This window comes from Manis pentadactyla, chromosome 14, assembly GCF_030020395.1.
Source record: "Manis pentadactyla isolate mManPen7 chromosome 14, mManPen7.hap1, whole genome shotgun sequence".
NCBI lineage: Eukaryota > Metazoa > Chordata > Mammalia > Pholidota > Manidae > Manis > Manis pentadactyla.
The window spans coordinates 64825223-64969401 of NC_080032.1; the positions used below are offsets into that span (position 1 = coordinate 64825223).

A 144179-nucleotide genomic window follows, 5' to 3' on the forward strand; every position below is an offset into this window, starting at 1 on the left:
CCGGAAATATACTTTCTTGCACAGAACAATTTAGTTGCCTGGCTCTCCACAGCATCCTTTCAGATGAGCTCACGATAGCTTTCCTTTCATAATGTCAAAGAATAATTAAGCTGTTTTCTTCAGCAAAAGAATTCTTCCTGAATATCATCTCCCTCCTTATGTCATAGAGACAGTACTACGGTACATTTTTCCTTAAATTTTTTAAAATTAACATATCATTTTTAGACAATCTTAAGTTGGTTTCAAATACATAGTAGAGTGGTTCACATTCACCCATATTATCAAGTCCTCAGCCCCTCCAGTGCGGTCACTGTCCATCAATGTAGTAAGATGTTACAGAATCATTAACTGTATTCTCTGTGCTATATTACTGTCCCTGTGACCAACCTATACTGTGATTGTGACTTATTGTGCCCTTTAATCCCCTCCCCCTTGCCCCCCTCTCCAACCCCTCCCCTTGGTAACCACTAGTCCCTTCTTGGTGTCTATGAGTCTATGCAGTATGTTTTTAATGGCAATTTTTTCTTCCTGTTACATTCCTGTGTGGTTTTACTTGAAATGCAGCCAAGTGATAAATACATATATAAATCTCCTGTCTCTTCCGTTGTGCCTGATTAAGACTTAATAAGAAGATTCACAGTCTCCACCTGCTAGTATGTTGTGGTTTGTCCTGTGTATCTTTGGAGGCAGAGAGAGAGAGATTTGCAACGTTTGCTAGTATACATTTTTTTGGTGATTAGCTATTTTTGTTTTGAAAACCAGAATTTGCTCTTTTAATTGCTGAAATCTTGGGCCTTTGAAACTAAAATATCAATTACCTAAATAATGTTCTCAAAAGGAGTTTTTCTTACATGAAATAATTTCTCTTAAATGTCCAGCATGGTGCTATTTAGCCATTCAGTAAACATTATTGAGCATCTGTTAAGCTATAGACACTGGAAATAGAGAGCCACTCCCCTCAACGTCCAGTTTAGGACATGAGGTGGGACATAGCTGAGTTAATGATTTCAGGCCCTCTGGTAGCTGTAAGGTAGAATGGGCATAAAGGAAGGACATGGGTATAGGCTTTACCCCCATTGTGGGCCCTTATGGGGCCTCAGCAGATGCCTGTGGCCTACATGCCCAGATGGGGAAGGATTCAATGATAAGGAAAAGAGAATCTCTTTGTAGACTTTTTAGATGTGAAGGGGCAGAATAAATTTTGTTGTCTTCAGTGTTTTCAAGCAGGTCTGCTGGCCGGACCTTAAACAGCACCAAAGCTCCATATGTAGCAGAGCACAGCTATAGATGGGCAATCTTGGATCAGCTGTCCAAATTCTGCTTCTTTTCTGTTTTGTTTTGAACTGCCTTCCGGGTTAGAGAGGGAGCACTAACCTTGGATTTAGGAGGTTTAAGAATCACCCACCACCCGCCAGAACTCAAACTGTGCTGGAGTTGTTAATTATATAAGCTCTGCCCAGAGGCAGACAAATCATGAAGCTAGAGAAAACTAAGCTTCGTGGCCTCTTGTTGCACCTGCACCTTCCCAGGCACTGGGAGTGGCCCTAACACTGTGCTCACAAAGTCATATATATATTTTTAATCGCATCAACTATCATGAGGAGTTGCATTTAATAGAAAAATGATCTTGCACCTAAGAGAAAAACAATTAGTTAACTCATTAGAAATATGAACACGACATACATTTTTTTAAAGTATCATTGATATACAATCTTATGAAGGTTTCACATGAACAACATTGCGGTTTCAACATTCACCCACATTACCAAGTTCTCAACTCCCCATTGCAGTCACTGTGGCTCTGAAAGGGTTTGAGATCTAGTTGTCAGTAAATCAGAAATGGTGGCTGGGAACCAACAAAGTCCAGCAGAGGAAGGCAAGCTGAGATCTGAGAGAGCAGTTGGAATGAGTACACGGAGCAAGAATGATGGGCTGGATCTGAATCAGCTCATGACCTAACTAGGAACTTTCCTGTCCTTGTGATGAAATGCTCTTTGGTAAAGGAACCTTTACTGGCCTTGTACGGTCCACACAAGGAATACAGACAGGCAAGGTGGATCTCCAATGCCTAGTGAAACAACTCGATTAGTAATTGTTTAGTGTTGTATAGAGCTCTTTGAATTCATAAAGAATATTTTTGTATCTTAGTCACTCTCTTTCTAATAGCTCCTGAGGAACTGTCCATCAAACAAGGATGTTAATTACTGACTATTCAGAAGAGAGATTATTTAACCTCTTAAACCTCCACTTTTTCACGGATACTGGGAATAATGATGCAATGTTACAACGTTGTTGTAACACATTGTTTTGTTTTGTATTCATAGGGCCAATTAAGCAGTTGTCCTAAGTAAAAAAACAGAGTTCTGCTCTTTACTTCTGCACTTTGTATTCAATATATAAGCTGCTAGCTGAAATTCTTTATAACAACGTTTTCTTCCTGTTAGAATCATATGTGGTTTTAATAAAAAATGTGCCATATGATAAATATATAACATCCTGCCCACTTAGCCATATCTGATTAAGGCTAGAGCAAGCGACTTCATGGTCTTCCCCTGTCAGGATGATGTGGTTTGTCTTCTGTATCTTTGGACACACAAAGAGACCTGCCCCATTTATATGTGTTTTTATCTCTCAGAATGGCTCTGGGGGTGGGGCTGCATTTGTTTTTGGAAATTGTAATTTACTGCATTCATTGCAGAGCCATTGTGTTGTTTTGAACCATAGCTCATATCATTTAACAATATTGAATTGAATACATGAACATAATAGCATTTAATGTTCTTGTAGCAGCATTTATCAAATGATATAACTTGCACTGCAACGTTAAGTCCTTACAACATCAAGTGGAATAATGTTCTCAAAACAATTCTTTTGATTGTGATGATTTGTGTAACACCTAGTGGACTACCATTAATTAATTCATCCATTCATTCATTTAATAGACATAACTTGGGATTTTTCAAATAGCCAGACATTGGGGAGACAGAGGTGAATTAGAAACAGAACTTCTTGCAGAACATAAGAACTAATGAAGTAAAATTGGCAAGTAAGCAAATGAGTTACTTGCCAAGGTGGAATTTCATGATTAGGAGAATGGGAGCACAAAAGAGGGTCAGTTGTGGAAGGCTCACCATTATCACGACACCGTCAAGTCACCACTGTGGTTCCAACACAGATTTTTGGCAGGCTCCAGTCAAGGCTAGGGCTCACAGAATTTAGTTTCACATTCTAGAGTCCTATGGAGACAGGATGGAGAAGGCTGTCCTCATACTACTCCACTGCTGCTGTGGACTATCCTAGCAAGCGCCCCGCAATATCACTTACTAAAGCCAACTCATTAAATCCACACCAAAACTCTAGGCACAACTGTTACCCTCATTTTACAGATGAGGCAACCAAAGCAAAGAGAATTGAAGAAACCTGTTCCCGCCACACACCCAGTATGTGGAGGAGCTGTGGGTCAAGACCAGTCTGGCACCCGAGTCTCTTCGTACTCTCTCAAATTCGTTGCCACCCTTTCATTCCTTTGATGAGATTGTACACTGATGTTCCCTTATGTGTCAGAGAGGGTGGGCTGGCCCAGGTTGACTCTGCACCCCAAACTCTGGAGGGCTGGGTACTGCTTGGACACAGCCTGCTAGACCTGGGATGAGCCCCTCCTCTCAGCCCATCATTCCCTGCTTCTTATCCATGAGATCTTTGTCCTGAGGAACATGCGACCGTGTGAGCTGGTTACACTGAATGTGCGTCCATGCCAGCCTGTGGGAAGGGATGGCTGGGCTCCAGCAAGCAGAGCCCATGTCCTAGGTGTCCAGATGCATAGTTTCTGGTGATAATGTAGAGTCTAAAACTGGGTAAGGAATGGTGGATTGGGGCCCTAGAGGGAGGGTTGCATTAATTCTGAGTGAGCGGATCCTGGTCCTAGCTTTGGCACCTGAGTTCATGTCCTGCGTCTGATATTTGTAATCATCTATTATCATTAATGTGCTGAGGTTACAGATACAGAAGGAGACAGGATGCATGTGCAGCCTTGGGGCTGCGGAGTGGAAGGAACAGATGACAAGTAAGTGATTCTCGGAAAATTACCCGGTAGACATTAGAATACTTAGGGGGAGAAATGAGCGTGTTCCATTGTTTTCTCTTTCTAATTCTCTGAATTTCAAGAAGAAGGAATGGGCATGGCAGGAAAGGAGAGCCTGTTTCTGCCAACCTGGACGAGGTGGGTTCTTCTGGGGGGGGGCGGGTGACAGAGCTGTGGACTGATTACAGCTGCCCCGTTGGTCCCCCTGAGAACCTCGGGTGTGGGATTGGTGGGGTGTGAAGCTGTCTCTGTGCTCTGGTGGAGACTCGGATGCAGGTGCATGGAACGCGTTCTTCCCATATCTGTGTGCTTACTGTGGCACGTCAGGGTGAGGGGCCTAAGGGAATGTATGCCCTGTAGGGGTGCATTATGGGAACGGTGAGCCTGAGGGGCGGGCAGTGTGGGTGGTAGCATGTCTAGCAGGGCTGCGTTTTGAGGCAGGGCTCTATCTGGCACCCGGTTACTGCTCTTCTCACTATACCTGTCCCAGGGCTGCCTTCCAGGGAACATGGGAGCATTTGCAATCCATGGGAACGAGTCTTTGGCAGCAGTGACTTCCCTGGGCGAAGCCCCTTCTGCTTGGCTTTCCTCTCACCCCTTTGGGCTTCCATTCTTGCCTCCAGGTTTCCTCAGCCTGAGATCTAAGGAGGTGGCGTCACTGATGGTTTCAGGCAGCATCTGAATAAGTCCCTTCTCTTCTCTGTTTCACATGCCTCTCCTTCCCCCCTTCCCCTGCAGCCACTTCCCAGCAAAGGAGTTTTTCTTTTCCTTTTCCATGTGGGGCAGTTTCCTTAAAGTGTATTTTGTGAGTTCTATGGCTGTGGTTTATAATACAATTATGTTCTGAGTCCTACTAAACCAAACTCTTGGTATGTAAGGGGGAAAAATTTGAAGTTTAGAAAACCCAGGTCTGTCAAAGCTGTGTATTTTATTCTTGGGACCCCCAACTCCTACTTTGGAGGGCCAGAGTCAAACACTGACTCCTTTCTCTTTATTTCCTGGAAGAGCAATCTCTCTCTCTGCTCAAGCATCGTTTGGTGACTGAAAGGAAGGGGTAGTTCACATAAAATGAAATGCAATAAAAGAGAAAGGATTGCACATATTTAAAAATCCCCATATATAGATATTGTATCCCTGTCCATTCATCTGTACCATCTATTACCATCACTATCATCAGTCATCCTACCTACCTCATCTATTTTAGTGTCTATTTCTAGCTTTATGAATTCCTTCCATAGCTCAAAAATGCAATGCAATATTTTAGTAACAGGCCATTCTGGGATGTTTAAATATGAAATAGATAATATGATCTTTTTGAAAAAATAAGCCATTAAATTTCACTTCGCTCCTTTAGCTTCCAGAAATTTGTCATTCTCAGCGCTGCCATCTTGTGGTGGTCCTATGACCTGCACCTGGAGACTGGGAACCTCTCACCTTAAAGACAAGCTGCACCCAGTAGAAACTGATGTTTTCACACGTGGGGCAAGTCCACTGATATAGTAAGTGGGCTAATTTGACTTTGAAATTTCTTTGTAAAAAATTAATCACTTAGGCACTTGGAACTCAGAAACTTAGAACCCACCAAGGACTATGTAAAGACCCCAGGTCTTGATGGAGGGCTGGCAGTGAGCCTCAGGAAAGGGTTGGGGGTGGTCACCAGCACCAGAATCTCCTTTGCCGGAAACATTCCCTAGTCTGCCACTCTTGGAAGAGATAGTGACTTAGACCTGGAGTGGAAGGAAGCAGACAGGTTTATGCTTTCTCCCTGGGATTATTCTTTCTTCTCCTTTAGGAAGGTTGATTGATTCAGAGAAGAATAATAGATTTCTATGTACTGTATGGCAATATAGTAAAAAACATAATATTTTTGCCATTTGACTAGTAATAAATTCCTTTCTCACAAATATAATAATAATAATTCCTTTTCTGGGTGTCCTATGACAAATAAATAACCTGAACTGTGGACAAAATATATGTGAAAAGATTTTTATGGTAACATTAATTCTATGAAAATGAAGACATGGAATTTTCTTTTCACTTTCCTCCTTATCTTCATTCTTTTCTTCCTTTTCCTCTCTGATAATTACTGATAATTATTAGCATTAAGGTAGCTAATTGCTAATATGTACATTTTCAAAGGATATGTCTACTAACTGCAATACTTCACAAAAATTTAAATTCTAAATCAGAGCACCATTTTTATTAATTTACACTGGGAAATGCAACTGCCAGATGGGCTGGGTATCACCTGAATAAGACCAAAGCATCTTCTAACCCACAAGGGAAAAGGAGGGCTTAGTATGACATTTTTGAAAACTTAAATGAGCTGGGGAAGTTGGATATTTAAATGGAAGATTTAATGTCCTTAAACTTTGCAAGCTGACAAACCTGTCTTCCAGCAAATATGAAAGTACCTTCCATCCCAACAAGACTATATCATGTGCTGTCTGCCTTTTGGGGTAGGAAGGGGATGCAGTTGGTCTGCATAGACATGGATGGAGCCGGGCCAGAGCCTGGACAGACGAGCGGCCAGTGCAGAGGCTCCTGCCAGTGGCTGGTCCCAGCTGCCGCACCCAGAGGCTCTTCCTCTGGTTCAGTGGCTCAGTGATTCACCTCAGGTCTTTCTAGTACATTCTGTGTTTATTTTTTCTGTCTCCAGGTGGGTTTCTGGGTTCCCAACTCTGGGTGCTCAGAGTTCTAACAGGTTATCTTCAAGCTCAAGGCCTGTCTCTGCACCCCCTCCCTTGCCCCCGGGATCTCAGTGAGGAGCCAAGCAAGGGAACGGGCCTAACCCAGGGCCATGCACTCCACGAGCAGTTAAGACAAGAAGCAGAATGTTCTGAGGGCTGGTGGACCCTCTGCATCCCATCCAATATGGGAACTGCCTCTGAACAGGAATATTTACTAAGTCCTGAGGATTTTCACTTGCCATTAAACCTGATGTGGTTCCTCTTCTGACTGGGTGGAGAGAAGTGGGCTGCTGAGGAAAAGGGGAGAAACATGGAAGTGAGTGGTTGGGACTTGCCTGTGCAGTGGAAACGGGGCATTAGGTTACCCCCACCACTCTGTGGGCCAGAGGGACAGGAAAGGCCGGAGCCGTCGTCTGATACCCGCGGGGTCCTTCTCCTCTGACCAGGCTTGAAGGGAAGCCTTGCAGGTTGGCTCCACGGCTTCAGAGGATGTTCATCCTGGATGAATAGCGGTGAAGACCCATTAGTGAAGATGAGAGGCAATTGTGGGAACACTGGGGCGCTGAGGAGTGGTCCAGCTGGAGTGGGACTGGGGGTCTGGTGGTGCTGGATGTACCTCTGATCCATCCAGGGGGATGTAGGCTGGGCCCTGTGTTCACCTCCAGGCACTGGAGCACGAGAGAGCCCTCTGTGCAGGGTGCTGAGCTGATGAGACTTGGGTCTGTGAATGTTAAGTGGACTCCTTGAACACAGCGGATACAATGTTAGGGTCCCATCCATGCCCTATGGGTGACAATGAGGGTGAGCTGGAGCAAGAGGGTTGTGTTACCATCCTGTTGGCTGGGGCACAAAGATTCTGTGTGATTGTAAAGGAGCACCAGGTAACCCTGCAGGGAAGACAGCAGTGGGTTTGAAACCCTGCCTGACAGAGAACCTCCTTGTTTTAGTTCTGATGCTGGCCGGGTGGACAAAGGGACAGCTTCTCCTAAGGGAATAGCAGTGTGGGGGCTAGCTGGACCAAGCTCGTTTCACTGGAAGCCTGCAGTTTGCAGGGAGGTGTGTTTACATTTTTTCTGCCATCAGATTTCCACTGGTTCTCTCCCTGTTTTCGGTGAGGGGACAGATTAATGCAGATTCTTCAGCTGTCTTTAACCTCTGCAGTAGTTTCTGCCTCAACCTGAGAGTTCCATGCACGTTCTTCCTCAGCCTAGGCTCCTACTGGCTGGATCTTCTTTCTGCTACCATGACATCACCGAGGCACCGTCTATGGGAGGTCGTGTTTCACAGTGAAACGTGAACACAGTAGGGCCAGTTCAGCACCGTCACTCCTTGTGGCGTCCCACACATCTGAAGCAGGTGGAAGCTTCCACTTCTCTCTCACTCTGGCTCACTGCTCCCACTAAGTTCAGTCATCCGGCCCCCCTGAGGGCTGGCTCTAGTTCTTCCTGCCCAGTCAACTCAAATACCTTTCTTGGTATCCAATCTTCAATTCTTTCTCCAATTCTTAGTGCATTTCTACCTAAAGCACAAAGAGAGATTTAAGGTGTTACAGGTATTGATGAGTTGAAGGACAGGTATGGTTGAAATAGGGCAAAGAACTAGAGTAATAGAATTTCGATATGTAAAAATTCAAAAAGGGAGAAGAGAAGAGTCTAGGGAGGGGCCTCGATTGTAAGATAAGGGACTTGAGTTTCCAGGTAAGCTCCACCTCACTCACCAGTTATCAGCTTTAATGTCGCTCCAGAGAAGAAGCTTCCCGTGACTGAGTCTGCCTCCCTGTCACCTCTGCCATGTTGTGACCTGTGATCACAAACTGAATTTTTTTTTTCTTATGGCTTTTTCACATCTGTTGTTAAACAATATTATTTATTCATTTATTTTAAGTGAACATTTAAAAAGACTGAGGCAGATACGATAAAATGCACAAATCTTAGTGTACAGCTCCATGAATCTTGACATGTGCACATGCTCATGTAACCATCACCCAGATCAAGATATCAAACATTCTCACAAATCTTTTCCCCTTCACCTATTTCACCCAGCCTCCTCCCTGTCCCCAATGGCAATCACCAGTCTGTTCTTTGTGTTTATCAGTCTATTTCTGTTTGTTTGTTTGATTTCTTTTTTTAAGATTCCATACGAGTGAAATCATATGGTATTTGTCTTTCTCTGACTTACTTCACTCAGCCTAACACCATCTAGGTCCATCCATCTTGCTGCAAATTGTGTTACTGAATAAATTAAATGTCCCTATTTGTATAACACCTTTCACCACCAGCTAGACTCTAAACTCCGGTGGCTCGGGGAAAGTGCCTGCCTGTTCATTGTTCTATTCCAGCCCCTGGCCCGGTGCTCACATGCACGGGTGTAGAGTAGATGCTTAGCAGATGCTGGCTGATGAGCATTCTCACGGTGCCTGGAAACTCACAGACAGGACTTCAGAGAGCATTCATACCTGTGAGCACTTGGTATTTTCCATCTCCCCTGTTTCTTTCCCTGGTGTGACTAAGGGCAAAACCATTAAAAATGAAAAGGGAATTAGTTCATGTGTTAAGGATAGCAAGGATAAGATGGATTTGGGGTTGAATTCATGCTCCACTGAACCATGAATTAAGAGAGATTCTGAAAGGGTAGGAGGGTGGATGCAGGAACTGAAATGGAGTGAAGTGGACCAGCCAATTGGCTGGAGCAAATGAGAAAGGCGGAGGGGGTGGGGGTGGGCCAGGGACTAGTCTGGGAGGAAGAAGGTCAGAGCAGAGAGGCCACGTGCTCTCCGACCCCTGAGCACTGGCACTGGGACTGCTGGCCCAGCAGCTGCACAGAGAGAAAGGGTCTGCAAATACCATGTAGATTACAGCTCCTCCTTACCCTAGTGAAGGAGGGTTCAGCCCCAGGAGATGTGTGGGCTGGACAGAGTGGTCTTAGGGGTAAGAAAGATCCCTAAGGGAAAAGCTAGACCTGTCAAAGCCCCTTGATATTATGACCCCCTTTGTGCGCCAGGTCCCCACTCTCCAGATCAGGATGAGAGGGGGAGAGAGACCAGCAATCCCGCCTCCCCCACTGAGGAGTCCCACCTTACCCCTCTGCATTCACCTGTGAATTCCTATGCTGCTGGTCCTCATTTTCTGCTGGCCTGATCATTATTCTCGTATTTCTGCTGGCTTCCTTGTGGTTCTGGTCTCTACTTTGGCCATGAGCTCAGTCACAGAAAAGAACAAAGTATGATCATACCAAAAAACCCTTCCATGGGTCAAAGGGTAACTGAACACAGCACCCAGACGCTGAAAGGTCTTACATTTGGCGGCGATTGGCCAGGACCCTTAGGGGAGAGAAAGCAAATCATGCTTTTTGATGCGACTTTTACCCCAACCCCCATCACAGGCGCCCCCATCTCAGGGACCTAAGGAAACATGATGTCAAAGGGCCGTGTTGCTCATATAAGGAGATTTTTCAAGATGCAGAATCTAATTGGTGTTTGAGCTTCAGAAAGTGGGAGATGAGGTCTCCGATAGCATCTGAGATGGTAAAAGGGGTCTCTATTGGCTGTCAGTAGGGAGGATGTCAGGGGATGTGTCTATAAATGCTCCTACCTTTGCTGTCCGGATCCTCATAGGGTTGTTTTGCAGCTGGGAGTGTGCCTTTGATGACAAGGGAGTCAGGATGGCTTTGAATGGACGTGCCTTTCTTCAGGGGCTCTGTTTTCTTGTCCTCAGCACCATGGTGGATGCTCAAGGTAAGAGACGCCTGCCTATCCTGGGAGGGCCAGTGAGTGAGTGGACCCCCTGGTGAAGGGAAAGGTCCTGGAGTCATGCAGCCAAAGCCCCAGTGGAGACCATAGGTTTTTGACCCAAAAGGAACCACACTGATTGTGAATATTGGTTCTTCTGTGGGGAGTCATCTGGTCATGGCAGCAGGTTTTACAGAGAAATGATATTTGATCCCAGGCTGTGGTGAACCAGTTTCTGGATGCTCCAGTGTGGCCCTTTTTTTCAGAAGCAGCTGTTTAGTTCCAGAGGCTCCCAGCATGCAGGAAGGACCATGCCTGACCTCGGCTGTGTCTGGGCCCCTTGAGCACTCCCTTTGCCTGCCTCGTAGGGGCCTGCCCATCAGGGCTTCTGAGTTTTATGTGTCTGTTCTCCCCAGGCTGTGTGCTCATGTGTGTGTGCATGCATGCAGTGAGTGTGAGGGGTGAGTGTGAGGGCAACCGAGAGGCGATTACATCTGTTGGTCTGTGAAGCGCACAGTGCCTGTACTGTTGGTGTCATGTCATCTGTGTGGTGCCAAAGCAGAGATAATCATGCCCCTGTTTCTCTCCAACCCTTCTCCTTTAATCCCATGGCCTCTCTGCCTGACTGCAGAGCTCACCCAGCATTGGGCTGAGAAAGGCTCTGCCTTCTGACCGTATTTCTTCTTACCAGGTGTGTGCGGGAGACAGAGGACCCTGTGGCCATGGGAGGGGCTCTTGTTGATGGGGACTAACTCATGTACAGCATGGCTTATCTAAAGGTTCCCAAGTCCCTGCCCCAGCCTCATGAATTGTTCCCTGACTTGCTGGGGTCCTGGACTGGTCCTTTCCTATGCCCTACCGATCCATCTGTGTGAATTCTGTAGGGTGCATTCTCTCCCTCATCCATTCTAAAAGCTGGTTTCCATGGAGCCTTTGACTCAGAGGACTGCAGGCATCAGGGATGGGGTTGCAGAAAATCTAGCCTTCAGCCTGGAGGGGCAGCTCTCCCAGAGTTGGGTGCTGGTCAGACTGAGACTGCTTACAGCTCTGACCCCTCCCTGTGCTCATTGTCTTACTCTGATTAGAGCTCAGTCTTCTGGTCCCTTAACTCTCCTGGGGAAACCCTATCCCTCCAAGTTTCTGCTTCTTGAGTGTTTGGCCAGATACTAATGAAGGTTCTTCTCTCGGTGCCTCTGAAGTTCGAGGTGTGTTTTGGTCCTGTGATGGGGAGAGACAATGGGTGTTCTGATACAAGGCCCCCTTTTTACTAGGAAAATTGTAGGAAATTTCCTCAGTAGCCACTTAAAAGGCAAGAATATTTCACCAAAGCAAACATTCTTTTAATTTTCCCTGAAACAATACAGTTCAGTGTTTTCTGAGTAAAAATGGATTTTTCTACTCCATATGATATTGACCTTGCTCCTTATAAAACAATAGTCATGGCCTTTCTGAGCATTTGATGATTCACATTTCACATCACACATTTCAGGAGTCTCCACTGTGAAATCCATGATGGGCATTGGCAAATGATTATCCCTTCAAGCGTAATTTATGCCATTGTACACAAAAACATAGACCTTCAAAGAATGGATAATTTGGTGTATGTTATTTTATAACCTATTTAAAAAAATTAGCTATATATTTTGGACACCTTTTTATATCATTATTCTTTTATGCACTTAAACTGTTTTACTGTAGTATTACAAAAATATAGAATATTACTGAAGTTATATGGGACACAGAGCATCAGGACTTCATTCCCTTTTACTGATGAATGATTTTCCCTCATATGGATTTACCACATTTTGTTTATCAGTTGATGCCTATCAATTGATGAACATTTAGGTGTTTTTCACTTTTTGGCTATTAGGAGTAATGCTGCTATAAACACTCATGTACACGTTACCATGTGGACATACGTTTTAATTTCTCTTGGGTGTCTACCTAGGAGCAGAATTACCAGGTCATACGATACTTCTTTGATTAACATTTTGAGGAACTTCTAAATTGTGTTCTACAGTTTCACAGCAGCTGCACCGTATTACATTCCCAGAAGCAATAGACAGGGTTCCAACTTCTTAACATCCTCAAAACACTTGTAATTACCTATCTTATTTGTTTTTGTTTCTGTTCTCGGGTTCCCAGAAGTATTTAATGTACCCTCTAGCAGCTGGGCCAAAGCAAGAAAACAGCATTTTTCTGCTTTTTGGTTTTCGGTGTTTTTTGGTTTTTTTTTGCATTGCAATTTAGCTTTGCATTTTGATCTTAAATCTAGTAACCTGGCTGAGCTTTAGTTAGTGTGTATATTTGTTTTAAATTATTTTGTGTAGTCTACCATATCCCTTGGAAATATTTCTTTCAGGTCTTATACACGTAGTTTCTTTTTCTTGTCACTCTGGCTAGGACTTTCAATACAGTGCTGAAAGAAAGTGGTGATAGGAAACTTCTTTGAATTTTGTTTCTTAAAGGGAATTCATTTTGCCATTTAAGTTTCTAGTTGCTAAACTTCACATATCTTTGAAACACTTGTAACTTTCTGATTTGTTTCAGCCATCCTGGTGGGTGTGAAGTGGTATCTTAATGTGGCATTTCTCTAATAACTAATGATGTTAAGCATCTTTTTATGTGCCTATTGGCCATTTATGTGTTTTCTTTGGAGAAATTCAGATTCATGATTTGCAGATATTTTCTCCTATACTATGGCTTGTCTTTCACTTTCTTTTTCTTATATTTAACTTTTGATTTTTTTCTTTTTTTAAAAATTAAAGTATCATTGACACATAATCTTATGAAGATTTCACATGAACAGCATTGTGGTTTCAACATTCACCCATATTATCAAGTCTCCCCCACCCCACTGCAGTCACTGTCTATCAGCATAGTAAGATGCTATAGAGACATCACTTGTCTTTGTGCTATACTGCCTTCCCTGTGACCTACCTATATTGTGTGTGCTAATTATAATGCCCCTTAATCCCCTTCTCCTTCCCTGCCCACCCTCCCTCCTTAACCCCTCCCCTTTGGTAACCGCTAGTCCCCTCTTGGAGTCTGTGAATCTGCTGCTGTTTCATTCCTTCAGTTTTGCTTTGTTGTTATACTCCACAAATGAGTGAAATCATTTGGTACTTGTCTTTCTCCGCCTGGCTTATTTCACTGAGCATAATGTCCTCCAGCTTCATCCATGTTGTTGCAAATGGTAGGATTTGTTTTCTTCTTATGGCTGAATAATATTCCATTGTGTATTGTACCACATCTTTATCTATTCATCTACTGATGGACACTTAGGTTGCTTCCATATCTTGTCTATTATAAACAGTGCTGTGATAAACATAGGGGTGTATATGTCTTTTTGAATCTGGGATCTTGTTTTCTTTGGGAACATTCCTAGGAGTGGAATTCCTGGGTCAAATTCCTGGGTATTTCTATTTTCATTTTTTTTGAGGAACCTCCATATTGCTTTCCACAACAGTTGAACTAATTTACATTCCCACCAGCAGTGTAGGAGGGTTCCCCTTTCTCTGCATCTTTGCCAGCATTTGTTGTTGTTTGTCTTTTGGATGTTGACCATCCTAACTAGTGTGAGGTGATATCTCATTGTGGTTTTAATTTGTATTTCCTGATAATTAGCGATGTGGAGCATCTTTTCATGTGCCTATTGGCCATCTGAATTTCTTCTTTGGAGAAGTGTCATATCCTCCACCCATTTTTTAATCAGGTGATTTGTTTTTTGGGTGTTAAGGTGTGTGAGTTATTTATATATTTTGGATGTTAACCCCTTATCAGATAAGTTGTTTAAGAATATATTCTCCCATATTGTAGGATGCCTTTTTGTTCTGTTGGTGGTGTCCTTTGCTGTACAGAAGCTTTTTAGTTTGATATCCTGTTTGTTCATTTTTGCTTTTGTTTCCCTTGCCTGAGGAGATGCTTTCAGGAAAAAGTTGCTCATGTTTATTTTCAAGAGATTTTTGCATATGTTTTTTTCTAAGAGTTTTATGGTTTCATGACTTACATTTAGGTCTTTCATCCATTTTGAGTTTACTTGTGGATGGGGTTAAACAATAATCCAGTTCCATTCTCTTGCATGTAGCTGTCCAGTTTTGCTAACACCAGTTGTTGAAGAGGCTGTCATTTCCCCATTGTATATCCATGGCTCCTTTATTATATATTAATTGGCCATATATATATGTGTGGGTTTATATCTGGGCTCTCTATTCTGTTCCATTGATCTGTGGGTCTGCTCTTGTGCCAATACCAAATTGTTTTGATTACTGTAGTTTTGTAGTAGAGCTTGAAGTCAGGGAGTGTAATCCTCCCCGCTTTATTCTTCTTTCTCAGGATTGCTTTGGCTATTTGGGATTTTATGTGGTTCCATATGAGTTTTAGATAAATAATTTGTTCTAGTTCATTGAAGAATATTTTGGTATTTTGAAAGGGATTGCATTGACTCTGTAGATTGCTTTAGGCAGGACGGCCATATTGGCAATATTTTTAAATTCTTCCTATCCATGAGCGCAGGATGTACTTCCATGTATTGGTGTCTTCTTTAATTTCTCTGAGTGTTTTGTAGTTTTCAGGGTATAGGTCTTTCACCTCCTTGGTTAGGATTATTCCTAGGTACTTTATTCTTTTTCATGCAGTTGTAAATGGAGTTGTTTTCTTAATTTCTCTTTCTGCTAGTTCATCATTAGTATATAGGAATGCAAGAGATTTCTGTGTATTAATTTTGTATACTGCAACTTTGCTGACCTCAGTTATTAGTTCTAGTAGTTCTTGGGTGGATTCTTTAGGTTTTTTTATGTACAATATAATGTCATCTGCAAACAGGGACAGTTTAACTTTTTCCTTACTAATCTGGATGCCTTTTATTTCCTTGTGTTGTCTGATTGCCATGGCTAGGACCTCCAGTACTATGTTGAACAAAGGTGATGAGAATGGGCATCATTGTCTTGTTCCTGATCTTAGAGGAAAAGCGTTCAGCTTTTCAGTGTTAAGTATGATGTTAGCTGTGGGTTTGTCGTATATGGCCTTTATTATGTTGCGGTATTTGCCTTCTATACCCATTTTGTTGAGAGTTTTTATCATGAATGGATGTTGAATTTTGTTGAATGCTTTTTCAGCATCTATGGAATTATAATGTGTTTTTTGCCCTTCTTTTTATTATTGTGGCATAAGATGTTGATGGATTTTTGAATATTGTACCATTCTTGTATCCCTGGAATAAATCCTACTTGATCATGATGGATGATCTTTTTGATGTGTTTCTGAATTCGGTTTGCTAATATTTTGTTGAGGATTTTTGCATCTATGTTCATCAGGGTATTGATCTGTAATTTTATTTTTTTCTGTTGTCTTTGTCTGGTTTTGGTATTAGGGTGATGCTGGCCTCATTGAATGAGTTTGGAAGTATTCCCTCCTCTTCTACTTTCTGAAAAACTGTAAGGAGGTTGGGTATTAGGTCTCTGAATGTTTGATAAAATTCAGCAGTGAAGCCATCTGGTCCAGGATTTTGTTCTTAGATAGTTTTTGATTACCAATTCAATTTCGTTGCTGGTAATTGGTCTGTTCAGATTTTCTGTTTCTTCCTGTGTGAGCCTTGGAAGGTTGTATTTTTCTAGAAAGTTGTCCATTTCTTCTAGTTTGTTCAGGAAAGGCAGGAGCTCCAGGCCTTGCTACTCTGTCTGCACCCTACCTTGACCTCTCTGTGTGGCTCCTTGAAGCAGACTGTGTGCTCTCCCAAGGACCTGTGAATAGTAATGTTCTATTTCAGTTTCCTTGTTGTGTTTTGTTGAGTGGTGACTTACTGTGCAGCACCCCAGGGATGTGCTTAACAAGTATTAATAACAAAGTTACAGCAAAATGCTCACCTCTTCTGCCAATACCCTCACAGACACACTCAGAAACAATGTTTGACCAGCTGTCTAGGCATCCCTTAGCTGAGTGTCACATAAAAATTAACCACCACTATCTGTTGATATGGCCAGTTCTTGGTGGAATTTTGAATATTAAACCAACCTGGCATTCCTAGGAAAAACCCCTTTTGGTCTTGTTATATTATTCTTGTAATATATCCTTCATTTTGATTTGCTAAAATTATATTTAGAATTTTTGAAACATTTTGATCTGTAGTATTATTTTTGTGTATTATCTTTTATCAAATTTTGGTATCAGTTAATGCTGGCATCATATTGTCTCCTCTTCAATTTTCTGGAGGAATTTATAGAACTGGTATTATTTTTTCTTTCATTCTTTGGTAGAATTCACAAGTGAAGCCATCAGGGTCTGTCTGTTTCTTTGTGGGAAGGGTCTTCATTAACCTCTAATTTAATTTAATTAACACACCCAAGAAGAAACAAATAACCTAAAAATATTAAAGAAGAAATACATCTATTAAAGAAGAAAAATTTAAGAAATTAAATTAAATCTAATTACTCCCAAAGGCCCCACGTCCAAAAACCATTACACTAGGATTAGGACTTTAATATATGAACTTTGGGGGGACACAAGCACCGAGTTAATAGCATATTGTTGGTCAAACTGTCTATCCAATTGCTAGAACCATATTGTTTATTAACAGTAAACTTCACAACAAGGTCTGATATTTGGTAGAACAAGCTCCCCTACCCACTGTTCCTATTTTTGAATAAAGAGTTTTGACTCTTTTTGGTTCTTTGCTCTCTCACATATATTTTAGAATGAGCACATCAAGTTACATGAAAAGCCATGATGGGATTTTGACTGGAATTGCATTGCATCCACACATCAGCTACTAGTTAAAAGAGCATAAAGTACAAATCATTGTTGATAATGATCTTATTTATTGGCATGATTTCTCTCCCCATTTACTTAGGTTTTCTTTGTAAAGTTATATAATTTTCCCTTCAGAGGCCTTGTACATTTTTGAAGGTTTTAGCCTATGTTTAGTAATATAAGGATCTTGCAAATATTTTGCCTAATTTATCCCTAAGTATATAATTTTTTAAAAGTGCTATTGTAAATTGTACTTAAAAAATTAAATTTGCAAGTTTGTTGCAAGTGTATAGAAACATCATTGGTTTTTGTATATTGACTCAGTTTTCTGTGACTTTGTAAACTAGTTATGATTTGTAGCAGCTTTTTGGGATGTGCTTTGGGGTTTTCTGTGTAAAATGATTATGTTGTCTATGATTAAAAACAGTTTTACTCCTTTACTTCTTTACATTTGTTTCTTTTTCTTTCTCTGTTGTCCAGTGCAATGTTGAATACAAGTGTTAGAAACAGACATCTTTGCCATGTCCCTAATCTTAGGTGAAAGTTGTTAGTCTCTCATCATTAAACATAATGTTAGTTGTAGGTGTTTTATAGGTGCCTCTTTTTAGGTTGAGGAAGTTCGTTTCTAGTCTATTTTTTTGAGAGTTTTTAAATACAAGTGGGTCTTTAATTTTGTCAAATAGTTTTTCTGCATATATAGAGAGGTTTTATATATATGCAACATAAAATATATGTATTTTAGTCCATTGATATTATGACTTACAGAAATCGATTTTTGAATATGGAACTAATTTTGCATTCTTGGGATAAACTCCATTTGTTCCTGATGTTTTAATCCTTTGTATATATTGCTGGATTTGGTTTGTTACTCTTTTGACTTTAGAATTTTTGTGTCTGTTTATGAGTGGCATTAGTCTGTAGTTTTCTTTTCTTGTAATGTCCTTGTGCAGCTTTGGTATTAGAGTAATGCTGGGCTCAGAAGACATAATGGGAAATAGTCCCTCTTTTTCTGTGTTATGGTAAAGTTTGTGGAGAAATGTATTACCTCTTTCTTAAAGCTTTGGTAGAATACAATAGTGAAGTCTTCTAGGTCTGAAGTCTTCTTAGAAAGTTTTTATACAGAGATTCAATTTGTTCATTAGGTTTTCTGTTTTTTTCTTGAGTGATCTTTGGTATTTTGTGTCTTTCAAGGTTTCCATTTCAACTAAGTTAAAAGCATCATTTCACTCATTTGTGGAGTATAAGAACAAAGAAAAACTGAAGGAACAAAACAGCAGCAGAATCACAGAACCCAAGAATGGACTAACAGTTACCAAAAGGGAAAGGGACTGGGGAGGATGGGTGGGAAGGGAGAGATAAGGGCAGGGAAAAAGAAAGGGGGCATTAAGATTAGCATGTATAACATGGGAGGGGGGGCACGGGGAGGGCTGTGCGACACAGAGAAGACAAGTAGTGATTCTACAGCATCTTACTACGCTAATGGACAGTGACTGTAATGGGGTTTGTGGGGGGTACTTGGTGAAGGGGGGAGCCAAGTAAACATAATGTTCTGCATGTAATTTTAGATTAATGATAACAAAAAAATAATAAAGTTAAAAAAAAGTATGAAGCTGTTTATAATATTCATTTATTATCACTTTAATGATTGTAAGGATCAGTCATAATATCCATATTTCATTCCTCATATTGATAGTTTGTTGATTTGGAAAATCCCAAATCTTCTCTCCTTTTTCCTCTTTTCTGTGTGGTCAAATTTTATGTATTATCTTCTTATTTTTAAAGAACAAACTTTTGGTTTTACTCATTTTCTCTCATTTTTGGGTCCATTTCCTATTTTACTGATACTTACTCTTTATTTTCTTTACTTCAGCTTTCCTTGGGTTTAATTGGTTTGCTTTTTCTAGTTTAGTAAGGTGGAGGCTTTGAAAATTGTGAATATTCTTATTTTATAATTTAAACACTTAATGCTATGAGTTTCTCTCTAGGTACAGCTTTAGCTGCATATCATGTATACTGATATGTTGTGGCTTTCTTTCACATAGTACCAGATGTTTTCTAATATTTCTTGTGATTTTTATTTAATTCATGAATTATTTAAGAGTGCATTAAAAAAAATCAAAGTATCATTGATGTACAATCTTATGATGGTTTCAAATATACAACACAGTGGTTTAACATTTACCCATATTATTAAGTCCTCAACCCCTCCATTGTGGTCACTGAAGAGTGCATTGTTAATTTCTATATATACTCCAATATTTTAGATATTTTTCCAGCTTTATTGAGATGTAATTGATGTATAACACTGGGTAAATTTAAATTTATGGTGTACAATGTGATGATTTAATATACTTACAATGTAGTTGTGAAATTGTTGCCACATTAGATAACACCTCCATCATTTCACATAATTACCACTTCCTTTGAGTGGTGAGAACACTTAGATCTACCTTTTTAGCAACTTCCAGGTATACAGTATAGTATCATTAACTCTAATCATCATTATGTCATACACTAGATCCCCAGAATTTATATTCATCTTCTAATTGGAGGTTTTTACCCTTTGACTGACATCTAACCATTTCTCCCACCTACCACCACTAGCAACCATCATTTTATTATCATTCTGTTTCTATGAGTTCAGCTTTTAGAGATTCTACCTGTAGGTAAGATAATACAGTATTTGCCTTTCTCTATCTTACTTATTTCACTTAGCATAATGTCCTCAAAATCCGTCTATGTTGTTGCAAGTGGCAGGATTTCCTTTCTCATATCTGAATAATATTCCATATATATCTATATGGCAGATACCTCTTTAAGGTCATGTTTTCATTTCCTGTGGATATCTAACCACATCTGAGATTTCTAGATCACGTGGGAGTTCTATTTTTAATTTTTTGAGGAACCTCCTACTGTCTTTCATACTGGCTATGCCAACCTCCAACAGTGTACAAGGGTTACAATTCTCCACATCCTTACCAACACTTGTCTTTTTGAGGATAGCCATTCTAACTGGGATGAGGTGACAACTCACTGTGGTTTTGACTTGCATTTCCTTGATAACTAGTAATGTTGAGCACCTTTTCATATATGTTAGTTATTTTTATGTGTTTTTTTGGGAAAAAATTCTGTTCAGGACTTTACCCCATTTTTAATTGCACTTTTTTTTTCTGAGTTGTATGAGTTCCTTATCTATTTTAAATATAAACCCCTCATCAGATAGATGCTTTTCAAATATTTTCTCCCATTCCATAGGCTGCTCTTTCATTTTGTTGATTGCTTATTTATTTTGTTGATTGTGCAGAAGCTTTTTAGTTTGATAGAGTTGCACTTGTTTATTTTTGCTGTTGATACTTACACTTTTGGTTTCATTTCCAAAAAGTGTTTGCCAAGGCCAATGTCAATGAATTTTTACCTGTTTCTTCTAGGAGTTTTACAGTTTTGGGTTTTATATTTAAGTCTTTAATCTAATTTGAGTTCATTTTTTTGAGTGGTATAAAATAGGGTTTCAATTTCATTCTTCTGCATGTGGTTATCTGGCTTTCCAAAACCCTTTATTGAAGACATTATGCTTTCCCCATTGAGTCTTCTTGGCTGCCTTGTTAAATATTGGTTAGCAAAAGTTTTTATCTCTCCATCATTTCTGAAGGACAACATGCTGGGTAAAATTTTCTTGGTTGAAAGTTTTCTCCTTTATCACTTTGGCTGTAGCATCCCATGATCTCCTGGCCTGCAGGTATGTGCTGAGAAATCTACTGATCATCTTATGAGGGTTCCCTTGTATGTGACAGAATATTTTTTCTCTTGATACTTTTAAAGTTCCCTCTTTATATTTTATTTTAGACAGTTTTATTATAATTTGTCTTGGAGAAGATACTTTTGGATTGAAATATGGGAATTTCCTCCTAACTTCAAAGTTGGATGTCCCAGTCTCTCCCCATTAATTTTTTCCCCATTAGTTTTTAAAATAATGGCTGAGAACTTTTATTTTTCTTCCCTTTTCTCCCTTACGTCTCCGCCTGTGACATCAGTGATGAATACATAATTTCTTTTGATAGTGTCCCATCAGTCCTATAGGCTTTCTTCATTCTTTTTAATTAAGTTCATCTGTTTGGTTAATTTCAACTGAACTGATTCTTCTCCTTTGTCAAGACTGCTGTTGGAACTCATTGAGTTTTCACTTTAGTTATTGTATTATTTAGCTCCACCTGACCAAACCAAAATTTATTTGGTTCTTTTTACATTTTCTGTGCTGAACTTCTCATTTTTTTGGTATTGTTTCCCTGATATTGTTATATAATTTATCTGTGTTCTTTTGTATCCCTCTGAGCATCTTTAGAACAACTGTTTTGTATTCTTCGTCAGGACAATCCTGTGTCCCCATTCCTTTGTGACCAGTTCCTGGAGGTTTATGGTATCCCTGTGGCGGAGACATGTTTCCCTGACTCCTCTAGATCTCTGCAGCATTCTATAGGCATCTGTGCATTTTTAGGAGCAGTCATCTCTTCTAGATGTTACAGACTGACTTCAGTAGGAGAAGACGTTCACCTGTGAGTGGGGAGCACACTGTAGCATGTGGTACCTAGGTCTAGGGAGGCAGGATGCCAAGGGCATATGGTGGCACTGAGTCTTGGAGGGTTGTGACAGCTCTTCATGTCAGGTTGCTCAGGTCTGTAGCTTCAACAACTGTGTGGACCTTGGCAAGCACTGTAGAGGGCCTGCTGTGGCTCCAAGGGCTGTTGGGAGTCTTCAGTAGTGCCTCCATGTCTAGAGGCCAGGGACCAGGGCAGACAGAAGTGGTGGCTGGAGCCAGTGGTGTCCACACACTTGGTCGCGGGGGTCAGCTGTAGGTGTCTATGTAGGGATAGGGGCCATTTTCAGAAACACACATGGTTATGGGGGCCAGACAGGCAGCAAGGTCTCAGCAAACTGAGAGCTCACTGGTGGCTGAAGGGCCTGGCTGTTGTGCCCTCTTGTGGCTGTACATTGTTCCCCAGGACATGACACTGCCCTGTAGGCTGGTGATGACTGCCAGGCTGGCAGTGTGCTAGTGCACAGCCTGGAGAGGCCAGCACCGAGTCCTTGCATGGTGGTGCTGTTAATCCAAGATGGCATCTTGCACTTGTGCAGCCACAGAGGCCTAAGCCGGCTTCCAGTACAGTTCCCATGCTCTGAATTGGGGTTGGGGAGGGAACAAGGTGGCTGGCATCACTGAGGGCATACACCGTGGGCAAATGCTGATGCAATACCAGGGGGTTTACAGGATCTGTGCTGGCTATTAGTTTCTTCAGTTTCTTCTGCTGGGTTTGTATGCAGAGCAGGTCACTGTGGACTGTGATGATCCCACTCTGTGCCTGCTCTTTGTGGCTCCTAGTTTTCTTCTTTGTTCTTAGTTATCTGTATAGATTTCAGCTTTGCTAGTGTGGGGGTGGAGGTGAAACTGAAGTAAAACATTTGTGCCATGCCCCAAAAGGCTGGGGAAGCTGGCCACTAAGTCTGTCTTCCTTTCCTGGGGAGGAAATTCTTTCTGGCTAGGAAGTTTCCTGTTTGTGCAAATGATGTTGTTTGGGAGATGGGATAGGTGGACATGGGCAGAATGGAGCTGTCTCGGTTTTGCTAAAGTTTCTAAAGTGGATTCCAGAGTTTTCCTAGAGCTAGTTTTGCTAGTGGATAGCTGTCTAATTGTGGATCTTTGTTGGAGAGTTGGAGGTGGTAATTTTGCCATTTTGGTGATGTCACTTGTGAGGCCTTTATTCTGTAGAGTGTTTTTGAATATAGAAATTTGGATGGCGATTTATTTTTCTTTTAGATTATCTAAGGCTTTATCCTATTCTGTACTGGCGTCTCTTGTTTTGGGGGACTTAAATGTTAGTATAGATGTTGGTCAACTAAAGATATGTATCAGTTTTAAAGATTTTTGTCAATTTTCTACTGTTCCCCACCATTTTAACAAGATTAATTGAGGTTATATTATAGTAACCAATAACTCAAATTTCAGAAAATTAAATAAGCAAAAGTTAATTAATTCTTACACTACGTGTTCTGGTCAGTTTGGTAGGGCATTTGCTTTTGATAATATTCAACTTTTTAAGTTGTTGAATGCCCCACCCTCTTAATATGCCAGCACTTCAACATGATGCTGTCAGGGTGGCTGTGGCAGGAGCATATACCAGCTTTAAAGTGTTTCTACATGAAGTGATGCACAGCATTTGTTCTCACACTTCACTGGAAAAGACAGAGCACATAGCCTTGCTCAACTTCAAACAGGCCAGGAAGTATTACTATTTTCACGTGCCCCAGGAGAAGAGAACTTGAAATATTTCTGAACACTAGTAATGTGTACCAGATCTGTGACACGTCCACAAATGAAGTCCTTTTTGTGTCTTACTTGAGTTTTGTTGGCCTTGTTCACTCTGTGGATTAATGTCTGTCATCAGTTCTGGACAATTCTTAGCCAATGTTTTTCAGGTATTGCTTCTGCTCAATTCTCTTTCTGTCTCTGTCTCCTTCTCTTCCTTCTTATGTTACAGTTTAACTTAATTTAAACCTTCTTGTTGCATCTTCTGTCTCTGATCATCTCTTCTGTATTTTTCATCCTTTTGTTCCTCTATGCATTTCTGATAATTTCTTTCTGTTATTCACTTCAGTAATTCTCTTTACCTGAATTTAATCTGATAAAAAATTTTGATTTTGACAACTATATTTTTCATTCATAGTTCTTTCATCCATAGAAAATTTTTTCTTGAAGACTCTTTTGATGTATTTTATTTCTTTATGTACAGTATGTGTGGTTTTATATAGCCTAGTATCTGGTGTCTAATATCAGAAGTTTCTGTGTCTGTTTGAGTAGTTTCTCTTGGTTTTTGTTACAGAAAGACACTTTCTTTCTGTATCTGTTTGTTTTTGACAATGTATTGGTCATTTTATTTATAAAAAATATTCATGGAAGTAATTTTAGGCCTAGGATGAAGGTCATTTTCCCCTAGAGAGGATTTTATTTTCATTTTTCCCATGATTTCATGGCGCTATCAGTAGTGGGCTACTTTAATACAAGAGCAAAAATGGGTGTTATCTGGACAATTCAGATACTCAAGCTCTGAATCTAATTCTATACAAGGACACATCTATTTCAACTGGTATCCTGGCTGATTGTGGACAGTGTCTCCTGTTAGTTGTCCCATCTGGGTGCGGGCTTGGGATTTGATTTGTGCCTCCTCACCATCAAGGCCACGTGGAAGCTCCTTTTCTTGAACAGGCTGATGCTCTCAGGGTGAAATCCCATGCCCTGTCCCTGTACCTCAGTGAATTCCCATTTTCCCTTCAGATTTGGCCTGATTTTTTGCCCCTAACTTATCAGGTCTTTAATGCTTTAAAGATAAATTTTACTATATTTTATTCCACTTATTTGTTATTTTCAGTAGAAAAGACAGCCTCAATAACCCAGCCTGCTGTTACTGAGAAAATCTCCCAGAACTTCTCACAGTAATGAAATCATCTGATTTTGTCTGTGTCACCAGATAGATATAACTTACCTGGAGGCAAGGACATTCTCTTATGTTTTGCATGCAGAGCGCTTAGTACAGGACCTGCCTCTTAAACAGACAGTGTTAATAAAAGAAGCTTCTTGTGTACTTTTTGGATTTCATTTCAATCCTTTATTCCCACCTTAATGTAAGACTTAAAAAACCTCTGAGCAAGCGTCACAGGATGTCTCCCTTCTTCTAGTATGTACTCTACCTCCTTCCCATTCATCTTTATTTCCTTCCTAGAATGGACCTCCCAGGTGCTCTGGACTGAATCGTGCTCTTCCAAAATTCACATGTTGAAGCCCTAGCCCCCAGTGTGGCTGTCTTTGGAAATAGGGAATTTAGGAGGTAATTAAGGTTAAATGAGATCAGAAAGTGGGTCCCTAATCCAATAGGACTCGCAGCTTTATAAGAAGAGGAAGACTCTCCCTCTCTCCCCATGCTCATGTACTAACGAAAAGCATACAGGGAGATAGCAGTGGCTTACAAGGCAAAAGAAGACGTCTCAGATCGTGCCAGCACCCTGATTGTGGACTTCCCAGCCCCCAGAACTGTGAGGAAAAAAATAATTAATTGGTGTTGTCTAAGCCACCTCGTCTATGGTATTTGTTACGGCAGCCTGCCTGAGCGGGCAGTATCGCACGAGGGTTCTGTTCCGGTCCAGCATCCTCCTACATGCTTCCCTCTTTGATGCACCACTTCTGTTTTCCAGAGTGGGGACCCTACGGAGCCAGGTATAGACCTGAGCAGTGTCAGTGGGTCGTCCAGGACAAGCCTTTATTAGATTATAAGAAAAATATTGCATTTTGCTGACCCCACTTCAAAGCTAATGTAGATGATCCTAGGGCCTCAGGAAACTGTTTCTCTGTCCATGAAGGAGAGTAGGAACCTAGGCTATGGATGATAAACTGATAGCGTGAGAGGCAGTGTGGGTTCCAGTCACAGGTGGGAAGAAGGTAGCAGAATCAGTCACTCAAGGAGTCTTATTTAGTCTTATTAAACCACACATGGGAATCTCCAGCTTGTCCACCCTACTGTTCTCTGATCTGGAGGGAACCCCTAAATTAGTTACAAATTGCTGTGCAATAAATGACTGCTAAACTTGGCAGCTTAAAACAACAAATGGTAAGTATGTTGTGGTCTCTGTGGGCCAGGAGGCTGGGCCTGGCGTATCTGGGTCCTCCGACTCCTGATCTCTCACAAGGCTGCCGCCATCCAGAAGTTCATCTGCAGGTGGACACCAGCCAAGCTCACTCACCTGGCTGCGGCAGCAACGTCCAGGCTCAGTGGGCTGTCTGCCTCACAGCCTCAGTGCCTTTGCCTTGCTGGCTGGTGGGCAGAGGCCTCCCCCAGCTCCTTGCCATGTGAGTCTCCATCCGCAGCTCCCCATCTAGCAGCTGCTTCTTAAGAGCAAGCCGGGGAGAGTGCATGACAGGTGCCAGAGAGAAACCTAACCTCTTAAGTGACCTCTCTTCACTTTTGCCAAATTTCATTTATTAGATGCGTGGTACTCAGCTCAGCCCTCGTGCAAGTGTGAGGGGGACTTCCTAATGGTGTGAGTACCAGGAGGCAGGAATAATTGGGACACATTAGAGGCTGCTCACCTCATCCTCTATTCCAGAGCTAGAGGAGAGTGCTCCCTCTGGAACAGGAAGGAGAGGGAAGATGCCCCCCCCATGGGCCGTGATCTGTGACTGAGGCGGGGAATCTGGGCCCCCACAGCCTCAGGCATTTCTACTGGGAAGGTGGGGCCAGAGTCCCCTGAAAGCCTGTCCTCAGTGGTGTGCCTGGAGCTGTGTCCCACTGGCTTGTGAGAAGCAACTGTGTGCAACACTCCCAACCCCAAGTTCAGGGATGGCACACCGGTAGTTTAAAATTGGCCACAATGGGAATGTTTATACCACAGAAGAAAAAAAACGCTGTACATCAGGGATTTTTTTTTCCCTACTCCAGAGAGTTCATTTTTTAAAAAAAATCAGTCAATGCTTTTAATCAGGAACTTCTAATTTTTAATGCACACAGCCAGAATCCTTAAGTTATTCTTCATGTATTTCTTTTGTCTCCTTCATTGTATCAGTGACTGTTGTGAATTTTCCTTCTACATCTCTCTTATCCATTCCTTCTGCTCACCATCCTCCCTTCTACTTCATTAGTTCAGCCATTTGTCATTTCTAGCTTGGAGAATTGCAGGAGCTTTCTAACCGGTTAGTCTTCCTATTTGTCAGCTCTTCCTGTCTCCTTTGCAAACTACTGTTGGAAGGATCTTTCTAAGTCGCCAATTTGATCATTCTATTTTGTACTTAAACTGCTTAACAGGGAGCCATTGCCTCTCCTATGAATTCCACGCTCAGTGGCACGGCACAGGAGGTCCTCTGTCATTTAGAGCCAGTTTTCCTTTCTCTTCGTGTCTAGAGTTGGGTCTCCCTACCACCCAGAGAGCTCATTTTTAATACTGACTAGACCACCGCTTCATGGTTGCCTAAAATGTCTGCTGTGTTCTGTGTCCGTGTCTCTCTTGCAGCTGTGGAGGTGCGGCTGGAGGATGGCAGCCACCGCTGCGAGGGGAGATTGGCAGTGAAGCATCAAGGCACATGGGGCACAGTGAACATTGGCTACAGTAGCTTGAATAATGCTGTTGTGCTGTGCAGACAGCTGGGCTGTGGAGATCTTGTTGATGTTGTCAGAAGCACTCGTTTCGGACAAGGGTCCGGGCCCATTTGGCTTGTAGACTTTTCCTGCAATGGGAAAGAATTAACTGTCAATGACTGTAACTATCGTCGTTTGAGAAATCATTCTGATATTGGTCTTTCCCATGACTGGGACATCGCAATCATCTGCTCAGGTAAGGCCTGTCTGGTCTGGCAGAGGCTCCCCAGCAGGAACAGCCTCCATCTCATTCCCAGAATAACGGATGCACAGGATCACAGGCTTTAGAACACATTGGGAGAAGGATCCAGCCACACATGACTCCTAGAGCAGCAGGGGCTCAAGGGAGCAGGAAGGCTGGCGTGGCCCTGGACAGGACAGGCCTGTGGCTCCTGGGCCCTCTGGCCTCTGTGGTCTGTCCCAAAGGCAGCATGGGGTCCCTGTTCATGCCCAGCAGCTGTATATTAACTGGAATTAATATCAAGTACATCAGTTTCCTCAAGAATGTTTCCTTCAAAACATTAGAAGTTCCAACATCACCCACTCCCATTTTTACTCAGATGCTGAATTATCAAAATATGACAGGTCCCCCTGTAGTGTTTCCAGTAAGCAATGTTACCTGATACGTTAGAAAACAGGTTTTCCTAAAACAAAAACTCTTAACAGAAGGTAGTAAATTCAAATGCCCTTTGAAAACAATTCTTTTTCAATAATATTAAATAAAGTGGATGGAAGGGAACTTTCCACATGTAATATGTGGCTGCTGGGCTGGACCTGTATGAAGTCGGCTTCATCATGGTGGCTGTTTTGCTTCTTTGACGAGATAGGTGCAGCCATAGGAGGGGACGTGGGAAAGGTGCAGGAAAACCAAGTTTACTGTAATGAGAAGTCCTAGAGAGACAGAGTCACTCAAAGTCACTAGGGGGCCATATGCGGGAATTGCCAAAGGGAGAGGCTTATCCACGCAGGTGGGGAGCTGAGAGAAGCCCTGAGGGCAAGGGCTTGGTCAGGTTCAGGGTGGAGCGCATGCACGAAGGGATAGGGGACCTCACTGGTGCATCCCAATGTTACTTGGTCACAGTCAGGGGAAGGTACGAAGAGGGCAGGTGGCAGGAGTCAGCCTGACTACACTGGTGCACCTGGTCGCCCCGGGATGCTTACAGTCTGTTCTTGGGGATGTTGAGGCAGCAGAAAAATGTAAAGTTTTGAAATTTACAATGTAGTAGCCAGAGCAAAGCAAATGCCCAGATCAGTGAGGCCAGGAGAGCCTCAGTACTTAGTGTGCATGGCTTCTGAGGCCAGGCAGGAAGACAGCGAGGAGACTAGAGTGGGATGGGTGGTCTCAGTATTTGCCAGAGCTGTGTCCACTTGTTATCACAGTGGGTGGTTAGTCCAAGACTCTAATGCCATCAGAACAGCTTGACTTTGAGGAAGTGATTAACAGATAATCACAGTGAATTCCCTAAGGTAGGTGGTTGGGCTGTAGAAAAGGGCCATCCCATCTGAAGGGACCGTGGGACGACAGAGACTAGAGTACCTCTGCAATAGGTCTTTATAGCCCAATGGCCCAACCCCAGAGCCAGTCAGCTTTTTTGAGTTCTGCATGGGGAAGGTCACAGGAAAACTGTTCTTTTCAAATGTCACTGATAGCAGATCTCTGGTGACAGTAATTCAGGCCCATAAAACACAATTATGTTCTTTAAAAGCTGCTTTGTTGAGGTATGATTGATGCACAAAAAGCTATCCATATTTAATGTATACAACTTGAGTTTGAAAATAAGTACGTATCTACAATACCATCCCCACAATCTGTGCCATAAATCTATCTATCACCTTAAAAGTTCCCTTCCATCCACTTTATTTAATATTATTGAAAAAGAATTGTTTTCAAAGGGCATTTGAATTTACTACCTTCTGTTAAGAGTTTTTGTTTTAGGAAAACCTGTTTTCTAACGTATCAGGTAACATTGCTTACTGGAAACACTACAGGGGGACCTGTCATATTTTGATAATTCAGCATCTGAGTAAAAATGGGAGTGGGTGATGTTGGAACTTCTAATGTTTTGAAGGAAACATTCTTGAGGAAACTGATGTTCTTGATATTAATTCCAGTTAATATACAATTAAAGACAAAAAGTTTGAGATTGCTCAAAGGCATCTAAACATTGATGATGATTTTTAGTTCCCAGCTACCATTGTTTTAACTTAAGCTCTCATATTTTTACGAACTGTCCCAGTTTTCCTGTAGTAATCTCTTTGATCATCAGTTTCCTGTGCCTCCACCTGTCTTTTCCTTATCATGTTTTAGTGATGTGGAGGGAAGTCAAAGTGGCGTTGATGTAGCATAGATAAGAATAGAAAAACCATATGATTTCACTTATATATGGAATCAAAGAAAAAAACAAGCAAAAAAATGAACAAAGCAGAAATAGACTGATGGAAACAGAGAAGAGACTGGTGGTTGCCATGGGGAAAGGGAGTATGTGAAATAGAAGAACAGGATAAAGAGGTTAAAAAAATTCCAATTATAAAATAAATAAATCAAGAGGATAAAAGTGCAGCATAGAGAATATAGTCACTAATAATGTCTTTGTATGTTGTTGTACATATCTTTGTATGTTGTAATATCTTTGTATGTTGACAGATGGTAACTACACTTGTGATGAGCATGTAGTTATGTGTGTAATTGTCAAAACACTATGTTGTATACCTGAAACTGAGATAATATTGTATATTAACTATACTTCAATAAAAAATAGAAAAGCATGCCTTTTCAGTTTTTAAATGTAAAGTGAATTCTTGGAATTCTTTCTTCTCAATTTTAGAAAAGGGGTATGGGAGAGAAATCTCAGCCTTTTCAGTTGATTGTAGGGTGTGAACTGTTGTGTTTAGGTAAATGCAGAGGAAGAAACAGTGCTCTGTGAGGAATGTAGAGGAGCTTGTTTGAAATAAAGAGAGGATCTCGGGGTTCAGGAGAATGATTCGGGAGGGCCTTCACAACTGAGCAAGGCTGTGGTACTGAGTGCAGCACAGAAAGGGGGGGAGGACCCTCCTGATGGCAGGAGGTGGGGGAGGGACTGAAGATGGTCAGCTCACAACTGCAGCCTGTGTTGTGGACCTTCTTTTTGCCTGCTCGCGTCCTCCCTCTCTTCCTTTGTCCTGATACAAGAGTAGTTTCTGGGGCTCCGTGGAAGCCCTGGCATCTGAAACTTACAATTTTCTTTGTGGAAAGTCTTTATAATGTGGAATCTATTTCTTTAACAAATATAGGACTACTCAGATTTTCTATTTCTTTTGTATCAGCTTTGGTAAGTTATGCTTTTCAAGCAATTAGTTTTCAAGGACTCAACCTATTGTATATACCTTTTTCAAATTAGAATAAAATTTGTTCATATCTCACTATATTTTAAATGTTGATAGTACCTTAATATTATCCCCATTTTCTTTCCTTGTATTGTTAATTTGTATATTCTTTCCTTTTTGTTAATTGGTTTTGCTAGAGGATAATCAGTTTTATTAACCTCTTAAAAAGAATCACCAAGTGACTGTTGATTTTCTTTTTGTGTATTTACTTTCTATTTCATTGATTTCTGTTTTATGCTCTTTGTTGGTCATGATTTTCTGTTACTGGCTATCGTTGAGATGGTATCTTAGATCATTTACATTCAGTTTTTCTTTTCTGTTCAACTGTATGCATCAAGGACTCACGATGGCTCTGAATTTTCTTCTTAGCACTGCTTTAGCTGTATCCCACTAATTTTGATGTTACATAATTTCTTTTGTATGTTATCATCATGAAATGTTTCTTCTTTCTCTCTGAATATATTCCTTGTCCTACAGTCTTACTTTGTTATTCACAGATACCAAAGCTCTCTTTGATTAGTGCTTGCAGGGCATATCTTTTCTGACCCTTTTAATAGGTTTTACTTGGAAAATCTATTAAAGGGTTCGAACTTTGTTTTGGCCACTGGTGCCTCAGTGTTGGCCACAAAAATTAAGAGCTATTTATCCACAGATTTATCATTTACAGCAGTCTTTATAGCTTTGGGTAGAGCCAAGATTTCATCTGTTATTATTTTCCTTTAACTTGTGGAGTTTTCTGTAACATTTTTGAGTAATGCAGGGTTGGTGGCCTAAATTGTATCATAGTTTATCTGAAAATGTGTTTATTTTTATCTGTTTTGAAAGGAGATTTTATTTTATTTTCATTTGTATTTTTTCATGGGCGATTTAATTCTTGGTTGACCTTCCCCCCAGTACTTTAAACATTGTCATCTGGCTCATGCTGACTCTAGGAAGAAGTCAGTAATATTTATTTTGTTCCCTTCTAAAAAATGTGTCAATTTTCTATGGCTGCTTTTAAGATTTTTTTTTCTTTGTCACTGGATTTCAGCAATTTCATTATCAACTGCCCTGAGGTGTTTTTCCTTACAGTAACCTGGTTTGGGGTTTGTTTAGCTTCTTAGAAGAGTGGTTTACAGTTCTTATTAAATTTGGAAAAATTCCATATTAAAAAATAGCAAATTCAAATATATTTTTTCTATTCATCCTTACTTCTAAATCTCTGAATACATATATTTTATATGGTTTGATATTATCCTACTTGTCACTGAGTTTCATATTTTTCTGCCTTTTTTCTTTTTCAGAGAAAAACCTTTTTTGCTCTGTGTTTAATTTCACATTTAAAAAAATTCTGCAGTGTCTAATTGCTAGTTAATTCAGATAATTTTTCATTCCAGATATTATATTTTAGTCTTAGAAGTTCCCTTTGTTAATTTTTTTCTAGTTATTTTTTTGTTTTCTGCTTTATTTTTATGTTTCATACAAATGGTTTAAAGACCTTGTCAGGTAATGCAATCATCTTTTTAATTTCTGCATCTGTTGTTGATGATTATACTTTTAAAATGTAAAAAGTTATAAAACACTGATGAAGGAATTTAAAGAAAATACAGATAAATGGAAAGGATTCCTGTTTTCATGGATTGGAAGGTGGTTATACTTATTTTTGTGTGTGTGTTGAAAAGAAAGTCTACATTTAATTTTTAGTTATGAAATACTTTATGCAAACTGAAAATAATATAGAATAACACAGGTTTTACATATTTGTAATACCTAGGAATTTATATTTTTATGTACAGTGTCAAAATGAGACTGTTTAATTATAATTATGTTATCATTTATAAATTAATTATTAAATTGTGATGTTTAAGACTTAAAATTTTTAATTAAAATATAGGTGACATAATATTATATTAGTTTCAGATGTACAACATAGTGATTTGACATTTATATACATTACAAAACACTATGATAAGTGGAGTGATCATCTGCTACCATACAAAGTTATTACAACATATTGACTATATTCCCTATGCTATACGTTTCATTCTCATGGACTTATTTATTTTATAACTGGAAGTGTGTACCTCTTAATCCCATTCACATCTTTCACCCATACCCACCCACACTCCCCTCTGGCAACCACCAGTTTGCTGTTTTCTGTATTTAAGAGTCTATTTATGAGTTTTGGTTGTTAGTTTGTTGATTTTTTTGTCTTCTAAATTCCACATAAATGTGAAATCTTATGGTACTTGGCTTTCTCTGCCTGATTTATTTCACTTAGCATAATATCCTCAGGGTTCATCCATGTTGTTATAAATGGCAAGTGTTCATTCTTTTTTATGGCTGAGTAATATTCCACTATATATATATACCACGGCTTCTTTATTCATTCATCTATTGACAGACACTTAGATTGCTTCCATATCTTGGCTATGTGACTAATGCTGCAGTAAATACAGGGATAAAAATATCTTCAAATTAGTGTTTTCATTTTCTTTGGGCTAATACCCAGAAGTGGAATTACCAGATTGTATGGTATTTGTATTTGTATTTTTTTGAGGAACTTCCATATGGTTTTCATAGTGGCTGCACAAGTTAACTTTCTCACTAACAGTTCATAAGGGCTCCTTTTTCTGCAAATCCTCTCCAATACTTGTTATATCTTGTCTTTTTGATACTAGTGGGAAGTGGTTATACCTATACCCTAGGGTTTCAAGAGAGATGGCTTGGACCACCCTATTCCTCTCCCAGGACTCTGAGCTTTCTACACATCCAGACTCATCTTCTTTCCTGTTTAGGTCACCTAAGAAATTCATGGAAAATTTTGTCATAAGAGATTATCAGAGAAGTTAAATTTGAAACCCTAAAAGTGGATTAGTTATAATGTCTGTATTTCCTCCCTTTAGCCAGAGTCTACAGGTTGTCAGGCACTCACGGATCAGCCTCAGGATTGTTCCCACTCTCAGTCACTCGAGGACTGGCTCCCGGGAGAGACAGTTGATCAGAATTTGAGCCTCATATGTCTCAGGATGGCTTTCTAACCTTGTCTGGCTCATAGGTCTCTACCATGTCATAGCCCACATCCCTCCGGTTGGTTCTGATCTTCATATCTCTGCACTCCAGTTTGAATCCCCACAGGTTGTGCAGATTCCTTAGGTCCAGGTTCCTAGATGAAGAAATAATTCACTTCTCTAACCAACCCCCAAACATATATTCCTGGTATTCAGCCATTCCAAACAATCTCTTCAGAAACTCACTCATGGAAGTCCCATTCTGACACTAACTGTTAAATCCTCTATCCATTTCCGGGAAAAGAAAATCTTTCATACCATTGTCTATGACATGTCATTTCTGATTGCCAAGCCAGGATCACCAACACTCACTGTTAATTTTTTTCTCTTAGGATTTGTGCGTCTGGTTGGAGGGGATGGGCCCTGCTCAGGGCGAGTAGAACTGCATTCTGGAGAAGCCTGGGCTCCACTGTCCGATGGGAACTTTACGCTACCCAGTGCACAGGTCATCTGTGCCCAGCTGGAGTGTGGCAAGGCTGTGTCTGTCCTGGGGGATGTGCCCTTCAGAGAGTCAGATGGACGAGTCTGGGCGGAACAGTTCAGGTGTGAGGGGCAGGAGCCTGAGCTCTGGGCGTGCCCCCGAGTGCCCTGTCCGGGAGGCACCTGCCGCCATCGTGGGGCTGTTCATGTTGTCTGTTCAGGTGAGAGGCAGAGCAGGACTTTAACCCCCCTGCATCCTCTGCTGGGGCAGAAAACATGAGATGTGGCTGAAATCCAGTCTTCTCCTTCCAGCATACACAGAAGTGCGGCTCATGGCAAATGGCACCTCTCAGTGTGAGGGACAAGTGGAGATGAATATTTTCGGACACTGGAAAACGCTCTGTGCCTCCCACTGGGGTGTGGCCAATGCCAATGTTGTTTGTCGCCAGCTGGGCTGTGGAGTCGCCATCTCTGCCCCCAAGGGAGCACACCCTGCGGACGGAGGCGATCGGATCTGGAAAGCTCGATTTCACTGCTCTGGGGCCGAGTCCTTCCTGTGGAGTTGCCCCGTGACTGCGCTGGGCGCTCCTAACTGTCCACACGGAGACACGGCCTCTGTGATCTGCTCAGGTGAGAGGGAAGGGCGAACTGGTTCTCAGGGGGCGCCTTGAGTGAACCGTCCCTGAGAGCAGAGAGTGTGGAAGGATGGCTTCAGAAGTGAGACAGTCAGTGGCAAAATAGGTTCTTTTCATTGTTGATTTGTCTTTCAGGTCAGGGCAAGGAACATTAAGAGAGGTAACATCTTTAAAAATAAACACTATTGTTTAAATATATCTGAGAACAATTCATAGAGAAAGTGTGTAAGTCATAAGTATAAATATAGCCCAATGAATCATAATAACATAAACATGATGGTGTCACCCCAACCAGATCCACATGGAGGTCAGCAACAGCATCCCAGCCGCACATGCATTCCCCACCAGTCACTGTGCTCACCCTCCTGTCTGAAGAAAAGCAGTCTCCCTGTGCTATAGAATATTTTTCCTGCTTTGAGCCTTATATAAAACCACACAGTGTGTTTCCTTATGTTTGTATGTTTGTGATTCACCCAAGTAGTTGCTTGTAAAAAAGCCTCATTTATTTGTATTATAAAATATTCCATTGCACGGCCATTGGTTCATTCACCTAATGGTGGAGTTGTGAGTTGTTTCCAGTTCTTGATCATTACGAATTGCAATGTTACAAATAATCCTAACAATGACTTTTGGAGCAAGTATCTATATAGTTATTTGGGGTGTTTCATCTTGTCTTTTTATTTTTAATGGTGTTATTTTATTTATTTTCATTTTATTCTTTTAATGGTTTTGTTGATGAGCCAAGTTCTTCATTGTAATAAAGAATAGTTTATTAACTTTCTCTTTTGAACATAGTGCTTCCTATGTCCTTTTAAGGAGAACTTTGTTTACCCTAAGATCCTGCAGCATCTTATAGAAGCTTAACTATTTTTATTTCCCACATAATTGTGCAGTCCTTCTGGAACCGGTTTTTGTAGGAGATAGGTGTCAGATTTCATTTTTTTATATATCCACAGAAAATTTAGGCAAGAAAGTCACAGCAATTTTTTTCAAGAGCAAAAAATGATAAACCACTCACATTTTCATTAACAAATAAAGGTATAGTCATACAATAGAATACTTTTTAACAATAGACTAAACATCTGATAAATTCAACTACATAGATAAACCTTAAAACATGCTGAGTGAAGGAAGCCATACACAAAGGAGCATACATTGTATGCAATACTAAATTCTAGAAAACATAAAACTAATCTGTTATGTTAGAACACAGATCAATATGTGCCTGGGGCTAGGTTTGTGAGCTTTTATTCATTACAGAAACCATATGAGAACTTTTTGGAGTCATCCATATGCTCTGTATTTTAGTCTTGGTGATGCTTATACTGGCATGTAACAATTGTCAAACCTTATTTAAATGTACTTTTTAAACTGTGTATTTTACTGCATGAGAATTATACCTCATTATAGTTGATCTTACTATTTGTCTTTTGCTTGTTTCCAGCTTAATTCTATTTTGGACAAAAAGCATTCTTTACAAAATGATTACAACCCTTTGAAAACTTTGGATTTCACTTTTTTGTGTAACACATGACCAGCCTTGGGAAATGACCTGTATGCTCTTGGGATGATGTGTCTTCTATGGTTTTGAGGTGCATATTTGCTAAATCACCATTTGAATATTCTAAATATTTACTGACCGGTTTTGCTGGTTTCCCCACGAGTTTCTGAGATGGAGAGAAGATGTTTTCTGGGCATTATTGCTGCAAAATGAATAACTTCAAAAATCTAGTTCCTGAAAGCAACCCTGTTAATTTTCCCTCCGGCTTCCAGTCTTATTTTCCTCACCTCCTTTAAGCATCACTGACAGCGTTGCCTAAACCTATCAGGTTTCTGCTAACAATCTTCTTGAGCCCTTCCAGCTTCTGCCCGTTACTTGTTGCAAAAGCAACAGTGTGTGTTTCAGGTGGCATCACAGTTTTGGGCAATTACGGATATAGGTGCTATGAACATGCATGCAACAAATTCTTTTGAAGACACACATTTCCTTTGTCTTTAGTAAATACTTAATAATATGGTAGGTAAAAGTGCTCTGGTTCCTATTGCCATAGAACAAAATTTCTCCCAAAATTTTAACAGCTCAATCCCATTTTGATTTTTGCTGGAATTTTGGAAGGGCTCAGCCTGGCTGTTCTCTCTTGGGGTCTCTCATGAGGTTGCAGTTAGATGCCAGCTGGAGCTGAAGTCATCCGAAGACTCACCTGAGGTGGGAATCCAGGCGGGTTCACCAACATGGCTGCTGGGCTGTTGACCAGACAATCTGCATATGATAATCTCGCAGCATGATAGTCTTAACAGGGTGGACTTCCCTTAAAATAAGTGTTCTAAGTGATTTCAGGGGAGGCTGCATGCCTTTTCTGACCTCGTTTTGCAAGTCAAATAGTGTTACCTTCACTGCGTTCTATCACTTACAAGCAACTCATGAAGGTCAGAAAGATTCAAGGGAAGGAGGCACAGACCTCACCTCTCAAAGGATGCAATATCAAATATTTTGTGGATACACTTAAAAACCATCAAGGTGCATGAAATAGGTGATTGTGGATTTTAAAATGTCTACCTTTGGTCTGTCCATTGTAGCTTTATATATCTAAGACTTAGTATAATATATGAACATTAGACCTTGTCTGCATGTCTTTATGCCTTTTATATTTTTCATCTTTCTTGGATTTGCCTCAATCTGTGCATTGTCTTTTGATTTTCAACTTATTTCTGTCTTGTTGATCTAATGTGCCGATAATTCATCCATTGAGTTTTTATTTCGAGTAATGACTTTTCAGTTCTAAAATTTTTATTTGATTCTTTGTTATCATTTTTCTGCTAAAATACTCCCTTGTTTTTTGATTCTTGAACATTTCAATCATGGTAATTTAAACCCCTGTCAAGTAACCCAAATAGCTGCATGTCCTGTAAATTTCTTTCTAATGCATCTTTTTCCCCCTGGATTTTGTCACATCTCTTCTCTATTATGCCTGGGTATTTTCGATTGGCATCCATTAGAGATGAAAAAGGGCAGAACTCATTCAGAAGGATTTTATTTTGGTTCCTCCAGGCCTCTGACTAATGAGTAGATCACTTCATTTAAAGGAAGTGAAGTGATTTCAGGGGGATGTCCATCCCTGTGATCAACAGTCTATCTAGAGTTCACGCTTCCTTCTATAGCACAAGGTTTTTTAAAAAAGCTCCACTCCATGACTGACCCTGAATTGTATTTTCAGACCCCTGAGCCTGTGAGTCTAGAAAAACCGCTGCTGAGCTTTTGGGGCCACAGCTACAACCTCTGAATTGACAAAGGCCTGAAGGGGAGAGTGGCTCGCCTGCACCCCTTCCTATCTGAGAGTTTGGCTCCAAATATTCTCACTGCCTTGGTATCTACAACACTTTCAAGCAGCATTGCTATAGTCCCACTTTCTCACCCATTCCTACTGCAGTGCGTGGCTTACAACAGAAATTCTGGCCCTGTCAGGAGCAGAATCTCCATAGAAAGGTGAACTGTAAAATTATGATGACATCTCTACTGTTCCAGCTTCCTCTGGGACCCCATCACGAGGTATTGTCTACTTTAACTCAACCTCCTGCCCTCACGCCCTCTGATGGTGCTGCTTCTGCAGGAAACCAGACCCAGGCGTGGCCCCAGTGCAAAGACTCCGCGTCTGACCCAGCGGACTCTGCAGCCTCAGAGGAGAGCACTGCTAACTGCTCAGGTGAGGGCCCCGCCCCACCCGGCCAGAGGGCCCTCTCGGTGCCTGTGAGTTGCCCATCGCCTGGCTCTGTTCCTCAGACAGCAGACAGCTGCGCCTGGCGGACGGGGGCGGGCGCTGTGCCGGGAGAGTGGAGATCCTGCGCCAGGGCCTCTGGGGCACCGTCTGCGATGACCGCTGGGACCTGAGAGACGCCCGCGTGGTGTGCAGACAGCTGGGCTGCGGAGAGGCCATAAATGCCACCGGATCTGCTCACTTCGGGAGGGGCTCGGGGCCCATCTGGCTGGACGAACTAGACTGCGCAGGGAACGAGTCCCACGTGTGGAGGTGCCCTTCGCTGGGCTGGGGGCGGCACGACTGCAGGCACAAGGAGGATGCCGGGGTCGTCTGCTCAGGTCTGCCCGCCGGGCCCACCGCGGGGAGGAGCTGGGGCTGGGCCCAGGGCTGCTGCTGAAGCGCCACAGCAGAGGGTGCCTCCCTGCACAGTGCGTGTCTGTCCAGGGCCGTGGCCACTAGGGGCCTTAGCTCCCCTGGCAGTACCGGTGCTGGCCCTCCTTCAGTGCCTCTCCTGACCCAGTCGTCAGTACCGATGCCATCGGGGGGCAGGGCCCGCTCTTCACTGCCTGTGAGAGGAAAACGGGAGATCCCGTTGCTGTTGAAACGAATGACCGGCTAATCAGTGGCTTTAAACATCACAAACAGATTTGCCCAGGTCCATGGGGAGTCCAACAAGGTGCTCACTGGGCTAAACTCGAGGGGTGGCAGGGCTGCATTCTCTCTGAGTTCCAGGGGGGATGCATTCCCTGCCTTTTCTAGCCTCGCAAGGGCGTGTGCTTGTCTGGCTTGGAGTTGCCTTAATTCCGGTCAAGCTGACAGCGCGGCCTCCCCCTGGCCGCTCCTCCCCCATCCCCTCTCCGTCTGGCGGAAGCTGGGAAAAGTCCACTTGAAGGATAGTGGGTCTAGAATGGAGTTAGATTGCCTCGGCGGGATAATCCCTGACATTCCAGGCTGATCGCACCATCTCCCCTTTCTCACATCTGCAGAGACCCCCCTACCATGTAAGCAACACATGCACGGGCTCCAGGGAGGAGGGTGCAGACACCTTCGGAGTGCACCGTTCTACCAGCTGCCCACTATGCACACTCCGTTTTCCATGCGCCGTCAGAAGTTGTCAGGTAGCAGGGCACAGCTTTCCCTCTGTGCAGAGCGCCCAGGCCAGCGTTCCTTCCGGTTCATATTCCATTACACCTTGGGTGAAATAGACACAAATGGACAGTCGGGTAATGGGGAGACACGTGTCGGTCTTCCCCGCAGCGAGTGCCTCCTCAGCAGAGTCAGTGGAGCAAGTTCACAGTCTCTGGGATGGAGAAAAGCCCAGGGTGCTGAGCAGAATGCTCACTGTGCCCTGTGCTCCCACCCTTTCAATTTTAGAGTTCCTGGCCCTCAGGATGGTGAGCGAGGACCACGGGTGTGCCGGGTGGCTGGAAGTCTTCTACAACGGGACCTGGGGCAGTGTCTGCCACAGCCTCATGGATGCCACGACCGTGTCCATTGTCTGCAGACAGCTTGGCTGTGGGGACAGCGGGATGCTCAGCTCTTCTGAAGTTGACAGGGCTGGTTCTAGACCCCGGTGGGTGGATCAAATCCAGTGTCGGAAAAGTGATTTCTCTCTCTGGCAATGTCCTTCGGATCCTTGGAAATACACCTCATGCTCTGCAAAGGAAGAGGCTTATATCACGTGTGAAGGTGACTTTCCGTCTGTGTCTGTGTGTCCATCCCCAAGATGTAGGATGTTGTGAGTTATATTTTATATTTTCAAATCTCACTGATGAGTTTCAGATAAGACTCCATAATGAATTTTGAATGGTTATTTAGTCCACATGTCCCAATCTTGTTTCAAAAGAAACATGAGGAGACCTGTGCTGATAGCAGTTTACTGAAAAATACCAGGGAGACTGCACTGGTCATGTGGGAGCATGAGTAATATACTGTGATAAACGGTGCGAGGAAATCCTAATTGGTGAGGCGCAGTCAGAGGTATGCCCAACACCTTCAAGTCAGTAAAGGGCTGAGGTGGGATCAGTCCTGATTCTTGCCTCTAAAGCTCATGGTATTTCACTCTGAAATGTGTCTACACCAGTCAGACCTCTTCTCAAGTCAGTCTGATGATCGGTAGTAATGGGAGGGCCCTGTAGGCACAAATTTATTTTCAAGGAGCGGGGACAGAGGAGACACATAGGCACCGCCACCACGGAGCACACAGCACAGGGCTGAAAACACTCATTAGGCAGCAATTCCCAGCGCTGTGAAGATGAGGAAGTGCTCTTCAAGTGTGTGCTGGGGGAAGAGAAGAAATCCTATTCCGAGGGAGTCCTGAAGGAGGGGCAAGAGATCCTTAAAGGAAGAGAGTGGGAAGAGCACGTGGGTCGGTGTAGACCCTGAGGAAGGAGGAAGCAGGGTGCACTTGGGGCAAGGAGAAATTCCATGAGGGCCAGAGCAGGGAGAGGATGAGGAGAGCGCTCTGGACACCCCGGGGCGGGGAGCAGGGCCGGAGACCCTCGCAGGCAGCACCCGGGAAACAGTCCTGTTAAGGGGGAACCTGTTTGTCTCTGGACCGGGGCATCATGGGAACTGCCGGAGGTCAGGTACCTCGTGTTCCCACACCTTTCTGCTCCACCCGGCCTCTGCCCAGAGGCCCTGGGACCCCAGTCCCGGCTGGTGCCCCATCCTCTCACCTGTCCCCTTGCCTCTCTGTGCTTCTCTGCTCCTCTCACGCCTCTCGCCCAAATCTTCTGTGCAGCCCGCTGGGATTGGGAGCCCACCACCGCCAAACTCCTCATCACCTCAAGCCCCTTCACTGTCATGCTGGCTCCAACGCCTGACTTCCGCTTGAAAACACTGGTTCCCCACCAACCACAGGCGGCGTGCTTCCGTCAGCACACTTGTCTCTGCCGGGATGGGAGAGGGGATCCTTGCTAAGTCGTCATTGCCAGCACTCCTCCTCTGTTTCTTCTCAGCATCAGGACCTTGAAACTCCCCACGAGGCAATCCCAGCCCCTACTTCTGCTTGGTGCTGTCATCACCCGCCTTCTTGTCTCCCCGCCTAGTCCATCGGGGACTGAGCACCAGCCTGCCGGCTCTCATCCCTGCCTCACTGCTGGAGCCACCAGGAGCCCCGTCACCACCCTTACGACACCTGAGACCCCATCTTGCCCCTTGGTTCACTGCGTTCCTGTTTCTAAGCACCTTCCTGCCTTTCACCCTCTTGCTGCGTTCACGCTACACACCCTCAGCAACTGTGCAGGTGCATCTTGACTGCTACGCACCAACCCTCTCCGAGGCCTCTGTCCTAATGGCTCATGACCACTAAGGCCAGTTTCCACTAACTTTATATATTTATTTATCTAATTTTGGTGTCATTAATCTACAATTACATGAGGAACATTATGATTTCTAGCCTCCCCCCATCACCAAGCCCCCCCCAACAAACCCCATTACAGTCACTGTCCATCAGTGTAGTAAGATGCTGTACAGTCACTACTTGTCTTCTCTGTGTTGCACAGCCGTCCCTGTGCACTCCCCCCACATTATACATGCTAATCATAATGCCCCCTTTCTTCCCCCCCTTATCGCTCCTTTCCCACCCATCCTCTCCAGTCCCTTTCCCTTTGGTAACTGTTAGTCCATTCTTGGGTTCTGTGAGTCTGCTGCTGTTTTGTTCCTTCAGTTTTTTCTTTGTTCCTATACTCCACAGAGGAGTGAAATCATTTGGTACTTGTCTTTCTCTGCCTGGCTTATTTCACTGAGCATAATACCCTCTAGCTCCATCCATGTTGTTGCAAATGGTAGGATTTGTTTTCTTCTTATGGCTGAATAATATTCTATTGTGTATATGTACCGCATCTTCTTTATCCATTCATCTACTGATACTTAGGTTGCTTCCATTTCTTGGCTATTGTAAATAGTGCTGCGATAAACATAGGGGTGCATCTGTCTTTTTCAAACTGGGCTCCTGCATTCTTAGGGTAAATTCCTAGGAGTGGACTTCCTGGGTCAAATGGTATTTCTATTTTGAGCATTCTGAGGAATCTCCATAGTGCTTTCCACAATGGTTGAACTAATTTACATTCCCACCAGCACTGTAGGAGGGTTCCCCTTTCTCCACAACCTCACCAACATTTGTTGTTGTTTGTCTTTTGGATGGTGGTGATCCTTACTGGTGTGAGGTGATATCTAATTGTGGTTTTAATTTGTATTTCTCTGATGACTAGTGATGTGGAGCATCTTTTCATGTGCCTGTTGGCCATCTGAATTTCTTCTTTGGACAACTGTCTGTTCAGCTCCTCTGCCCATTTTTTAATTGGATTATTTGCTTTTTGTTTGTTGAGGTGCGTGAGCTCTTTATATATTTTGGATGTCAAGCCTTTAACGGATCTGCCATTTACGAGTATATTCTCCCATACTGTAGGATACCTTTTTGTTCTACTGATGGTGTCCTTTGCTGTACAGAAGCTTTTCAGCTTGATATAGTCCCACTGGTTCATTTTTGCTTTTGTTTTCCTTGCCCAGGGAGATTGTTCATAAAGAGGTCGCTCATGTTTATGTCCAAGAGATTTTTGCCTGTGTTTTTTTCTAGGAGTTTTATGGTTTCATGACTTACATTCAGGTCTTTGATCCATTTCAAATTTACTTTTGTGTATAGGGTTAGACAATGATCCAGTTTCATTCTCTTACATGTAGCTGTCCAGTTTTGCCAACACCAGCTGTTGAAGAGGCTGTCATTTCCCCATTGTATGTCCATGGCTCCTTTATCGTATATTAATTGACCATATATGTTTGGGTTAGTATCTGGACTCTCTTCCTGTTTGACTGGTCTGTGGGTCTGTTCTTGTGCCAGTACCAAATTGTCTTGTTTACTGTGGCTTTGTAGTAGAGCTTGGAGTTGGGAAACGAGATCCCCCCCCACTTTATTCTTCCTTCTCAGAATTGCTTTGGCTATCTGGGCGTCTTTGGTGGTTCCATATGAATTTTAGAATTATTTGTTCCAGTTCGTTGAAGAATGCTGTTGGTAATTTGATAGGGATTGCATTGAATCTGTAGATTGCATTGTGCAGGATGGCCATTTTGACAATATTAATTCTTCCTAGCCAAGAGCATGGGATGAGTTTCCATTTGTTAGTGTTCTCTTTAATTACTCTTAAGAGAGTCTTGTAGTTTTCAGGGTATAGGTCTTTCACTTCCTTGGTTAGGTTTATTCCTATTTTTTTCTTTTTGACATAATTGTGAATGGAATTGTTTCCCTGATTTCTCTTTCTGCTAGTTCCAGTTTCCACTAACTTTTCATCCCCACGTTGGGGCCCAATCTTTTCCTCATTCAGTTTTTCTTACTTTCTATTCTCCTACTATCTACACATTGTTTCCTTGGTCAAGTCAGAGAATATGAGCCAACACTGTAATCATTCCCCTGCAACTGCCCTCAACTCCCTCACTGCTTCTTCATCTGCCTCACCTGCCAAATTCAGTCCTCGGCAAGGTCAGCTGCCTAAGGAATCCCTCCCGTGCTGGACTAAAGGAAAGTCAGAAGGGAGCACACGGTCCTGTCACAAGGTGCCTCCTGAATCCAGGGGCACCATCCGCACTGTGCACCCCACAGGGCCCCATCATTCCCATGGGAATCTCCAGCATGTGTGCTTGCCCTCTCTTTTAAGTTAGTTTTTACACATTTTCTGCTCTCGCAACAATGTCTACACCTGATCCCCACCGACCATTCCCTTACTGAGAAATGGCAAGAGTCAGCCTGAACAGCTTGCCTTCACGCTGCCAAATCCTCTGGCTCAGGGTTGCATGCAGACACCACCCTTTCTGGCCTCCAGGTCAGAGGCCACAGTTCTCATTAGACCAGCTCTTCCACGTGGGCTGCAGCACCTAATGGCGCCTCCTTGTCGACATCTCACACCCCAGTGATGCCTGTTTCCTGGCACTGCACACTCACCCCACCAAGGTTCATGTGGGCTGGGACCTCTCACGCCCTAGAAACCAGGAACAAACGCAGTTTTCTTTGATCCTCCTGCCCCCTGGCTGCTCCCTTCCATCTCCCCTCCCATCCACGACCACATTTCCAGAAGCATGGTCCATGGTCCTTGCTATCCCCACAGCTGTGTGTCTCCTGCTGCTCTGAACACACGCAGGACAGTGCTCGTGGCCAGCGTCCTCGGAACGGGTGAGGACCCAGTAGGCTTCAGTCTCCTCCTTATCGCTGACCTTTCAGCAGCGCCCAGCAGGTGACCCCTCTTTCTTCTCCATGGTTTTTCCTCCCGACGGCCACGGTCCCTCCTGACATTCCTATTCCTCCTCATTGCCGGTTGCTCTGACCCCTCTGGGGTAGCGGCCCTGAGCTCAGCCTTTGGGTCTCACACTCCCAGCGCTCCCATCACACTAACTGCCATTTCTCCCCAGAACCACCCCCAAACCCCCGACCAAGGCCCTCCACGAACCACAGCTGTGCAGGGACAACTCCCGAATATGTACGTTCACCACTCATTTTTGCCTCTAACTCAAAACCCATCTATCCCGTTCCTACGTGGCAGCTCCACGTGAGCGTCAGTGGCCAACTTAAGTCCAAGGAGGATGTCTGTCCCCCTCCACATTCCTGCCCCTTGCTTCGCTCCCCACCACATTCCTCACTGTGGGAAATGTCACTGCCACTCCTCAGCCACCTAAGCTCAACACACAGGACTCATGCTTCATGTCTCCCCTCCCTGGCTCACTTCCAGCGCAACAGCAAGTCCTGTTGGCCTGACGTCCACTGTGTCCTCTTCCTTCCCACCTGTCATCGTCACTGCCACCTCGTCCAGGAAAGATCACCACCTCCCTGGATTATTCCAACTGTACCAGTGGGCACCTAGGACCCGTCTTTCTCTCCTATATGTATCTTTCTCTGTCACTCAGTGTGAAGTTTTAAAACTCAGTTTGTGTCTTGTTTTCTGTGTATAAACTAGGTGCTTTCCTACCCAAGCTGAGATACAATGCACATTTCTCACCTTGTTGCCAAGGCCATCACGATCTGTCCCCCGCTCCCCTCTCTGCCCTCCTCTCACACCACCTTCCACACAGTTGGTTTGTACATTGACTGTTCATGAAACCGGCTGACAGGAGGCATGTAAGGGGGACACACGTGTCTACCTTCAGGCCTCAGTTCCTCACCAGACAGATAGTAATGGTTCTTCCCGTGAGCCATCTGTGCGTGTTCTCAGCACCTTGTTACTAGCTGTTCCCTCCTCTAAATATTTGGCAGGTATTTTAAGGAAAGGAGGGGTAGTCACACCTGTTAATAGATATGAGTCCACCAGGGAAATGAGAACTGCCAAGTGCCCATGAGAGGTCATTGTATGCCACTGACTGTCTAACAAGAACCCTTCTGATGGGGGCGTGTTTGGGTGGATAGTAGGCCCCAGAATGGAAGTCTCAGAGAAGGTGTTGGTGAAAGTACACCGGCCTTCTGAGAAGCTGTGAAGGCTAAAGAGTGAGAAATAAGGTGCTGGAGATGTCCTGCATGCTGGAAGTTGTTATTAAATTAAGGGGCGGATTACTGTTTTAGTGATTAGCAAGAATCTAAAGGAAGTAGATTTCTCTTGTTTTTTTTTCATCAATTCGTTCATTCCGTAAGTACGTACTGCACGCCCGCCCACAACGTTCATGGAGGATTCTCAATGCCCGAATGAATGAGTAAGTGTGCCAGGCACAGGGCTCTCGGCAGTCATAGAGGGAAAGGAGCTCTCCTTCAGGGTGTGTGTGTGTGTGTGTGTGTTTTGGGAATGTGCGGAGTGACAGACAAGTAAAGAGATGAAACCCTGTCAGCTGGTGAGAAGAGCTAGGATCCAGGGAACCGTCCATAACTCGGCCCCCTAGGTGGTCATGAAGCCCGTGTTTTCACTTGTCCGTGGGACTGAACCAGGGGCCTTAGGAAGCCTTGTTTGGGACAAGACACCCCAGGTGTCCCTGACGCAGCGCTGCCCCTCGGTCAGCTTCCGCAGAAAGGAGAGCCCAGAGCTGACCCGCGGCCGCCCCCTGCACAGGTACACCAGCCCGCCCTCCTCCCCGCCGGCGCCCAGGGGCTCCGTCGCCCACCCCAGGGGAGGTAAGAGAGGGCGTTGGTGTCTTTCCAGACAAAGACAAGCTGCGACTCAGCGGGGGAGACTCGGCGTGCGCGGGACGCGTGGAGGTGTGGCACGCCGGCTCCTGGGGCACCGTGTGCGACGACTCCTGGGGCCTGGCCGAGGCCGAGGTGGTGTGTCAGCAGCTGGGCTGTGGCTCTGCCCTGCACGCCCTGCCGCAGGCAGCCTTTGGCCCAGGAAACGGGAGCATCTGGCTGGACGAGGTGCAGTGCGGGGGCCGTGAGCCCTCCCTGTGGGCCTGCTCAGCGCAGCCCTGGGGCCAGAGCGACTGCAAACACGAGGAGGACGCCGGGGTGCGTTGCTCCGGTGAGTGGGGCCCAGGCTGCTGGGGCCGCGGGCCAGCGCCGGGTTGCCTGAGGCCCGGCCCAGACGCCCCTGCTGTGTGGGGCGCTGCCTCCCGGGCAGGCGAGTGTCTGGTCTCTTGGCGTCTGGGGGAGCAGTATGTGCAGGTGGTGGGCGGGCACGTGTGCCCCTGCCCCCAGCTCCTAGCGTGGCCCCCCTCTCCTTCTCTCCTCTGCAGGGGAGAGGACAACGCTTCCCCCGACCCGGCCAAGTAAGTGGTTCTGCTCTGAGCCCCGGGAGCAAGTAGGCTCACATGTTTTCCGGGACCTGCTATAAATTCAATGATAGAATCTACATATTTCTGGCAAAATTAACCATATCCGTATAGGAAGGGTCTAGTGATCCCATGTTTGCAGTCCTATAGAGTGGGGCAGGTGGATGCCCCAAGCTGACACCTTTCAGTTAATAACAATCCTGGCAAACCAGACTCAGAGGGCATTTACCACACTTGGGGCAGGACCTGGGTCAGTGCGCCCGTGGGGTCCCGCAGCCTCGCTGTATCTGAACGCTGACTTCATGGCCTTGGGGGCTCAGCGGGCGGCCAGGATAAGAGGGGCTCTCCTGTGCCTCTGAGCCCCCTGAAGGCTCCTGGTCCCCTTCTCTCCGCAGACACCAGGTCAGGCTCAGCTGCTGTCGCTGGCATCCTCTCCCTTCCTGGGACCCTCTGCATCATCCTGGGGGCGCTTCTCCTCCTGGTCCTCACCATCCTGGGGATCCAGCTGCACCGGGGCAGGGCAGAGCGCCAAGGTGGGCCTTAGGGATGCCAAATGGTCTGCAAAGGAGTGGGGAGGGTACGGAGCCAGGTGTGCTATCAAGAAAAGTCTCCATCCTCATCACCTGGCACAACTCCACCTGGTCTACAGTAGCCTTCAAGGTTTGGAAGAACTGACCCCTTGGTCCCAGGCTGAATGTGTGGTCTGTCAAAACTGGTGCTTCCACTGGGAACAGTGTCAGTAGAAATTGACAGGAGGATCAAGATCCGGGTCAGAAACCTAGTTCTGTTCCCAAAGGGCACAAGTCTCAGAAGGGGGCCCAGCAGCCCTGAGGGGCTCTGAAGGGTGAGCTCAGCAAGCACCAAAGCTGAGGTGCACTGGTAAAGGGAGCCCTGCCAGGGCCCTGTCTAAGCTTACGCCGCTTTCCCTGCCTTATCTGCTTTTGAAGATGCCATGGGTGAGGCCTTGTACCAGGAGATTGATTACCTCGTACAACCAGAGAAGGTGGACCTGGTAGACAGCCCAGGTATGCCATCCGCCGGCCCCGGTGTGCGTGCAGTACCTGTGGGTGGTCATCAGCAAGGACAGACCCAGCCTGCAGCCTCCCCCACACAGTCAGCACCCCCTGGGCAGCTGCCCCAAGCCTCTCTGCAATTCTGAGCCTCAAGGTGTCTCCTGAACTGTGGCCCAGGGCCTCCTACCGTGGGAAAGCTTGTTCTTCCGTCTGGGCTGTGTTTCTCCCCACCAGGTCACCTGTCCAATGACTCAGTGACTAGGCTGCCGTATTACACAGGGGACAGGGAGGAAGATGGAGACCCTGAACCTTTCCCAGGTAGGTGTGTGGGTGGGGGGTGCCGAGGGGAAATAGGACCCTCCCCTGGGAACTCCCCCTGTGATCTGATGGGAGGGAGGTCTTCTCTCCAGTTCACAGCAAGTTTTCCTCTCTCTGCCCATCTGTGACCTCGGAAAGGGGAGGTTCAGGCTCAGTTCCCTGAATCCACAGCTGCTCCTGTTCAGTTACACATGTTCGTCTAGTGTACTTTTATGGATTCAATGACAATGCTTTCGTTTTTTAGAGGTAACATCTGAAATTGATGATCTGGCAAATTCTGTAGCCAGGGAAGTCATTGGGAAGCATGGCTGGACCCTGGGATAGTGTGATATTTGGATCATTTCATGGGTTATGTGTAGACTGAGACAGAAATCTTGATGCTGCTAAGCCCTGGAATGTGTGGAGGGCCAGGTGCCTGTGCTCATCAATTGCCAGAAGCTCTTTTTACGAGGGACCTAAGAGAGGAGACTGTCCCCCTGGATCTTCTCCAGATGGTTAAGATGGGCAGCATTTAGGAAGAGGCCTGTGCAGGGGTGCCAGGAGATTGGCGTTGAAGTCAACTGGGCTCTAGAGTGGATAGAATGCCAGGCCTCCTGTGACTGGGACTCCTGGCATCTGCTGTCTCTGGTGCAGGATGCCCAGCTTGTGTCTGCCTGCCAGCTCCGTGTCTCCCACAGCTGCAGAGCCCTGGTGCACAGCCTGGCTTCTCTGGGTCCTGATTCCTCCTCCCTCCGTCACTGATCTGTGCATATTGTGTTACAACACTGCCCCTGTGCTTGAAAATAGCACCTGAAACTCACAGCAGAACAGCTCTGCTTGATGCTTTGGTATGAGAGGCCGGGCTGGAAAAATACGTAGGAGTAATTTGAAGATTTACGTGATTTCTGAGAATGTTGCAATCAAATGCTTGCCTTTGATTTTCCAGCTAGTAGCATCTCTGCCCTGGAAGGGACCCGAAACATCCCCTAGCCAATCACATTTTCTGTCCCCCTTGTCTGGTTTCAGAGCCTCCAGGACTGCATGACAGTGCCACAGGGGATGGTTACGATGATGTTGACGTGTTACCCATTCCTGAAATTCCTCCTTCCCCTGGAATGAGTAAGAATTATTTTTTCTCAGGAGAGGGAGGTAGTGCCAGGTATTCCCCGACAGGTGAGTGGGCACCTCTGTGTCCAGTCGCCTTACTTCCTTGTCACGGAGAAGAGGTATTTGGACCCATCAATGCTCACTTGTTCTTTACTGTCAGCCCCATATCCCTGATGAGATCAGCTCTTCCCTGTCCCTGGCATACTGTAGCTATTTCATCTCTCCTGAGAGGAGAAACATTGTGTCCTCTGCGTCCACATCCACCATCAGTTGGATGCAGACGTGTATGAGTTGCAGAGGCTATGTTCCCATTTCTCATGCCCAGATTGAGATACATGTTCTGACAGTAATGCGGGGCTCTTTCAGTTGTGGGAGGTATTCTGGAAAGTTTTTAAGAATCAATTTAATGTAAATTTGTGAACTCTAAGGACTTGTTTTGGGGGAACCATGTAAGCAAATGTTTAACATTGACATTACCCGCTGTTATTGCAGCATGTGCAAGGAACTCCATTAGAGTCACAAGTCAGCACAAGGAGGAAGCTCAGAGACAGTTTTCTCTCACTGTTTCAAATGACAGACAGAGATCGTCATTGCCTAGGACTGGGCTTTCTGCTTCTGTGTGAGCATGTGGTCCCCGGGGAGCAGGAGACTGGGATGTGGGTGAGCCGCTCCTTTGTGGCATCTGGCCGAGGACCCAGATTGTTCCCTTGAGTGCTTTTAGGTCCGGCTTGATCGGTTATTGAGGAGCTGAGGGTTGGTGATGTGAGGTGCTCTGTGGAGGTCATCTCCTGCCTCCATTCCTTAGGACGCCACAGCAGACCGGTGCGCAAGGGAGTGTTCACGTCTCTTTCCCCTCCTTGCCATTACTGGTCCATCGCCTTTCCCATTGTTAAGATGAAGACAATACTTTGCACAGCACAGCTGAGTCACTGTGGAGTAGCTTTGTCTAGACTTTCAGACAAGCTCTGGGTCCCCACACGTATTTTGTCCCCACTTAGTACTCAGCTCACCAAAGGACTATGGCCCTTCGTCCCCGCGGACACCACAATTCTCCTGACTGTTTCAGGCACGTCTCTGCAGTGTCCCAGGGAAGCTGTCAGCTCCAGCCTGGGAGAGCAGGGATCCTCGCTGGTGCTGGGAGAAGAGGACCCTGGGTATGATGACGCTGATCTTAGCACCGTGTAGTGCCACATGGAGCAAATGACTCTTCAAGGAGTCCTTCGTGACACTGTTTCTCAAATAAATGAAAATCCTGTCTTCCTCCTTGTTGCAACGTTTTATATGTACCTGTGATGAAAAGGATTCTTCACAATAAACACTCTGAGCTTCACAGATGAATTCTGGCCTCATTAGCATCTATATTCACCCCCACTGGCCTTGGAAAGTGCTGTCTTCAAAGCACCCCTTTCCCCAGGTGAAACCTCAGGTGAAAAATCAGCGTTCTCTCTTCCTGGTTAGTAAGCTCATCCTTCCTTTAGATGGAGAGAAGTCCATGCTTTTCTTGACTAGCATACAACTCTGTAGTCTGGCTCTGAACTCATGCTTACTCTAGGGAGAGAAACTCAAAACGTGTAACTAAATATTCCAAATCCTGCCCATCTTCTACTAAAACCTGCACGTGAGGTTCAAGGTGATCAGGGGGTTGTCAGGCCGAAGGGAAGTGGATGCAGCTCCTCTCCTTTTAACCAAATTTTATGGAATATCAATAGCAAAAATCTACCTCAGCTAACCTTGAACATCACAGGGATTTAGAGGTGCTGGCTCCCTGTGTAGTTGAAAATGCACATTTATCTTTTGACTTCTCTGAAACTTAGCTACTTTTAGCCAGCTGTTGGCTGGAAATCTTCTCAATAAATAGCCAACTAACACATATTTTGTATTTCACGTATATTTTATACCATATTCTTGCAATAAAGTAAGCTAGGAAAGAACATGTTTTTTCAAATTGTCACAAATCTCCAAAAACTTTCCAATATATTTATTGAAAAACATCCCTGTATAAGTAGACCCAGTGCAGTTCAAACCTGTGTTGTTCAAGGGTCAACTGTACTGCCTAACAGTTTATTTTACTCTAACTGCATTTCCTTCTTTTCTAGTTACTCCCCAACATCCTAAATCTCCCCCTCCTCCTTCAAGTTGAACTTTCAGTAGTTCATTAATCCTGTTGTTTCCCTTCCTTTGCCATTAGTGTCTCTTGTCCACTGATATTATTGGCTGTATTTCTGTAGACACCCAATCACTCTGATCTCCCCACTGAAGAACCTTCTTAAATGTTTGCATTTGCTTCAACCTCTTCCTGTCCCAAATGAGCCTCACACATTTACTGGAGTTGTACCAAAAGAGTAGAAAGAGCTGTGGGAAAAGGGGCAGGCGGTCAAGCAAAACAAACAGAACAGCCCTTCTCACACCCACAGGGCCTGTGGTGATGGCTGAAAAGACACACTAGGCAGGTGTGGTTTCTGCAGTGTAAAGGAAGGCTCAGTGCTCACAGGGGCTCCGGAGAGGCCCCCCCACCCTCTGCCGCTTCGGAGGGGATACCTCAGCCTTAGGGGGCCTGGGGGAGATGCGGGTCTGCAGATGCTGAGAAGACTTGGCTTGCAGCTGGCGGGTGGCTGGCAACCACATGTTCCAGGAGGGCGAGGCAGGGACATGGCCCTGGCTGCCTGGCGGATCCTCCTTCTTCAGGGTTACAGGAGGACCAGTTTCCTTGTGCACAGCCTCACCAAGAGCTTCTTCAAAATTGGATAAGGCTGAGCAAACCACCAGCAGGTCAGAGGTTGCCCTGAGACATCCCTGAACCAGCAGGCGAATTCTTCATCCTGGCCAATGCTCACACATGGGAAACCCTTGGGCCACCAGGACCACTTCACGGGCTCATGCCCCATGCACCACGTCCTCACCTTCTGCCCTAGTCAGACCTCTATCCACAGAGCAGCACCTACTCTTTCTTGCTCCATAAGAGGCCATGCCTTATGAGTGCTCACACCCAAATCCTAAGAACCTCTGTATATTCAGCCTTTAGAGGTTAATGTGGGGCAGTTGGAATTCTGCAAACTAATGGGGTAAGAACAGAGACCTTGCCCGTTCCCCCTTGTCACACACCTGGCTCCATTTCCTGCCACCCCACACTTTCCCTGTCACCCGGTACCCCTGCAGCCCACCTCTGTTCTCCGCTCTCCCTCTGGGCAGCCCAGTCCCCAGGATGAGGAGGACCAGGAAGAGAAGGGCCCCAGGATGAGGCAAAGGGCCTGGGAAGGAGAAGACGCCAGAGGGGCAGGACTTGGACTTGATCTGGTCCTTCGGCCAAGAGCATCTGGAGATGGGCAGGGGCATGCGGACTCTGCCTTTTGCCAACAATTCAAGAGAGCCTGGAGCAAAGAAGCCCCCACCTCAGACTGTGAGCCTCATGGGCGCCCCCAGGCCTTGTCCTGAGATAACTCCACTCCACTCCAGTGTGGTCCAAGGCCGTGCTGGGCACTGATGATAGGAAGCTTCCCTGCTCCAATAGCCAGGGGGCCACGCGACCTCAGCCCCTTTTCCTGGGCTTCCCCGACGAGAGCGTCCAACAGCTCCTGCTGAGGAGCAATTCTCCTGGGCAGGGGAAAAAGCACCATCACTTTTACCTTTTCAAGGGAAATTATATAACAGATTCTAAACTTTTCTTACCTATTTTTCAGTATGACAGATGAACAAGCAAAGGAGATTATCACAGGAGAGGACACATTTTTACAAGGAATATGTAAGTAAGATTCAGAGACAGGTAAGCAGACATACTGGCTCACTAGTAAGACATACATGTCTGCATGAGACTCAAATCAATACACTGAGAAAAGCTACATTGAGAGGACACAGAGATAACAAACATAGGACCAACACACCCAAAAAAAGGAACATAAAAAAATTGAAACAGAAGGAAAAGGCATACATTCAAAACAACACAAGAGAACAGAAATCTACGTGGCAGTGGCCATACACCACCAGAGTTGGCATATCCTTTCCGTATCATCCTATCAAACCTCCCACCCTGTGAGGTGACCATCTCTGAAAATGATGGCAGAACTCTGAGCAGTCACTCACTTTCAGGATCGGAGCTCTATCTCCCAACTCATCGTGTTTAATTATAGAAAATTATCATCCACATAAGGTCTAATAGTTGAATATCTCTTGGGCCTCCACAAGAACAAGAGAAAGAGGCGAGGAGGGTAGTGAGCTTCTGCCTTTCATTTATCTATCAGCACATCCCCCGCAGCTGTGGATTTCAGGCAGCTCCCAGCACATCATCCTGGGTGTACCTGAGAAAGAGGGAAAGAAAGACAGAGAATACCAAGGGGCAGGAAGGAAGGGGGGCAAGGGAGGAGAAAGACAGTAGGGGTAAAGCAGCTGTTACCTTTATTTCAGACTTCAAATATCTTAGGATGAGATCTGTGGGCTTTCTAAGCTTACTGACTTTGGAGCTTCTATATTTGGTTTTTATTTAATTGTTGAGTTATTGAAACAATTCCAAGTGTGTTCTATCTAGATAAGAAGAAGAAAATTGAAAATAACTGGTCCTAGACAGTAACTTGACAAAATCTATTAAAACTTACATGTGTATCCTTTGATTTAATAATATGAACATTGAGAGTAATCCTATGGTAACTCACCAGGATGTAGAGATACATGTACAGAAATATTTGTCACAACTTGTAAATGGGAAAAAAATTGAAAACAATCAGACTACCAATGAACAGTCAAATGGTTAAATGAACTGTAGTACTATTCTCACATGAGTGAAGTAGTATGCCATTGTTTTGTAAATGAGTTAGATATACCTGGAGAGATATCCAAGATACATTGTTCAGTGATAGAAGGCAATGCAATAATAATGTGTATCATATAATCCCAATTTTGTAAAAGCAAATAACAAGACACCATCAACACAAACACTTCTATGGGTACATGAGTTTGGATATGTTTCAATGAAAATGGAAGATTTTGGAAAATGGTACTTACCAGTCTGTTAATCGTTTATACCAGGAGGATGTCAATGGACAAGGAGGCATGGGATGTGATTCACTTCCCTTTTTACGTGTCTGTATATATCTTCCTTGTTTACAACAAGTTCTTCAGAGAGAATTCAAGAAACACTAACTTTGAAAAGCTGGTGAGTGCCCCCTGAGAACTGGCATGGATCTGATGCAGAGCCCATGGAGAAACAAGAACCCAGAAAATATTTTTCTTGGAAGTCAGGTTAAAAAATAGTTTCAGGAAAAGGAGGATGGTCAGAGTGTTCTATTAAAAATGAGATAAGCCCTCAGATATTCTAATTGCCTGTAGTCTAATAGAGTAGAGCAGACATAATTGTATTATATGGAAATTGCTCAAATTAAATATTCTGAATAAAGCACTTTTTGCTTTGTTGATAATTCAGCAATTTCCAACCTAATTGCCCTTACAGGATGGGTCAATCACAGCTCCCCTCAAATGAAGTACGAGGTGAGTGAACTCACCTGTTTTCTCACATCCCCCACAGGCTACTCAAGTCATGCTGTGCCCAGGCTCACTGATGTTCCAGGTCATTCTTTAGATGAGGGACTCCAGACGTGGTCCACGCTCACACCCTCACTCTCAGCAAGAGGAACTCATTGAGAACCTCCTGAACATCCTGTATGTTCTTTCCTGGGATGTCTTGTCATCTGCATTAAACAATTCTAGGCACCAGACTTGGGTGTGAATTTCAAAGTTGAGGGTGGGAGGGGGTCTAGTGGAAGAATGGACCAGCTCTCCTTATTCTGCCCTTATGTTCCTGGACCAATTTAAAGCTCAAATTCTGCATAATTGTCTCTCCCTTTTCCATTTCTAATTCCCTAGGTTACTTCTTCCATTTATTACTCAAGCCCATGTACATTCTTCCTCACTCTTTTCTCACGTCTACTTGGTTATCAAATCCTCTTAAAGTCAGTCTTTCCTCTCCAGCCTTTCCTCTTGTTTCTTCAGGTTGTTGTCGTTTCCTGCCCGTCCAGTTAGGAAGCCTTCTAAGTGATTTATACTAACCATATCTCTCTTCACCATTAGTAGATGGAGACAAATCGGCCCTCACCCTCAGCCCTGCACCCAAGTGGGACAGGAAGGCAAGGAAATCAGACCTAGGCGGAGGAGACCCAGAAGGAAGATGGAAAGAAGAATCAGCAATTTGGGCTCCCCGGGTTCTACAGGTGTGGATGGAGGGGTCTGACACGCTTGAACTGTTACAGAAAGAATTTCAGACCAGTAACCTTCTTCTTTGAAAAAATATTGCTTCAAGATTGACAGCTCTTTAAAATGTAAACATGATCCTCCTGTGATTCTTCAGGGGAGATAGAGAGAGAGAGAGAGAGAGAGCCAGCTAGCAGTGGCCAAGTAAAGATGACACCCCTAAAACACCCCACCACACAGTGAACTTGGGGAGGGGTTGCTGAACTAATACAAGACCTGAGAGTAGTGGCCTAGTTATAAGCTGAGCCCAAACTATTAATTAATGGTTCTGGGTGCTGTTGGGGGTCCATCCTATGCTCATTCTTGTAATCTTCATAATTTCTAGCAAAGCATGGGGATTACAAGAAGCCCAGGGCTTCTGCCAGTGCCATGTGCACGGCCATTTGTCATAGGGAAGTGACGAAAGCAGCGCAGAGTAAGTGTATCCACCAAGGTTATTATATTTTACTCAGAATTCATGAGTCAACAATGACAAAATAGAGAAGTGGCTACTACAATTTTACTGTTAAAAATCAATAAAAATTAATGAAGAATAGGGGAGGATAAACCTCACCATCCAGATTCGGGAGAGTTCCAGGATGAGCTGTGTTATGGATCGGATGCTCAGAAAGCAGCCGGGTCTTGATGAACAGACTTGCAGGGTGTTCAGACTTAGGGAAATAAACAGCAAAGTCTATGTTGCTTATGAATGAGCCTTTTGTGAGGGCGGTCTGGGAAGGTATATCATCCCACCATCTGCAACAGAAGCCAGAAAACTTCTCTGCACGGTACTGCTTATGGCAGAGCAGCCAGAATATCATGTGGGGAAAGAATTTATAGGAAATTCTTTTCTATAAAAAGTGCAGTTCCCATATTAAGCTTGAAGGCCTGTCCCGTTTTGTTTGGTAAGACCCACGGGATGTCCGTAGATTGTCCCAGAACTTAACAGGTAGTTAACACCCATAAATACTTTATCTGGGCAGAGTGGAGAAAGTCACAAAGGCACGAATATGTCAGGGATGATCTACCATACCAACTTCCGATGTAATGACCCAGTGTGACAGGTAATGCACGATTTCTACAGGGTCAGAAAACATAAGTTGCAGCATTCATTATGACAGCATAACTAAATATGATCATCGTAGAGCTACTAAAACCCTGCATAGAATTGCTCACTTCAGCAACACCTAGAGTAAGAAGTGAGGCTGAGAGGATTTGGATGTGGTACACAAGACCCGTCTAATACAACTTAATTTCAAGGTCAGAACTAGAAGACAAAACTTGGCACAGACAGACATTATCAATCTATTTTTGGCTTGGGTAAGATGGCTTAAAAGAATTTCTTTCTTGACCCAGAGTAGTAAATCCTCAGTTGTGGAACCGTCACACTAGTGCCTTTCTATATCGTGCAAACTTCTAAGATTGTAGCACCACAGATGAATTGTTCAACTAGGGTCAGATGAATCATAGGACTTACCCAGCACCACGAATTACCAAAAAAACAGGCACAAACAGGGAATCTATCTTTAGAATGCCCCCACACTGGCAGATGCACCTCCTAAAAGTCCTATTTTCAGGTTGAGATGCAGCTAAGCACTAACTATGTGAGTGTTAACAAGTTAGATCAAAGAAGCCAGTTAGGTTTGGGGCTTCTTGCTATTTATATTTTGTTAGTCATATAGGTAGAGAACTTATGTGATTAAGTTTCATCATCCGGTCAGACATGTTTCATAAATACATCCAGGCTTATTCATAATCATTGATCTTGACTGAGTGTTTTATGTCCTGACAAAATATTTTTAGATAAGAATTTCCTTGGGTATCTTCCAGCTGGAAAATCACTTAAGAATGTATTTTAGGAGGTCTGATTGAGATTAACACTGGCTTTGATGCCCTGGTGCAGGGGTTCAGCCAATTTACAGACCTGTTGTTAAATTTTTCCCTGCCAGAGAGATCGATTTACGTCACTGATACTAAAAGAAATGACATACATGTTATGGAGCTGAAAACACTCACATAATAATGTGATTTTCATTTCTCGCTTTATATTTTTATCAAACTGATATATGAATTTAATTACAGAGCCAAAAAATGGACCAGGCTTCTGACATCAGTCCTCACTTCTGCCTTCCCTAAATACTGACCCAGACGTGTCAAACATTTTTAAGCTTTTTGTTGATTTTTTTATATCTCCCTCAATACATTTATATGATACATTTGTTTTCGTTTCTAGTCAGTCATCCTCTGCCTTTTCTATTTCAATGAGAACTTAGCACACTTTTATCCAACTCTCCCCTTCTCTAAATCCCAATACAGTCTCTACCTGCACAAGTAAACCCTTCCTATATTCCTAGCCTCCTAATATAGAAATATTGTAGTTTTAGTAGACTAATATTCATCATTTACATTATTATGATTATATACACTACCCCTATTGAGTCACATAGCATGTGAGAAATGCTTTTTCTTTTTCCTGCAATATTTTAATTTTCTTTCATTACATTATTTGGTTAGTTTATATGTTTAGTGCTAATTTTACCCCCAAATCTCTGTTAATTCTTTAAATTACTTCACAAGACACTCAGACACTTATTTATATGCTCTATCAATTTGATCATCTTTAAGAAATCTGTCCCAGATCATTCTGTTATATGTACACTTGTCATTCTGGGGTTCATTTATGTAGGTTCATCAAATGCCCTTAATCATACATCCATCCTTTATACTCTTAGTTTCTGAGTTGTTTAAGAAATAGAGGGAGGGTGACGTTTAAATTTGGACCAGGTTCTGTGGTCTCACCCAGCTGGCATGTCTATCTGTACATGAGGCCCCCACTTATATAAAAGATTGAAGATATTGAGTTCACTAAGGACAGCCTTTTCTTAGAAAGTGTGAAACTGTGTTTGAAACTTCTTTGTAGAAAAACTCTGTTATCAGTGAAGACATTTGTGTGGCTGAATAGTTACTATAAATTATAATCTTCATCACTGCTCAGTGATTCTTAGGGGGTCTTGGTGTTCTCTGTCCAGTGTGGGTAATGGTTATTTAGAAAAGGATTTTGATTTAATTGACTAATATCTTTATTGTGTCCAAATTTGAGAATCTCAGAATTTTGCATAGCCTTTTTGTCATTTTTTAGAGTGATAGATCCAGTTTTTGTGCAGCTGAAGGAGGCAATTTTTGCAATCTTATCTAAATGTTCCAGATATAAGAAAATGGAAACCTCTAGACTTTGTTGGTTATGCTCTTGTTTCCTGCTGTAACCTGGAGAGAGTCATGTAATCTTCACAAACTTCATATTTTAAATCATTGAGTGGGAACTCTGGAAATGGCAGAGTACCTTGGATTAAATAATCCTCACAAAGATAATAACTATAAACTCTAGGAAAAAATATATACCACAGCTATTTGAAGATACTGGAGAGTAACTAACTTAGCTATGGTGGCTTTGTCTAACATATATTGTAATTGGAGTCCCAGAAAGCTGGAGGAAGTAAGCCCATGAACGAAGTAAAATGCCCTGAGTGAGATGCCTGGCTGGGAAGTGCAAGTGGCTGGAACTCAAGCAGAAAGTCGTAGTCTTCCCATATTGGGGAATGAGAGAAGGAGTGTGGGAATGCTGAGTGGCTAGAAAATGGTGGTAATAGTGGAAGGAGAATCTCACAGCAGATGGACCTACAGGTGGAGATGTCCTGAAATTTGCATGTAAATTCTTAGATCTTTGCATGACATTTGAAATATGCATGATCAAGAGAGACATCACAGATGCAGTGGAAGGTGGGGGCTGGAAGCCGTAGGGAACAAAGCAGAGGACCTGGCTGCTGCCAATACCAAGGAAGAAAGAATTTAGAGTTTAAAGAGCTCAAACTGCCTGTAAGAACAAATCAACCCTTTTTAGAAAACACACCAGAAGTTAAAGCCTCCACATCATATGATCTATAATGTTCAATACACGAAATAATTACTAGACATGCAAAGAAACTGAAATGTGACACACAGTTAAGAGAAAAAGGAATCAGCAGAGCTGACTTTGAGATGACTCAGATGTTGGAATTAGGAGACAAGGACTTAAAGCACCTATTTTAAATATGCTTATGAATTAAAAAGAAACAATGCATAATGAGTAAACCAATGGCAGAATATGAGCACAGACATAAAAATGTAGAAAAGAACAAATAGAATTTTGAAGAACTGAAAAGGAATGATCTGGAATGAAGAACAGTCTGCATGGGTTTAACAGCTGATGGGAGGTGGCCAAAGTAAGCACTGGTGAACTGTAAGGTGTGCAGTGAAAGTGAGCAATCTAAAGAGCAGAGAGAAATGATTGGGAAAAAAAGAGCTATGGTGACTTCTGTCTAACATATTTATAATAGGAGTTTCAGAAAGAAGGTGGGGGAGTGCGCAGGAAAAGATTGTCAAGAAAAAAGGGCAGATAATTTTTAGATTTGACAAAACTTAAAATTAAAAGATCAAAGAAGTCAGTGAACAACAAGCAGGAAAATTACAATGGAAACCACATCTAGGCGCTTCATCATCGAGCTGATAAAAGCAGATACATAAAAAAATCTGGAAAGCAGACAGAGAAATGACACACATACATGTGTACAATGACATGAATTATGATTGACTTTGCATCATAAATAATGAAGGACAGAAGACAATGGATGAACAATTCAACAGTGATTTTTTTTAAGTTATTAATGTAGATTCTATATCCAGTGAAAATATCCTTCAAAAGTGAAGGTAAAGACATTTTATGATGAATTAAAACTGAGAAATTTTGTTATTGACAGACTTTCACTACAAAATATGCTAAGGGGAATTCTTCAGGCCAAAATGACAGTAGATGGGAGTGGTTCTACAGAATGTAACAATTAGAACTGTAAATGGCGAACATGAGAAACTATGAAAGGTCACATTTTCTTCTTAATTCTATAAAATACATATGACTATTTGAGGCTATAATCATTGAAATAATAGTCAACAAAAGTCATGCAACATATAATACATATGACAGAAATGGCCCCAAGGATGAGAGTTAATAAAAGTATATTGATGCAAAGTTCTCATACGTTACTTGAAGAGGTATAATATTAGCTCTAGGGAGACTGTGATAATAGTGCATATTAAATTGCCTTGAGGAACCACTCAAAAGTGAAGTAAAGATGTAGCTATAAACCAGTAGAGGAACTTAAATAATATTACATATATTCAGTTAACTTAAAAGAAGGCAGAGAAAGATAAACAAAAGAGAGATAGTACAAATAGAAAATAGAGAGCAAAAGAATGAAATTCAATCATATTATAATTATATTAGATTTAAATAGACCAAACCCTCCAATTAAAAAGCATAGGTTGATTGCCACACACCTATTGGAGCAGCTAAAATAAATAATGGGGTTCATACCAAATGCTGATGAAGATACAGAGAAACTGGATTTCCTGCATATTGCTGGTGGGAATATAGCCACTCTGGAAAACAGTTTGGTAGTTATTTCAAAACTAAACACGCACTTATCATATGATGCAGTCATTTCACTCTTGGGCATTTATCCCAGAGAAATAAAAACATGTTCACACAGAAACTGTACAAAGTATTCTTAGCAGTTTTATTTGTAATATCAAAATACTGGAAACAGTCTAAATATCTTCCTTCCATGGGTGAAGGATGGAACAAACTGGTACATCCATATGATGGAATACTTTCAGCAATAAAAAGATGTGAACAACTGATAATTCATTTATATAACATTATCAAGACAACAAAACAATAGAGAGATGGAGAAGAGCTTAGCAGTTGCCAGGTGAGAGGGAGAGGGTGAGTAGGATGGGAGGTGGGTGTGAATACAAAGAGGTATCATGAAGGAGTGATTCACTCATTCTGTATCTTGATTTTGGTGGTGGTTGCGTGAATCTATACATGAGATAAGATTGCATAATACTGCACACATGGGTTCACATTCATGCGCTGTGTGAGTACACACACATACACACACATGCACACACCCCCCACAAATGCACTTTCATATTCCTTCTCCACTGACACCTAGAGAGGATAGTGACACTGCAGAAATGAAACTAACAGTCACTTTGTTTTCTAGTATTTTGTATAATTTTTCAAGTTCAATCTTCACTGCTTCCATGTAAGTTTAAATGCAGTACATCCTCTGTATTAACACAGAAGATGACTGGGTGATAAAGTGACATTAAAGTTCCCTACTGTTTACATCTAGCAGTGTCACTGGTTTTTCACTTCTTTGCTCATTTCTCCCACCACACCCTGATTCCATAGTGAGTAGATTTCCCATCTTATTTACATAACCTTTCTCATTCTCAGTGGATATGACTTCTTTATCTTAACTTTTGGGTACTCATAGATAACCATCCCTTTTATAATCAATAAGGAACCAAAATCAACCCTCTATTTAACAAGCTCAGTTTTCTTTAGTCCCTCTGCTCTTTTTCACCCGGTCCTATCACATAATCATCATAGCCTCCTGCGAAAGCTGCCAGGCATTCATTTCTGCATATGCCTCTCTTCTTGACTGAGAGAGGGTAGAGGTGCAAGAATTCTGTCCTGCAGATCTCCACTTACTTCCTTTACTCTAATTTGGGTATTGATTTGCATTTGAAAATAATATTCCTGGGTTTATATCAAAATAGGGAAAATGGGAATGGCTATCTCTATGTCTCCTGATTGTCTCAGATCAATCTACCAGACCCTGGCATGGAGCTGACTCTGGGATCAGTGGGTTGGAACAGACCTCATCGGAGGTCACAGGAAAATAGTCCTCAAACACAGGCCGATGCAAAGTCATTCTCTCAAACTCTCTTCAGCGCAAGACAATCTTCTGGATCTCAATCTGATGGCTTCTCTTTGCTTGGTGCTACTATTCAGAGTCTGATCAGGATTTAGGAAACGGGTCTTACTTCTCTTTCCGTCCATTGCCTCTCAGTGGGAACTGAGTCTTCTCTAACCTGGGTAATTTATTCTATATAGTGTGGTTAGGACAATTGCCAAGGTATTAAAACTCATATTTGGCCCAGAGGATTATTACTACTTGGAGACATCCAGGCAAACTTTTCTAGCCAGATCCACAAAAAGGTGAAAATATGTTTGCAAAGATTAGATCACCAATTAATCAATTTCTCTTCATGTTAATTTGATGGTTGAATGAAGTAAGAGATTACAAAAGCTTTGTATTGATTAGCTGGAGTGAATGTGGCTTCTGTGTGTCCCTTGTATCTGAAATATGTGGCACTAGGGACAGATTCAACTCTAGTTTTACCATTTCCAAAAAAAGGAATGTAATAGCAAGACTTGGATAACATTCATTTAAGGCGTGCATGCACCTATTAAAGGAGGTGGTAAAAACAAAAATATAACTTCTGGAGGGAGAAATTTGCTCATTTTTAAATCAGTTATTTTAAGCAGTATAAAATAAATTAACAGATACTCTCCAGTAAGACTTCCTCATTAAGTATCTGATGATTACACAACACAGTTTGTTATTGAACTGATAAACTGATGTATGAAAATGATAACTTATTTAAAATTGGAAGAGATGAGGATGAAAAAGGTAAGGACTGGAGAGGAAAGAGGGCCATTCCAGAGAGAAGAAACATGTATAAAACACAGATGTGCAAATATTGAGCAGTTAAACATTGTTTATTCCACAATGACTACAAAGAAATGACTACTGAGGCTGAAGAAGCCATGCTCCAATGTGGGGAGCCTCATAGACTAGAACTAAGGACTTTGAACTTTCTAATGCAGCTTAGCGATCCCCAAATTTTTATTTAAAATAGTGTGTGGGAGTTTTTGAAAAATAAGTGTACATATAAATGTGCATTTTAGAAAATTTTTCATTACTTCATTGATATTTTTGGTAGTAATTTTTTTTAGTTTTATGCTCACTTTAAATATTTTTAATTATATTATTAATTTAACCACATAGTCAACTATATTTTAAGTTTAAAAGATAATAAAAGTAAAGAGAATCTTAAATGATTTGAAATGCAAGTATGGAAACATTGACTATGCTGCATGCAAACTACTGAATTTGGAGAACTTTCTATAGCTAAGTTGGAACCAGTAATGATTTTTAGGCAGGAGAATTACATTGTCTGGCTGCCTGCCTCTCTCCCCACAGCTCTTTCTCATTGTTTTGATACAATGCCAGTAAATGTGTGAGACTTGTTTGGGATGGGAAGAGGTCAAAGTAAATGCAGACAAGAACTTCCTCAGCTGGGAGATCAGCGTTGTTTGGAGTTAAATCAGTCTCTGCCCAGAGACGGCAATGGACAGCTGACACTAACAGAAAACAGCAGGATTTATGAATAGTAGAATGTACAACTTGATGGAGGAGGGTAGATTTAGGATGTTGGGAATAATTAGAGAGGAGAAAAGGCAGGTAGAGTAAAAGATACTTTTAGGCAATACAGTTGACCCTTAAACAGCACAAGTTTGCACTGCACAGGTTCACTAATATGTGCATATTTTTCAATAATTAGAAATTTTTTTGAAACCTGTAACACTTTGAAAAAACATGTTCTTTTTATAGCTTACTTTATTGTAAGAATATAATATATAATACATATGAAATACAAAATATGTGGCAGCTGACTGTTATTGGGAAGACTTCCAGCCAACAGTTAGGCAAATAGTAGCCAAGTTTAGGAACATCAGAAGTTGAAATACATGGATTTTCAACTGCACAGGCAGCCATTGCCTCTAAATCCCTGTGATGTTCAAAGTCAGCTGTAGTGGATTTTTGTAATAATATTCTACAAAAATTCGGCAAAAGGACAGGAGTTGCATCCAGCTGCATCCACTACCCTTCGGCCTGACAACCCCCTGATCACCTTGAACCTCACGTGCAGGTTTTAGTAGAAGATGGGCAGGATTTGGAATATTTAGTTACACGTTTTGAGTTTCTCTCCCTAGAGTAAGCATGAGTTCAGAGCCAGACTACAGAGTTGTATGCTAGTCAAGAAAAGCATGGACTTCTCTCCATCTAAAGGAAGGATGAGCTTACTAACCAGGAAGAGAGAACGCTGATTTTTCACCTGAGGTTTCACCTGGGGAAAGGGGTGCTTTGAAGACAGCACTTTCCAAGGCCAGTGGGGGTGAATATAGATGCTAATGAGGCCAGAATTCATCTGTGAAGCTCAGAGTGTTTATTGTGAAGAATCCTTTTCATCACAGGTACATATAAAACGTTGCAACAAGGAGGAAGACAGGATTTTCATTTATTTGAGAAACAGTGTCACGAAGGACTCCTTGAAGAGTCATTTGCTCCATGTGGCACTACACGGTGCTAAGATCAGCGTCATCATACCCAGGGTCCTCTTCTCCCAGCACCAGCGAGGATCCCTGCTCTCCCAGGCTGGAGCTGACAGCTTCCCTGGGACACTGCAGAGACGTGCCTGAAACAGTCAGGAGAATTGTGGTGTCCGCGGGGACGAAGGGCCATAGTCCTTTGGTGAGCTGAGTACTAAGTGGGGACAAAATACGTGTGGGGACCCAGAGCTTGTCTGAAAGTCTAGACAAAGCTACTCCACAGTGACTCAGCTGTGCTGTGCAAAGTATTGTCTTCATCTTAACAATGGGAAAGGCGATGGACCAGTAATGGCAAGGAGGGGAAAGAGACGTGAACACTCCCTTGCGCACCGGTCTGCTGTGGCGTCCTAAGGAATGGAGGCAGGAGATGACCTCCACAGAGCACCTCACATCACCAACCCTCAGCTCCTCAATAACCGATCAAGCCGGACCTAAAAGCACTCAAGGGAACAATCTGGGTCCTCGGCCAGATGCCACAAAGGAGCGGCTCACCCACATCCCAGTCTCCTGCTCCCCGGGGACCACATGCTCACACAGAAGCAGAAAGCCCAGTCCTAGGCAATGACGATCTCTGTCTGTCATTTGAAACAGTGAGAGAAAACTGTCTCTGAGCTTCCTCCTTGTGCTGACTTGTGACTCTAATGGAGTTCCTTGCACATGCTGCAATAACAGCGGGTAATGTCAATGTTAAACATTTGCTTACATGGTTCCCCCAAAACAAGTCCTTAGAGTTCACAAATTTACATTAAATTGATTCTTAAAAACTTTCCAGAATACCTCCCACAACTGAAAGAGCCCCGCATTACTGTCAGAACATGTATCTCAATCTGGGCATGAGAAATGGGAACATAGCCTCTGCAACTCATACACGTCTGCATCCAACTGATGGTGGATGTGGACGCAGAGGACACAATGTTTCTCCTCTCAGGAGAGATGAAATAGCTACAGTATGCCAGGGACAGGGAAGAGCTGATCTCATCAGGGATATGGGGCTGACAGTAAAGAACAAGTGAGCATTGATGGGTCCAAATACCTCTTCTCCGTGACAAGGAAGTAAGGCGACTGGACACAGAGGTGCCCACTCACCTGTCGGGGAATACCTGGCACTACCTCCCTCTCCTGAGAAAAAATAATTCTTACTCATTCCAGGGGAAGGAGGAATTTCAGGAATGGGTAACACGTCAACATCATCGTAACCATCCCCTGTGGCACTGTCATGCAGTCCTGGAGGCTCTGAAACCAGACAAGGGGGACAGAAAATGTGATTGGCTAGGGGATGTTTCGGGTCCCTTCCAGGGCAGAGATGCTACTAGCTGGAAAATCAAAGGCAAGCATTTGATTGCAACATTCTCAGAAATCACGTAAATCTTCAAATTACTCCTACGTATTTTTCCAGCCCGGCCTCTCATACCAAAGCATCAAGCAGAGCTGTTCTGCTGTGAGTTTCAGGTGCTATTTTCAAGCACAGGGGCAGTGTTGTAACACAATATGCACAGATCAGTGACGGAGGGAGGAGGAATCAGGACCCAGAGAAGCCAGGCTGTGCACCAGGGCTCTGCAGCTGTGGGAGACACGGAGCTGGCAGGCAGACACAAGCTGGGCATCCTGCACCAGAGACAGCAGATGCCAGGAGTCCCAGTCACAGGAGGCCTGGCATTCTATCCACTCTAGAGCCCAGTTGACTTCAACGCCAATCTCCTGGCACCCCTGCACAGGCCTCTTCCTAAATGCTGCCCATCTTAACCATCTGGAGAAGATCCAGGGGGACAGTCTCCTCTCTTAGGTCCCTCGTAAAAAGAGCTTCTGGCAATTGATGAGCACAGGCACCTGGCCCTCCACACATTCCAGGGCTTAGCAGCATCAAGATTTCTGTCTCAGTCTACACATAACCCATGAAATGATCCAAATATCACACTATCCCAGGGTCCAGCCATGCTTCCCAATGACTTCCCTGGCTACAGAATTTGCCAGATCATCAATTTCAGATGTTACCTCTAAAAAACGAAAGCATTGTCATTGAATCCATAAAAGTACACTAGACGAACATGTGTAACTGAACAGGAGCAGCTGTGGATTCAGGGAACTGAGCCTGAACCTCCCCTTTCCGAGGTCACAGATGGGCAGAGAGAGGAAAACTTGCTGTGAACTGGAGAGAAGACCTCCCTCCCATCAGATCACAGGGGGAGTTCCCAGGGGAGGGTCCTATTTCCCCTCGGCACCCCCCACCCACACACCTACCTGGGAAAGGTTCAGGGTCTCCATCTTCCTCCCTGTCCCCTGTGTAATACGGCAGCCTAGTCACTGAGTCATTGGACAGGTGACCTGGTGGGGAGAAACACAGCCCAGACGGAAGAACAAGCTTTCCCACGGTAGGAGGCCCTGGGCCACAGTTCAGGAGACACCTTGAGGCTCAGAATTGCAGAGAGGCTTGGGGCAGCTGCCCAGGGGGTGCTGACTGTGTGGGGGAGGCTGCAGGCTGGGTCTGTCCTTGCTGATGACCACCCACAGGTACTGCACGCACACCGGGGCCGGCGGATGGCATACCTGGGCTGTCTACCAGGTCCACCTTCTCTGGTTGTACGAGGTAATCAATCTCCTGGTACAAGGCCTCACCCATGGCATCTTCAAAAGCAGATAAGGCAGGGAAAGCGGCGTAAGCTTAGACAGGGCCCTGGCAGGGCTCCCTTTACCAGTGCACCTCAGCTTTGGTGCTTGCTGAGCTCACCCTTCAGAGCCCCTCAGGGCTGCTGGGCCCCCTTCTGAGACTTGTGCCCTTTGGGAACAGAACTAGGTTTCTGACCCGGATCTTGATCCTCCTGTCAATTTCTACTGACACTGTTCCCAGTGGAAGCACCAGTTTTGACAGACCACACATTCAGCCTGGGACCAAGGGGTCAGTTCTTCCAAACCTTGAAGGCTACTGTAGACCAGGTGGAGTTGTGCCAGGTGATGAGGATGGAGACTTTTCTTGATAGCACACCTGGCTCCGTACCCTCCCCACTCCTTTGCAGACCATTTGGCATCCCTAAGGCCCACCTTGGCGCTCTGCCCTGCCCCGGTGCAGCTGGATCCCCAGGATGGTGAGGACCAGGAGGAGAAGCGCCCCCAGGATGATGCAGAGGGTCCCAGGAAGGGAGAGGATGCCAGCGACAGCAGCTGAGCCTGACCTGGTGTCTGCGGAGAGAAGGGGACCAGGAGCCTTCAGGGGGCTCAGAGGCACAGGAGAGCCCCTCTTATCCTGGCCGCCCGCTGAGCCCCCAAGGCCATGAAGTCAGCGTTCAGATACAGCGAGGCTGCGGGACCCCACGGGCGCACTGACCCAGGTCCTGCCCCAAGTGTGGTAAATGCCCTCTGAGTCTGGTTTGCCAGGATTGTTATTAACTGAAAGGTGTCAGCTTGGGGCATCCACCTGCCCCACTCTATAGGACTGCAAACATGGGATCACTAGACCCTTCCTATACGGATATGGTTAATTTTGCCAGAAATATGTAGATTCTATCATTGAATTTATAGCAGGTCCCGGAAAACATGTGAGCCTACTTGCTCCCGGGGCTCAGAGCAGAACCACTTACTTGGCCGGGTCGGGGGAAGCGTTGTCCTCTCCCCTGCAGAGGAGAGAAGGAGAGGGGGGCCACGCTAGGAGCTGGGGGCAGGGGCACACGTGCCCGCCCACCACCTGCACATACTGCTCCCCCAGACGCCAAGAGACCAGACACTCGCCTGCCCGGGAGGCAGCGCCCCACACAGCAGGGGCGTCTGGGCCGGGCCTCAGGCAACCCGGCGCTGGCCCGCGGCCCCAGCAGCCTGGGCCCCACTCACCGGAGCAACGCACCCCGGCGTCCTCCTCGTGTTTGCAGTCGCTCTGGCCCCAGGGCTGCGCTGAGCAGGCCCACAGGGAGGGCTCACGGCCCCCGCACTGCACCTCGTCCAGCCAGATGCTCCCGTTTCCTGGGCCAAAGGCTGCCTGCGGCAGGGCGTGCAGGGCAGAGCCACAGCCCAGCTGCTGACACACCACCTCGGCCTCGGCCAGGCCCCAGGAGTCGTCGCACACGGTGCCCCAGGAGCCGGCGTGCCACACCTCCACGCGTCCCGCGCACGCCGAGTCTCCCCCGCTGAGTCGCAGCTTGTCTTTGTCTGGAAAGACACCAACGCCCTCTCTTACCTCCCCTGGGGTGGGCGACGGAGCCCCTGGGCGCCGGCGGGGAGGAGGGCGGGCTGGTGTACCTGTGCAGGGGGCGGCCGCGGGTCAGCTCTGGGCTCTCCTTTCTGCGGAAGCTGACCGAGGGGCAGCGCTGCGTCAGGGACACCTGGGGTGTCTTGTCCCAAACAAGGCTTCCTAAGGCCCCTGGTTCAGTCCCACGGACAAGTGAAAACACGGGCTTCATGACCACCTAGGGGGCCGAGTTATGGACGGTTCCCTGGATCCTAGCTCTTCTCACCAGCTGACAGGGTTTCATCTCTTTACTTGTCTGTCACTCCGCACATTCCCAAAACACACACACACACACACACACCCTGAAGGAGAGCTCCTTTCCCTCTATGACTGCCGAGAGCCCTGTGCCTGGCACACTTACTCATTCATTCGGGCATTGAGAATCCTCCATGAACGTTGTGGGCGGGCGTGCAGTACGTACTTACGGAATGAACGAATTGATGAAAAAAAAACAAGAGAAATCTACTTCCTTTAGATTCTTGCTAATCACTAAAACAGTAATCCGCCCCTTAATTTAATAACAACTTCCAGCATGCAGGACATCTCCAGCACCTTATTTCTCACTCTTTAGCCTTCACAGCTTCTCAGAAGGCCGGTGTACTTTCACCAACACCTTCTCTGAGACTTCCATTCTGGGGCCTACTATCCACCCAAACACGCCCCCATCAGAAGGGTTCTTGTTAGACAGTCAGTGGCATACAATGACCTCTCATGGGCACTTGGCAGTTCTCATTTCCCTGGTGGACTCATATCTATTAACAGGTGTGACTACCCCTCCTTTCCTTAAAATACCTGCCAAATATTTAGAGGAGGGAACAGCTAGTAACAAGGTGCTGAGAACACGCACAGATGGCTCACGGGAAGAACCATTACTATCTGTCTGGTGAGGAACTGAGGCCTGAAGGTAGACACGTGTGTCCCCCTTACATGCCTCCTGTCAGCCGGTTTCATGAACAGTCAATGTACAAACCAACTGTGTGGAAGGTGGTGTGAGAGGAGGGCAGAGAGGGGAGCGGGGGACAGATCGTGATGGCCTTGGCAACAAGGTGAGAAATGTGCATTGTATCTCAGCTTGGGTAGGAAAGCACCTAGTTTATACACAGAAAACAAGACACAAACTGAGTTTTAAAACTTCACACTGAGTGACAGAGAAAGATACATATAGGAGAGAAAGACGGGTCCTAGGTGCCCACTGGTACAGTTGGAATAATCCAGGGAGGTGGTGATCTTTCCTGGACGAGGTGGCAGTGACGATGACAGGTGGGAAGGAAGAGGACACAGTGGACGTCAGGCCAACAGGACTTGCTGTTGCGCTGGAAGTGAGCCAGGGAGGGGAGACATGAAGCATGAGTCCTGTGTGTTGAGCTTAGGTGGCTGAGGAGTGGCAGTGACATTTCCCACAGTGAGGAATGTGGTGGGGAGCGAAGCAAGGGGCAGGAATGTGGAGGGGGACAGACATCCTCCTTGGACTTAAGTTGGCCACTGACGCTCACGTGGAGCTGCCACGTAGGAACGGGATAGATGGGTTTTGAGTTAGAGGCAAAAATGAGTGGTGAACGTACATATTCGGGAGTTGTCCCTGCACAGCTGTGGTTCGTGGAGGGCCTTGGTCGGGGGTTTGGGGGTGGTTCTGGGGAGAAATGGCAGTTAGTGTGATGGGAGCGCTGGGAGTGTGAGACCCAAAGGCTGAGCTCAGGGCCGCTACCCCAGAGGGGTCAGAGCAACCGGCAATGAGGAGGAATAGGAATGTCAGGAGGGACCGTGGCCGTCGGGAGGAAAAACCATGGAGAAGAAAGAGGGGTCACCTGCTGGGCGCTGCTGAAAGGTCAGCGATAAGGAGGAGACTGAAGCCTACTGGGTCCTCACCCGTTCCGAGGACGCTGGCCACGAGCACTGTCCTGCGTGTGTTCAGAGCAGCAGGAGACACACAGCTGTGGGGATAGCAAGGACCATGGACCATGCTTCTGGAAATGTGGTCGTGGATGGGAGGGGAGATGGAAGGGAGCAGCCAGGGGGCAGGAGGATCAAAGAAAACTGCGTTTGTTCCTGGTTTCTAGGGCGTGAGAGGTCCCAGCCCACATGAACCTTGGTGGGGTGAGTGTGCAGTGCCAGGAAACAGGCATCACTGGGGTGTGAGATGTCGACAAGGAGGCGCCATTAGGTGCTGCAGCCCACGTGGAAGAGCTGGTCTAATGAGAACTGTGGCCTCTGACCTGGAGGCCAGAAAGGGTGGTGTCTGCATGCAACCCTGAGCCAGAGGATTTGGCAGCGTGAAGGCAAGCTGTTCAGGCTGACTCTTGCCATTTCTCAGTAAGGGAATGGTCGGTGGGGATCAGGTGTAGACATTGTTGCGAGAGCAGAAAATGTGTAAAAACTAACTTAAAAGAGAGGGCAAGCACACATGCTGGAGATTCCCATGGGAATGATGGGGCCCTGTGGGGTGCACAGTGCGGATGGTGCCCCTGGATTCAGGAGGCACCTTGTGACAGGACCGTGTGCTCCCTTCTGACTTTCCTTTAGTCCAGCACGGGAGGGATTCCTTAGGCAGCTGACCTTGCCGAGGACTGAATTTGGCAGGTGAGGCAGATGAAGAAGCAGTGAGGGAGTTGAGGGCAGTTGCAGGGGAATGATTACAGTGTTGGCTCATATTCTCTGACTTGACCAAGGAAACAATGTGTAGATAGTAGGAGAATAGAAAGTAAGAAAAACTGAATGAGGAAAAGATTGGGCCCCAACGTGGGGATGAAAAGTTAGTGGAAACTGGAACTAGCAGAAAGAGAAATCAGGGAAACAATTCCATTCACAATTATGTCAAAAAGAAAAAAATAGGAATAAACCTAACCAAGGAAGTGAAAGACCTATACCCTGAAAACTACAAGACTCTCTTAAGAGTAATTAAAGAGAACACTAACAAATGGAAACTCATCCCATGCTCTTGGCTAGGAAGAATTAATATTGTCAAAATGGCCATCCTGCACAATGCAATCTACAGATTCAATGCAATCCCTATCAAATTACCAACAGCATTCTTCAACGAACTGGAACAAATAATTCTAAAATTCATATGGAACCACCAAAGACGCCCAGATAGCCAAAGCAATTCTGAGAAGGAAGAATAAAGTGGGGGGGGATCTCGTTTCCCAACTCCAAGCTCTACTACAAAGCCACAGTAAACAAGACAATTTGGTACTGGCACAAGAACAGACCCACAGACCAGTCAAACAGGAAGAGAGTCCAGATACTAACCCAAACATATATGGTCAATTAATATACGATAAAGGAGCCATGGACATACAATGGGGAAATGACAGCCTCTTCAACAGCTGGTGTTGGCAAAACTGGACAGCTACATGTAAGAGAATGAAACTGGATCATTGTCTAACCCTATACACAAAAGTAAATTTGAAATGGATCAAAGACCTGAATGTAAGTCATGAAACCATAAAACTCCTAGAAAAAAACACAGGCAAAAATCTCTTGGACATAAACATGAGCGACCTCTTTATGAACAATCTCCCTGGGCAAGGAAAACAAAAGCAAAAATGAACCAGTGGGACTATATCAAGCTGAAAAGCTTCTGTACAGCAAAGGACACCATCAGTAGAACAAAAAGGTATCCTACAGTATGGGAGAATATACTCGTAAATGGCAGATCCGTTAAAGGCTTGACATCCAAAATATATAAAGAGCTCACGCACCTCAACAAACAAAAAGCAAATAATCCAATTAAAAAATGGGCAGAGGAGCTGAACAGACAGTTGTCCAAAGAAGAAATTCAGATGGCCAACAGGCACATGAAAAGATGCTCCACATCACTAGTCATCAGAGAAATACAAATTAAAACCACAATTAGATATCACCTCACACCAGTAAGGATCACCACCATCCAAAAGACAAACAACAACAAATGTTGGTGAGGTTGTGGAGAAAGGGGAACCCTCCTACAGTGCTGGTGGGAATGTAAATTAGTTCAACCATTGTGGAAAGCACTATGGAGATTCCTCAGAATGCTCAAAATAGAAATACCATTTGACCCAGGAAGTCCACTCCTAGGAATTTACCCTAAGAATGCAGGAGCCCAGTTTGAAAAAGACAGATGCACCCCTATGTTTATCGCAGCACTATTTACAATAGCCAAGAAATGGAAGCAACCTAAGTATCAGTAGATGAATGGATAAAGAAGATGCGGTACATATACACAATAGAATATTATTCAGCCATAAGAAGAAAACAAATCCTACCATTTGCAACAACATGGATGGAGCTAGAGGGTATTATGCTCAGTGAAATAAGCCAGGCAGAGAAAGACAAGTACCAAATGATTTCACTCCTCTGTGGAGTATAGGAACAAAGAAAAAACTGAAGGAACAAAACAGCAGCAGACTCACAGAACCCAAGAATGGACTAACAGTTACCAAAGGGAAAGGGACTGGAGAGGATGGGTGGGAAAGGAGCGATAAGGGGGGGAAGAAAGGGGGCATTATGATTAGCATGTATAATGTGGGGGGAGTGCACAGGGACGGCTGTGCAACACAGAGAAGACAAGTAGTGACTGTACAGCATCTTACTACACTGATGGACAGTGACTGTAATGGGGTTTGTTGGGGGGGGCTTGGTGATGGGGGGAGGCTAGAAATCATAATGTTCCTCATGTAATTGTAGATTAATGACACCAAAATTAGATAAATAAATATATAAAGTTAGTGGAAACTGGCCTTAGTGGTCATGAGCCATTAGGACAGAGGCCTCGGAGAGGGTTGGTGCGTAGCAGTCAAGATGCACCTGCACAGTTGCTGAGGGTGTGTAGCGTGAACGCAGCAAGAGGGTGAAAGGCAGGAAGGTGCTTAGAAACAGGAACGCAGTGAACCAAGGGGCAAGATGGGGTCTCAGGTGTCGTAAGGGTGGTGACGGGGCTCCTGGTGGCTCCAGCAGTGAGGCAGGGATGAGAGCCGGCAGGCTGGTGCTCAGTCCCCGATGGACTAGGCGGGGAGACAAGAAGGCGGGTGATGACAGCACCAAGCAGAAGTAGGGGCTGGGATTGCCTCGTGGGGAGTTTCAAGGTCCTGATGCTGAGAAGAAACAGAGGAGGAGTGCTGGCAATGACGACTTAGCAAGGATCCCCTCTCCCATCCCGGCAGAGACAAGTGTGCTGACGGAAGCACGCCGCCTGTGGTTGGTGGGGAACCAGTGTTTTCAAGCGGAAGTCAGGCGTTGGAGCCAGCATGACAGTGAAGGGGCTTGAGGTGATGAGGAGTTTGGCGGTGGTGGGCTCCCAATCCCAGCGGGCTGCACAGAAGATTTGGGCGAGAGGCGTGAGAGGAGCAGAGAAGCACAGAGAGGCAAGGGGACAGGTGAGAGGATGGGGCACCAGCCGGGACTGGGGTCCCAGGGCCTCTGGGCAGAGGCCGGGTGGAGCAGAAAGGTGTGGGAACACGAGGTACCTGACCTCCGGCAGTTCCCATGATGCCCCGGTCCAGAGACAAACAGGTTCCCCCTTAACAGGACTGTTTCCCGGGTGCTGCCTGCGAGGGTCTCCGGCCCTGCTCCCCGCCCCGGGGTGTCCAGAGCGCTCTCCTCATCCTCTCCCTGCTCTGGCCCTCATGGAATTTCTCCTTGCCCCAAGTGCACCCTGCTTCCTCCTTCCTCAGGGTCTACACCGACCCACGTGCTCTTCCCACTCTCTTCCTTTAAGGATCTCTTGCCCCTCCTTCAGGACTCCCTCGGAATAGGATTTCTTCTCTTCCCCCAGCACACACTTGAAGAGCACTTCCTCATCTTCACAGCGCTGGGAATTGCTGCCTAATGAGTGTTTTCAGCCCTGTGCTGTGTGCTCCGTGGTGGCGGTGCCTATGTGTCTCCTCTGTCCCCGCTCCTTGAAAATAAATTTGTGCCTACAGGGCCCTCCCATTACTACCGATCATCAGACTGACTTGAGAAGAGGTCTGACTGGTGTAGACACATTTCAGAGTGAAATACCATGAGCTTTAGAGGCAAGAATCAGGACTGATCCCACCTCAGCCCTTTACTGACTTGAAGGTGTTGGGCATACCTCTGACTGCGCCTCACCAATTAGGATTTCCTCGCACCGTTTATCACAGTATATTACTCATGCTCCCACATGACCAGTGCAGTCTCCCTGGTATTTTTCAGTAAACTGCTATCAGCACAGGTCTCCTCATGTTTCTTTTGAAACAAGATTGGGACATGTGGACTAAATAACCATTCAAAATTCATTATGGAGTCTTATCTGAAACTCATCAGTGAGATTTGAAAATATAAAATATAACTCACAACATCCTACATCTTGGGGATGGACACACAGACACAGACGGAAAGTCACCTTCACACGTGATATAAGCCTCTTCCTTTGCAGAGCATGAGGTGTATTTCCAAGGATCCGAAGGACATTGCCAGAGAGAGAAATCACTTTTCCGACACTGGATTTGATCCACCCACCGGGGTCTAGAACCAGCCCTGTCAACTTCAGAAGAGCTGAGCATCCCGCTGTCCCCACAGCCAAGCTGTCTGCAGACAATGGACACGGTCGTGGCATCCATGAGGCTGTGGCAGACACTGCCCCAGGTCCCGTTGTAGAAGACTTCCAGCCACCCGGCACACCCGTGGTCCTCGCTCACCATCCTGAGGGCCAGGAACTCTAAAATTGAAAGGGTGGGAGCACAGGGCACAGTGAGCATTCTGCTCAGCACCCTGGGCTTTTCTCCATCCCAGAGACTGTGAACTTGCTCCACTGACTCTGCTGAGGAGGCACTCGCTGCGGGGAAGACCGACACGTGTCTCCCCATTACCCGACTGTCCATTTGTGTCTATTTCACCCAAGGTGTAATGGAATATGAACCGGAAGGAACGCTGGCCTGGGCGCTCTGCACAGAGGGAAAGCTGTGCCCTGCTACCTGACAACTTCTGACGGCGCATGGAAAACGGAGTGTGCATAGTGGGCAGCTGGTAGAACGGTGCACTCCGAAGGTGTCTGCACCCTCCTCCCTGGAGCCCGTGCATGTGTTGCTTACATGGTAGGGGGGTCTCTGCAGATGTGAGAAAGGGGAGATGGTGCGATCAGCCTGGAATGTCAGGGATTATCCCGCCGAGGCAATCTAACTCCATTCTAGACCCACTATCCTTCAAGTGGACTTTTCCCAGCTTCCGCCAGACGGAGAGGGGATGGGGGAGGAGCGGCCAGGGGGAGGCCGCGCTGTCAGCTTGACCGGAATTAAGGCAACTCCAAGCCAGACAAGCACACGCCCTTGCGAGGCTAGAAAAGGCAGGGAATGCATCCCCCCTGGAACTCAGAGAGAATGCAGCCCTGCCACCCCTCGAGTTTAGCCCAGTGAGCACCTTGTTGGACTCCCCATGGACCTGGGCAAATCTGTTTGTGATGTTTAAAGCCACTGATTAGCCGGTCATTCGTTTCAACAGCAACGGGATCTCCCGTTTTCCTCTCACAGGCAGTGAAGAGCGGGCCCTGCCCCCCGATGGCATCGGTACTGACGACTGGGTCAGGAGAGGCACTGAAGGAGGGCCAGCACCGGTACTGCCAGGGGAGCTAAGGCCCCTAGTGGCCACGGCCCTGGACAGACACGCACTGTGCAGGGAGGCACCCTCTGCTGTGGCGCTTCAGCAGCAGCCCTGGGCCCAGCCCCAGCTCCTCCCCGCGGTGGGCCCGGCGGGCAGACCTGAGCAGACGACCCCGGCATCCTCCTTGTGCCTGCAGTCGTGCCGCCCCCAGCCCAGCGAAGGGCACCTCCACACGTGGGACTCGTTCCCTGCGCAGTCTAGTTCGTCCAGCCAGATGGGCCCCGAGCCCCTCCCGAAGTGAGCAGATCCGGTGGCATTTATGGCCTCTCCGCAGCCCAGCTGTCTGCACACCACGCGGGCGTCTCTCAGGTCCCAGCGGTCATCGCAGACGGTGCCCCAGAGGCCCTGGCGCAGGATCTCCACTCTCCCGGCACAGCGCCCGCCCCCGTCCGCCAGGCGCAGCTGTCTGCTGTCTGAGGAACAGAGCCAGGCGATGGGCAACTCACAGGCACCGAGAGGGCCCTCTGGCCGGGTGGGGCGGGGCCCTCACCTGAGCAGTTAGCAGTGCTCTCCTCTGAGGCTGCAGAGTCCGCTGGGTCAGACGCGGAGTCTTTGCACTGGGGCCACGCCTGGGTCTGGTTTCCTGCAGAAGCAGCACCATCAGAGGGCGTGAGGGCAGGAGGTTGAGTTAAAGTAGACAATACCTCGTGATGGGGTCCCAGAGGAAGCTGGAACAGTAGAGATGTCATCATAATTTTACAGTTCACCTTTCTATGGAGATTCTGCTCCTGACAGGGCCAGAATTTCTGTTGTAAGCCACGCACTGCAGTAGGAATGGGTGAGAAAGTGGGACTATAGCAATGCTGCTTGAAAGTGTTGTAGATACCAAGGCAGTGAGAATATTTGGAGCCAAACTCTCAGATAGGAAGGGGTGCAGGCGAGCCACTCTCCCCTTCAGGCCTTTGTCAATTCAGAGGTTGTAGCTGTGGCCCCAAAAGCTCAGCAGCGGTTTTTCTAGACTCACAGGCTCAGGGGTCTGAAAATACAATTCAGGGTCAGTGAAGGAGGATGAGTTTGTGAAACAAACACTTGTACCATAGAAGGAAGCGTGAACTGTTAGTACACTGTTCACAGGGATGGACATCTAGCTCTCATCAGTTTATTTCCTCTTAATGAGGTAATCTACTCAAAACTCTGGGGTCTGGTGGAAGCAAAATAAAATCCTTTGCATGATTTCTGCACTTTTCCTCTATAGTGTCTGGCATTAAATCATACCCATATAAAATAGATCTCATGGAAACCCAGGAGGAAAGGTGGGACTTTAGAAAGATTCACCTGGTACCCAGCTATTGAATTTACCTGCAGTGAGTGTAGATTACCATGGTTAATATGATTATAGAATTAAAGGAGATAATACATATCTTGGTAGAGAAATTATAACAAAAAATCAAATACAAATTCTAGAGCTGAAAACTTCAATAGCTGGAACTAAGTACTAAAAGAATGAGTGTGACAAAACATTAGGTTGGCATAGGGTAGAAATAGTAAGATGGGAGATCAGAGGGAAATATACAGAACAAAGCAAAGAACTACAAAAGAATGGAAAACACTAAAAGGGTCATAAGAGACACAGTGAGAAGCTCTAATCTTTGTGTTTACTAAGTCCTAGCTGTGTAAAGCCACAATTGGCAGAACTGAAAGAAGAAATTAGAAAATGTACAATCACTGTGGGATATTTTATATGCCTGTGGTGGTTTTTAAACATATCCACAAACTCTTTGATACTGCATCCAGAAGGTTTATTCATCCTTCCCTTGACTCTTGGCTGACCTTCATGTGCTGATTGTAAGCCACAGAATGCAGTGAAGATAACTCAGCTTGATTTTTAGCAGTAGGTAGGAAGAGTCAGGCAGCTCCCCCCACCCCTGATTCACTCAGGACATTTGATTTAGGGGAAATCTGACTCTGTTGAGACTATCATGCTCAGAGGGTGCATGCAGGTGGTCTGGTCAAGCTGTATGTTCACTTACTCTCCATGTAAGTGAGTCATCTGGATCAGTTAAGCCTTCAGATGATTCCAGCCCCAGGTGATACCTAAGTCAACTGCATGAGAGACCCCAAGAGAAAACTGCCAATTTGAGTTTTCTCCAAATTCCTAACCTAGGAAATCATGAGGAAAATGAAATGTATTTTTTGTTTTCAGCTGCTACTTTTTTGGGGAAACTTGTTATGTAGCAATAGTAACCAGGACACTTATGGTGTTACCCAGAAATGCTACTACTAGATAGAAAGAGAATTGTTTGCCTACGTCTAATCTTGTACTAAAGAGAACTGAAAATGTTTGCACAGAGACTTGTACATGAATGTTGATAGCATCTTTATTTACATTAGCCCAAAACATGTACCATCATTTCTGGACAAGGCAGCAGCAGAAGTTGGAAGAGCCTCTGGGTGACTTTTAGCAGAAGCCTGATGAGTTTCAGAGATGCTCCTGGTGAGGGTTTAAAGGGCCGTCTCAGTGACTGACAGAGCAAGCCAACAAAAACAATCAGCCAGTATTTAGAACATATGAGTGGTATAATTTAACAAGTATGCCCCTGAAAACTGCAGAATGTACATTATTCTCAAGGGCATGTAGGCCATTTACCAGGCCTGATTGTATACAGTAGCAAAAATGAGCTTCAAAAATTTTTCAAAGGAAAAATTAAGGAAAAGTCATTAAGACCGTATTTTTTGACCAGTGGAATTCAGCTAGAAACAAATAAACACTATTTAAATCAAATGTATTGAGGTTTACTTTTCATGCAATAATATACACCTACATTAAAAGTGCATTTTGACAAGTTTTGACAAATGCATGTACCTACATAATCCACCACTTTAATCAAGATATAGCATGAACATGAACCCAAAATTGCCCACTTGCCTTTGCAGACAATAAAACCCCACCACTCAACTGTAAACCCAGGCCAACAGATCTGCCTCTGTCACACAGTTTAGTTTTATGTCTTCTAGAATGTAATGGAATCATACAATATGTATCATTGTTGTATGGCTTCTTTTGCTCAGCATATTTTTTGGATTTCTGTATGTAGTTGGATTTATCAGCTTTTTGTCCTTTTATATGATTGAAAATCTTCCACTGTCTGAATATACCACCATGTGTCCATTCATTCTTCTGTTAATAAAAATTTGGGGTGTTCATGTCTTTTAATTATTGTGAATAAAGATACTATGAATGGTAATGCTTAAATTTCCTTGTGGACATAGGTTTTCATTTGTCTCAGGTAATCTAGTAGCAGAATTATTGGGTAACATTTTATGTTTAACTAAAAAGAAATCTTGCTTTCTCAAAGTGTTTGTATCCTTTTCCTTTACATTGCTCCCAGCAATATATGAGAGCTCTATTGCTCCACACTGGAAGTGTAAGTCTTTTTAATTTTAGCCATTCTAGTTAATGAAGTGGCATTTCTCCTTCCTCTGTGATTTGAATTTCCTTGACTAGTGATGTTGAATATATTTTAGTTTTTGCTTATTGGCCATTTTTACATCTTTTGGGATGTGTCTCTTCAAATCTTTTGCCCATTTTTAAACTGGGTTTGCCTTAATTTTGAGTTGTAAGCATTCTTTACATATTCTCAATATAAATCCTTTATCAAACACACATACTGCAAATTTTTCCCCATCAATGAAATCTGTTTTCATTTTTTTGATGATGACTTTTAAGGAGCAAAATTTTTAAAGTTTGATGAACTCTAATTCTCAGTTTTTAAAGTGTTTAAAGCCTTTTGTATCTTAGGAAATGTTTGCCTATCCCAAGATCATGAAAATGGTTTCTTTTAGAAGTTTATTAACTTAAAATTTATATTAGGTTGGTAATCATTTTGAGTTTTTTTTTTGTATGGTATGAAGTAAGGGCTGTGGTTCAATTTTACCTATACAGATATCTATTATTCTAACATAATTTTTTGAAAAGGCTATGCTCCTTTCATTGAAATATGTTGGCATCCATATTAGTTTGCCACAATAAAGTACCATAACATAACTGTATTAGTTTGCCATAACAAAGTGTCACAAACTGAGTGGCTTAAACAATAGAAATTAATTTTTTCATAATCCTGGAGGCTAGAAGTCCAAGATCAAGGTGTTGCCAAGCGGGTCATAAGGGAAGGATCTATTTAGGCCTCTCTCCATGGCTTGTAAATGGCTGTCTTTTCCCTGTGTCTTCACATGGTCTTCCCTCCATATGTGTCTGCATCTTAATCTCCTCTTTTTATTAGGATAGTAGTCATATTGGATTAGGACTCATCCATATGACTTCACTTACCTTAATCACACTCTTTAAAAACTCTATCTTCAAATGTTATCATATTCTGAGGTACTGGGGGTTAGGACTTCAACATACAAATTTTGTTTGGGGTGAGTGAGACCCATATTAGTCCATAACAGCATCTTCATACACATCTACTTATAGTACATATATTTGGGTCTATTTGTGAACTCTCTATCCTGTTCTATTGGTCTATGTATCTATCTTTACTCTAAAACCACACTGTCTTGGTTACTATGCTTTACAGTAAGTCTTGAAATCAACTATCTTCTAGATTTGTTCTTTCCCAAATTTGTTTTGCCCATTCCATTCCACAAATATTTTAGAATTGGCTTGTAAATTTCTACCAAGAATATTTAACTCATTCAAATGAGTAGATGACCGACATAGTGGGCAAAAAGAGCAACAAAGCTGGAGGAGTTACTTTAAAGTAATTCTTCTAAAGTAAAGTTAGCCAGGCTTACTATAAAGTTACAATAATTAAGAGAGTTTGGTAGTGGTGCAAAGATAGACAAATGATACAATGCAACAGAATAGAGTCTAGACAAAAGACTCAGACATATAGGCACTCTGCTTATTAGATAGTCATATAAAATATGAAATTTGACCTTTATCTCACACCATACACAGTATCAATACTAAAAAGAATGTACAATTACATGCAAAAGATAAATAACTTGCATAAAATGCTCTCAGAGAATATTTTTGTGATCTTGGGGTATATATATCCTTGTGAAAAGGATATAAGGAGCATCAAATGTGTGGGAAAAAGTTGATAAGACATACTTGAAGACTGAAAAGTCAACTTATCAAGGAATAAGTTAAGACCATCAATGACTAAGTTTAGACCATTTAAGAGAGTGAAAATAAAAGTCAGGTTAAGCACACAAAATAAAAATGCATATCTGCACTAAAAATCATCAAGATGGGAGTTTGTAGCATCATATTTCTAATAGTCAACTGGAAACAACTCAAATCTCTACTATCAGTTGAATGGATCACTGCATAGTCATGTGATTGATTATTCAAAGGAATGGTCTAGAGCAGAAAAAATGAATAAAGTGCTGCAATAAACAACAGAGTGAATAAATCCCAAACATAATGTTGAATCAAAAAACTTAGACACACATAAAAAAATCCATATTGCATGATTTTATATAAAGTTCAAAAATTGACAAAAATATTCTATGGCAGTAGAAGTTAGGAAAGCAGTTTTCTTTGGGGAGGGAGGAGGGCATGGTTATTGGTGGGATGTAGTGGTGACTTCTGGGGTGCTGTTGGTGTCCCCTTTGTTGGTCTGGGTTGGGGTATGTGACTGAGGTAAACAGCAATTACTTATACATTGTTCTCTATGACTATATTTAAATTTAACATTTATTTAAAAAATATTATTCCTTGTAACACTTCTTGCCCTGATCTGAAAAACGAATGAATGATGAGAAGAACCATATTTCACCATGAAACGTGTCCCTTCTGAAGCCGCTCTTCCGCACTCTCCACACTCAGGGACGGTTCACTCAAGGCGCCCCCTGAGAACCAGTTCGCCCTTCCCTCTCACCTGAGCAGATCACAGAGGCCGTGTCTCCGTGTGGACAGTTAGGAGCGCCCAGCGCAGTCACGGGGCAACTCCACAGGAAGGACTCGGCCCCGGAGCAGTGAAATCGAGCTTTCCAGATCCGATCGCCTCCGTCCGCAGGGTGTGCTCCCTTGGGGGCAGAGATGGCGACTCCACAGCCCAGCTGGCGACAAACAACATTGGCATTGGCCACACCCCAGTGGGAGGCACAGAGCGTTTTCCAGTGTCCGAAAATATTCATCTCCACTTGTCCCTCACACTGAGAGGTGCCATTTGCCATGAGCCGCACTTCTGTGTATGCTGGAAGGAGAAGACTGGATTTCAGCCACATCTCATGTTTTCTGCCCCAGCAGAGGATGCAGGGGGGTTAAAGTCCTGCTCTGCCTCTCACCTGAACAGACAACATGAACAGCCCCACGATGGCGGCAGGTGCCTCCCGGGCAGGGCACTCGGGGGCACGCCCAGAGCTCAGGCTCCTGCCCCTCACACCTGAACTGTTCCGCCCAGCCTCGTCCATCTGACTCTCTGAAGGGCACATCCCCCAGGACAGACACGGCCTTGCCACACTCCAGCTGGGCACAGATGACCTGTGCACTGGGTAGCGTAAAGTTCCCATCGGACAGTGGAGCCCAGGCTTCTCCAGAATGCAGTTCTACTCGCCCTGAGCAGGGCCCATCCCCTCCAACCAGACGCACAAATCCTAAGAGAAAAAAATCAGCAGTGAGTGTTGGTGATCATGGCTTGGCAGAACTGGAAACAACATGTAACAGGCAATGGTGGGAGGGGCATGGGGAAAGGACTTCACAGTTAGAGTCAGATTTGCATTTCCATGAGCCAGTTTCTGAAGAGACATCCAGAAGGATTCTGGGCCACTTTTGGAATGGCTAAATCCTAGGAACATATATTTTGAAGTTGGTGAGAAATGTGAATTCCTTATCTAGGGTCCTAGAATTATAGGGCCCAAGGAAATGAACTATAGTGGGTACTCAAACTTGGGTGCAAAGATATGAAGAGCAAGACTAACCCAGAATAAAAAAGGGCCATAGGACTCAAGAGGTCAGAGGCCTATCAGCCAAACAAGGTTAGAAAGCCTGAGATTTCTGGGGCTAGAACTCTGGTCGGCTCTCAGGAGCCAATTCTCAAGTGACTGATGAAAAAGAAAATCTTGAGGGCTGGAGCCGGGAGTGCTTGCCAAACTGTAGGCAGACAGAGGGCTTGAGGGGGAAAATACAGACATTATAATTAGCCCACTTTTATGATTACATATTTTGTTTTTCTGATAATTTTTGATGAAAAATTCTCAGAATTTCTAAGGTGAGCTAATTGTGAAAGAAGCAACCAGAGATGAGTCTGCCTGTTAGGAAAGCTGAGAGAGGCCTAGGAGAGCAAGGGGCTGGCCCTAGCCTTCTCCCTTGAAACCCTCAGATTTGTCAATGAGCCTGGGAGAGAGTTTTCAGTGGGATTATGCAAGATAACTGAGTTTTTTGATCACTTTAGCAAATCTAAAGAGTGCTAGTCATTGATGTATTTTGATCTGGTGTCTATGCTAACTGTGCATTCCCCTTCTATTTGGGTTCTTAACATAAGAAGCCAGGGTGCTGTCGAAAAAGGTCAGTGAGGGAAATATAAATTACAATAAAATAATATTCTTATCTTTGTGGGGCTTTACTTCTGAAAGTGGAGGAGAGAAACAAGTAGACAGCTTTAAGCCCTCTGAAAAGTTTATGTGAGACCCAGGTAAAACAAAGAAAGTGGAACTGCCTTTTCGGAGGGATATTTATTTATACAAGTCTACCTCGCCTAAGAAAAGTTAAAAACTATGGTCCCCTAAGGCAAAATAAAAATTACGGTCAAATACGTCCTGGTCTGGTCTCTTGCTCTATAGATGTCTTGAGTCCTGAGACAAGTTACTTAAAATTCAACCATTCTAACCATTTTCATACCTCAACTTTGAGTCAGTCTTACAGCTCATTCTTCTCCTTCCACACAGAATTCACTAAGGGGGCACATAGCCTTCTCCACACTGCAGCTGGGCCCTTAGTGCTGCTCAGAGAACCCACATGTGCCCTTCGTCAGCTCCCATGGTCATCCCCCAACCCCCTGGCTACTTCCACTTTCTTCAAAGATTATGCTTTTCCCCCTACTCCCAATCCTATCAAATGACCCCATATGCAATTCTCTTGTATCACTGAGCTGTCAGGAATATGCCATATAATCTCTTACCATGAAACACCCTAATTAATATATATATTTTTTACCTCCACCATTGACTTGCTAGTGCATGGCTATGGGTCCCTCCAAACTTTGAGTGTATACAGATGCTTTGAAAGAAAAAAATGGAGAATCTTTTCAAATAACAGTAAAAGGGGTTCTGTGACTCAGACCACTGCCTCCATAGTTCTCTGGTTCTACTAGCCAAAAAGCTGTGAATATGTATGTCTGAATTTGCAAAGGAGACTTGCAATTTGGCACAAATCCATAAATTTTTTTCAGACTTATTTAATGATATTCCCTGTGCCTCTATTCTTACTAACTTAGTGCAAAACAGTGTCTCACTACACATACAGAAACAATTCAACCAATGGAAGTACATCTTCTTTCTTGTCCCTCACTTGGATAGACTCACTGTACCAAGGGAGCATATGTGGTGATTTGCAAATTTCATTAATACAAAAATTAAATTATAAAAATAATTATGGAGATTGATTATAACTGGAATGATACTAGAATAAACTGTTTTGTTAGGTAAGACCACAGGAGAAGGAAAGAATAGCAGTTGAGACTCATAGGGGCAAAGTAAATGAAGCCTGTCACCCACAGGTGCTTTGTGCACTCGGGCCACAGGTAGATGTCTCAGGCCTCCTTAGCCCACCCATGCCCTACTACCCAATGATCAGGCACCAGTTCCCCTGGAACTTTCTATTCTCTCCTCCAGGGCACGATGCATGGACCATACCTGAGCAGATGACTCCTGCATCTTCCCTGTGAGAGCAGTCGTGCTGCCCCCAGCCCTTGGAAGGGCACTTCCACACGTGGGACTCATTGCCTATGCATTTCACGTTGTCCAGCCAGATGGGCCCCGATCCTGCCCCAAAGTGATCAATGGATGTGGCTTCAAGGGCCTCTCCGCAGTCCAGCTGTCTGCACACCACGCGGGCACCTCTCAGGCCCCAGTGGTCATCACAGATGGTGCCCCAGGAGCCCTGGTGCAGGATCTCCACTCTCCCAGCGCAGCGCTTGTGCCCGTCTGCCAGGCGCAGCTGTCTGCTGTCTGAGGAGAGAGAGTGAGGCCAATGGGCATCTCACAGGCACCGACAGGGCCCTCTGGTCCTAAGGGCCCCTTACCTGAGCAGTTGGCAGCACGCTCCTCTGAGACTGCAGAGACTGCTGGGTTGGACAAGGAATCATTGCACTGGGGCAATGCCTGGGTCTGGTTTCCTGCAGTGGTGATCAGAGTAATATGGTTGAAAAATAGGAAAGAAGAGGAAAAATTAAGCTGAAAACAAATGAACTGTAGACAGGCCACAGTTTACCGCAGAATATTTCACTTATAGTTCTCGGCTTCAGACTCCAGATCTGCATACTTAGTTTCACAAAACGTATTTCTCTTTGAGCAGACTGGGCAACCTCACCTGAGAGATGATGTCAGATGAGACTGACTGACATTGGCCAGATTTCACTGCGAATCATAGGCTGTTGCTTTCTCCCCAAACAAATCCTATCTCTACTGGGATGTTATGTCAGGAATTGTTATTATTCAAAATTTGGAGTTACTTGTTCTCTGAGGGAAAAATATCATGTATTTTTAAGCCTACCACAGAGCAGAAATGGATTATAATCTTTCTCTGAAAGCACCTGAACAGACAGTATTGACAGACCCACTACATTATTTTCCTGTCCTTTACAAAAAAGTAACCTAAAGAGAGGTTAAATAATGTCTGTCAGTGTTGTACTTTTAGTAAAAATGAATTAGAAAATAAAACCTGGAAGTTCTGCTTCTATGAAGGATGGAAGGGTTCACAGCAGGCCAATGGTCCTGCTGGGCACCACTAGAAAAGTCAGAAAATATAAACAAACCAAAACAAAACACAACAACAGAAAGTAAGGGTACTAGACATTTGTGGACACAACATGGATTAAATATGTTATAATTCCAAAGAGTGGAGATCATTTCTGTGTTAACCAAGGACCTATAGCTTTTTCTCTAAGGGAATTTCCCAATTCAGTGCATGGGTTAATGGGCTTAGGCAAGGCAGAAGACTCCTATTGGGACAGAGAAGCCATCATAACTTTAGGGTTAACTTTGGGGTTACCTGGTGGAGTGACAAAATTGGAGACTTGAGGGCTAATCTCACATAGCAGGTTTTCTCCTCAATTATTTGCCCAGTATAAAAGCTGGGGAGGGCAGGATGTCAAAGAACCAAAAAAATTTTGGAGAGCAGAGTAGATATTTCCTCATTCTCTTCGGTGCTGAGCTACCAAAACATGCAGCTTCTCAGCTGAAATCCTTGAAAGCCCATGCCACAGGAGCAGAGAAAAGTCAGAGGTGGCCCAGCTGTTACCAAAACTGCAAAGTAGACTTGTTCCAGCTCAGTTCTAGTTTGTATTTAGATATTTGGGTGATCAGTACTCCCTCCCTCACTTGCCTAGCAGAACAAAAGATAAACCTAGAGTATCTTATTTTTTCATGTATAATTTCTTTTTGATAAAAAGTTACATGGCATGTAAAGAGATGGGATTACATGACAAATTAACAAAATGAAAAAAAGATCAGAGGAGACAGAAGCACATATGAGAAAGATGTTAGTATCAGCATTTTAAAGGGTTTTAACTATGATAGATATGTTCATAAAAAAAGAAGAATGCAGAGAATGAGTAGGTGAAAAAAATGAAAAAAGAATTTTATAAAGAATTGCCAGTATATAAAATATATCAAAATAATAAATGCGAACAGAAAGTAAAAATGTTTAGAATTAAGAATTGAATGAATAGGTTTAAAAGAATTTTAGATAGCACTCAAGACAGAAATGGTGAATTAGAGGAATCCTAGAAAGGAGAGAAGAGGAGGAGGAGAGAGAGAGAGAAAGGGCAGTAGAAGCAACATTTGAAGAGATAGTCATTGAGAATTTTTAAGAATGAATGAAAAGTATAACTCACATATTCAAGAAGCTCAGAGGACCCCATGAAAGAGAAAACCCCATACCTAGTAAAGCTGCTGAAAATCAAAGGAAAAGAGGAAAATCTGGAATAGTAATGAGCTTGTTTAATACAAAAGAAGACAAAATTGGAGGGAAAAAAAACCATACATCAGGTTGGTCAATTAAAAGTTAATGGTAGATACAAACCCAACAATATCAGTGATTGCATTTAAATTAAATGGATTAGATACTTTCAGTAAAAGCCAATTTAGATAAAACAACAAAATTCAAGTGAATTCTGCTTGCAAGATACTAACTTTATATATGAGGGCAAAGAAAGGTTGAAAGTAAAATGATGGAAAAAATGTATATATGATGTAAACCATTAACCATAAGAAAGTGGAGCAGATATATCAATACCACTAAAATAGACTTTAAGGCAAGTTACACTAATTGAGTTAAAGACAGAATTTTCATGATTATAATGGGACAAGCCCTTAATAAAGATCTTATAGATACCAAAATCCAATATATGTCAAAACACAGTTTTGGAGTACAGAATAATACTTGACAGAATGAAAAGAAGAGACAGACAAATTCACAATCAAAATGGGGGAAACTAACATAACTTTTTTCAATAGCAGACCAAACAGGCATAAAAGAAGGAAGAATACAGTAGATGTGAAACAACACAATCCACACATTTAACTAAATAACATCTTTAGAACACTGCATGCAGCAAGGAAAGAATTCACAGTATGATAAATGTACATGGAACATTTATCAAAAATGACATGATAGGAGAAAAACTTTCTGATAATTAAATTCAATTTCAGAGTATTTCTTTCTCTTGCCAACAGGTTTCAGCCCTGGGCAAGTTGACTATGGATTCAGTGAGACAGAGGAATGGCAATGGAATGTTCTCTGCGCAAAAGGGTTTATTACCCGGCTTTATTCTCCCAGCAGTAGGTCGAGCACTAGAATCATGTCTGCATCCAGCAGTCTACAGGTCTGTAATCCTCCTTCATCTCTGCCTCCACTCAGAGAACTGAGCAGAGCTCTTTATATAGTGACTCAATCAATAATAGCTTACTGCCTAGGGTGTGGAAGCATTAGCCTAGCAGTAGCCCAATTACATCATCAAGAAGTTTAGGTTCAGGTGAGCATCCTGGCCATAGGAACTTCAATTTTCCCCTTATTCCTCTAACCACATGTGAAATTTAATTTTAATAATTAATAAGAAAGTATAGTTCGCAATCCCTACATTTTGGAATATTAATCAACACTTCCAAAAAATATGGTGTAGTAGTAAATTAAAAAATTAGAAGATATTATGAAATAATGATAATAGATATGGTGTAACTAAAGTTCTAAGAATGAGGGTATTTATATTAATAGAAGACGGAATGGATTTCAAGCTTCACAGAATTATTAAGAACAAGAAAGTAAATCAATAATGAAAATTATTTTAATTTCCTATGAAGATATAATAATTCAAAACTTATATGTACTCATAAAAAGCCTCAAAATGTACAATTCAGTGATTGATGGAACTAAGGAGATCACATCTATCTCAATAAATGATAGGTTAAGCAGGCAAAACAATAAAAAATTACAGGATTTGAACTAATATATTAGCATGCTATTAGGTCCTGTACACACAATAAAATGTGTACATGTTTCTATCAAGTATACATGGGACATTTACAAAAATTGACTAATCATTAATAGAACAAGCCTAAGCAAATATCAAAGAATCAATATAACAATAATAACATATATTTTCTAATCATAATGAAATTGTTAAAAATAAACTAAAAAGAAAAAATATTTTTCTGTATGTTTAGAAATATTTTAAAAATCTATGTACATATTGTTTGAGGGTCAAAAAAGAAAGTATAAAGTAAAAATATTTCAAAATGAAAATGAAATTTCTCCTTTTCTAAGCATTGAAATTGCTTAAGTATTACATAGAAATTTATGGCTATAAATGCTTATACTATAAGAGTTAAAAATGCTGAAAAATAATTCAGTGAGGATTCCTTTACATTGAACAAAAAAGGAATAATTTCAAAGAAAGTAAAGGGAAGAATAATAAAAAGAAGGATTGAATGATAGAGGAAAAGATCAAATAGAGCAGATTACAAGGTCCAAAGGTGGTTGTGAGGAAAATGGAAGTTCCTATGGCCAGGATCCTCACTTGAACCTGAACTACTTGATGATGTTATTGGCCTGCTGCTAGGCTACTGCTTCCATACCCAGAAGCAATAAGCTATTATTGACTGAGTCACCATATAAAAATCTCTGCCCAGTGCTCTGGGTGGAGGCAGAGACAAGGAGGATTACAGACCTGCGGACAGTTGGATGCAGACATAATTCTAGTGCTCAACCTATTGCTGGGAGAACAAGCTGGTTAATAAACCCTTTCACCCCAAGAATGTTCCATTGTCATTCCTCTGCCTCACTGATTCCACAGTGAACTTGCCCAGGGCTGAAACCCACTGGCAAGACAATTGGCAAGGTAGGCAAGATTCACTGTTGACCAAGGAAAAGAACAGGCTGCCCTTATGGGAGGGGTGCTTCAGTGGTGTGGATAAAGTGAAGGTTCCTATGGCCAGGATTCTCACCTGGGCCTAGTCAGCTAGCTCACTATGCACATGTGGGCAATACATTGTTACTGACTCTATATAAAGAGCTCCACCCAGTGCTCTGTGTGATATGGTGGCACGGATGCAAGGCTGCAGGAGAGCAGAGACGAGACTGGAATGTGGCAGTGTTGAGGACAGAGACTGAGATGGCTGCGTAGGTAGAGAGGCCCAGAGGCAGAGACTGCCTTGCTGCATGCAGACTCACTCTGAGTGTACAGGTTTCTAGTGATTGACTTGCCACTGTGGAAATAAAGTTGGGTATAACCTTTCACCCGAAGAACATTGCACCATCATTTCTTTGGTCTCATTGAAACCATAGTGAACATGTCTGGGGCTGAAACCCATTGGCAAGACAAGCAGGCTGTCCCTGTGAAAGGGGAGACAGTCAATTGTCTCTCAGTGGGTGTGTGGTCTGAGATGGCTTGCCTCCTGGAGGGCTTGGCCTCACTCCAGGACTGGAGGCAGGTGGAGGTGACACCTGAGGCAGTAGGGGTGGCCCTTGGTACAGTAAGTAGGTCCTTTGAGAAACAGAGTGCCCATGAGGCAGCAGAGACTGAGGGTTGGCTGCTTCTCACAGTATTAAAAAAAGTCTACAGATGAGAAGAACATGCTCCTGAAAGAGACATAGACATGGCAGCACAAGGACACGAGCTGTGAACTCCTGTGGATTCATTGAAGAATGAAATGGCTTTAATATGAGAGGAGGCAGCACAAGAACCCTGGCTGTGAGGTGCTGTTGAGGAGGTAAAAAATTTGTTGGTGACTGAAATGGCATCACTATGAAGTACTGTGGAAGAGGTAAAGGCCATGAAGGAAAAGGATGGACCCCTGCAGAAACCACAAGAAGAGGCAGTGTGAGAATGTGAGCTGCAAGGTGCAGTGGAGGAGGTAAAAGATTCCTTACAGAATGAGACAGCAGCACTGCCAGGTGCTCTGAAGGAGGCAAAGACCATGGAGGAGCAGGATGTACTCTTGAGGGGAGCAGAGGAAGAGGCAGCAGGAGAACGCCAGCTGCGAGGTTTTGAGGTAAAGGATGTAGCAGAGGAGGCACTCGGGGGAGGGGAGAGAAAGGTGCCATCAGCCCCGGAAATGGAGGAGCTGGGGAAGGATGAAGGGGTGGTGTCGGGGGCACTGACCCCTCCAATATTGAAAGAACACCCAGTGGTTGTAAAGAAAATAAAGACCCAGCAGATGAAAGTTCCCCAAGGAGAGGAGCAGCCCCCTCCCCAGGTCACGGATCACTTTATGCTCTGCCCTTATACTCAGGCTGAGCTGGTGGATTTGGGCTCCTGGTTTCAGCAGAAGCCATCAGAGTCAATATCAGTTTGGCTCCTGTGCCTGTGGGATTTAGGGGTGGATGGAATTGTTCTGTCTGGAGCAGAGATGGGAAGCTGTCTTCCCTGACAGTTCAGCCTGCCTTGAGGCAGCGATTACAAAATGCACATCAGACCCCAGGAAATTACTCTGTCCTCAATTGGCTTATTGCTGCTCTTCATGCAGTGTGGCCCAATCAGCATTATTTACCATCCTCCCCTGCTAGATGGCAGACATATGCTGAACTCCAACAGGTGTTATGGAGATAGGCATAAAAAATGCCATCTATAGTCCAGAGACTTATGGCCCAGATGAGGAGCCTTTTACTACAAGAATGAGAAATGTTGTGCTTCAAATGAACCCCACATTCCCTCTTTCGGCCTCTAGTGGCGATTCTTGCTCCTCATTTAGGGCAGCCCATAAGTGAGGCTACCTGTACAGTAGCAGACTTAGGCAAGGCTGAAGCAATGACAGCACAGAAAGAAATAAGGTCTGCTACTCAGAGAAAGAATTTAAAGGGCCCCATGAAAGTTACAAGGACCCAGATGTGGGCTGATTTAATTCAGGCAGGAGCAGACAGAAGGAAATTAGATGGGAAGTCAAATAGAATCTCACTGGATCTGTGGCAACAACTAAAACTGGAGCAGTGGTTCCAGTCATTAAGAACAATGAGGCAGAGGCCAGAGACAGAGCCACAAGTCCAGCCTGTGTGTTTGCAAGACTTCCTGCTGGAAAGTAAGCCAACCTCACTTGAGCCCACACAGGAAGATGATTGGGGAACACGGTTTGACTGAGGGGAAGGTCAAGGTACCTGCCCTGAGGGACCGGGGGGGACCAGAGGTTACATGTTGAAACAGCTATCCATTGGTCCCCAGTGAACATACAACATGCCCTGGCTTTGGTGGGAACAGGAGCTGAGTGTTCACTGATTTATTGTAACCCTGAGCAGTTTCCCAGGAGCCCCTCTATTATAGATGGATACAGGGGTAAGGCTATTAGAGTGAAACAAGTCCAAATTCCTTTGGGAATGGGTACCTACCCCCAATGGTGTATACTGTGTATATCTCTCCCATCCCTGAGTATATTTTGGGGATTGATGTCCTGCATAGTCTGTGGTTGCAGACCACTGCGGGTGAGTTCAGACTGAGAGTACATGTAGTAAAGGCAGTTCTGAGGGGACATGCTAGGCACTCTCCCATAGCTTTGCCTGTGCCTTGGCAGGTGACTAATACCAAACAATAAAAACTGCCTGGAGGGCATAAAGAGATTGGAGAAACTCTCCAGGAGCTGGAAAAGGTGGGTATTATAAAGCCCACCCATAGTCCTTTCGATTCCCCAGTGTGGCCAGTAAAAAAGCCAGATGGCTCCTGGAATATGACCGTGGATTACAGAGAATTGAATAAAGCCATACCCTCTATGCATGCTGCTGTCCCCTCTATTACAGACCTGATGGATACCCTCAGCCATGAACTAGGAACATACCATTATGTGGTAGATCTTGCTAATGCCTTCTTTTCCATTGACATTGAGCAGGAAAGTCAGGAACAGTTTGCCTTCACATGGGAAGGATGGCAATGGACTTTCACTGTCCTTCCACAGGGATACTTCCACAGCCCCACCATCTGTCATGGACTTGTAGCCCAGGACTTGGCTACATGGGATAAACCACCAATAGTGTGGCTGTACCATTATATTGATGATGTCATGCTCATGTCTGATTCTCTTTCAGATCTATAAGGTGCAGCACCTAGACTGCTGCAACATCTACAGGAGAAGGAATGGGTTGTGAACAGTAGTACCAAGGTTCAGGGACCTGGTTTGTCTGTCAAATTCTTGGGGGTTGACTAGTCGGGTAAGACCAAAGTTATACCAGAAGCAGTCATAAATAAAGTCCAGATCTTTCCTACCCCTACAACTGTAACATTGTTACAGGAGTTTTTGGGTCTTCTAGGCTACTGGAGACTGTTTATCCCACACTTGGCACAAATTCTGAAGCCCTTATACTGGTTAGTACAAAAGGGCATCAGATGGGACTGGGATGAGACATGTGCATCTGCCTTTACTACAGCAAAACAGGCAGTCAAGGCCGTGCATGCCCTGAATGTGATAGACCCATCAAGACCCTGTGAGCTGGATGTTCATGTGAATGAAGACGGTTATGGCTGCGGTCTCTGGCAACAGCTTGAATGAACTCGCCAACCTAATGGATTCTGGTCGCAACCCTGGAAAGGAGAAGAGGTACAATACACCTTGATAGAAAAACAATTGGCTGCCGTGTATAATGCCTTGCTGGCTACAGAACCCATCACTGAAATGGCCCCAATAAAGGCAATAACCACTTATCCCATCTTGGGGTGGGTATGAGACTGGACCCAAATGCCAAGGAGTGGTGTGGCACAAACATCTGCACTGGCCAAGTGGGGAGCTTACCTACGGCAGCACAGTGCCCTCTCTAGTAGCCCCTTGAGTGAAGAACTCCAATGCTTATTGGGGTCTGTGACACATACTAGTGAAAAGCATGAAGAATTTGCTTTAGAACAATTGGTAGCAGAGTCCTCATCAGGAGTGAGAAGCCCCTATGTCTGAAGATGCATGGTACACAGATGGCTCCAGCTGTGGGCATCCCTTGAAATGGAGGGCTATAGCTTTCCATCCTAAGACAGACAATATGGATGGAAGATGGTGAGGGGAAGTGCAGTCAATGGGCAGAGTTGCAGGTAGTGTGGCTTGTGGTCAGCCAGGAGCCTCCCCAATAGTTGACTGTGCTGACAGCTGGGCCGTCTACTGGGGCTTGACCCTATGGCTACCAACATGGTACCAACTGCTTGGTTGGTCACCAATCCCTTTGGGGGCAAGAATTGTGGCAAGACTCATGGGCCTGCAGTCAGACTAAAACAGTTACAGTATGTGACAAATCATTTGCCACTGGCATTCCCAGGAAATGATGAAGCAGATGAATTGGTCCAGGTGCGTTGGCTGGGAGGAAAGCCTGCCTCTGATGTCAGCTTTTGTTGCATGTGGGACAAAAGACAATGTGGGCTGTAGCCTGTGAATGGGGCTTGCCTCTGACCTTTGAATAAGTCAGCAGAGCCCAGCAGGAGTGCATTGTATGCTCTAAAAGGTACTTATGCTGAGTTCCACAGCAACATGCAACAATAGCTAAGGGGCTGATACCCTTTGGCAGGTGGCAGATAGACTATATTGGGCCTCTGCCCATGTCAGAAGGGTACCAATATGCCATGACTTGTGTGGACACAGCTACCGGACTTCTGGTTGCTTTTCCTACGTGTTGTGCAGACCAACTGATGAACAAAAGAGGCCTGGAGCATCTCTTTGCAGCCTATGGTCAACCACTGGTAATTGAGAGTGATCAGGGCATCCATTTTACTGGACATGACTGAAGTCAGAAGGCACCAATAGTCTGTGGGGATGGTCAGTCTGCTTATGGATAGTTCTATGGCATTTGAACAAGAAACCCCGAAAGGGAGCCCTGAGCCCTGTAGACATGACATGTTGCCACATGGACCAACAATGCCTGGCCCTTCTGGCACCATGGTGACAAGGTCTGGAAGCTTGCCTCCTGTGTATTCCTGGGGTAACAGAAGAGTAGCCCCCAAAGATCACGGTAGTATATCCTGAACGGCTAGAAGGTAGGAGCATCTTATCAGGGAGTTTTGTTTTATCATTGTGGCCAGTACATGCACCTCCAGTAGCACTATATATAGACCCCTCAGTAACCCCTATGGGGAGAGGGGTAAGGTATGGCATACTAGACCTGGATAGGACCCCCTTGCTGCTATGGTCCTATTATAGTACCACTCTCTTGCATGCATCCTACCTGATGGACAAGATTTGGCTATGTTGGTGTCATTAAGACATGTGTCTTATTGCTTCTAAGGTCTTTGTGAATTGCGCACATACCTATCAAAGAAACCTTCTACTCTCTGGGATGAATGGAGCTTCTTATCCATACCACTACTAAGTGTGAGTCACAAACTCATCTGAGTAGAACTGATTTTGAATATAGCTGAAATACCTCCTCAGGCTTGAGGATTATTATAATTTTTGTTACCTGTATCAAAATTTTGTTGTCTCTTGATTTTTGTTATAATCTCTATGTTGTTGTTATCCTCTGTTGCTGTTGTGGAATATGGTTACAATGCTCCAGCTTTCTTGCACAGGGACCATTGGGAAAGATGGAGAGTGTGTAGATTGTGAGGCAAGAACCCTGGAGGGGTGGAGTGTGGAGAAAGTGAAGGTTCCTATGGCCAGAATCCTCACCTGAACCTAAACTACTTGATGATGTAACTGGCCTGCTATTAGGTTACTGTTTCTACACCCATAGGCAATGATCTGTAATTGACTGAGTCACTATATAAAGAGCTCTGCCCAGTGCTCTGGGTGGAGGCAGAGATGAAGGAGGATTACAGACCTGCAGACTGCTGGATGCCGACTTAATTCTAGTGCTCTACCTAAGCCTGGTAATAAACCCATTCACCCCAAAAACATTTCATTGTCATTCCTCTCTCTCACTGAATCCAGTGAATTTGCCGGGGTCTGAAACCCATTGGAAAGACACACGTCACACACAGTAAAATAAATTCAGACACAGTGAGGTTTAAATGCTCTTTAGTGAAACTATAAAATTATTTGTGGGAAATAAAACTTGCTTAAGAGTAATTTTGGGATGAAGAATGGCATTTGAAGCACCACATTCAAGGCAGAAGTCATTAAGATAAAGCATTATAGATTTGGTCACATAATCCCCCTGCCACATAAATAATCCTGAAAACATTAATAGGAAAAAAAACCAGGGAAAATATTTATAAAATATGTAAGACAAACAGTAAATGATATTAGTTTATAGAGAATTCCTATAAATAAATAAAAATTCTAGAAAAAATAAAAATGGTTATGACACCTTGTCTTAGATATGAAAAAGAAGATAATATTTTTTGGACATAGGACCAATATGGATAAAATACATGATATAATGTACTATGGCAAGGTTATGAAGAAAATACTTTCAGTTGATGTTGAGAATTAAAGCTGTTGAAAACTGTTCTGGTGGGTAATTAGGCAATATGAATCAGAGACCTTCAGAACGGTTGTTTTGAGAAAATAATAATGGATTTTCTACTAGGTTAATGTAGATGTTCATAAGAACTTTATAACACCATTATAATTGATAACATAACTATACCACAAATGGGATTAGATAAGTAAGTTATGATTCAATAATACAGTGAAATATTGGCAACCGTACAAATGACATAAGATATTTTAATGTGACAGAAAGAAATTTAAAATATTACTTTAAATTTGCTTTAAAACTAAAATATTAAAATGTTACTTTTGGAAGTGGATTAAGATGGTATACAGGAAGCTAGGGATCCAATGATGAGTGTGCATGTGTGTACGTATGTGGTAAGGACTGAGACATGCCCTCTGTGAAAGCAGAGATTTGGTGTTCAGGAAGAATCTAAAGGGAGCTGGCAGAGCCTGGCTTGTCCTGCAGACTCTGTAATATATTTAATGCTCTTTGGCAACATGATACCAAAGTTGAAATTTCAGTTATATGGGGAGACCTCATGTGAATTGAACTGAGTGCTTTAATATGTGAACATGTGCTTTAAATAATACAATCCCACAAAAGGTTCGCTCTGAGGAAGAATTATGCTTGTTTGAGTATGTGTCTCCTTGGCCTAAAGAGAAGTTTATTCATTGTTCTCCTAGCTGGAGAGGCCACAATGGAATCAGACCACCAAGTTCACATTTCATTTTGCAAGACCACCTGTGACCCTAAGAGCCTGAAGAACTTGAAGAAGGATGGTCATCATGAGCATGTGGCCAGTACCCAAGACACTGGAGGTTCCAAGAACCGTAACAAGGGAGTGAGGAGCAGAACTGCCTGCTTCTGTTGGGAGGGGTAGAACTTCCCAAAGAAGAGAGACAGACCTCTGACTGGAAGGGCTTGAAATAAGGAGGAAACAAGGGTTAGGGAAGGTACAGAGAGGTGAGGAGCACTGCTAAAGAGCCAGGGACCAAGGCCCACACCTGGAGGAGCTAGATACCTGGGCCTGTGGCTGGATTATTTTCATGTCAGGAGCTCACATACTGTTATCTTGGATTTTACTGAGTAGGAGGCCCAGTGGACACCAGATAGGCTATAGGATCCTATAGGATCTGAGGGAACTACAAGGGGGATATTTTACCATAAGGACATTCATGAGCACAGGGTACTTCCTAAATAGGTCCTTCGGATGTCGCAGAACAAGATTGAGTACCCCACTGGGGCAAGGAAAATCTGACCAAGAGAGGCACGCCCTGAAATCTCTAGAGCTAGATCCCTCTTCTACCCTGGAAGCTAATGTCAGTCATCCATGAGCACCAACATTTGACCTCAGTTTTCTCTGCTGCACAGTGGGGTTGGAGGACTTGGGTCAGTTCAAGAGGCAGGAAGGGAAAACATCACAGGCAGGAAGACGAAGTTCTGCCAAGAACCCAAAGGCAGGGAAAGGCTAGAGTAAAGCAGAAAAACGTCTGAGCTGTGGGTTTGTGGGGAAGAAAAAGAAGCTCAAAGTCAGGTTTGGACTGCAGGTGCAGGGTTATCTGGAGGGGTAATTATAGTTCATATAGGGAGGGCTTTCTTTATAGGCAGTAATGTTTCTATATCTGCACCCATCATGCACACATATCATCACCACCACTACCAACCCCACCACCAAATCCAGCAGTCTGGCTGAGAAAGTGTGAGTTCTATGGACTCCTATCTAAAAACTTGACTTTTACTGGGCAGACGTATTCCTGCTCATACATTTAACCTTTATATACTCTTCAAGCTCCCCTTTACCCATTTCCTCTGTCTCTGTCTCTTGCACACATGTATACACACACACACACAGGTTCATAGGCTAAAAGAGTAGAAATATCAAAATCCTGGTGTGGAGAGACATAACATAGAGTGCAGGAAGGACGGATCAGAGACCCAGCCTGAAGTAGTCCCTTAGCCATAATCATTCCAGGAAATCTGGGAAGCGATCAGACATTTTTTGAGCTTTCAGGTGTTGTTGGGAAGGGCTGAAACAAATCCAGAGAACAAACACTGTATCTTTGCAATATCTCACTGATGGACTTTAAAAACTGAGGCCCCACAGGAGAAAAACAACCAAATGGCCAATACAGAGGCATTGTCTTTACAATCTCATCTCCCCCAGAGTCTCTGAGCTAATCCAGGATCTGCTGATTGTAAGAGGCGAAGTTGTGCCTTACCTTGAACTCTCACTAACCCACTGAAGAGGAGAAGAGTGATTCCCTGGACAAAGCAGTGTCCATTCATGGTCGTTGTGAACCTCATTAGTCAAGGAACAGCCTTAGTTGCCTTAAACCGTACGCGGTGCCCTCCTGATCCTTAGTGGGAGCTCCTACAGCAGGAAGGGGATTATATAGTCCCATCCCCTGGCATCGCCACCTTCCAGGAGCCAATAGAAACTCTGCATAACATCTTCCCTGACTTCAGACACTACATAAAAGGAAACCTTCTGAAGTTCAAACACCAATTAGATGCTGAATCTTAAATATCTCCTTATATGAGATACAAGGTTTTCTGACATCAGGTGTCATTCTGTCTCCAAAGCTGATACAGAAAAGCTGTATTAAAAAAAATATATATATATGTGGCTTTCTTTTCTCCACTGCTAGGGTCCAGCTCAATGGCTGGTTCAGCTCAGCTGGTGAAATCAGTCAGCTGCACTGTTTGGGGATCAGTTCTACCACCCAGGGCCCAGGAAAAGATTTTTTTTGTTTAATTAGGTCTGCCTCTCCAATATCACATGACCCACATGTCAGGGCTGCAAAGAAATGAGGAGACTCTAACAAACAGCAAGACCAAAAAAAGTCCAGTGAGTAGAATATTGGGATTAGAAAGATGAAAAATTCTCAAGTAAATTTTAAAAAGGTGAGTTGGACAGCAAGGGGACCTGATTATTGACTTCATAGGCTGGGCTTTCCTTCTCCCTTTATTTCTGGGTGGTTAGTGAAAGCCTCATAAAGATCCGGGGCTCTGAGGGCAGCAGGTATGAAGGCTGTCTTTGCCTTTGTATCACATCACAGAGAAGATTTTGCTCCCAAGACTACTGTGACTGGTACAGACACTTCACCTAGGAATACATTACAGTTCCTTGGGATATGGTGGGGCTACAGATTACAAATTAGATTAATTCCCATTTTGCAGTGTGGCAACTTGGCAGACAAGTCTTCAGTGGTTACAAAATGCTTGCCTCCTACTCTTAGATCCTCTTTTTCACTATTTCTCTCCCTATGCCTTCCCCTTCTTCTGTTCGTTTTCAGATAAGCCAGTTAGTTTGCTTTCACCTTTTGAGTAAATAAATAAGATGACTGTCATTACAGTGCTCAGAAACGTCAGTTTTACATAAATTGTTTATCTTATCCTTGCTATCAACAAAACAAGTACCTGTGTTATCACTTAAATTTTCTTTTTTACTTGAGATATAATTAACACATAACATTGTGTAAATTTAAGGTGTACAATGTGTTGATTTGACACACATGTATTGTACACAATCACCACCATAGCGTTAGTTGACACCTCTGTCACTTCTCTCATAATGACCCTTTCTTTTTTGTGGTGGGAACAATTAAGAGCTAGTCTCTTAGCAACTTTGAAGTGTATAACACAGATTTGTTGTCTATAATCACCATGCTGTGTTTTAGATCTCCAGGATTTATTCATCTATTGGTTGCAAGTTTGTTACCTTAAATAATATCTAATTTCCCCCCTGCCACTCCCCCGCCTGGCCCCCTGTATGTATTACTCTACTCTCCATTTTGTGAGTTTGGTTTTTTGATTCCAAATATAAATGATGTCATACAGCATCTGTCTTTCTCTCTGACTTAACTCATTTAGCCTCATGCCCACTGAGCATAATGTCATCCCACTTGTTGATCTTTGCTTTGTTGCTTGTGCTTTTGGTATCATATACAAAAAGTCACTTGCTGCCAAGACTACTGTCAAGGAGCTTCTTCCCTATGTTGTCTTCAAGGAGTTTTCAGTACTAGATCTTAAAGTTTTTAATCCCTTTTGAATTATTTTTGGAAGTGAGGTAAGATAAGAGGCCAAATTCATTTTTCTGCATGTGGTTACCCAGTATTCCAAATACCATTTGTGAAAAGACTATCTTTTCCCCATTGAGTGCCCTTGGCTTCCTTGTCAAATATTACTTGCTTGTATATGCAGGAGTTTATTTTTGAGCTCTGCATTCTGTTCCATGGGCCTCTGTGTCTATTTTTATGGCAGTACCTACTATTTTAATAGCCTTGTAGTACAACTCAAAATCAGGAAATCTGATGCTTCTGGCTTTGTTCTTTTTTCTCATAAATGTTTTGTCTATTTGGGGTCTTTCGTATTTTATACAAATTTTAGGATTATTTTTTCTATTTCTGTGGAAAATGCCTTTGGGATTTTGATAGGGATTGGATAGAATCTATAAATGGCTTTGGGAAGTATGGACATTTTAACAATATTCATCACCCACTTAGCAGTATTCTGATCTATGAATATGGGTTATTTTCCCACATATTTGTGTCTTCTTCAATTTCTTTCATCAAAGTCTTGTTGTTTTCATTACCCAGATTTATCATTTCCTTGGTAAATTTGTTCCTAAGTATTTGATTGTTTTTGGTGCTGTTGTGAATGGGATAGTTTTCTTTATTTCTTTTTCAGATATCTCATTACTGTACAGAAACACCTGGATGTCCATTTCTCTCTCCTGGCTCAGGAAATTTTCTGCTGTTATTGCTTTAATATACTTTCTGCCCCTTTCTTTTTGTCATCTCCTGCTGGAAGGCCCATAATGTGAATATTTTGTTTTTCTTCACTGTGTCCTATAAATCTCATTGGTGTTCTTTACTCTCTTTCATTCTTTATTCTTTTTGCTCCCCTGGGTAATTCCTAATGTCCTGTCCTCCAAGACACTGGTTCTTACTTGTGCATATTTCAGCTTGCTTTTGAAACTCTCTATTGAATTCTTCAGTTCAGTGATTGCATTTTTCCCTTCCAGGATTTCTGCTCTTTTTTGGGGGAGGGGGTTGATGGTTCTATTGCTTTGTTGACATTTTATCCATGCATTGCTTTCCCAATTTTATTTAGTTGTCTGTCTATGTATTCTTGTAGCGAATTAAACTTATTTAAGAGAATCTTATTAGAGCTTTCTTAGTTCCCTTTGGTGGTGTCATATTTGCCTGTTTATTTTGTTTTATTTTTTTTGGTCATCTTTGACTCCTTACATTAGCATCTGTGCATTTTAGCAATTGGGTTCCTCTTTCAGACTTTACCAGGTTTGCTTTAGTAAGGACAGATCTTCATCAGTCAGCTCAGCTTGGGTTTCTGAGTGTGTCTACTGGTCATGTCCTTGGGCAGGTGTGGTCTAGTATTACAGTCTATTTTTGGGCAATGCAATTTTTTGAGCTCTGAGGTTGGGGATGGGACGGTGTGCCACTGGCTGATAATAGTCGGATAGGATTGCTTTCTTGGTTCCTTACCCAGGTGAGGCTGTAAGATGGGCTCTGGTTTCCTGGACTCTCTGGTCAGGCTCACTAGATGGTCAAGACTGGGTACTGTATTCAGTTGTAGATGGAGCTGTGAATTAGTTTCCCTACCTGGGCAGAGCAGCAGGAGGGGGCCTGGAGCCTGTATGGCTCATGCTTGGGGGACCCAAATCAGGCATGCGTGTGGAATGAATTCCCTGGTCAGGTGAGGCCACCGGTTTTCCTCTGCAGAGGGGAAACCATGGGTTGGTTCTCTGTTCCAGTGCCTCTGCAAGCGGGGCTATCAGATGAGCTACACAGTTTCCTGTGTTCTCTGGCTGGGTAGGCTGGAGGCTGTATTCAGCAATGAGTGCGGCTGAGAATCAGTTTCCCTGCCTGGGTGCAGAGGCAGGAGCAGCTGTCAGGTTGGGAAAGCTGTTGTTTCGATCCAAGCTGATCCATGCCCTAAGTTCCCTGGTGGGACATGTCCACCGGCTTTGCTCTGCAAACTTATTGGCTCTCTCTCCCTGCCCTTCACTGGGCTGCACAGCTTCCAGGTGTTCTTCCCGGGCCCTCTGGTCAGATGTGGCTGAGAGACACTTTCCACAGTGGGTGGTGCTGTGTCTTAGATCTTACCTGGGCATGGGCGGACCAAGTTCTAGGACTGGCAAAGCTCCTTATTGAGTATCTGAATCAAGCAGATCTGCACCCTGCCAAGTCCCCTGGTAACAGAGTGTGACTGATTTGGTTCTGCTGAGCAAAGCCACAGGCTGGGGCTACACTAGGTGGGCCCCGCAGCTGTGAATGCAGTCTGCCAAGATCCATGTGCTGGCTGCTGCAAGCCCCTCCCTGCTTCTCTGTCACAGATACCTAGTGGTTGAGCCTTAAAGATCCCCCTGCAATCCCTGTGGGGCAAGATCAAAGTAGTGACTCCTACAAAGCAATCCTCAATGCTGGGGGGCATTGGAGGTGCTGTTGGTTTTTTGGGTCCTCTTTTCCTACTGGAGTTGCTGGAGGCTCAGGGGACCTCCCCCTGTGACGCTGCACTGGCCTGGGGGAGGGGCACTGTGGCCGGCATGTAGTGGCTTCTCTTACTGTTAGTGCAGTCTGTCTTGGTCTCAGATGCTTCAGCCTCATTCCCCCATTGTAGGATTCTCTCAGTGAGGTCTTGTCTTTGTTTGGTTGTGAGTTGTTCTTGTTGTGAAGGGTATCAAAGTCAGGAATGACCTAGGTTTCGACATCACTCTGAAATGAGTCTCTTGTAGGCAGCATATAGCTGAGTCTTGTTTTTTTCATCCAACCAGTGACTATGCATTTTGATTAGTGAATTAAATCCATTTCCATTTAGAGTAATTATTGATTATTAGGACTTGATTGAGTAAGGATGTACTAATGCCATCTTATTGTTTTCTGGTTGTTTTGTATTTCCGTGGTTTCTGTTTCCCTCTGTTTCTGCCTACCTTTTAAAATTGTTGGTTTTCCATGGTGGTGTGCTATTTCTTTATCTTTTGTGCATCTGCTCTGGGCTTTTGCTTGCAGTGACTCTGAGGCCTACATGAAACATCTCAGTGATAAAAGTGATCTTAAGCTGTTTGCAGCTTACCTTTGGTCCCCAATAAAAGCGCCACCCTTTTACTTTCCCTTTTTGTATTTTTGATGTCACAATTTACCTCTTTATTTATTATGTGTTTGTTTAAAAATTATAGCAGCTGTAGTTATTTTTAATACTCATTTTTTAACCTATATACAACAGGTAAGTGGATAAACCACCATCTTATCATAGAGCTAACATTTTCTAAATTCAGCTGTGTATTTTTTACCAGTGTGTTTTTTCATACCAGTGTATAAACCAAAGGGTTGTATGTTTTCATTTTGCTGACTAGCATCTCCTATTTCAGCTTGAAGAATACCTTCCAGCTTTTCTTTTTTTTTTTGGTATCATTAATCTGCAATTACATGAAGAACATTATGTTTACTAGGCTCCCCCCTTCACCAAGTCCCCACCACATACCCCTTCACAGTCACTGTCCATCAGTGTAGTAAGGTGCTCTAGAATCACTACTTGTCTTCTCTGTGTTGCACAGCCCTCCCCATGCCCCCACCACATTATACATGCTAATCATAAGGCCCCTGTTTCTTTTTCCCCTTATCCCTCCCTTCCCACCCATCCTCCCCAGTCCCTTTCCCTTTGGTAACTGTTAGTCGATTCTTGGGTTCTGTGAGTCTGCTGCTGTTTTTCTTCTTCAGTTTTTTCATTGTTCTTGTACTCCCTTCCAGCTTTCCTTATAAGGCAGGTTTTGTGGTGATAAACTCCCTCAGCTTTGTCTGTCTGGGAAAGACTTTATTTTTCTTTTCTATGTGAAGGGTAACTTTGACAGAATATTCTTGGCTGGATATTTTTTTCCTTCAACCCTCTGAATATGTCATTCCAGCTCTCTCCTGGCTTATAGAGGTTTTGTTGAGAAATACCATTTTTTTCCTTTGACTTTATTTATTAAGGTATCATTGATATACAATTTTATGAAGGTATCACATGAGCAACATTGTGGTTACAACATTCACCCATATTATCAAGTCCCCCACACCAACCCCATTGCCGTCACTATCCATCAGCGTAGTAAGATGCTATAGAATAACTACTTGTTGTCCATGCTATACTGCTCTTGTGACCTACCTATATTGTGATTGCAAATTATAGTGCCCCTTAATCCCCTTCTCCCTCCCTCCCCACTCACCCTCCCCAAACCCTTCCTTTCGGTAACCTCTAGTCCCTTCTTGGAGTCTGTGAATCTACTGCTGTTTTGTTCCTTCAGTTTCGCTTTCTTGTTATACTCCACAAATGAGTGAAATCATTTGGTACTTGTCTTTCTCCACCTGGTTTACTTCACTGAACATAATACCCTCTAGCTCCATCCAAGTTGTTGCAAATGGTAGGATTTGTTTTCTTCTTTGGCTGAATAATATTCCATTGTGTATATGTACCACATCTTCTTTATCCATTCATCTACTGATGGACACTTAGGTTGCTTCCATGTCTTGGCTATTGTAAATAGTGGTGTGATAAACATAGGGGTGCATCTGTCTTTTTGAATCGGGATCTTGTTTTCTTTGGGTAAATTCCTAGGAGTGGAATTACTGGGTCAAATGGTAGAGAAATCCTTTGATAGTCTAATGGTGACTTCTTATATGTTACAATCTTTTCCTCCCTTGCTGCTTTTAGTATTTGCTCTTTATTTTTTATTTTGACAGTTTCATCATGTGTCTTGGCTAAGTTCTTTTTACACTGGGATCATAGGGCTGTGAACTTGGTTGTCCAACTCTTTTCCCTCATTTGGAAAATTCTCAGCTCTTCTTTCCTGAAATAAACCTTCTACTCCCTTCTCCCTTTCTTCTGTCTTCACCATTTACCCGTATCTGATCCTGTCCACAGGCTGGGAGAGCATCTGATGTTAGTCAAGCTGAGAAGGGATAGGTAAGGGGAGGGGCTGGATACTGTGCCCTAGTTCATGGTCATCCCCATAACTATCATTGCTGCTTCCTCTGTGGTTTCCTCTGACAATGTACTTGCCCTCCTCTATTCTGTTATCAAAGCTGCCCTGAATTCAAATGGTCTTGTAGAGGGGTCATTAAATATTTATGAATTGGTATGTTAATATGTACATCAATACATAATAAAAAATTTAAAATTATATCCCTTTGTAATTTCTGCATAAATAATACTATAAATATTATAAAAGTGCTCTCCAAATTAAGTCATAGCATCAACTTTCCCTTAGATCATTAAAAAAATTTCCAAACAATATTCTGACTGTTAGAAATGATAGGGTATTTGGTATGGTTTTTCATTTGATGAAGCTATCACTACCTATATAATGCCCTAAGATCTGAGATTTGATTTGATGTAGGGGACAGCATCAAATCTTTCTGATTTCTAGTTTATTTTAATAGTCATTGGATAACTTTGAAAGTTTCAATAATTTGAGAATTTCTTAGCACTAGTAATACTTTTCAGTTTCAATCTTCAGTTTCTATAGACTAGAAAAAGTTACGTTTTTAAAAATTTCTGTCTTTAAAATATTGCCTAAGAATTTTATTCATTCAACATCATTCTTACCAACAAGCATGTAGTGATCATTTTTCCAAATGTAATCTTTAATTTGATCAAACCCAATGTTTTGGCTGGATGAGAGGGAGGATATTATGATGGTTAAATGTGTGAGATCAATTGCTGGGTTGCCTGGATTTGAATCCCGTTTCTGTCACATAAATTTTTAGTAATCTCTAATGCCTCAGTAGATTACAGTGTTCAAATGAATGAAAATACTTGGAATGTTGCCTGACACAAAACTAAGCATTATAGAAATTCTAGTTCTCATTTTTATTAATAAAACTAATGTCAATGTTCATGATAGATGAGAGTTCAGAGGATTTTCAGGAAGTTGTACCATTAATGGAGGTGAAATTCAACAGTTCTCTCTGGAACTCCTTGTTCCTTCCAAGCCACCCTGAGTTCTCTATCCCTATGGCCTCCCTCCTTCCAAGGGAGATGGAAAGCCTGCCATGTTGGTGAGTCTTGCAGCATCCATTATGCCCTGTGGTACCCATTACACCCCAGCTCTCCTGTTCACAAGGCTTCCTCCAAAAAGCTTTTCTTGGAGAGGCTGGAATTCCCATAAATGATCACTTGAGGGCAATTTCTAGGACTTGCTTGCCTGGATGGGTAGGCAGAGTCCTAGGGAGCCAGGTGTAGGTAATTACCCCAGAAGTTTCTAGCATTTTGAAGAGGCACTTAATCTCTCCTCCCAGGGTTTGGGCCTGCTCACCTGGGGGAAGACAGATGGAGTCATGTGCTGTGTGTAGAAGTCAGGCAGCTTATCTGATGGGCTGGAAGTCAGGAAGGCCCAGGACAGCTCTCTGGAGGGGCTCAGTCAGGAGTTCCAGGGCTTGAAAGATATACAGGGGAGCCTGGGGTGCTGCCTGGGGTTGGACACTTGGGGAATGACTTTCAGTGGAAACACCTGTCAGAACAGGCACTAACTGTTAAGTATGGAACAAGTATCTAGAAGACCTGTGCTGTGTCAGAGATTAACCCTCATTTCTTGCGCTGTGAAGAGGTCTGAGGATTCAAGAGAATGACCCAGAATGATCCTGGCCATGGGATGAGGGAAGTGAAAAGATACCAATTTTAACAATGCTTATAGCCGTTTTGGTGCATTCCAACTGGATATCAACTGTCCTCCTAGGTGTCAACAATTTCAGCCACCAAGATTCTTATTTAATATCCACCCCCCATGGGCGTCCTTCAGTATTTCCCCGTGCAGGAGAGTCACTGTATTGCCCTTTTCCTAAAAACCAGTATGCCTTGCCTCTCCTCATCTGAAGAAAAGTCCGTGTGACATCAGCCATGGCCCCATTTCATCCTAGAGAATCAAATCGGCCCTTAGCAGTACCTGTAGAATCTCCCCACAGGCCTGATTGCAGTTGTCTTTTTGGAGCTTGACAAAGCTTGATCTGGTCCTAAGACAAAATTTCCTTAATAGACATCAGGTTATTTTTCTGTCTTCTTGGTTCTGTTTTGATAAGTTTTATTTTTAAGGAATTTGCCCATTTCATCTAAGCTAAATTCATCTAAGTTAAATTGATTAGCATAGAATTATTCATAATGTATTTTAATTACCATTGAAAGGTCTGTTGAATCTGAATGATAGCCTCACCTACATTCTCATATTGATAATTTGTTTTCTCCTTAAAATGATTTTTCCTGTGATTTTGCCAATTTTATTAATCTTTTTGAAAACCCAACTTCTACTTTTATGAACTTCCTATATTATTTGTTTTTCAGATTTACACTTTTGCTCTTTCTTTCTACTTGTTTTGGTTTCAGTTTGCTTTTTTTCCCCTAGCTTCTTAAGGTTGCTTATTGATATTTCAATCTTTTCTTATCTTTCAACATAGGCATTTAGAACTAGATAGTTCCATCTAAGCAATGCTATAGACACACCCCACAGTTTTCAATACATTTTCTTTTCACTATATTTTGTGCAAACCACTTCCTAAAACCTCTTGTGGTATCATCTCTACCTTTGGGTAATTTAAAAATGTGTTTTTAAATTTCTTGCAATTTCTGGAATTTTTAGATATCTAATTTTTATTATTTCTAATTTAATTATTTTGTGACCAGAGAACATACTTTGCAGGATGTCAGTTCTGGAAATTGATTGAGACATTTTTATGGCTCAGCATTAACTTGGTGAATAGACAGTATGCACTTGGAAATAATTCCTATTCTGTTGTTTTTGATAAATGGTAATTAGGTCAAGGTAGCTAATGGTGAGAATATCCTGTATGCCTATCCATTATGGTCAGAAAATAGGCTCTGCATGATTTCAATTCTTTTACATTTGTTGAGGTTTGTTTTTTGACTCAGTGGATGGTCTCTCTTGGGCACTTTCCTGTACTAGGAAGCACTAGAGGACACCCGTGGAGGACGGATATTAACCACGGATCTTTGTGCCTGAAACTGCTGACACGTGGGAGGACAGCTGATCGCCAGCTGGAATGCACCAAAAATGGCTATAAGCATGATTTTGGACTTCTAGCCTCCAGAGCTGTGGAAGGACAAATTTCTGTTGTCATCCAGTTTGTGATAATTTGTTATGGCAGCCCTATGTAAAAATATTCTTTCAATACGTTCTTCCATGGACTGTAAGTTTTCTTACACTAATGGGGGCTGTGGCCTGAAAGGATGAGTTTCTGCAGGCAGTTTTGGAGGAGGGGGACCTAGGACCCCCAAGAATGCAGGGTGAAGGCATCAGGCTGGATGTCCTGGTAATGACTGGACACTGTGTGTTCTTTCTGTACTGTCCAGGCAATAGGGAAAATCTGCCTCATACTCAAGCAGGACGTGTTCCCATCCTTTTGTTCCGCGTGACGGGAGAAGTAGTCTAAGATTCTGTCTGGTGCACACGTTTCAGACAGGACTGGATGTGACCTGAGGGATGCTTGGCCCTTCAGAAAAGGATTCAGGAGTCCCTCCTTGGGAAATTTATCCCTTCCTTGGTTTGACTTAGGAAGAAAATCTGGGGAAACGGAGCACTCGCCATGCACATGGGTGCCTTTCCCTTTGGGGATATTCTCCTCCTGAGCTCCCCTCTCTGCTGCGGGTGAGCTCTATGCCAGGAAAGGCAGCTGGGTGTGGCGCTTCTGAACCTATGAGTCTGGCAGTTGTGAGGCTCCCTGATACTCCTCTCATGTAAATTTCAGGGTGGTGTAGGATGTGGCTGAGATCCCAGGACAGAGGCTGCGCCAGTCCCTGCCAGCCTCTCACAATCTCCCATTGTACCTGAAGCTGTGGCTTCACCATCCTGAGCACCCAGCTGGTGACAATAAGGGGCAAGATCCCCCCACGTTCTTTCCTATCCCGAGGACGTATCTTTTTTCAGGGACCCGATCAGGCTCAAATCCTGGCCCTGGGATCTTCTGGTATCAGATATCCTCGGTTTCATCTCAGGACCCTTCCTGTTTCTTTTTATTATTTTCCTGGCAATTCAGCAGCGCAGAAAGGAAATGAAGTGCCTGGGTAGGCTCCCAAAAAGATGAGGACGACGAGGGCTTGTGGGCAGAAGACGAGAAGGAGCCCACTGTGATGTGGGATTCTGAATCTGCATCTTGTCCGTATTACATTTTATGGAAAATAAGATCTGTACTTCTCTGGACTCTAAGCCTCAGTGACCTTGGACTAGAAGTGCCAAGGAAACGTGGTGCCATATATGACAGCTGGAAGTTCAGTGGCAGGGCTAGGGACACAGGTTAGGTTTGGGCCAGGGCTCCTGGGTGTGCCCGTAAAGCAGGCAGGAGGCAGGGGCTCTGCGGAGCTGGGAGCAGCCCCAGGCTTCCAAGGTGGCTCTGTACGAAGGTGTTTCAGGACGTATTTTGTATCAGTCTGCTCCCATGTGAATATTAACTATGTGAGGCCTTATGTGAGGATATTGATGGTAACTGAGACAAAGGGAGAGAAACAACTAGAGTCAGGTGGGTGTCCCCTAGCATGTTCTTCTGACCATAAACCATCACGTGAGGAAATTTGCAGCCTCTGTGGACTCAGCACCCACACACGGCATTCCTGCATCCCGGAGTGATACCTTTCTCACACTCCGACGACATCAGCAGATCTCTCTGATTCCAGAGAACACTGCGTCTTCCCTCTGAAAAGAAAATAGTTCAGGCTGAGGTTCTGTTCTGAAGCCTTACCTAGTTTTCAAACGTGTGAATTTCTCTTTTCATGTCTGTTCCTGGACTGCTCCTTACCTCTCAGATGGTTCTATGGCCGTGTGCTGAGGAGTGTGAAGGCAAAGTCAGTTTTGGACATGTCCTGGGCAAGGCAGTCGATCTGCTCTTGGGAATGGGGATGAGGGAAGGATCCTGAAGGAAATAGTGCTTTGGGAGATAGCTTGCTCAGTCCTCCCGGGGGGAGGGTCTGGTTTCCTGGGGACTGTCCTCGGAGGCGCTGAATGAGCTTTGTTCCCGCTGGCTTCAAATCTTCTTTTCTTCTGACACCTCAGTGACTGCCTCATGGCTCAGAGGGGAGGTAACAGTCTGAGTTCTCTGTGTGTTCAGCTGCTTTGATAGTCGCAGATATGTATCATAGATAAAGTGACTGTATTTCCCAAATCAAGATATCAGGCTTGACAAAAAATTGTAAAATCTTCGGGTGGGAGGCAACTGAGAAATATAATTTTACTGAAATATATTGGGATTTGGTGAATGTTTGGTGTTTTATGGAGATAATGCTACCAAACGTTGAAGGTGGTATATCCATCAAATATCCAGAATGCTTTTATAGACTCTGGGATTATCAGTACTTGAGATCATAGAGATTGTGTAGTGAAATACTACTACATAAGCAAAGTAACTGTAAGTAGATAGCATGTGACTTTCTCAAGGTCACACAGAGAGTCACTGTTAGACTCAGGATAACTCTATCCTGATTCCTAGGGGTAGGTCCACTCCCTCTACATGCTTTCTGGAACCAGATACCCTTGCCCACTACAGAGACTGGGACATAGGTGGTCTAGAATACAGTTACAAAAATGAAGTGTTTTCCATAGGCAGTAAATTCTTGAACATTAGCATTAATGATATTTTTCTGTATATGTTGTATTTTTTTGTATATGTCCCTCCCCAGTCAAGGGAAACAAAAGCAAAAATAAACAAGGGGGATTATATCAAACTAAAAAGCTTCTGTATGGCAAAGGAAACCATCAAAAAAATGAAAAGCGACCTATTGTATGGGAGAATGACATATCAGATAAGGGCTAATATCCAAATATATGAAGAACTCACACAACTCAACAACAAAAAATTGAATATCTGATTTAAAAATGGGCAGAAGACTTAAGTAAACATTTTTCCAAAGAAGGCATAAGGTAGACACATGAAAAGATGCTCCACATCACTAATCATCAGGGAAATGCAAATCAAAACCACACTGAGATATCACCTCACACCTGTTAGATGGCTAGTATCAAAAAGACAAGAAATAATGTGTGTTGGTGAGGATGTGGAGAAAAGGGAACCCATCTACACTGTTGGTTGGAGTGTAAATTGGTGCAGCCACTGTGGGAAACAGTATGGAGGTTTTTCAAACAAATTTAAAAAAGGGCAACCACAGGATCCAGGAATTCCACTCCTGGGAATTTACCCAAAGGAAACAAAATCATTAACCCCTATGTTTATTGCAATATTACTTACAATAGCCAAAATATGGAAGCCACCTAAATGTTCATAGACAGATGAATGGATTTAAAAAGATGTGACACATATATACAATGGAATATTACAGAGCCATAAAAAAGAAAGAAATCTTGCCATTGCAATAACATGGATGGACCTAGAGTGTATTATGCTAAGTGAAATAAGTTGGACAAAGACAAATACCATATGATTTGAACTTATATGTGGAGTCTAAAAAAATAAAATGAACCCACAAACAAACAGAAACAAACATGAAGGATATCTGGTAGTTGCCATAGGGGAGGGGGCTGGGGGAAGTCCATGAAATAGGGGAAGTCCATGAAATAGCAGAAGGGGATAAAGAAGTGAAAACTTCCCATTATAAAATAAATTAGTCATGGGGATCAAAAGTACAGCATAGAGAATATAGTCTGTAATATTGTAATAACTTTGGTGACAGATGGTAACTATACTTACTGTGGTGAGCACTTTGCAATGTACATAATGGTCGAATCACTATGTTGTACACCAGAAACCAATACAATATTGCATATCAGCTATGCTTCAATTTAAAAAAGGCAAAAAAAAAAATGAAGGATTTTTCTGTGCCTGGAATTCTCTCTGAGATCTATTTGTGTGAAATGGATAATATCGACATACTCAGGGCCACCTTCATAGGAATATGACCTATACCATTGCCCAGGTCCCTGCACTCGGAAGGACCTTGAACTTGGTTTATTGCTTGCCTATTGCAATGTTGGGCTTCTTGATAGTTTTTAAACAAGAGGCTCTGCATTTTGTTTTGTACCAGATGCCACAAATTATGTAGACCAGACTATAGTCCCTTATGGACAAGTAAAAGGGAAGTTTGATCTCATGTAGTCTTACTCTTATTTTCTGGGAAGATGAGTTTGAGTCCTTAATTGCCAATCCTTTTTGCAAAAACAAAATTGCAGGGGCCCATATTTCTTTTTTCCCTTCTTCTCCCTCTGCTTCCCCCCATATTTCTTAATTACAACTAGACTTAGCTTCCTAAGTCATTCCAGTTATTTCTAGGTATCTTTAGCAGGGACTGGAATAGATGGAGTTTCATGATAGGCGTCTTACTGTAACAGCTAAGCATGTACTCTTTTTTATGCTGTGATAGTATTTTTCCAATCACAACAATCACATCAATTATCAAAAGATGTTTTGGGTTAATTCAAGAAGTGACAAACAAGGTGAGAAATATAATTAAAGTGGCAAAACATCGTTGTTAGGCCACACTTTGATACTCTATTAATACATTAAGATTACTCTGTTAAGTACATGTTTTCATGGGGGCAGGTTTTGGGTGAAGGGTGGGAATTACTCCAGATTTCCTTAATACCAGTGGCAGGACTGGGTTCATAATTTTCAGGGCCTAGTGCAAAATGGAAATGTGGGATTCTTTGTTCAAAAATGAAAACTTTGAAGATGGTGACAGCAGGACATTAAATGAAACGTAGGGTCCTTCTGAGCATGAGGTCCTGGAAAATGCATAAGTTGCATGTCTAGGAAGCTGGCCGCGTCCCACAGAATCTGAGAGCTGGGAGGCCCAATAAACTTATCATCTGCTACCTTAGCCTGTGTGAAGGTGTGAGGTCCCTTGGGAGGACAAAACCTGTAGAAGGTGAAGCAGCTCTACCCATTTGAGGACTTTCAGAAAAGGCCTGGATTTAACTGTGGACATTTGGGAAGCCAGGACCTGGTCATTAAGTGTCTTCGTGGGGTAAACAGTAATAGACTTGTACCTCTCTGTGTGATTTAGCACAATCTCTTTGGAAAACCTAGGTGGCCCACAATTCCTGTCTCCAATTTCATATTCCTGCTGTGGGTACAGCCTGAGAATAGTCTCCATTACAGATACGTCCTAGACAATGACCTGAAATCAACAGTTTGTATCTAATCTGATTTTCCTGAACTATTTTATATTGTACAGAAATGATGTCAGTCAAGTCCCAGGCATGCTGTGTTTTCACCTGGCCCATGATTCTGATGCCTCTAGAGGGCTCTGCTTCGTCCCCGAGTTATAATCATAACCAGGCCCTGAGCTGGCTATTGCAAGCAGGTTTTCACTTTCTTCAAGGAAAGAAGACCTGGACACAGAGAAGCTCCTGAACGAAGAAGGCAAGCCTGGCAGTGAGGACGCTGAGCTTGGAGACAGCGGAATGTTGTTTGAAGAGCAAATATGCATGCATTGAAACTCTTGTCACATTTTGGCCCAGGGCAGAAGTTCAGAAAATATCACTGTCTGTGTGCAGACAGGATATGCTGACTTGTGTTCTAGTTTTATATGAATTGCCCAACAATAAACATTATGTTTCTTTCAGACCAATTCTGTGTTATTGAGAAATCTTTGTGAAAATCTAGAGACTCTAACACAAACTGCTTTTATGGTGATCATACCCTGGCTGCGTTAATCCAAATATATATTTTTGGATGTGAAGCCTTGTGTGAGTGATCAATGGTCAGACTGAAGGAGATGCTGAAGACAGCTGCGGAGTTGAGGATTCTCTCCTCCCAAGATGACGTCACAGTAAAAACACTTGACTATTCCAGAAATATTCTATCCTAAAGACACCATCTCTTCTTACACAACTTTGGCCCCTCCCCTTATAGACTCTGGAATTTGATATCATGGAGGTAAATAAAGTTGTGGCAGAGCTTTCTTGATAAAAATAAAGAAATCTAAAAACTTCTCAGAGGCATAAATGGAATAAGAAAGAACAGAAGTCACTTGAAAACAGAATGTTTTTAAGTAATGTTGTAACTTTGGCTGTGAAGGTTTTTAGACCTCAATTTATTTCCAAATTCTATTCTGTCTTTTCATGGCTGAGTTACTGGGTGTAGTACTTAATGCATGGTACATGTTTAATTAGAGTTAATACTATTTCTTATATCCTCCAGTATAATGATTTTCCAAAATGTACATCAACTTAAGTTACCCTACAGTATGGTTATATTTTAGTTTGGGAAAATAATTATAAGTAAGGTCTCTGTTCTTATTTCCTTTGGCTATAGAAAAAGGTCAGAAACTATGTGTCTCTTGATAGATAAGGGGAGAGCTGGAAGCCAGATTAGGGTTAGGGTTGTGATGATTCATTAGGATTTGGGCCGTTCTTGTTCCCTTAACATGACATAACCATCATGCATGTGGATAATAGTCTTGTCAACTCATATCCTACAAGGTGCTAGTAAATGACATCTTGAAAAGTAGCTCTATTATAAGTACTTATACTCTGCATAAAATTACTCCCTATTCTACTCTCTGAATTACTTGTTTTGACAAAATGAAGTAAACCCTAGATTCAAGCTCGGAGGGAAAGAAAGTCAAATGATAAAGCCTTACATGCAAAAAAATACCTACTTTTATTCTCATATCATCCTAATGTCTGCCCATCAGTGAAAGGGGAGAGGAATGAAGTCCTTTATTTCTGACTGGCTATGTTAGGGTCAATAGGATCACATTTTATACAGAGTAGGGTCAGACTTATTAATCTTCTGAGCTTCCTGGGAAAATTACATTAGAATTCAAAACTGTTGGGGACAAATATACCATCTGCATATAACATGACCAAATTCTCAAGTTGAATAATAAGAAATAAAATGGTTTGAGCCATTAGCTCTACATGCTGTCCCTAATATTTCTTGACTGTGTCTGGGATATCATACTTCTCAACTACCACTTCCTGAAAGTGTGTTTTTGCTGAATTCTCAATCCCTCTTTTCCCGCTATGCCTCCTGTCCTCTCTCTGCCCCATTTCACCAAATGTGTGGACATTTTCCTTCTTTTTCTAAAACATTAGAAACTTAATGTGTGTAGCCAACTACAAAACCAAAAGCCTATATTGTATGTAGTCAACATTTACTGAAGTTTAGTGTCAGGGGTGGGGAGAGGTGAGGAGGGAATATAGCCTGTGCAAGATATAAAAGTAAGAGGCAAATGTGACCCATTCTTAATATCCCATTGCTGTTCTCTCCATTGCATGTGTCTGGAGGAATTTCTCTTTTCTTCTCTTTCCACTTTCACCCTGCCACCTTTGTGTAGCATGCACTCTCCTCTCTCTCTATGGACCTTTCCTAATTCCTGTCTCACAAGTTTTGAAATGCTTCCCATAAGTCCTCTTGAAACTGACCCTCCTGCCTCAGGTGTAGAGAGGGTAAAGGGAGGGGAGGCTGGCAACACATCCTTCCTTCAACTGAGACAAAGACAAATTTTGTCCACTTCCCATTATATGCTTGGTCCATGGGCAAGAAATCAGAGAAAAGGTTTATTCTTCTAGCAGGGACTGTGTGGCCAGCTTTTGGTTCCCTGATTCTCATATTTGAGATATCTTCTTGCACAAGCTGACCCCACTAACCAGGATTTATGCATTAATCTTATTTGGAGTTAAGGCCAAGCTTGTACTTTGGTCTAGCAGAGGCTGTGTAAGTCTCCATATAGTTTTTCCTTTATGGAGAGTTTCCATATAGGAACTCATGGAAAGGTCTGAGCTTGTGTTTTCCCCTATTCGTTTTGTCATATATGGTCAATTTCCATATAGGAACAAGGCAGAGTTCTAACACATAAACGGATTAGTCTGTTTGTAAGTACTCAAGAAACTTTGGCCACATAGCAGATTTATTGTAAGGAATGTACGTCCAATTATAATATTTGGGTACTGGCTAGCCTCCTATAATAAAGTACACACATAGAGCATTAACTTTTACTACAATTACCCACAACCCACTGTCTTTCCTGAATGCAAAAGCAACTGATGTTTTTTCTTTTGACAGACCAACATTTTCCTTCCTGCTACATACCACTATGGTTACAATTGCAAATGAGCTTGATGGTGCACAGAAAAACATCCTGCATCTTTAGTAATATCTGATTAACAGCAAAGTAAGAGGCCTTGCTGATCTCCACTTGGCAGAAAATTGTGGTGTACTTCATACATCTTAGACTGCTCTGAACGATCTACAGTATCTGCAGAATTTCCTAAACTATCAGACTTACCATCGATCAGTCACAGAGATAAAGGAGTAATTAATTTCAGAAATCTGAATTTGATGTTTTAATTGGTAATGTTTTGTATAGTTTGGCTCAAAAATAACACATATTTGTGTGATGTTCCCAGAATATTTCTTCTTCAATGGGATAATTTGTTTCTTTTTTTTTTCTTTTTGTAGATAATTATTTTTTATTGAAGGGTAGTTGACGCACAGTATTACATTACATTAGTTTCAGGTGTACAACACAGTGGTAGAACATTTATATACATAATTCTAGGTTCCAGCTATCACCCTACCAAGCTGTTACAATATCTTGACTATATTCCTTATGCTATACATTACATCCCGGTTACTTATTTATTTTACCATTGGAAGTCTGTACTTTTTTTTTTTTTATTTTTTTTTTGTGAGGGCATCTCTCATATTTATTGATCAAATGGTTGTTAACAACAATAAAATTCTGTATAGGGGAGTCAATGCTCAATGCACAATCTTTAATCCACCCCAAGCCTAATTTTCATCAGTCTCCAATCTTCTGAGGCATAACAAACAAGTTCTTACATGGAGAACAAATTCTTACATAATGAATAAGTTACATAGTGAACAGTACAAGGGCAGTCATCACAGAAACTTTCGGTTTTGCTCATGCATTATGAACTATAAACAGTTAGTTCAAATATGAATACTCATTTGGTTTTTATACTTGATTTATATGTGGATACCACATTTCTCTCTTTATTATTATTATTTTTAATAAAGTGCAGAAGTGGTAGGTAGATACAAGATAAAGGTAGAAGACATAGTTTAGTGTTGTAAGAGAGCAAATGTAGATGATCAGGTGTGTGCCTGTAGACTATGTGTTAATCCAAGCTAGACAAGGGCAATAAAACAACCACGGATGCAGAAGATTTCTCTCAGAACAGGAGGGGTGAGGTTCTAAGCCTCACCTCTGTTGATCCTTAATTTCTCACCTGATGACCCCACTGCGACTGTGCCTGTCTTAGGTTGTTCCTCCCTTGAGGAATCTTACCCGTCTCTGGCTAACCAGTCATCTTCCGGGGCCATACAGGGAAATGTAAAGTTGGTAAGTGAGAGAGAAGCCTTATTGTTTGAAAAGGTTAGCTTTTTACTTCTTTGCATATTTATGCCCTGTGGCTTCTATGCCCAGCATTTGTCTTGAGGTATCTTTACCACTTGGAAGAATTATGATACTCAGTAAATTTGATATGAGGCACGAATTCTATTTAAGGGTTGTAATTAGGAAGGAAGAAGAAAAGCTATAGAAGTAGCAGGCGGCAGAAAACATGGGAAGATTGATTATTTCTTTGACATATCTTCTTGTAGAGTAACTTCAGCATGTATAGGTTTTAAACTACTAATTAAATTATGCACACACATTAACATAATAGGAGTATAGTTACATAACCAAAGCATACCTGTAATTACCAGCCATCTCCAGTGAAACCAAGAAAACCAGTTAGGCACCTTAGGCATTTGTGAAAACTTATCTATGATATGGTGGATATTGTCCAACTGAACTTAAACAGTCTGAGAGAAATCAGACAAATTAAAACAACCCATTCCTGGGGACTGTTCACATCCCATATGTTCTTTTAACAGTAAATAGTCTGTAATTGTAAGATTTTGGAGCACTACAATTTGCACTTCTCCTAATTCTTGGTTGAGTTCCAACAGTATAGATCCACTCAAATTTGTTGTTTTACTGTATGCACAGGCCAGCTTAGATATCTCCTTCTTCATTCCCATGGCAAGTTCAGGAACTGGTGGGATGAGTGCATCTACAGCTGTAGCAGTGCGTGGATCTTTGTTGGGGTTTTTTGATGATCATCTTCTGGCATGAGTCTTCCAGAGAGTGCTGATGTTGGAAGTTCTTTTTCATATCGTATCTTAGTTCATTTTCGGGGTAGCCCAATTAGGCTTTGATCCTCTGTATAAACACAAACAGACCCTTTGCCTACACTTTTATATGCCCTTTATACCCTTGTGTAGAACTCATTGGAGGTTACCACACAGGAACTGCCCTTTTTTTTTAGTTTAGTTTAGTTTTGTTTTGTTTTTGGTATCACTAATCTACACTTACATGACGAATATTATGTTTACTAGACTCTCCCCTATACCCGGTCCCCCCTATAAACCTCTTTACAGTCACTGTCCATCAGCATAGCAAAATGTTGTAGAATCACTACTTGCCTTCTCTGTGTTGTACAGCTCTCCCTTTTCTCCTACCCCCCCATGCATGCTAATCTTAATACCCCCCTACTTCTCCCCCCCCCTTATCCCTCCCTACCCACCCATCCTCCCCAGTCCCTTTCCCTTTGGTACCTGTTAGTCCATTCTTAGTTCTGTGATTCTGCTGCTGTTTTGTTCCTTCAGTTTTTCCTTTGTTCTTATATTCCACAGATAAGTGAAAACATTTGGTATTTCTCTTTCTCCGCTTGGCTTGTTTCACTGAGCATAATACCCTCTAGCTCCATCCATGTTGCTGCAAATGGTTGGATTTGCCCTTTTCTTATGGCTGAGTAGTATTCCATTGTGTATATGTACCACATCTTCTTTAGCCTTTCATCTATCGATGGACATTTAGGTTGCTTCCAATTCTTGGCTATTGTAAATAGTGCTGCGATAAACATAGGGGTGCACTGATCTTTCTCATACTTGATTGCTGCATTCTTAGGGTAAATTCCTAGGAGTGCAATTCCTGGGTCAAATGGTATGTCTGTTTTGAGCATTTTGATGTACCTCCATACTGCTTTCCACAATGGTTGAACTAACTTACATTCCCACCAGCAGTGTAGGAGGGTTCCCCTTTCTCCACAGCCTCGCCAACATTTGTTGTTGTTTGTCTTTTGGATGGCAGCCATCCTTACTGGTGTGAGGTGATACCTCATTGTAGTTTTAATTTGCATTTCTCTGATAATTAGTGATGTGGAGCATCTTTTCATGTGTCTGTTGGCCATCTGTATTTCTGTTTTGGAGAACTGTCTGTTCAGTTCCTCTGCCCATTTTTTAATTGGGTTATTTGTTTTTTGTTTGTTGAGGCGTGTGAGCTCTTTATATATTCTGGACATCAAGCCTTTATCGGATGTGTCATTTTCAAATATATTCTCCCATACTGTAGGGATCCTTTTTGTTCTATTGATGGTGTCTTTTGCTGTGCAGAAGCTTTTCAGCTTAATATAGTCCCACTTACTCATTTTTGCTGTTGTTTTCCTTGTCCGGGGAGATATGTTCAAGAAGAGGTCAGTCATGTTTATGTCTAAGAGGTTTTTGCCTATGTTTTCTTCCAAGAGTTTAATGGTTTCATGACTTACGTTCAGGTCTTTGATCCATTTTGAGTTTACTTTTGTATATGGTGAATTTGATGTTTTAATTGGTAATGTTTTGTATAGTTTGGTTTCATTGATTTTTGCTATTGTTTTATTCTTCTCAATTTTATTTATTTCTTCTCTGATCTTTATTATGTCCCTCCTTCTGCTGACCTTAGGCCTCACCTGTTCTTCTTTTTCCAATTTCGATAATTGTGACATTAGACCATTCATTTGGGATTGCTCTTCCTTTTTTAAATATGCTTGGATTGCTATATACTTTCCTCTTAAGACTGCTTTTGCTGCGTCCCACAGAAGTTGGGGCTTAGTGTTGTTGTTGTCATTTGTTTCTATATATTGCTGGATCTCCATTTTGATTTGGTCATTGATCCATTGATTATTTAGAGCGTGTTGTTAAGCTTCCATGTGTTTGTGAGCCTCTTTGCTTTCTCTGTACAGTTTATTTCTAGTTTTATGCCTTTGTGGTGTGAAAAGTTGGTTGGTAGGATTTCAATCTTTTGGAATTTTCTGAGGCTCTTTTTGTGGCCTAGTATGTGGTCTACTCTGGAGAATGTTCCATGTGCACTTGAGAAGAATGTATATCCTATTGCTTTTGGATGTAGAGTTCTATAGATGTCTATTAGGTCCATCTGCTCTACTGTGTTGTTCAGTGCTTCCATGTCCTTATTTTCTGCCCGGTGGATCTATCCTTTGGGGTGAGTGGTGTGTTGAAGTCTCCTAGAATGAATGCATTGCAGTCTATATCCCCCTTTAGTTCTGTTAGTATTTGTTTCACATATGGTGGTGCTCCTGTGTTGGGTGTGTATATATTTAGAATGGTTATATCCTCTTGTTGGACTGAGCCCTTTATCATTATGTAGTGTCCTTCTTTATCTCTTGTTACTTTCTTTGTTTTGAAGTCTATTTTGTCTGATATTAGTACTGCAACCCCTGCTTTCTTCTCGCTGTTGTTTGCTTGAAATATGTTTTTCCATCCCTTGACTTTTAGTCTGTACATGTCTTTGGGTTTGAGGTAAGTTTCTTGTAAGCAGCATATAGATGGGTCTTGCTTTTTTATCCATTCTATTACTCTGTGTCTTTTGATTGGTGCATTCAGCCCATTAACATTTAGGGTGGCTATTGAAAGATATGTACTTATTGCCATTGCAGGCTTTAAATTCGTGGTTACCAAAGGTTCAAGGTTAGCCTCTTTAGTATCTTACTGCCTAACTTAGCTCACTTATTGAGCTGTTATATACACTGTCTGGAGATTCTGTTCTTCTCTCCCTTCTTGTTCCTCCTCCTTGATTCTTCATATGTTGGGTGTTTTGTGCTGTGCTCTTTCTAGGAGTGCTCCCATCTAGAGCAGTCCCTGTAAGATGTTCTGTAGAGGTGGTTTGTGGAAAGCAAATTCCCTCAGCTTTTGTTTGTCTGGGAATTGTTTAATCCCACCGTCATATTTGAATGATAGTCGTGCTGGATACAGTATCCTTGGTTCAAGGCCCTTCTGCTTCATTGTATTAAATATATCATGCCATTCTCTTCTGGCCTGTAGGGTTTCTGTTGAGAAATCTGATGTTAGCCTGATGGGTTTTCCTTTATAGGTGACCTTTTTCTCTCTAGCTGCCTTTAAAACTCTTTCCTTGTCCTTGATCTTTGCCATTTTAATTATTATGTGTCTTGGTGTTGTCCTTCTTGGATCCTTTCTGTTGGGGGTTCTGTGTATTTCCGTGGTCTATTCGATTATTTCCTCCCCCAGTTTGGGGAAGTTTTCAGCAATTATTTCTTCTAAGATACTTTCCATCTCTTTTCCTCTCTCTTCTTCTTCTGGGACCCCTATAATACGGATATTGTTCCTTTTGGATTGGTCACACAGTTCTCTTAATATTGTTTCATTCCTGGAGATCCTTTTGTCTCTCTCTATGTCAGCTTCTATGCGTTCCTGTTCTCTGATTTCAATTCCATCAATGGCCTCTTGCATCCTATCCATTCTGCTTATAAACCCTTCCAGAGTTTGTTTCATTTCTGCGATCTCCTTTCTGGCATCTGTGATCTCCCTCCGGACTTCATCCCATTTCTCTTGCATATTTCTCTGCATCTCTGTCAGCATATTTATGATTCTTATTTTGAATTCTTTTTCAGGAAGACTGGTTAGGTCTGTCTCCTTCTCTGGTGTTGTCTCTGTGATCTTGGTTTGCCTGTAATTTTGCCTTTTCATGGTGATAGGAATAGTTTGCAGAGCTGGGACGAGTGATGGCTGGAAGGACTTCCTTTCTTGTTGGTTTGTGGCCCTCCTCTCCTGGGAGAACAGCGACCTCTAGTGGCTTGTGCTGCGCAGCTGCGTGCAGACAGGGTTTCTGCTTCCTGCCCGGCTGCTATGGAGTTAATCTCCGCTGTTGCTGTGGGCGTGGCCTGGCTCCGGCAGCTACTCCAAAGTGGTGGAGTCGCGTTGGAGCAGGAGCTGCTGGGAGGCTATTTATCTCAGTAAGGGGCCTCCCTGCTCCCTGCAGCCCAGGGGTTAGGGTGCCCAGAGATCCCCGGATTCCCTACCTCTGGATTAAGTGTCCCGCCCTGCCCCTTTAAGGTTTCCAAAAAGCACCCGCCAAAACAAAACGACCACCAAAAAAAAAAAAAAGAAAAAAGAAAAAAATTTTAAATTAAAAAAAAAAATTTTTTTTTAATTAGAAAAAAAGGTGGCTGCTCGTTTTTCTTTTTTCTCCAGTGCCAGCCTCAGGCCTCTGCTCACTGGTCTTGCTGCCCTGTTTCCCTAGTATTGGGGTCCCTATCCCTTTAAGACTTCCTAAAAGCAAAACAAAGCAGCAAAAAGAAAAAAGAAAAAAAAATTGGTCGCGAGCTTTTCTTATGTTCTCTGGCGCCCGGCCTCCGGTGCCCGCTCACTGTTCTTGCTGCCCTGTTTTCCTAGCATCCAGGGTCCCCTGGGCACGTACTGTGTCTGCGCTCTGGTCCGGATGGCGGGGGCTGGGTGTTCGGCAGTCCTGGGCTCCGTCTCCCTCCTGCTCTGCCTATTCTTCTCCCGCCGGGAGCTGGGGGGATGGGCGCTCAGCTCCCGCTGGGCCGGGGCTTGTATCTTACCCCCTTCGCGAGGTGCTGGGTTCTCTCAGGTGCGGATGTGGTCTGGATATTGTCCTGTGTCCTCTGGTCTTTATTCTAGGAAGGGTTGTCTTTGTTGTATTTTCATAGATATATGTGGTTTTGGGAGGAGATTTCCACTGCTCTACTCACGCTGCCATCTTCCCTCGATAATTTGTTTCTTATGGCACCAAACCCAGTCTTGCCAAAACAGCCAACTAACAGGGGCTGCCAATTCCCAGATCAACTCTGGAGAAGTAATAGAGAGAAATGAAAAATAAATAGCTAAAGAGTTAATCACATCAAAGTGAGACCATTCCCCAAGGTAGATGGCAGCCTTGATTGAAGTGATGACTTGAGAGCAGTGGCCCTGGGCAGAGGGTGGTCAATGGCTGCAACCTGGGAAGACAATTGCAAGGGAGAAAAGGAAAGTGTGGAGCATGGAAAGGTCTGAGCTTGCGTTTTCCCCTATTCATTTTGTCATTGTTTTACAGCCACAGAAATCCATGGCAGCAATCTGTGCCATTCGCTGTGTCCATGACTAGAATCAGGCAAGTACATTAGTGCTACTAAGCTAAGGAGAGAAAACAAGAAATGAATAGTAGGCTGGCTACAGATGAAGGACAAATTGGTGAGTTAGAATATCAATTTGAGTAATTCTCCAAGAAGGCATGGGAAAAAAATAAAGACGTAGAAATTAGAAAATGCTAATGGATGTAGAGGACAGAAGAAAAGCACCAGCATACACTTAACAGGGGTCCCAGAAGGAAGAAATACTAAACTATAGAGGAGGAAAGAAACCAGTAGATTGCAATTTCATGGAAAAAAAATACAAAAAAAAAAGAGTTTTGAAAAGACAAATTGCTACAGAAGTAAGATAAGGAAAAACACTCACACTCAGACAAATTATAGGGAAATAAAAAGAAATACCAAAGTAAAATTTCTGGAAAAAAAAGAGCACAGTATCTGCTAAGAAATAAGAATCAGATGGACTCTAAACTCCTCAGTAGCGATATTACTTCTCAGTAGTGATACTAAGAAGACAAAGTAAACCTCCCATACCTGTGTTTCCTGCCTACTGCCACATTGGCCTCATCACCATAGAACAGTTCAGCCTGTTTTTGAGCTATTCCCTCAGTGAGAATTCTTCGTTGGCCTGACTTCTTTTACAAAGCAGTGTATCTGTGAAATTTAATTATCTTGCTACATGTTGCAGTATCTTTGAAAAATTGCTCTCTCGTTTGATGTAGTTCCACTTGTTTATTTTTGCTTTTGTTTCCCTTGCCTGGGGGGACAGGTCCAGAAAAAACTTGCTCATGCTTATGTCCAAGAAATTTTTGCCCATGTTTTCCTCTAAGAGTGTACAGTGTTATGGTTTCATGTCTTACATGTAGGTCTTTAACCCATTTTGAGTTTACTTTTGTGTACGGAATTTGACAGTAATCCGGTTCCATTCTTTTGCATCTAGCTGTCCAGTTTTCCCAACACCATCTATCAAAAGCTTCTATACAGCAAAGAAACACTATCAACAAAACAAAATGGCAACCTACAGTATGGGAGAATAAATTCATAAATGATTTATCCAATAAAGGGTTAACATCCAAAAATATGAAGAAGTTTTTCCAAAGAAGAAATACAGATGGCCCATAGAATATTTCTTCTTCAATGGGATAATTTGTTTCATATGGCACAACATTAAAAAATTAATCATTTTTTCAAAGAAGAAATATAGATGGTCCTCAGGCACATGAAAAGATCTTCAAATTGCTAATCATCAGGGAAATGCAAATCAAAACCACAATAAGGTATCACCTCACACCACTGGCCACTATCCAAAAAACAAGAAATAACAAGTGTTGATGAGGATGTGGAGAAATGGGAGCCTTCCTACACTATTGGTGGGAGTGTAAATTGATGCAGGCACTATGGAAAACAATATGGAGGCTCCTCAAAAAATTAAAAATAGAAATACCATATGACCCAGTAACTCCACTTCTAGGAATTTATCTGAAGAAAACAAAATCTCTGATTCAAAAAGAGATGCACCCCACAGATGAGTGAAATCATTTGATACTTTTCTCTCTCCACCTGGCTTATTTCACTGAGCATAACACCCTTTAGCTCCATCCATGTTGTTGCAAATGGTAGGATTTGTTTTCTTCTTATGGCTGAATAATAGTCACTCATCTATAGAGTATAAGAACAAAGAATAAACTGAAGGAACAAAACAGCAGCAGACTCACAGAACCCAAGAAAGGACTAACAGTTACCAAAGGGGGAGGGACTGGGGAGGATGGGTGGGAAGGGAGGGAGAAGGGGGTAAAAGGGGCCTTACGATTAGCACACATGGTGTAGTGGGGGTGAGCATGGGGAGGGCAGTGCAACACAAAGACAAGTAGTGACTCTATAGCATCTTACTACACTGATGGACAGTGACTGTAATGGGGTATGTGGTGGGGACTTGATAATGGGGGGAGACTAGTAACCATAATGTTGGTCATGCAATTGTACAGTAATGATACCAAAAACAAAAAAGAGATGCACCCTATGTTTATCTCCACGTTATTTACAATAGCCAGGATGTGGAAGCAACCAAAGTTTCCACAATAGACAAATGGAAAAAGATGTGCTACATATACACAATGGAGTATTACTCAGCCAGAAAAAGAAATAAATCCTGCTATTTGCAACAGCATGGATGGAGCTAGAGGATATTGTGCTCAATGAAATAAGCTAGGTGGAGAAAGACAAATATCACATGATTTCACTGATATGTGGAATATAAAAGCAAAACAAGACAAAATGAACAAAACAGCAGTAGATTCAGTGACACTAAGAAGTGACTGGTGGTTACCATGGAGGAAGAGCTGGGGTGGGTGGGAGAAGGGCATACAGAGACAAAAACCTGAATCACAATGTAAATTAGTCACAGTGATGGAAGTACAGCACAGGGAATGTAGTGAATAGTTCTGTAACATCTTTCTATGTTGACAGTAACTACATTAGGTAGAGTGAGGATTTCATAATGTATATGACTGTTGAATCACTATGTTGTGTACTTGAAACAAATATAATATTGTATATTAACTATACTTCAATAAAAAAGAATATTTAAAGTACTAAATAAAATTACATGAAAGTAAAAATGGTATATATACACATATGCACATACACACATGTACATATATGTATATATACATATATATATACACACACACACACACATACATACACACAAAATGGAATACTTTTTCAGCCATAAAAAATACAGAAATCCTGTTTTTTGTGACATGGGTAGATGTTGAGGGCATTATGCTGAGTGAAATAAATCAGACAGAGAAAGACAAACACTGTATGATAGTGCTTATGTGTGGAACCTTAAAAAGTGGAACTCTAAAAAAAATTAGAGTGTATCATGGTTTCTGGGGAGGGAGGTGAAAGAATAGGGAGATGTTGGTGAAAGGGTAAAAACTCCCTGCTCTAAGATGAGGAAGTTCTGGAAATCTAATGTCTGCATGTCAACTGCAGCTTAACACTACTATACTATGTACTTAAAGGTGGTAAGACAGTAGATCTTAAATGTTCCCAACACAAAAAGAAAAAAAGTTATGTAAAGTGTTTACTAATCTTACTGTTGTAATCATTTCACAATACATATATGTATCATTACATTGTACACCTTAAACTTATACAATGTTATATATGAATTATATATAATTTTTGCATTTTTTTATTAAGGTATCATTGATATACACTCTTATGAAGGTTTCACAAGAAAAACAATGTGGTTATTACATTCACCCTTATTATCAAGTGCCCCCCCATATCCCCATTGCAGTCACTGTCCATCAGGGTAGTAAGATGCCACAGAGTCTCTATTTGTCTTCTCTGAGCTACACTGTCTTTCCCGTGACCCCACATACATCATGTGCACAAATCATGATACCCCACAATCCCTTCTCCCTCCCTCCCCACCTGCCCACCCCTACCTCTCCCCTTTGGTAACTGCTAGTCCGTTTTTGGAGTCTGTGAGTCTGCTGCTATTTTGTTCCTTCAGTTTTTCTCCACAAATGAGGGATATCATTTGGTATTTGTCTTTCTCTGCTTGGCTTATTTCACTGAGCATAATACCCTCTAGCTCCATCCATGTTGTTGCAAATGGTAGAATTTGTTTCTTTCTTATGGCTGAATAGTATTCCATTGTGTGTATGTACACCTCTTCTTTATTCATTCATCTACTGATGGACACTTAGGTTGCTTCCATATCTTGGCTATTGTAAATAGTGCTGCAATAAACATAGGGGTACATATGTCTTTTTGAATCTGAGAAGTTATTTTCTTTGGGTAGATTCCTAGGAGTAGAATTCCCAGGTCAAATAGTATTTCTATTTTTAGTTTTTTGAGGAACCTCCATATTGCTTTCCACAATGGTTGAACTAGCTTACATTCCCACCAGCAGTGTAGGAGGATATCAATTATATCTTAACAAATCTGGAAAAAAAAATTCCAAAGAAAATAAAATTTAAAGAGATTCTAATGAACCACCTTTTAATCTTTTACCACTTCCCATTCTACTTCAACACCTTTGTTCTATTGTTCTTCTTTAATTATTCATATTTATATTTTGGACAAACCTCCAGATTAAAAACCCCCGTTTGTTAAAAGGAGAAGGCAAATGCTACGTTGTTTTTTAAAAGCTTCCTCATTCATGCTTATTTTAATTGTATTTTTCCTATGTAGGGAGATACAAGCAGACTTCATACGAAAATGAGTAAAAAATTGAACAGAGTTCCGCATGAGGAGGAAAAAAAGTTTTGGGAGGAGAAACACGTGCTTGAGTCAATGGGTGTTCTTTTGGCTAAAAAAATGAGCCTTTCTGTGTGAAGATAGAAGTATAAAACAAAACAACACAATCATGTAGATTTTATTCTATATGTGTGTAAATACATATTGTATTTATACATATTATTTATGTACATAAGTGTATATGTGTGTATATACCCATATCTACATATATATATAAATGTGTGAGTACATATGTACAAACAACATTTTCTTTATATAGATTTGATTCTAAATCATGTAGATTTATTCTTTATTTTATTCTAGTGGGGTTATTAGTAATGATAAGAATAAAATAGCATCAGTAATTTAATTTTGTTCCCGCTTCTAAACAATAATTCTTCTCTTGATAAGTTTTTTAAAAATTTAGGTTGAAGAATTTTAATTTCTGTAATTCAGCCAAAAATGAAGCCAGTCGAGGCACACGGCACCTTAGTTTCCTGTTTCCAACCCCTAAAATCAGGAAGTCACTTTGACTCTCAAGATATCATTTCCTTTCTGTTCCATGTGCTTAACTGCTATTCTTCCTCTCTAATGCTCCCTGAAGGATTCCCCCGTTATGGCAGCCCATCATGACCTTTTGCCTTTTCTTCCGGGGGCTTTATTTCCTCAGTTGGAGGAGCAGCCCTCACAGGGCAGTACTGATGCTTCCTATTTCTTGTCCTAGCTAGCACTGGGCACACTGTTTGTTAGGCAGTGTTGTGGTGTCTGTGATTTCTCTTTGTTGTTTTGGTGTGAAACAGGAGACAACACTGCTATGGACCTTGAGGTGCTTGTGGTGTTTGTGAACCTTGAGAGGTAACACACACTCATGGCAGGTGGAGATTAAGCATGAGGGTCCCTGGAGATGGTGTGGACCAAGTGTTGGGAGCTGGCAAAGATGATGGAGTCACACTGGCATCTGGTCAGCGGGGCTGCGCTGGTTCCCTCAGAGCAGGTTGAGTTTGACCAGACATGGAGGTCGCTGTGTTCCCCGGGGTGTGTGTGTGTGTGATGGGGCAGCACTCCCTGGGGCAGTGGGCCGGGAATCTCAGGTAAGTGTTGAAGCAGGAGACAACACTGCTGTCAGGTGCTCTGTTGAGCAGGGGAGAATGGATTGATCTGAATTCTCTGATAAATGTTAGATGAGTTTGTGTGGTATCTTAGGAAGTAGGAGATACTCAGATAATGGTGATACTCAGAGTAACCTACAGCCTAATGTTCTATTCAATTCAGAAGACAACATTACCCTGATTTTGGAAAATAAACTTTCCTCCTCATTGAAACGTGACTGGGGAGACCCACGAGCTACATGTCATGCATTCCTGTCATTATTGCAGAGCTTCTAGGGAAGGATCTGGAATAATTCCTCAAGAAAACCTGCCCTTTTTTGATCCTTCAGCTTAGACATCACTCTCCTGAATTAGACTGGCTCTAGGGCTGTGAAGTCTAGGGAAATTGTTCCTTCATTTTGTGAACGGAAATGGTTCCAGGGCAGTGAGATGCAGATTCTGAACATCTGTGTAGTGATTTGCCCTCTTATTGGTCTTGTATTTTTGGTTTAGTGGAGCTGTGCTGGAAGAGAAGCTCTCAGAGATGACTCGTTTCTCTATAGCTTCTATGGAATGAGGCTTGGCCAATCCCCATCCAGATCTTCACTCCTATTGTGCCTGAAGCTGTGACTTCATCACCCTCATCACCTAGTTAGGCAGAGCTGAGCCAGAGCATTCTGTGTCCTCAGTCTGGCAGCAATGGTGGTGGTAGTGGTTGGATCAGGGATCAGGTTATTCCCAAATGGTGTTTCTTGGCTCTACACCCTCTTTGCTATGTTTTTTGTATTTTCTCTCTTTGTCATGTTCTCTCCCTTTTTACTTAAGATAGACGAATGTATAAAGAAATGTAAGTACCAAGGTGGGCCTTAGGATGCAGGGAACTAAAATGAGAGAATGTGTGTATGGATGGAGAATACAGAATATGTTATAATGTGGAGAACATGAAACAAGGTCTGCTCTTCTCTAATTGCCAAGGTCCCAGTGACCCGGGGATAAAGGTCTTAGAAATCATAATCTTGCACATGATGGAAGTAACTGGCAGACACGGGTCAGGGCTGGTCTAGGAGGACCACTCCTGGTTGCCTGTGAGCGTGAGGGGCTATCTGGGGTCTTACCTGAGCTGGCATAGTGGCCAGGCATAAGGATACGGGAACCCTGTGGAATCTGGGGGTATCTGAAGGAGTTTCTGGGTGATGGCCTCTGACCCAGTGTGCTTTGTCTCAGTCTTGCTCAAATGCAGGTTTTCTCTGCATAATGCTATGCCTAAGGATACAGAAAATGAGACAAAGATGGATCATCTGGGAAGGCCAGGTTAGTACTCTCTGCCCTTCATTTCTGGGTTCATGTAGCCATAAACTGACAGCTCTAGTAACTCCGTGGTCCATGTGCTACACAGCTGAGAAACCCATCTCACATCTAGTCTCAGTGAGCCCCCCATATTCTGGTTAGCCTAAGACCTCTGATTCTTGTCTCTAGGGAGAATGTTTTTCAAGCAGAAGTTTGGTTCTGAGCCCTCATTAATTCCGTAACAAATACAGGCTTATTATGTAGGGCCTCCTGTAGGTGGAAACATTTCTCTTTTCTCATCTATACTTCTGATATTCCACATCCTATCAAGGTTCCCACTAGAGTGACCAAGTATTTATCCACCAATTTTTCATGCTAGACCATGTTAAAGTGAGGTGACTCTTCTCCAGGAACTTGTTAAAAAGTTGCCTTTCTGGCAGAGCTAAATAAGGAAGGACTTTGTGGAGATGAGATCATCATACAAACAGCCTGGGAGACTGAAAGTCTATTTTCCTGGGACTATTGTACCTGTTGACCATAATTCCTGCAGACTGTGTTTGTGAGGAAACCTGTCACTCCAGGTAGTGTCAGCCCCTGCCTCCTTCGTGCTGTTCTGACTCCTCACGATGTCACAGGGAGAGAAAACAACTGGTTCTTGAGTTCTCTGTGTCCTGGTATGAACCATACACATTCTACAGACATACTGAACAGGTTTCCCTCACACAAAGTTGAAATGCCTGGCCTAGAAATGGTTCTTGTGTTGCTATGAAGTAGGAAAAATAAAATATATCATGGTTTAATTGTAACCAGCCAGAATGTCTAGTTCACTGGCATTATATAAATGAGAATATATAATTTACATGGTACTTGGAAAAATTTAGTGAATTGCCTCAGATTCCACATGAAATCAGTGTAACTCTCTGTCATTTGTGCAAACCTCTGTGCTACTGGTCTTGAGACCCTTACTTGCTCTGGGAGCCCAAGGTCAGAACAACAGTGCCCCAGGTGGTGGCTTTGTGTGAAACCTTTCCTAGGGCAGCCGTGAGTGCGGGGTGCCTCCCTCATGGAGGGATAGACAGACACAGGCTTATTATCTCGGGCCTCTTCTAAGTGACCAAGGAGAGGTGCGGTTAGGACAGCTGGCCTTTCCTCAGAAAGGAAATCTGAGTGGGCTGCTGTGTCTCTCATACATCAGCTTGGCCCTTTCTAAAGCATTTCCGCCATTTCTGTGTCCACACAGGGGCTGGGTATGTCTTGGGTTCTGCGGTTCTCCCGCCTGCCCGCCGCGGTTCTCGGACTGATGCAGTCAGGGCACTGCTGTGGCCATAGTTCTCAAGTCTGAACACTAGTTTCTCAGAGGGTCATCATGTTTTGCATTATTTCTGCATGTGAACCAAAGCGGGGATCTGATAAGATGCTAAAACATAAACATTTTCGTGACATTTCCTATCTTATGATGACCATTGACTCTAATATATTAAATTGACTTTCCTTACAGATAAATAGCTTCTTGGGTTAGATGGTAAGAGCTTTATCCCAAATTTCCTTATAAACTCATAGAACCTTAGAGATAGAAGTATTAGAGTCAATGTAGAAAAACATCAGCTACAATATTTTAAATAGCAGATGAGAAATCTCTTGTTTTCTCTTGCTGTGTAAGGTAAAAGTTGTGGCCTCTTTGGTGAGGACTGACTTTTACGGTTCATGAAGTTGTAGCTCTCATCACATAACTGTTATAACAACTATTATATAACTATATAATATGATATACAAATAACACTATAACAGCTATTATAAAGTCAGGGTAATCTGTGTAGGTGTTTTGAACAAAGTCACAAAGAAAAGGCTGGTCATTGAGGAGTGAATGTTTGGGATATTAAAACATTTACTGTACATTCATCTTGAGAAATAATAATCTCTGTGACAAGCATTTCACAGAGTATGGGTCAAGAGTCATTTAGCCCTGTCCTGACAGGATTTTTCTGTTTAGTGATGTACAGAAATGTTAATAATCTGCATCTTTTCCATTGTTTCTGCTGTTTAAAATGGACATTGCCTTTCTGCTGGGTCACAAGTATAATCAAACACTTTTCTTCTTGTTTCAGACTGCCTTCTGGAGTTACCAAGGAGAGTTCTGGGAGGGAAGGAAGATGGAGCTGGAAAAGGTGCCTCACTACTTTGAGGGTAGCAGGAGAGCCCAGGGATTCCGCGGCTGGGATCTGTACTCCTAGAACAACAGTTTGAGAGTGGCTGAGCCTGCAAGGAATCACCTGTGACATCGCATCCCAGACAGAAGAGGGCTTCTGAGACCCTCATTATGCATGTTTATGCTGAAAAAAAAAAAGAAAAATATTAAATTCGAGACTCTCAGACAAGTTGTATGTTACCAGGAATTTTTTGTTGAGCTTATAGCTTTTTAGACTTAGTTGTTTTTAGCCAGTCCAAATCTCAAACAAATTTCCTACTTCCAGGTGAAATCCTAGGTGAATGACTTGTGCCATCGTATTCTCCTAAAGCAGCGCATAGAGTCATTTGCATAGGGGAAGAGAAACTCGTGGTCCCTATAAGACTAAGCCAACACCTACTCCAGCTGAGCAATTCCTCTCTAGCCAAGACTACACAGCTAACTTACATGAATGTTCTAAAATATTCGGTTCACATTTTACTGTTTTCTTTTCACATCTTACAGTAGAATATGGTTTCATGGAGAGAGATGCATAGGGAAGGAATTGGTATAGATTTTCTTGGTCTACCCAAAGATTCATGGCCCCCAAATATTGCTGCTGTATTATCAAGTGATACTATTTTCATATACGTTTCTGCACCTAGTTCTCCCTCATCTTTACCTCCACATGTACCTGCTTACCTGCTTTTCCTCTCTGTTCACCCTTGTAACCAAGTGCAATGTCTTTGTCATGATGGGTCGTCAAGGTGTTCGACGGGGAGAATTTTCCTCCACCCCTCGAGGTTCTTTGAATTGGTCTAAGAATCAAATTGATGAGAGACAGACTAACAGGAGAAATGAAACAAAGTTTAATTAAATATGTACATGGAAGCCATGAACATAGATTCCAAAGACAGGCAGGGACCATGAGGTCTATATGTCATCCTGGACTAAGGAGAGGGGTGGCGTCTGGAACATCAATGGAAAAAGGGAAGCAATTCAGAGGAATATGCAAGGCTAAATGTTTGGTAAACAAATGTTTGCTGGGCCACACAGAAACAGTGGGACATGCCGAGGAATTTGGACAGGCATAGCCACACCCCTCCCTGCCTACCACCCTAGGTCACATTACAATGTAGTCACCTATGGCGGCAGCCCTCCTCCTGGAGCAGCTCCCCATCTATGTCCTTGCCAGGCAGTTGGGGGAACAGTCGTTTCTCTCTTCTGAGTCTTTTGGGCCTTGATGGTTTTCAGCTCTGACCTAATCTGTATGCAAAGTGGTGCATCTTGGGGTGGCCTGCCTTTGGCCCCTACAAAGACATCTATGTGGAAAGTCCTGGTTGGAGAGACCTACGAGGGCCTGGAGATGGAGGGGGAGGAGGGGGAGGAAAGAGAGGAAGGAAGGGTGGTGGGAGGGGAGGCAGAGAGGGTCAGGAGTGGAGAGAGATCCAGGTTGGTGACACAGAATAGGTTATTTTGAGGTGAAGGGAATTCCTGTTAGCAGAAATGTTAAAGAAAAACCTGGTGCTACCTTTCAAAAACAGTTTTGAGAGGGATTTCTGCCTTGAATGGGAATTAAAATAACCTGGATAAGCCCCTTTGACATAGGCAGTGTAGTCCAGGAAGAGTCAAGCCCTAGGTGAGCCAAGAAACGCTTGAGGCCAGCTTGTGCGGCCGGCTGGCAGGACAGATGAAGCAAAACCCAGTTAGATTCTAGGAAAACAACTGATGGCAAAACAGGACGCAGTTTCTAACTGGCTCAAATCAGTTAGATTCAGGGTGGGGAAAAAAATCTACAGCTACCCCAAAGCTGGTTACACGCTCATCAGCATACTAAAAATCACACCCCTTAGCGCCATGACAGTTCTGAGGCAGACCATCTATGTAAGGACAAAAAGGGTGACACCCTATTTCCCAGAAATCGCCTCCCTATTCCGAGAAAACCTACCTATCCAGATGACTATTCCACCTCCTGTTTAGACCCCAGCTAGAAGACCACCCAGTCCAGCCCTCCACATGCTGCTCACCTCTCAAGCACGCCCACACTTCTTCCTCGACTGTGTACTTGTGCTTTATTACACTTTCTTGTACCTGCTCAACTTGCTCACGAATTCCTTCTCCGTCGGAGTCAAGAACCTCTCTCGGGTTGAGGTCTCACTAAACCAGCAGGGAGACCTTCATGGATGGGACTGCCTGACAGCACCTTCATTATAGAATGTTGTACTTTGGGATAACTGTTGAAATCCCAATTCACTCTGAGTGTTGCTGAGGAAGAATTTTCCTCTACCTATCAAATTTCTTCTAGCTGATCTGAGAATCAAAAAGACATGAGACCAATTAATAGGAGGAGAAAACCAAAGTTTTATTACTTGTGCATGGAGGTCCAGTAATGAAACTGAGACCCAACAAAATGACCAATGAATGCAGGTCTGTACACTTTAGACAGACATAAATCTATGAGGATTTGACAGGGCAAAGAAAATTTGGGTTTGGGAGCTTAAATTAGTAGGAATTATAAATGGCATTTGGGCCGAGGTAGTAATTTAGTTAAAAAGTAGCAAGATTTGTTTATGCAAACTTCTTAGCTCTGAATTCCCCATCTCTGGTTATAAGAATGTGTCTCTACTTCCTGGTGTAGGGAGGGTAACCTTCATGTGGCAGACTTATTTCCTGGTTTCAGAGTACCCCTCTTTCAAGAGCTGTTTCTCTACTTGCTTTAATTCAAAGGCCTCTACATTTGTAAAACTGTATGGATGCATAGTAAAATGATATGCGAAGTGGCCATGGGGTATTGCTCTTGTGTCTGTGTATGTCACCTTGTATGTGTAGGGGTCAAGGGCAGGCCACCCCAAGATGTGCCACTTATGCCAGAGATGAAAAACCATCAAGGACCAAAGGACTCAGGAATAAATTTTGACTTTTCCTCCTAATGCATGAAAATGACTTAGAGGAACTGCTTCAGGAGGAGGGCTGCCACCACAGGTGACTACATTATAATGTGACTGAGGGTGGTAGGCAGGGAGGGGTGTGGCTAAGTCTGTTCAAATTCCTCTGCATGTCCCACTGCTTCTGTGTGGCCCAACAAACATTTGTTTACCAAACATTCAGTCTTGCATATTCCTGTGTATTGCTTCCCTTTCCCCTTTGAAGTCCCAGACCTCTACCCCCTCTCCTTAGCTCAGGATGACATGTAGGCCTCATTGTCCCTGCCTGTCTTTGGAATCTATGTTCATGGCTTCCCTGTACATATTTAATTAAACTTTGTTTTATTTCTCCTGTTGTTTGTCTCATCAATTTGATTCTTAGGCAAGCTCGAAGAACCTTGAGGAGCAGAGGAAATTGTTCCTCCCCAACTATATTTGTGTATCTTTTTTTCTTAATATACATTCCTGCAGTTTCTGGGGGGCACATTTCTCTCTTTTTCATTAAAAAAAATTCTCTTACATGTTATTTATTAAATTTTATTGATTCGCTTTAATATCCTGACTATTTTAAAAAGTTTTAAATATTATTCTTGTTTATTTCAATCTCTGGGCTTGTACTTACTTTCCCTATTTCTTTTTCCTCAGCTTCTGATTATTTCTTAGTGACTGTAATTTCTTTTACTCTCTCATTTTTCCTGTCCACCTTTCCAACAGATTTCTTGCAAATGTTTCACTCTTCCCGTTTTACTACTTTGGAATGAGAGAATACAACTCTGGGCCTTACTGCCCTGCATCCTGAAATGTAATTCTTTCCAGAATTCAAGGAGACCCAGGGCTCTCAAATCAGACATCAAACAGAAAGTCCTCTAGGTATTTAAAACAAGACAAGGTTTACCACAGGAAATTATGCGTTTACAAAGTTCTCATCTGGAAGTTTCAGAACCCCCAGGAAAGTACTGCTAAAGGTCACCATGCTGCAATACCGAGGTGGCAATTCTGGGGTAAGTGCAAAGGCCCATGCAAAACTAAATCTCCATAGAACTGATACCATTGGTGGAGCCTAGCCCAGATTCCACCTGTAAGAGATTGAAGAAAATGTAGTTCTCAGTCTCCCAGCCCCTTGCCAGGGAGAACACGAGAGGGTACAGGAATGGTGAAGAACTGATAAGAGGTAATGCAGCCCACTTGCCTATTCAGTGCAAAGCGGAGCTCTCTGCTTCAGCAGAAAATCTAGTGATCACATTATAGGACTCCCCAGCTACTTTTATTTCTGTCCTTCACACGGTTTCCTCAGGATGCTGGGTCTTCAGCCTTCAGGAGGGCTAAACATTAGTCACATCTTTTGCCAAGATCTCATCCTTTCAGATATTAATTGCAGGTATGAAGCCATTCTCCTTGCTTTCTCTTTAAAAGCACACTATAATCACAATAGCTTTCCAGTCATTTCCCCCAAATCTTAGTTATTTAATCATATATCTTCATGTGTGGAGCACCAACATTCTAGCTTTAATTGCTTTGCCAGGAAACCATTGCTCCTTGGTTAGTGACATGCCTAATGTATCTATTAAAAAATAAACAGGTGGAGAGAGGAAAAGATGGTGGAGTAGGAAAGCAAGACAGAAACTTCCTCCCACATACATATTAAGGAAGGGCCTACAGTAAATACAATGAACCATGCAAATGATCTGAAGACTACAGGACAGACCTCATATACCTGGTGAAGAAGAGAAGAGCACATACAGAAGGGCAGAGTGGCAGAGCTGCAATTGACCAGGACCCAAGCCCTTACTCCTACCCAGCCCTCAAGCTGGAGGGAGAGGAATGGAGAGGGGAGGGGATAAGCGCTCAGGAATACTGCGCACCTGGCCCCAGAGATCTCCTCTGGGAACACATGGCATTGGGCTTTGGTGATTAATGGGGCTGGACAGCAGGGACGGTTGGAGCACTCTGGGAGGCTGAGACTCATGTCATTTGTGGAGGACAGGCATGCTCCATTAGTCCTGCTGAGACCCAACACAGAAGCAACTGTTTGAAATATTTACCAGCAGCAGGAAGTGTGCCAGAGGGGCTGGAGTAGGAGCTCTCTTTGGAGAAGAAAAGGTATGTGGATGCTTCTCCAGCCCTCCCTCAGCCCTGGTTGAGCACTTGCGGGAGCCAGCCTCCAATGCCCCATCTCCCTTTCTGGCAGCCCAGCCCTGCATTGGTGCACCAGCCCCACCCAGCCCACTTGGCCCAGCAGCACTCCAACTTTGCTGCCTTGCAGGCAAAGGGAGGGTACTTTCTTGGCTCACCTGGCCCTCCCTCAGCCCAATTGGCAGGGTGCTTGTAGGAGCCAGCTCTGAACTCTCCAGCCCCCTCACTGGTGGCCCAGCCCTGCACTGGCAATTCCCTGCACATGCACCCTGCCTTGGCTGCCTGGTCACCCGGGCCCATCGGTGGCTGCCACTGCTGGCAGGCAGAGGCAGTCCCTCCCACGATGAATACCATCTGAAGCACCTCACACATACAAAGGGCACAGATGCAGGCTGGCCTCTGCTGACAGAGATCAGCCACTGCCAAAAGACAGACAGAAAGGCGGACCCACCCACAGCCCCCACAGCAACTGCAGCTGTACCACAGAGGAGAACCAGGCAGTGGTGAGCAAAGAGTCTTGAGGTTCTGGGCACCACAGGATGCCTTCTTCGTAAAGCCATTACTCTCTAGACCAGGAGGGGCATAGCTGATCTACCAACACAAAGGAAGAAACCCAGAAACCCAGACAAAATGAGGAGGCAGAGGAATATGTCTCAAAGAAAAGAACAAGCTAAGACACTAGAAAAAGGGCTAAATGAAATAAAGATCACCAATCTTCTTGATAAAGACTTCAAAGTAACTGTCATAAAAATGCTCACTGACCTGGGGAAAAGAATTGATGATCTTGGTGAGAACTTCAACAGAGAGATAGAAAATTTGAGAAAGAGCCACTCAGAGCTGGAGAATACAATAACTGTGTGGGTAAAATTTCAATATTTCCAGAATCTCTCACTGGTCCTTAGAGCATCTCCATATCAATAGGTGTTTCCAAGGGATGGAGAGAAGTAGTCTACCTTCATATCAATAGGTGATTACAAGGGTGGGGGGTAGTGAGGGCATATCTGGACCAGAGAGGTTTGGTGGGGTCCTTTTTGCAGCCAGAGGGTGAAAGACATAGGTGAGGAGAAGTGGACAAGTGCTTGTAAGCAATAAGTGGGTTTCTCCCACTTTGTTTCTCCCTTTGACTGATTTTGGTTTCAAAGATAATTTGCCCTGAGCTGGGAGAAAGATTCCTCCCCAGAGTTATACCTGGTGGTAGTCAGCAGAACCTCTGAACCCAAAATCTGTCTTCATGAGTGTGTTTCTTGGGCGGGCTGTCCCTGTGGATGGTAGGGAGGCCCCAGTGGCTGCAGTGGTGGAGGGTGTGGCTAAACCAGGGAATCCCCTATCCATGGGGCTTCCTCTTGGGGAGTCCCTAGTGGGAAATTGGTCTGGGGTAAAGTACCTTCTAGAGGGGTGGGGCCTTCCCCAGAACTGGGGAAGGGTGGAGACACCAGAAGCTGTGGAATTAGCCCTCCATGAGATAAAAGACTACTTAGAGGCCCTGAGTGGCCGTGTAGCAGCCAGGATTGTGGGATGTTTCTTTGCCAAGATATTAGAAAGTGTTATTGAGGAGAGAAACACACTTCAGCGTAGCCTGGAAGAACTGGTGATGACCTATGGGATGTCCTTAAGAAGGAGAGACAATTATTGAGAAGACAGGTTGTGTTCCTGGAAGATATGTTAGCAGCAAGGGAGGGGGCAGCAGGAGAATCCGCATTGCAGGAGGCCATGAGGGAGGGGGAGGAAGGAGCAGTGCCTTCATCCCCGGAGATGGTAGAGGAGATATTGGGGGAGGATGAGGGGGTGGAGTTGAGGGCAGAACTCTTGCGGAGGCCACTGCCTCTCCCGTATTAAAGGCCCATCTGGTTGTAATTAAGAAAGTAAAAACTCAACAACACTGGGCTTCTCAGGGGGAGGAGCAGCCCCATCCCCAGGTTGTGGAGCACCCCATGCTCTGCTCCTATACCCAGGATGAACTGGTAGACATGAACATCCAGTTTCAGGAGAAGCCACTGGAACCTCTGCCTACATGGCTTTTGTGTCTCTGGGATATGGGGGTGGAAAACATTGTTATTTTGGGTTCTGAAATGTGTAGACTGGTTACCCTGGTGATTCATTCTTCCATCCAGCAGCAGTTGCAAAGTGCCTGTCACACCTCAGGGAATCAGGTGCATCTGGATTGGCTGACAGCAGCCATCAGGGCAGTTTGGCCTAATCAGGGTGATTCACCATCCTTACCCACTAGCTGGAAAACATATGCAGAGCTCCAGCAGGTGTTATGGGAGCTGGGCATGAAAAATATTTTCTATAATATGGACCCCTAGGGCCCCAATGAGGAGTGTTTGCCATAGTAATGAGAAATCTGGTGCTCCATACAGCTCCCCCGTCTGTCCTTGGGTCCCTAGTGACTATTCTTGCCCCTCACACAGGGCAACCCATAAGCGAGGCTACTTGTACTTTAGCAGATCTGGGGGAGGTTGAAACAATAAGAGCCTGGAAGGAAATATGGGCTACGACTGAAAGGAGACGTGCAAAAGGCCCTGTGAAGGTCTTGAGGACCCAGATATGTGTTGATTTGATAAAGGTGGGGGTAGCGAAAGAAAAACCTGTTGGGCAGCCCAACAGGATCTTGTTAGAAACTGTGGCACCAATTAAAGCCAGAGCAGCAGTTTCAGCCGCTGTGGTCCAGGACATGGAAGCCAGAGGCAAAGCCCCATGTCTGACTTGTGTCCCTGCAAGACTTCCTGGGGGATGGTACTCAGGCTCCTCCTGGGCCCTCACTTCCACAAAAGGACGATTGGGCATCCCAGTTTGACTGAGGGGAGAGTCAAGGCCCCCACTGTGGGGGACGTAGTGGGGACTAAAGGCCACATGTAGAATTAGAAATTCATTGGTCCTCTGTGAATGTACAATGTGTCATGGTGCTGGTGGACACAGGAGTTGAATGTTCTCTGATTTATGGTAACCCTGAGGGTTTTCCTGGGACCACTGCTGTGATAGATGGCTATGGGAGTAAGGCAATTAGAGTGAAGAAAGCCCAAATCCCACTAGGGAATAGAGTGTTTACCCCCAAAGGAGTACACTGTGTACATTTCTTCCACCCCTGAATATATTTTGGTGGTAGATATCTTGCAGGGCCTGTGGTTACAGACCACAGCAGGTGAGTTCAGACCGAGGGTATGTGTGGTAAAAGCAGTTCTGAGGGGACATGCTAAGCACCCACCTGTGGCTCTGCCTGTACCTCAATGGGTGACAAGTACTAAGCAGTATAAATTTCCTGGGGAGCACAAGTAAATTGGAGAAACTCTATAGCAGTTGGAGAAGGTGGGCATCATAAAGCCCATTCATAATCCTTTTAATTCCCCGGTGTGAACAGTTAAAAAGCCAGATGGCTCCTGGCATATGACTATGTATTACTGGGAATTGAATAAAGTCACACCCCCTTTGCATGCTGCTGTCCCCTCTACAGCAGCCCTTATGCCCATCCTCATTTATGAACTAGGAATGTATCATTATATTGTGGACCTTGCTAATGCTTTCTTCTCTATTGGCATAGCACAGGGAAGTCAGGAAGAGTTTGACTTCATGTGGGAAGGCCAGCAGTGGACATTCACTGTCCTCCCACAGGGATACCTCCACAGCCCCACCATTTGCCACATACTTGGAGTCCAGGATTTTGCCACATGGAAGAAAATGTAAACGGTGCTGCTGTATCTCTATGTTGATGATATTATGCTCACATCTGATTCTCTTGCAGATTTAGAAGGGGCAGTTCCTAGACTGCTGCAACATCTTCAGGAGAAAGGATGGGCTGTGAACAGCACCAAGCTTCAGGGAACTGGTTTGTCAGTAAAGTTCTTGCGGGTTGTCTGGTCAGGTAAAAATAAAAGTTATCCCAGAAATAGTCATAAGCAAGGTCCAGGCTTTCCCTCCCCCTACCACTGTGGCAGTATTACAAGAGTTTTGGGGTCTTTTGGGTTACTGGAGAGTGTTTATCCCACACTTCACACAAATTCTGAAGCCCTATACCAGTTGGTATAAAGGGCATCAGGTGGGACTGAGATGAAACATGTGCACCTGATTTTACTGCTGCTAAGTAAGCAGTCAAGGCTGTACATGCCTTGAGTATAATGGACTCATCAAGGCTCTGTGAGTTAGATGTTCATGTAACCAAAGACAGTTATGGATGGGGCCTTTGGCAGTGGTTTGAATGGACCTGCCAACCTATTGGATTCTGATCAAAACTATGGAAAGGAGCAGAGGTCTGGTACACCTTGATAGAGATGCAACTGGCTGCTGTGTACCATGCCTTGCTGGCTACAGAGCCCATCACTGGAACAGCTCCAACCAAGGTAATAACCACCTCTCTCATCATGGGATGTGTGCGAGACTGGACCCAAAGGCCATGGAGCGGCATGGCACAGACGCCTACACTGGCCAAATGGGATGTGTATTTGCAGCAATGTAGTGCTCTCTCTACTAGCCCCTTAAGTGGAGAACTGCAACACTTACTGGGGCCAGTGAGGTATACCATTGGAAAGCAGGAAGAACTTGCTTTTGAGCCACTGGTAGCCGAGAGTCCCTATCAGGAAGGAAAAGCCCCTATACCTGAATATGGTTGGTATATAGACAGCTCCAGTCATGGGCAACCCCAGAGGTGGAGGGCTGTGGCTTTCCATCCTAAGACTGAGACAATATGGATGGAGGATGGAGAGGGGAAGAGCAGCCAGTGGGCTGAGTTGCGGGCAGTATAGCTCGTGATCACCCAGGAGCCCTACCCTATAACTGTCTGCACTGACAGCTGGGCCATCTATCAGGGCTTGACCCTGTGGCTACCAACATGGTACCATGCCAACTGGATGGCTGGATACCAGCCCCTTTGAGGACAACAGTTGTGGCAAGACCTATGGGCCTCTGGTCAGACTAAGACTGTTATAGTATATCATGTGACTGGACATTTCCCTTCGGCATCCCCAGGGAATGATGAAGCAGACACACTGCCCCAGGTTCACTGGCTAGAAGGAAAGACTGCTTCTGATGTGGCCCAATGGCTTCACCAGCATTTGTTGCACGTGGGGCAAAAGCCAATGTGAGCTGTAGCCTGTCAGTGGGGCTTGCCACTGACCTTTGAAGAAGTCAGCAGAGCCCAGAAGGAGTGCCTTGTGTGCTCTAAGAGGAACTTATACCGAGTCCCACACCAACATGGGACAATAGTTAGGGGGCCGATACCCCATGTCAGGTGGCAGATACACTACATCAGGCCTCTGCCCATATCAAAAGGACATCGGTATGCCATGACTTGTGTGGACAAAGCTACTGGACTGTTGCTTGCTTTTCCTGCATGTTGTACAGATCAGCAAACCCCAAAATGGGCCTAGAACATCTCTTTGCAGCCTATGGCCAGCCACAGGTGATTGAGGGTGATCAAGGAACCCACTTTACTGGACATGCATTACAAGAATGGGTGCAGCAATTAGGAATAAATTGGAACTTTCATTTACCATATGACCCTACTGGGGAAGGCATGACAGAGAGATACAATGGTTTGTTGAAATCTGACCTGAAGTCGGACATCAATAGTCTATGGGGCTGGTCAGTTCGCTTATGGACAGTGCTACGGCATTTGAATCAGATGTCCCAAAAAGGAGCCTTGAGCCCTGTGGACATGCTAACACACATTGCTGCCTCTCTTATATATGTGCAAACCAAAGAGATGTTACTGAAGCCAGGATATGGCCAGCCGAGTAACATCCTGCTGGCAGCCCCTGCTGCATTAAACCCTGGAGACACTGTTGAATGGCCATGGCCCTGGGCATTTTGACACATGGACTAGCGATGGCTGGCCCTTCTGGCACCTTGCAGAAAAGGCCTGGAATATGGTTTCCTGTGTGTTCCTGGGGTAGCAGCAGAGTGGCCCCCAAAGATCATGGTATTATACCCAGAATGACCAGGAGGTAAGAGCATCTTACGGGGAAGTTTTGTTTTATGTTTATGGTCAGTGCATGTACCTCCCATAGCCCTATATATTGACCTATATGTAACTCCCACAGAGAGAGGGGTGGAAGTCTG

The 144179-nt window shown here is 43.5% G+C and overlaps 2 protein-coding genes across 2 annotated transcripts; one reads left to right on the forward strand and one right to left on the reverse strand.

Moving 5' to 3' along the window:
- The first annotated feature begins 10403 nt into the window (after window positions 1-10403).
- LOC118924781 (antigen WC1.1-like) lies at window positions 10404-50978 on the forward strand. Its single transcript, XM_057492318.1, has 14 exons — window positions 10404-10504; window positions 27293-27613; window positions 34163-34471; window positions 34563-34880; window positions 38494-38586; window positions 38664-38978; window positions 40015-40329; window positions 46749-47063; window positions 47278-47310; window positions 47709-47846; window positions 48225-48338; window positions 48561-48650; window positions 49650-49742; window positions 50797-50978. Coding segments are annotated over exons 1-13 (2436 nt in total). The 5' UTR covers window positions 10404-10431; the 3' UTR covers window positions 49652-49742; window positions 50797-50978.
- Window positions 50979-52208: 1230 nt separating this feature from the next.
- On the reverse strand, window positions 52209-99444 carry LOC118924780 (antigen WC1.1-like). The gene is given in 16 exon segments (XM_057491278.1): window positions 52209-52480; window positions 65217-65372; window positions 66373-66519; window positions 67525-67608; window positions 67831-67944; window positions 68323-68460; window positions 68859-68891; window positions 69106-69420; window positions 75840-76154; window positions 77191-77505; window positions 77583-77675; window positions 82921-83238; window positions 83330-83638; window positions 85895-86209; window positions 86284-86376; window positions 99311-99444. Coding segments are annotated over 16 exon segments (3102 nt in total). The 5' UTR covers window positions 99396-99444.
- Between the last annotated feature and the right edge of the window lie 44735 nt (window positions 99445-144179).

Coding starts and splice junctions, on each gene's coding strand:
- LOC118924781 (XM_057492318.1), top strand. CDS start 10,432: ATGGCTTTGAATGGACGTGCCTTTCTTCAGGGGCTCTGTTTTCTTGTC. Junction 38,587..38,663: donor GAGCACTGCTAACTGCTCAG/GTGAGGGCCCCG, acceptor TCTGTTCCTCAG/ACAGCAGACAGCTGCGCCTG. Junction 47,847..48,224: donor GGGCAGGGCAGAGCGCCAAG/GTGGGCCTTAGG, acceptor GCCCTGTCTAAG/CTTACGCCGCTTTCCCTGCC.